Genomic DNA, 121,896 nt, shown 5'->3' with positions numbered 1-121,896 from the left:
AAACTGCTACCTGCGCACGGAAACACTGTTTACCTTCCTACTTGCACTTTGACATGCTTTCAAACTGCTAGGTTGGCAGAAGCTGGGACCAAGCAATGGGAGCTCACCCCGTCATGGGGATTCAAACCGCCAGCCTTCCAATTGGCAAGCCCTAGGCTCAGTGGTTTAGACCACAGCGCCACCCGCGTCCCAGTCTTGTAATAAGTACCCAGCTATTTCTGTCTGATGCCTTATATCTAATGGTGCAGAGAGTAAATGGGAACCATATTGTTGTAGGCCACCCCAATCTCTGAGCAGTGTGAGATTCCAGGGGTTTCAGGCGCCTACCCAGGGTTAGTGTTTCCTTTTGGAATGAGGCACAGCAGAGACTATGGTGTCTTTAGGATATCTGGTTTATTAATGCATATATAAAAACTCAGCCTGCGATAGAGGGGTTAACAGCATTAATACCCCAAAGTGTATTGTTTCTCCCATAGTCACAGCCGTGGATTCAAACAGATGTCAAACATTGCTCTCTGACCCTCTCTCCAGCTTGCTCCTTTACTTCTAGGTCACATTAATCCTACCTCTGCTCCAAACTCTGGCTTTTTTTTCTGTTGAGACTCATTTGCCATCTCACATTGAGCCCCTTAATGGTTTATCACCCAGGCTATCACTTCACCAGAAAGCTAGCTTGGCTATTCCACCAATTAGAAGCCTTGATTAAATTCTAACACTTGCTGGATCCAGGGATTAGAGGGGTCTGGCACACATCTTAACACCCCAAACTCATAACAATATGCATTCACTGTTATTACAATATGTATATTTTTGCTTCGTTTCATTGGTGGAAGAGAACTTTGCTGTTGTGCCAAAGTCTTCACAATAAATATACATTTTGAGATACGACTTTATGGAAGACCTGAAAGAAGTCCACCATATGGCAGTCAGAGAAGGAGAGGTGCCAGACATAACGGGCATTAAGAGAGAAAAAGGAGCCATTTAAGGAAGCAGGAGATGGCTGATATTATAACCAATTACAATAAAACAAATAGTTGAAAATAAGCCAGCTACCATGAAACACAGTTTAAAACACAACCAAGCCTAGAAAACTTCGATAAAATCTGGCAATGGTACATATAATAAAGCATTTCAGTTAAAAGTGAGAGAAAACACAAACTACTTTGAAGTTCTCTTTAAAACCAGAAGTAATGGGAGTCAGCTGTATTACCCCTCTTGGGAGGAGATTCCATAGGATTCCACCACCAACATGACTTGCCTGGAAAGGAGACAGAGGAATCAAAGATAAAGGCAAGGCTGTCTGTCCCTGATCAAGAGGATGGATGGCGGTGTCAGTGGAGATGGAGTATGTACTAGGAGAGGAAGGCTTGTGGGGGGAAAGATAAGAAGTCTAGCCTTGACTATGCTGAGACTGAGACAGCAATAAAACATCGAACTATCAGACAAGCAGCTGTAGATATAGGACCGGATGGAGACACAACGTTCTGAGGTGAAGCTGGATATCATTATTGTATAGATGGTACTGAAATCCCATAAAATTTGATGCACTATTTTTACATTTATACCTCCTCCTTTCCTCCGGGGAACTCAAGATGGTGGGCCTGGTTCTCCTATTTTGTCCTCATAACAACCCTGTGAGGCAGGTTACACTGAGGTTGCTTCCAGACCGTTGCTATTTTCAGGTGGGATTCAACCACATGCCAGCAAATCAAGGCTTCCCAATTAAAATTGATTTGGAGCCGCTTCCCAAAAGATTTGACTTCTTGAGATAAGGAAAGTGTGGGTCAACACTTGCATGAAGCAACATCTTCTTACCTCAAGGTCACCTAGTGAGTTCTGTGGGTGTTTGAATTTGGTCCTAGCCTGAACCTCTAGCCACTAGGCCACACTGCTTCTTGATGAGGTCACCCGGAGACATGTAAGGCAGTAATGGTGTGTGTGTGTGTGCTGTTGTCCTCCACATCTTACTGGAGCCCCTCTTCCATCAGTCGTAGCCAGCATGGTCAGTAGTCAGGGATGATGGGAGTTTTAGTCCAACATCTGGAAAGTCACAGGTTCCCTATTTGGTGGGGGCAGGCTGAGGAGAGTTTCCTGAGAACCCTAAGCAGCGCTGAGAAGGGTATACAGCGCAGGATTCGCCACGGGAAGTAGCGCCTTGTTTGTAGCATGCTTGCCACCAGTGAAGCCACAGCACCAGTGCTATCGTTAGGCCAACTAGGCAGCCGTCTGGGGCACAGACCTCAGTTTTTGTTATACAGTGGTACCTTGGGTTACATACACTTCAGGTTACAGACTCCGCTAACCCAGAAATAGTGCTTCAGGTTAAGAACTTTGCTTCAGGAGAGAACAGAAATCGTGCTCCGGCGGCGCGGCAGCAGCAGGAGGCCCCATTAGCTAAAGTGGTGCTTCAGGTTAAGAACAGTTTCAGGTTAAGAACAGACCTCCAGAACAAATTAAGTTCTTAACCCGAGGTACCACTGTATCTTATAAATTTTTGATAATATTTTACTTTTATTTTATATTTTGAACAATCTTACCGTTCCTACAATACACCTGTTTTTTGAAAATTTGAACTTAGCAAATTTTGGAGGGCAGGGTAATTAGCTAGGGCCTTGCCTGGGGTGCAAAATAGCCTGGCACTGCATGAACCTAGGGAGCTGCCCCGCCAAAGAAATCACCGAACCTAAAGCCCTTCCTTGCCAGCCCTGCGTTTCCAGGTGCACAACCTGCCGCCTCCTCCCTCTGCGCCCAATCGCTGCAAGGCAATCCTGCCTTCGCCCCGCCCCATTCCAAAGGACGTGGTTGGTTGAGCGGGCGCAGCCACCCGCCCAAGATCTTCGCAGAAGTTTAGTTCCGGCTGAGTTTGCGCCTCTCCGCCCCCTGCGCCAGGTGAGGCGACAGCAAGTTCCAAGGCAGCCTCGCCAGGCGCCTCGACTCAGTCCCGGAGGAGGAGGAAGAGGAGGAGGAGCTCGTGGCCCCGCCCCGTCCCGGGCGGAGTTGCCGCGGCTGCTGACATGTTTCCCTGGGACGGAGTCACGCGCGCTTTTCCTCGGGGCTGCTTTCGTGGAGCCCCTTCGGGACAGGATAGCCCAGCAGTCTGCGCAGTTCCCGCCGGCTGCGTCTGATTCCCGGGAACCGCCTTGCTCGCCGGCGACTTGACTGCAAGGGGGTCTCTGGGGCGGGGAAGGTAGGGCTGTCGGCGCGGGCCCGGAGGCGCCCCTTCGCCTTCCGTGGGGGGCGGGGAGGGCGATCTCCGCAGGATCTTGACACTTCGCAGTGAACGGGGCTTCCTCCCCCTCGCTTCCTCCCGCTTCCATTTCTTGCAGCGAACAGTGGACCTGCCTGAATTTCCTCTTTCCACCCCAAGTTTGGGCGAAAAATGGTTTAGTTTAGTTGCACCTGGCTATTAGGAAGGGAGGCTTGGATCAGGCCCGGGTAGCCCATGACGATTCCTTAAGAGAGCTTCCTTTCTTTTGCGTCGCCCCGCTACTAAAGTAATCCAGTTTTCCGTCCAAAGCAACAGCAGCCCTTGTTTTACACGCTGCGTTTTGCTCAGCTTGCAGTCCGCCCCATCTGCAACAAAACATGTCTCTACTGTATGGGATTTTACAGCCACAACAGGCGCTGTAACTCTCCAGTGGTTTGACTCTGCCCCCAAAGGCACACTCCTCCATTGTCTCTGGAGACAAATGGATGCCAAAAAAAAGTTGGTTCAGTGCTTTTGGATGGTCATCTTGTCCCTTTTATATATATCTTTATGCAATACAAAATAGGGAAGAAAATTCTACCATTTCATACCTGCAGAGAATTAAATACAAACACAGTTGTTCCAGTTGCCCAATAGCACAACGATGCCTGTGGGTTTGTGAGCAGTAGGGGAGATGCACGCTATTGGAAATTAAGCCTCCAAGCTCATCTATTGTCAGGGGCAGACAAGGTGTGTTTGTCAAAGGCAAAGAAACCAGGACATGTATTTCTCTGGTGTGGGGAATGGTTCCAGTGTCTCCTGTGCAGTGATAACCTTCAGCTTTTACAAATGAGCTTGCAAGCCTATGTTGTGTTCCTCAGCTGCCTCCTTCCCCCACTCTCCAAGAAAGGTCACCTCCAGACTGTCAGAATTTTGCAGGACGGATTCACATGCATACTGAAAATGCATCATAGGACTGAGTTGAGCAAAATGGACTCTCCTCCCTCTGTTAACTCTAAATTTGTTCTGATGTTCCCTCTAGTCCTCTAGAGCAGGTCTGGAGACAGGGTGGGGAATCCCATTGTGCTGGTGTTAATCTTTAGTTGAATACCAGCTGGGTTGACATTTGGACCAGGAAGCTAAGGAGGGGCCTTGTACCAGGGGCCTAGGTGAAGCATTAATGCATATATTTATTTGCAGATGAAGTGTGTGCTGATTACTAGTGAGGTGGCAGAGGTCCTGTTCTACTGGGCTGACCCAGAATTTATGGCGATTCTGCACCAGCGCTTTGGGGGCCATGATCAAGGTGGTGGTGAGGTGAGATTTAAAGGAAGAGGGAAATGGACCAGAGTAAATGGATGCAGGGCCAAAATGTCATTGCTGGCACTGTGTTCAGCGCTTGAGAAAGATGTTCTGCAAAGTTCCTGGAGTGATGGAGGAAAGTGTACTGGAGGTGGAAGTGTGTATGCTTATAAAAGCTTTGGGGCTTGTCTGAACAGGATCAGGTTATTTTTTCCTGTTCTGGTTTTGCTTTCGTATTTGCTTTATTTATTTAAAAAATGAATGCTATGTTTTAATTGTTTTCAACAGTACCCTGCCCAGAAAACCCAAGTTCTTAGATGGCTAATGGATATGATATGTAGATATGTATCTGGGAGGGAACTGGGTTATGGCCTGTCCATGGGTGTCCATGCACATGCGCATGGGATGTGGCGGGACTTGGCAGGGCACAGTGACTGCTGCTTCTCCCTCTTTTTCTTTCCACAGGCCCCCGCTCTGGAAGACAGCATCAACACATTGTTTGCCCCCATGATCATCTCCTGCACAACACTGCTAGAGAAACTAGGAGACACATACACTTGCTTCTCCTCTGAAAATGACAAACACCTCTATGTGTTACATATGGTAACTGAATGGGCCATGTGCTTAGAAATGTATAGATGTTGATGGGAATGTAGTTGACAGACTAAGTCACCTTGAGACATTCATTAGCGGTGGAGGGTGGAGGCTACCCAATGCAGCTACATGAGGCCTCCCATATTATTTAAATTGGGGTGGGTGGATGTCATCCAAGCACTTTTTCTTTGTTCCTGCAGTGGCAGGGAGGTAGTTTTCTTTGGCTATCACTCGTAGCTGAGTAAGATTGTCTTCCATGAACACGGTCTTAACAGGGAGTCCATAAATGACTGTGGAGGCCAGTTCTGGATCCACACGTCCTTCCACAGTGGGGACATAGGTTTCCAGACGGGAGTTGATATGTTGAGGGTTTGCCAAACGTGCCTTCCTCTTAGCAATTTTCTCCCTTTTTTCCTGAGTTTGGGTGTCTTCAAAGTCCATGACACCTTTGGTAAAAGCCGTTCTCCATTTGGAGCACTCGCAGGCCAGTGTTTCCCAGTTGTTGCTGTTTATACTACATTTTTTTTTAGATTTGCCTTGAGAGTGTAGTTAAACCTCTTTTGTTGACAACCAGCATTATGCTTTCCATTTTTCAGCTCGGAATAGAGTAGTTGCTTTGGAAGACAATAATCAGGCATTGCATCCGAACTACATGACATTGCACAGATCTGTTTTATTTAAATAAACACCAAAATGCATCAATATTTTTGGAGCAAAGGGGACTTTAGATATTTCCATGATCATTTTACATCTGTCTTCATCTTCCTTATAATGACTGAGATAGCAATCCTCTTGCTGCTTCTACAGTTTGGTGAGTGCCTGTACATTGCTGTGAATGGCGATGGCTCCGAGAGTGAGGATGACTTGCGCCGTAAGCTCTACGTGCTCAGGAGACTGGCTGAAGCTCACTTTGGACTGGTCACGCTCGACAGCCACCTCTTCCGCAGAGAGTGAGTTACCGTGCCAGAGCAGGGATTTCCTTCCTTCCTTCCTTCCTTCCTTCCTTCCTTCCTTCCTTCCTTCCTTCCTTCCTTGTGATGAGCTTGTTTTCCTCCATCCCTGGATGGGATGTTTCGTTCACAGCATATGGGTCCTGCTTTCCATGTGGTCTTCTTAGGCCCCTGTAACACTAAAGTCCCAGTGTGCTGAGCCACAGGAAAGCAGCTTCTCCTTGGTGCTGTTCCACACAGCTGGCGCATGGGAGACTAGTTTGTATGGAACTGTCATACTTCTGGGCACATAACCACCTGGTGCATGAAGGAAAGGGAAGCCTTAGTGCGACAACCTTGCCCATGTGAGAGCAGTATTCTTGGAACACTGAGCAGTAGCTGCATGGGATGTCACCATAGTGCAAATTAGGGTTTATATGCGCATGAAAAGAGCCTGAGGCAGAAGAGCCGGCCTTCCCTATAATTTGCAGAAAAGTAACAGCAAAGTAGGATCTGTTTGGGGTTTTGAGTGCATCTCTCAACAATGCCTATGTCTGGGGATGCTTACACAGGTGAGATAAGACCAAGGAAAGATGAATTGTATGGCCTCTCTGCTCCACAGGCAGGTAGCTGACTTTGCCCTGGGTGCAATCTGAAGATTATGAATGTAGCCCGAAAAAGTTCTCTTTGATTTGACTATGTAGAAATAAATTCTCTGCATAAGTTTTAAAGCCTTACTTGCAGAAACCTGGTTTAAACTTTACAAAAGCAATAAAAGATACATTGTCTCAGTTATACATTTCTAGTATTACATACACCGGTCGCAGTATAAGGCTCAATCTTTGCCAAAACACAGTCATTTCAGCTAAAAAATAAAAGAGTCCTCTCTCTTTTCCAGCTTACTGCATTTTGATTAATGCTCTGGGAGATCTGGGTGTACTTGAAAAACTACTCTGAGTGGTGTGGGCTACTTCATTAACATAAGTAAACACTTTGGAACTCTGTCCCAAAAAAACATAAAACTTAACTCACCCCGTTTTTGCAGTGGAAAAATACAAACCTTCAGCTGTGTGTTCATTCTCCACAGTAACTTGAATACAATACGACAATTATGCACCATTTTATGTAACGTTAAATAATTTTAACACAATCTGTAAGTTTGAGGATTTCTGCCCTGGAGGTAACCGTTGGCCTCCACTGATTTTGTGGGTTGTTGCTTTGTAGGCTGCGCCCAGGGGATTCTGAGCAGCGGGCTCACATTTGGGGACTGTTTCAGAGCCTCCTTCAGACCCATCACCAGCTCCGCCAGGATGACCAAAGCTTTGCTGTGGAGGTAAAGTGGACTGGGGCAGTCGATAAGTGGTGGTTGGAATGAAGCCAGGGATGCAGTTGTTCTACTGGGTAGCCTAGGATGGATGGAGCAAGCCAGGATACGTGTGTGTTGCCCCCTAGAACAGGGATGAGGACCTTTTCCAACACACACACGTTGAGCCAGAAGCAAAAGAACATCGAGCAATGGCTGTGTCTCTTACCATTGTCTACTAGGCTACATTCCAGGCATGCAAAAACCAGAGACTACAACACACACCCTCAACACCTCTGCATCCAGGGAAGCAAGATGCATTATCAGTATTAAATTGAATTTTTGATCTATATCCCACCCTTCCTCCCTAAGAAGCCCAGGATGAGGAGGGGTGTGTTTTTGGAAGAGTCCTGGAGGCCAGATAAAGGGCCTCCCAGGCCTGGGTTCCCTACCCCCTGAAGTGGGTAGCAGGTAATGCATGTCCTTAATCTGCGTAGACTGATGGAGCTGGGGAAGTGGGCTTTTCATGTTGTGTGCCTCACGATAATTGCTGCCTGGGCTCTGCGTAAGGGACCATACATCCCAGGGCTGGGAGGGAAGACCTTGTGCTGCAAACCTGTTCCTCTGTGCCACCCTCTTTAGGCCGTGGAGCGACTGATCCACCCTCAGCTGTGTGAGCAGTGCATTGAATTCCTGGAGCGCCAGGTCGTGCAGCACATCAATGGCAGCCCAGAGCGTGCTGGGCACGAAGTTGTGCATGCCTTCCTGCTTGTGCACACCAAGCTCCTTGCCTTTTACTCCAGGTAAACCCCCACTTCCTTTCTGCAGTCTCCTCATCCTCCACGTCCTGCTCACGCCAGCCCAGCATCTTCCACTGTGCCCGTTGCCTCCTTTGGCACCCCGCACCTCTGCTTCAGTGCCAGCCAGGCCACCCTGGGCCTCTGGTTGTCTTTAGAAGGATACCTCCCACCTTCCGATATGTGGCTCCCCTATCAGATGGGCCGTGTCTTCACCTCTTCTCTTTTACCTGCCTCCTAGCCGGAATGCCAGCTCTCTGCGGCCTGCTGACTTGCTCACGCTCCTCCTGATTGTGCAAGATCTGTATCCCAGCAGCGCTTCTGAGGAGCTGCCAGCCTCCCAGGTACCTGCCCAGGTGGGGAAGGAGACACATTCATACAAGGGGCTCTGTGTTTGTGGAGATTCCTCTTTGGGATCTTCTCAGACAATGACCTTGAGCTGGACTGAGCTGTGTGGAGTTGGGCGTAAGTGAGATTCTGGGAGCTTGGTGGTACTTTACTGTCACAGAGCTGTCTTCCAAGTGAATTGCACTTGCCCCTGCAATATAGGCCTTCATGCAGAATTTTTAGGATGTGGCTACAGGCTTTGGTAAAAGGTTTAAAATGTGTTTTATGCATTTTGAGGGGTGTATTGACCTATGCTTTATCAGGCTACTGTAACTAGATTTTGCATTTGGATGGGTTTTTTAAAAATGTATATTATATTTGGTGTGTAAGCCACCTTGGGAGGGCTATGACCTAAGTGGCAAGCTTAAAATATTTAAATGAAAATTAATTAAATCTAAACAGGAGCAGGGATGGGTACCCTGGATTAATAGCAATAGTAGTAGTAATATTTGCATTTATACCCCACCCATCTGGCTGGGTTGCCCCAGCTACTCTGGGCGGCTTCCAACACAAAAACATAATAAAACATCAAACATTAATTAATCTGTTCCAATATAAAAGTCACAATAACTTTAAAATAAATAAATCATATCAAACAAAGCAACATTCATTAAGAGCTGTTGCGCTGTGTGAAGTCTGTCTAGATGCCTGAATAGCTAAATGTCACAGAGAATCATTGTGGATTAATCATTAGAGACCACAGAGGCCCAGGTCCAAATTCCCACTAAATGAATTTGGTCCAGTTTCTTATATGCCACTTTGAGCTCCTTGAAGGAAGGCCTCAATAGGCCTCTTAACCACCACTTTAATTTCCCATAATGTTCTGGTCTGACACTGAGTCCAGAGCATTGTGGGAAATTAAAACAATGGATCAGCACAGGTTCCTTGTTCATTTGTAGGAGGTCCTCAAACACTTCTTTAAAGAAACAATTCAGATCTGGAAAATTTCAGATTTGTAAAATTTCATGGAGCTCAGTGTTTGCAAATTGTTTGCTGCCATTTTATTTTAATGTTAGTATTTTTCATGATAACGTTTTGTGCTGCTTTATTAGAAACGTGCTATTTCATAGTATTAGAAATGAGACTGTAAGCTGCCTTGTGAGGATAGAGACACTATCAAAGGCAAGATTTTTATTAATAAATGGGCAGGAAGGAACATGGCCTACATTGGTGGGTGAGTCTTGGCAGCTGTCCAAAGATGGCTAAGCCTGTCTCTTTCAGTTCTCAGAGGACGAGCCAAGTCTCCAGAGGCTCCATAGCAGTGAAAACATCCCAATGAACAGCCCTTGTCCCCATGCATCTTCCCAAGAACAGGTAAGTATCAGCCGGGCTTTGGGCCTCCCATCCCAAAGGCCCAACCCTGGGTCCTTGCAATTTGTGGTTGATCAGGAGTTGGGTTGTAGGCTTAGCTTTAAAACCTGAGGGAAGCAGGGGGGACTAGGATGTTGCTGTGGCAAATGATATGCGATTCATTATTTGCTAGGAATGGTGAAACCCCCATCATTGTCCTTCTGGGATCCCATGGTGGAACCTATTTTGGCAGATGGGGAGGGAGCCATCCTGGGCTCGTGCTGAGTCTGTTCCCTCCCACACCCTCCCTTACGCCCTCCCTCAGGTAGCAGATGATCTCTCTATGCCCGAGGAGTTCTACACCCCCAAGGCTTCCCCTAGCCAACAGAGCACAGGTGAGTTTGGGGTCAGTGCGGAGGAGTATGAGAAGCGACTGTGGTCTCCTGTAGATGTGGGGAGAGCTGTCAGAATGCAAAGAAAAAGAAAGGGTGACTTGCACGTCAGCTGGCTTGACTGAGTGGTGACTGCGTGGAAATCTGATTTCCCCCTCCCTGTTTTGGAAAGGGGCATTGCCCCACTGCTTGGCTGACACTCAGAAGGTGTGCAAGTGTGGCTCTAAAAGCAGTTTCCTATAGCGCCTGCCAAGGGATGGGGTTAAGCGTAGGTGCTGCCCCAGCTAGGAGGTACCTGGATCAAAATGATGTTCTGAGTCTTTTGTTAGTTGCTGTTGGCAGCCACCTTAACTGTTCCCACCTGTGGTGCTGGGGGTATCTGGTGTCTCTTCTCTCTGTTGCCTGAAGGAAGCACGGCCTGGGCTGATGGTGTGGACTTTCAGGGTGAGGGGGAGACGAATTCTGCTGACATCCAGGTATGTGCTTGGGCTTGGGATCACAGCTCTGGATTTTTCTGCTGGGCCTCCCTTTCTGCTCTCTCCATTTCCACTTTACATTCTCTTCTGGGTCTGTCTGGGGTTTTTTTGTTTTCTTTTGTTTTTGGCCACCTGTACTTCTCTTGTAGCCAAATCATATGATCAGTTTTTTTCACCACCCGCATAGCTTTTTGTGATCGTCAGCCTTGCAGCTTGTGGTTATGTCCCCCACAAATGGGGAAATGAACGGAAGCAGCTTTCTCAGAATGGTGCAAAGCACCACATGTGATGAGAAACGGCAACAAAGAAACTCCGATAATGAAAGCTGGACAAAGAGGATCCATTCCACAAGGATTTTAGGGCAGCAGGCATTAGGGATCCCTTATGATCACATTTCCCAGTTTGCTTGATAGAGGTGTTGCTTTCTTTCTGTATACTTAGATGTTTCTATACTTTCTATACTTCCCAGTACTGTGAAATCTGGGACAACCTTCCCCACCACCTGAACCATTAACATACCATAAATGCAACCTTCGTGGTGTCATTAAGATTGCATATAAAGCTCACCGAAGCACATTGTAGTGAAGTTAACATTCCCTATGCTGGCAGACCAGGGTGTCTGTGCGTGGATGACCTTGGGGCTTAAATGAGGGGAGAAGAATGGGCAAGAGAGCCTTTAGAGATCTCCCGGCCTTGCAGGGAAAGGGTTGGAACAGCATCCCCTCAGTTGCCCTCTTCCCCACCCCAAAAAAATGCAGATGGGAAAAACTGGCAGGGGAACAGGTCTGTGCATTCGTACTGCCCCACAGTTACCAGTAGCATGCGGATGGGAGCAGTTAGCCAACCGGGATTGGGAGCTAGGCATGTCCTGTTTTTCATGCCTGTAGTCCCTAATCCCACTCCCTACCTCAGCCAAGATCCCATCAGCAGTGAAGGGGACTCTTCCCTTCCAGCTGAAGGGATGCTGGTGGTGGTTGGGGGCAAGGAGGAATGGAATTGGGCTCTGAGGCTGCATGTTCTTTGAGCCCAGGACTGTAAGCATGTGACCCTCCAGGTGTTGGGATATAGACAAATGGCTGTGCTGACTGGGGCTGATGGGGAGTGGAAGTCCAAGGACATCTGGAAGGCCACAGGTTTCCTCGCCCCTGCTTTAAACTAGGTGGGGCGCTGTCCTGCCTTGGCTTAAAGGATGGTGGAGGGTGAGGTGGGGGGGTGGACTAACTTGACTCTGGAGGCCTCCTTTCTTCTGAGCTCCGTTTCCCTCTCCACTTCCTTCGCCTGTGGAATTGAGTTGCTCTGCTTGTTTCCTAGAATTGGCACTAGATGGAGCTATTGCTTCACTTTCCTGTTAAAGGAGCAGCCGTTTAGTTCCTAAAATTGTGGCGAAACAGGAGTCCTTGAGACACTTCACCCAAGAATGCTCTTATGTCCGGTCAGACAGATCCCAATTCTGTGACAACGGCATGCTAATCTTTTCCCCAGATGGCTGAGGATTCGCTGCAGTTTCTGGCGCCTCCAGCGCCAGAGGCTACCAATCCGCGGAGAATTTTCCTGGACGCCAACTTGAAGGAAGGCTACTGCCCCATGATGCCCCACATGATGTACTGCCTGCCTCTCTGGCCAGGAATCTCGCTGGTGCTCCTCACTAAGGTGAGCCAGCTCTCCTAAGCAGTGTTTATGACACTCAGCCTGCCTGGATCTCACTGAATGTCCCCTCTGCCTCTCAGAGCCCCAGTTCCCACGTGGCACATTCCATCTACCAGCTGCTGGATGGATTTCTGGTGCTGGAGAAGAAGCTGAAAGATGGGCAGGAGATCAGGCCTCACCTGCGCTCTCAGCCGGTCCTCGTCGAACTCCGGCATCGGATGGACAACTTTGTCAGGAGGTTGGGTGGGCAAGAGCCACAGGTGAGATTTGGCCAATTTACATAGGAGCTGCCCAGGCACAAGGGTGCTGGAGTTGAGCACCCGTTCCCAGAACACACTGCTAAGAGGGGCTGAGTGATGTAGTGTCTAGTGGGGCAGAGCTGGGCAGGCATGAACAGGCCTGAGCTATGGGTGAGTTCCCATTTACAGGAGTAGGAAAGACAATAGAATTGCTGGGTAAGAGCAGACCCTGCAAAGAGATGAAATGATGCTGCACCTAGGAGCACATCTCTCTCTCTCTCTCTCTCTCTCTCTCTCTCTCTCTCTCTCTCAGTTGCAGAATACCTGGCTGGAATTCAAGAACAGAGCTTTCTCTCGGAACGAGACTGGGAGTTCCTGCGAGTGAGTTACTGGTCGGGCTGGGCTGAAGTGAGGGAGATTAGAATACAGGGTTGGGATAGGATTTTGGGGGTGGCATCCTGGGGACCAGTTACTATACCTTGGCCTCATCTGAGGATAAAATGGAAAGGTGGCAGTGATGCAGCCATGCGTGGTCCCTTCACGGATGCAAATGTAGTGATGAAAAGGATGAATGGAGGTCTATGGGGCTCTTTGGACTGTGAGTGTTGTAGTCCTGGGACAAGGAAGCACCTGGCTGGACATGCTGTGAGGAAAGGAGAACGTTCCTGGTCTTGCTGGTTCTGAGCAATGAACAGACTCCTTTGCTGTCATATTTTGATTTGTGGGGTGTGTGCGTGCATGCATGCCGCAGCAATTCTCTTTCAACAGCTGCGAGACACGGTTGCAGACAAATCTGGAAGAGCAAAACATACGAGGTAAAAATAGGAACCAATTTACAGAACAAACCGTTGTATAGCACTCCTGGGACTGTACCACTTACAAATGTGTGTTTGAAGCTCCCCTGTGTGTGCACAATCAAGCAAAGCTTCCTCTGCACATAGTGAAGAGCGCATGAGGGAGAAGGCTTGGGTTCAAGCCCTCCTCCTCCTTCCAGACATGCAATAGACTATCGTGTGCTGAGTTCAAACTTCAGCAGGGGCCAAAGGAGGCCTGGCTGGTAGCTGAAGGGGGAAGATTTGGCGTGCATTTGGAAAAGGGGCTGGAGGGACAGGGGAAGAGGAAAAGATTTCGATTGAATAGAGTGGGGGAGAAATGGCCGAAAGGACCAGTCTGGTCTTTTCACCTATTGATTTGTACCTGGGACACTAATGGAGTTACCAGCTGAATGGATTTAACAGTTCTTGCAGCTTGGGGAAAACGTTAACAATACCAAGTTAACCTCTGTAGATTAACGAAGATGATGTATTGACAGAGACTGCGTACAAATGAAACACAGTTTGAACTCTGGGGCCATTCCTACTGCTTTCTTCTTAAAAGAAGCAATTTTCTCTGCATGACTGTTGCAGAATACTCCCTTTAGACAGGTGTTCTGTGGTGGGCGTGTCCTGCAACATGTTCTTGACAGCAGTCCTAGTGCATTAGTGGTGAGTTTGTTCTGCAGTGCTTCCCTAATGCTATCACGTTAACAGCTGTAGCACAACAAAAGGGAGGGGGTAACCAAACTCCAGAACATCTGTGTTTCGAAATGTTGCAGGATTTCAGCAGGAATCTGTGGAATCTGCACTCACTGGAAATGAAGCCATGTGACACACACACCAATAGCATAATGTGCACAAATAATCGTGAACGCACAAAAAAGGGACATGGGGGTTGATCCTGAATGCCCTTCATAGGTGACAAAATTCAGATAATGCTTCTGGCTTGCCTGGATGGGGGGCAGAGGTGGGTGTGAAAACTGGCCTTTCTGTACAGAGGTAAATTTTGCATTTGTTGCTCTGGCCTCTTTTGCCTCTGGCCCCACCATCACTCCTGCCATGTGGCCCCTGGGAAGGGAATGTGGCCCTCAATCTGAAACAAGTTCCCCCGCTGCTTCAGAGGCACACTGATCTCTCTTTGGCGCAGGCTTCTGCAGGCCTTCTGCCGCATCCGGAGGCAGCTGTGTGCCGTGTATCGGCAGCTCTTTCTTGGATCCTCTGGGACGCAGGGCTTGCCGCAGAACTTGCTGGACCAGGTGCAGCAGCTGACGCGGTGAGTGGGATGGAGCGCAGTGGCAAAACCACATGGGAAAGGGTGGCGGTGGCATATCTGAACTTGTACGCATTTGAGAGTTTGCACCTCATGCTGGATATCCCGTAAGGCAGTATTGGTCTGTTGTTGTTGGACTACAGCTCCCATCATCCTTGGCCAGCTTAGCCGTGGATGATGGGAGTTGTAGTCCAACAACATTTGGAGACCCGACATTGAGGGACGTTGCTGGAAGGTCACCCTGAAGTTCCCTTGAGCACAGCTCTCTTCCACTCTTATATCCATTCAGTTCTGTCCAGGAGAAGCTGGTACACCCCAGTCATGCTCCACTCCTTATAGCGGCTGCTGAGAAGCTACTTGGACCCTTCTCCTGAATACCCATCTCTTCTTACCCCGTGCACTTTTGGGTCTAGTGCCTGCTTCTCCCCATGATAGTGGCCAACTAAGGAAGGAACATTGGGGAATTGAAAGGCTTGCTGTCTTTCCCCCCCAAGGTGAGACTGGAAACTCTGGCTCCGAAGACAAGCACCACTTGCTGCGAGGGCAGGAAGGCAACATGTGCACCAAGCTCTTGGCCCTTGTAGCTTATTATTTCCAGTTCCTTTTTGTTGGCAGGGACAAGCTGCAAGACTGGAGAGATTTCCTGCTGGTGAAGAGCAAGCGCAATGTTACCATAGTGTCATATCCTTCCATGCTTTCCCCCGGTCCCGTTCACTTCTTTTCTCCCGGAGGACTTCTGAGCATCCCCAACCAAAACCAGGAGGAGGAGAGCTTCCTAGAGAAGTGATTGTGAAGTATTCCCCCCTCCCTGGCTGAAGATACCCTGGTCTAGTGGGAGAGTACTGCTCCCACTTTGCATAGCAACCTTTGGGACAAGAAACTCCGCTCCCACCCTCACCTGGGTCATTTCCTGTATCCCAGCTGGTAGAATCTGAGACTCTTAGTCTCAGGGTCATAGGTATGAGCCACACCGTGGGCAAAATATTCTTTTATTGCAGGGGGTTGGACTAGTTGACCCTCACGGTCCCTTCCAATTCTATGATTCTGTGTCTTGGGCACAGAGCTGGAGCAGGTGAATGTTGAGGTTCGTTCTTTCCTGGGCTCCACAGGTGTTGGGAACAGGCTGGCGAAAGTTCTCAGGTTGTACCAGGAAAGTACACTGTCCTTGGACAAACATTAAGGTCTAGAGGTGGGGGGTGGGATGTTGAAGGATTTCCATCCCTCACTTGGGTCAAGAACCCCATCCCTGTTCCTTGAGAGGTTTTTGTGGGGAGGATCCTAGTGGGGCAGGCACCCAAGTCGAGAGGGGCAGCTGCCTTCTCCCCAGCCACAGGCCCTTAACTGGCTGCCATCCACATATCTGGAGGAATTCCCAGGGCTGGTGCACTTCATCTACGTGGACCGCACAGTGGGGCAGATGGTGGCTCCATCCCTTGGTGCTGCAGAGGACTCTGCTTCAGAGCTAGGCAAGGGGCCTTTGCCTGCCTTCATCAAGCAGAAGGTAAATCTCCTCAGCCTATGCAAGAGCCCCAGCTCCTGCTCCTTTCTTGCCTGCAAAGTTTTCGGTGCAGCAAGAGACAGGCGGTCTCCCGGTAACATGAGCACGTGATGGGAGTTGGAGAGAGCAAGAATTTTAAAATGGTGATTCGGGGCTCAGAAAGGGAGGTCTTGGGGTGCCGGGTTTCTCTTTGTCTTCCCTGTCTCTTCCTCCCCAGGTGTGGTCCTTGGTGGCGCTAGCGAGAAGCTACTTGCAGAAGGGCTATACCACAGTGACAGTCCGGGACGGAGACTACTATTGCACCTACTTTCTTTGGTTTGAGAATGAGATGGTAGGTGCAGGAGCTTTGGGGGAGAGGGTGGGTGGGCTTGGGATGCAGAGATCTCCTGCAACTTCCTAAGACGTTGAGGTGATGCCCTGTCCTGAGCGCTTACTCTGGATGTAAGAATCCCAGCACCAAATGATCATTCAGCTGCAGTCAGTCATCCTAACTTGTTCAGAGCTGATTTGAGGCTACAAATGATGCATTCAGGAAGAAGGATAGGGTATTGACATGGTGCATAAACTGTGTCCTCTGCTATGGTGTGGATAGTATGGGCTGAAGACATTTGCCTCTACATAGCCTAAGAATGCCTGCAGTGGTCCCTAAGCTCCTGTCCTGTCCCTGACCTCTCCTTTCTGCTGCCACGCCCCTGCAGGGTTACAGGCTGGAGGTTACGGAAGTGCCAGTGCTTTCAGATGATTCAGCCCCCATTGGGACATTGGCCGGCGACTATTACAGGTGAGCAAGGATTCCAATGCCCCAGATACTATTGGATACACGAAGGGCTTGGAGGGAGACTTCAGCCAGAAGATCCAGGTTGGAGAAGGGCAGTCCTTTTACAGCTTGGTCCATCACCCAGCCTCTTCCTCATCCTGGCACCTGTATACAATTCTACAGAGTGCTGCCTACAATCTCATGGGAATTTCTATTGCATATAGTATAGTATATTTTTATGAACTGCCTTATTTCTGAGCCTGTAAGTTGTTTTAAATTAAATTGTTTTTAATGTTCTTACTTGCCCTGGGACGGGAAAGGGTGGGTGGGAATATTATTTATCCTCATCATCCCATGTTTTGAGATTTCCTAAGCTGAGGGTGGAAAACCTGTGACACTTCGGATGATATTGGCACTACAAATCCCATCATCCTTTGACTATTGGTACTGCTGGCTGAGGTTGGTGGGGAGTTGGAAGCTCCATATAAGCCAGGGAGGAGCAACACAAGCCTTCAGCTTGCCTTGGATTACATGAATGGGCTTCAGCTGTTCCCCATCCTGTCTCTAGTTTAGCTGTGCATCCTCTGCTGGCTGGGCTGGGGAAGCTGTTTGGAATCCTCCTTGTCCCAGCAGCCCTGCCTCCTCCCCATTTCCTGACCACCGTCTCTCCCCTCCAGGAAGCTGCTCCGTTACTGCAGCAGGACCCATGCGAACGAAGTGGTGAAGTGCTATGAACTCCTCACCATCCACCTGGGTGTTGTGCCAACTGAGTTTGTGATCCAGCAGGCGTGTGACTTGGCCCGGCGACTTTGGGAGCCAACCCGCATCCCCTTGCTCTAGGGGTTTCATTTGCTGCCTCAGCGCCATGCTAGAGACCATCACTTGTGGAAGGGTTTTTGAGAATGGGCTCTCAAACCTGGTGCCTGGTACATCATCAAACCTGCTCCGCTGTTGGAAGTTTGTTTTTGTTGCCATTGGGGAATCTCATCTTCCCATAGTGGAGAAGGAAAAGTGTGAGGAGACCCAACTGCATTTAACCCTCCCCATATTAAAAGTGACAGGTTTCAGCTGAACAATTCTGTAGGCTTGAGTGCCTTCAGAAATGTGTGATCTAACATAAAAGATGGAGAGTTAATCAGCAAATTAAACCCTGCACTTGTACTTCTGAGATGGAAGTTTGGTTTGGAGGGTGTGAGATGCTTTCCCACAGCACAGATAAATGCAAAGTGTCCCTTTCAAGGAAGCAGCCCCTGGAAAGAGGGAGATGAATAAACACAAATAAACCTTTAACTGAAAGTATCTTGCATACCAAAACAAAACCATTGACTGTCTGCAGTGCAGGGTTGTAGGACAGAAATCTCTCTTGCAATTGGTATGCAAGTTTGCTACAAACTCTGGTAGCATTTTTAATTGTATGTTTAGGAAACTGGAGTAAGCTAAACGTTTTATAAATGAACTGTATTAGCTGTCTTAAAATAAATGTTACCCCTAGGTCACTATTTTTCTCTTTTGCGATATTCATGTCCCACATACAATACAAATTCAGTGGCAAAAAGGAGAGCTTTTATGTCTGTGAGGAATTATGATTTCTTATAAAATGTTGCAAAGGAGAATAATGGGGTGGGGTATGAAAATACCCAATATAATCTACATTACAAAGCTTTATGAAAGACTGTGTCCTTATTGCAGTGCTTTCTGAATAGTGACTCAGACTCATGAATAACTTCAGAGCAAGCTCTGCTGTTAGGAAACAAAGAAACAGGAGGTTGGACTAGGGCAGGGAAGGGGAACCATGCTGCCTTGCAGACATTGTTGGGCTCCATCAGACTCTGCCAACTGTCAGAGATGGTGGGCAGTCGTAGCCACAGGTTCCCCTTCACTAGACTGGGGTTGTTGATCAGTTGCCATAAAGCTCTTGTTTGAGACAGTATTTATACTGCTGAACTCCCAGCTGAGGTTGCCACCTTTTCCTCTAAGCAAGCCCTGTGTTCGTAACAGCTACACGGTGGACAGATTTTCCAAATGGGATGGCAATAAAAGGAAGGGAGGGCTGTGCTTGCTGAATTTCTGCCTGCTGTGCAACTATTTATTCATTTTGTCTACTATTTATATCCTCTTCTTCTGAGGATAGCTTTCAGAGGAATAAAGCATTTGTCAGGAAAAGGTTGGCTGCTGTTCTTCCAAGGATGATGGGCATAGAGCAAAGAGGACCTCAGCATCAGACTTTTATTAAAGGTTCTATATATACTAATAGTGGACTCCTAATCCAAGTGCGGGTGTTTGTTTAGCAAAAAAGATACCATCCATGTGTGCCAAGAGGCTCTGAGAAACTCCAAGCATTGAATGAAATACTAAAAAGTCTTCAGAAACAAAAACTGTTAAAATGGGCAGGCAAGACCAACAACAGCCAAATGAGGACCGAGCATACTTGGTGACCGCACAGTGCTGCTATTTTGTTACAAGGTGGGGGTTAAAAGTGTAAAGTGGGAAAGAGGGGAGGTGGAATGGGGTACCATGGATTTGGGGCATGGCTGTCTACTTGGAACCCTGAATCGGGCACAATGTTTTGCTGCAGGTCCCACTTGTGAAATAATCAAAAGTATGCTTCCATTTCATCAAAGATTGGTTTTCTAGGCTGAAAAGAGTGACAAACAGTATAAAGCTGTGCCTTTCTACATTGCCATTTCCTCCTTCAGATGGAAACCAATCTGTTTAAAAATTAAGTCACATGGTCACATTCTCATTAAAATGCTAAGCAGAAATATTCTTCAATCTCTGAGAGATCCCTATTTGCAAAGGAATGGTTTGGTACCAAAAACATTGTATGAGATAGTGGATATATCAGCCTAGTGTAGTATATAATTATACCAATAGATATCAGAGGTTAATTATTTCTTTAAACGCTTGACTGGAAACCCCTCTCATCTCGGCTGCCTGCCTGCGTTGGCATTCAGCAAGGGGAAAATACTCTGCAGTGCTCTGAGCACAGTTCCTTGATTGGGTTTTAAGTCTTGAGTCACTTTTCCAATATCATACTTGAGCTCAAAGTGCACCTTAACATTTTAAAAGTAAAATATGTCAATCTATATCCACATTGGCATAATACCCAAACACAATAGATGAAACCTGGAAAAACAGTAAACAATTCAATACACAATATAGTTCCATATGCTTAAGTTCCTCTGGGGGCTTTTATTTAGAAGGCGGGGTATAAATAAAATAATTCTAAACTTAATGTATCATAAAAAATACATTTATATTATTTGTATTACATTTATATCTCACTTTTCCAACAAGGTGGACAAAGTGGTATGTAGGATTCTCCTCTCCATTTTATCCTCAAAACAACCCTGGGAGCTGGTCAGGCCGAGAGATTGTGACTTATCCCAGGTCACCCAGCAAGCTTCATGGCTGAATAGGGATTTGTCTCCCAGGTCCTAGCCCAAGACACCAATAAGTAAGCCTGACCGATGACAGTGGTTTACCCCTGAGTAAACATGCATAGAATTTCACTGCTGAGTCTGACTGACTGCTGCTCCCTGCCTGGAAATAAGAAATCTAACAACACAAAACACTGGCCAAGACAAGGAAGCCTTGGTGTCTTTGTAGGTGGATTTCACGCCTATCTTTTTTTAACCGAGGGTCGTTTTGAGTCGCCTCTTGCAGCCCAGACACAGATTTAGCGCCTCGGTGAGCGCCAGGTTAGCTTTCCTCATGCTTCAAGCTGATCATTGACGTTGACAAGTTCTAAGGCTGACTCTTGATCAAGACAAATAGGCAGCTCGCCTGGAGCCGCATTAGCGAGGCTTTGCTTGTCTCGTCCCTGGCTGAGGAGCTGCTTTGCGCGCTCACGTCGCAGCTCGGGCCCTCTTGCACTTACAGTTTAGTACTCCCCACAACTCTTTCCATATGTCTCTTTGGCCAGATAAGGGCCCCTCTTCGTGCATCGGATGAAGGCAGCTGCAACTTGCAGCCCAGGAAAGCACATGTGTCCCCCAATGAACTTAACGCGCGCCTTCTCTCTTTTCCTTCCTCCTTTCCCTGCGGACCTTTGCATTTGGGGCGGTTCACTGCCCTCCCTCTTCCTCTCGGCCCCTCCTTCCTTGCAAGCTCCCCGCCCCACGCCCCTTCTCCCTGGGACTCGACTGGAAGCGCCAGGCGTATGGCAAAGTCCTTCCAGGCGTCATGATGGCCGCGAGGCCCCGTCGGTGGCTGCGCGCTGCTGCTGCTGCTGCTCTCCTGAGGATCCCGGGGGGCTGCAGAGGGTGCCACGTCGGGGCTGCTGCCTCCCTGAAGCGGGAGTACGACGCCGTCGTGATAGGGGCAGGTGGGTGGCTCTGGCAGAAAAAGCAAGGGCCCGGCGTCCAGGCGGGAAACATAAAAGTGGGGGTCACTCCGTGCCCCCCCCCGAACAAGATGCCCAAGGCGGTCTAGCAGGGGGGCCCGTGCTAATGAATGCTTCCCACGAGGAAGAGGAAAGCCAACTTTCCTGCAGGAGAAGAATTGCGAGTAAGTGGGCAAAGAATGGTCTTAGGCTGGAAAAGAGCAGAAGGTTGGTTTTGAAAGACGATTGGCCAAATATAGGGAGGAAAAGACTTGTTCGAAGCATCTAGCTGTGATGGCTATGCTCATCCTCCACAGTCGAGGCAGTCTGCTGGATGGGCCACTGACCTGATGCCTCAGGTTCTTTATCTATCATCTCTCTCTCTCTCTCTCTCTCTCTCTCTCTCTCTCTCTCTATCTATCTATCTATCTATATTGCCTTTATATCCCACCTTTTTCTCCAAGAAGCTCAAGGTGGCATACATGGTTCTCCACAACAACCCTGTGAGGTAGGATAGGCCAAGAGGCAGTGACCGACCCAAGGCGAGCTTCATAGCCAAGTGGGGATTTCAACCTTGGTGCCTTAGGTCTGGGTCCAGCAGGACATACTGGCTTACTGGTTTGGTGGTGCTATGCAAAGGGAGGACGCTTTAAACTGGAGGAAGGATGGCTGGGATGGCCCATTTATTTGAGAGAAAGCTCCATTGAACTCAGCAGGGTTGACTTCCGAGTAAACATGCTTCACTTCAGACTGTGGGAGACAGTTTTGGAAAAGAAGAACTTTAAAGAAGCCTTTAAAAAGAAGTGCATTGTGGGAGGAGGAGGTGGCCCAAATCAAAGCTGCTCATCTTGTCTCTTTGCAGGACACAATGGCCTGGTCGCTGTGAGTACTGAGAACTGCTGAGGGGACATGGCGTCAGGCCTTATGGGTCTCTGGGAAGAGATGGACTCAGAGGGAGGGGGCTGCTGGTCCCTACCTGGCTTGTCATCTGGGGAAGACCATCTTCTTGCCTGGTGATTGTTAAGTTCAGCAAAAGGCACGGGGTAAGCAGCTGGGACTTCTTCATGGCTAAGGGGATGCTCCTTGCATCTTCAGGCTGCCTACCTGCAGAAAGGTGGTTTGAAGACAGCTGTGCTGGAGAGAAGACACCTTGTGGGAGGTGCAGCAGTCACCGAGGAGATTATCCCAGGTAAGAGCTGTGCTTCCCGGGTGCTGCCCTACAGCTTCTCCAGGCAGCATCCGACCGCTGCTCCTCAATGCACCTGACATGTCCTGTTCTACAGGGTTTCGCTTCTCCAGAGCCTCCTACCTGCTCAGTCTGTTGAGACCCCAGATTTACTCAGAGCTGGAGTTAAAGGTATGGGCTGTTTGCTTGTGCTGGTGGGGCAGGGTGAGCAATGACAGTGGGAATTGCTGGGTTCCTGCATGGTTTCTGGCCATTTTTGCTTGTCATTTTTTGGGCACCCCTGAAGCTAAATGCCTGCCAAATTCTCTTCCCTTCCTTCCAAAAACAAAAAGTTCTGATTTGCTGAACAGACCTTGTATCTTCCCAATTATCCAAAGTTACCATGTAACAAAGACCAGGGCAGTCTCTTTTCACTCTGCTTTTCCCCACTTTTTAATCTTTAGCCAGCAATTTCAATCCAGTAAGTCAGTCATAGTTCTACCATAGGCCCAGGGGCGTAGGAAAGGGAGGGGGCCCCAGGTGCCATCATGGAGGGGGGTGACAAATTATCAAGGAACAATTACTGCCCTACTAGGGTGGTTCATAAAAAACTTTTTTTTAAAAAAAATGCCTGCTCTGAAGGTCTTATCTTACTACACTAGGGATTAGTGTAGATTACTACATGCAGGAAATTAGTGAAATTTCATGCATATCAGTTAATATCTTGACCCTTCTCCATGAAAATAGCTGTTTACTTGGCCATTTTCCTATGTCGTGAAGGCTGAAATTTCAATTCACTGCAGCCATCCTGCTGCCCTACCCTCCGCTGGGCTTCCCGGGTCCTGGAAAGTTGGCCTATGTGAAAATGAGACTAGGCTGAGTATATTAGGCCTTGCCTTCGCCTCGCCCCCTTGCACGCAGCCAATTTTTCTTGATTTTACTGCTGTGGTGTTTTTTTGTTTTTTGTTTTGGTAAACCACTTTGCAGGTTTTTAAAAATAAATTTTATTAAATAAATAAACAATAAATATAAATAGAATAACACAAGCCAAAACACAATCCATCCTGTAGATTTAAGTATCTGTCCATAGTCGCCTACTTGTTACCAGAGGCCCAGAATCCACATTCCTTTGTAAGAAAACAAAACAAAACAACACAATGGGGTGGGGTGGGGGGGACAAGAAATTTTCTGCACCGGGTACCACCTGACCTTCCTACTCCTCTGCATAGGCCCAGCCCTGTAGAATCCTATGCCAGAGGCCTCTAAACTCATACTGAAAATTACTCTATTCTACTAGGATTCTGTGGACAATTAAAAATACATCTTTCCATAATAATTAATTCAATGATCTCTGGTTTTAAAATTTGTACGTGTTGTTATATATCAATACTGTGGCAAACCACTTTGATATTTTAATGATCTTTTAATATTTTTTTAAAAATAATTTTTAAAATAATTTTTAAAAAGTATAAATAAACAACAACAAAAACAATTCCAAATCCAAATATTGAGCTTACTCTGAACCTCCTGACTTTTCCCCAACCCCTCCATGGGTCCTAATGATCATATTTACAGCTGCATATCAGTATTCATCCAAAAAAAAATCCTTCTAAATTATCCATATTTTCTGTTACTTTACAAGTGTGATTAAAATCCTGCTAATGCTTTAACTTGCTTACAGTGGTCTTGTAAATAAATTATAAACTTTTCCCATTGTTTTTTAAAGGTCTTTTCTTCTTGATTTCTGAGCTTCCCAGTTAATTTTGCCATTTCGGCATAGTCCGTCAACATGGTTTGCCATTCTTCTTTGGTCGGCGTTGTCTCTTACATCTTTTAATAAATTAATATGCTTGGATGACTAAGCTACCAGGTTCATACACATTCTGACTGGAGGACCCCTGACGCCCAAGTTGTACAGTCTGAAATAGTCATTCTCCATCCCTCAGTCTTGGTATCCCATTTGTCATTGAGGTAGATAAATACTTATAATCTAAAGGCTGTCAGTTACTAGGTTTAGGGTGAGAAGGTGAGGTTTTTATTCATTTAGGTTGAGAGACGATATGTGGTACAAGCCTATCCATGTTTGTTCAGAAGCGAGTCCCACTACATTCAGGGCTCGCTTCTAGTTAGGTAGGTGCATGTGGGACTGCAGCCTTAATTGGCTGATGACACAGTGCATAAAATTCTGAATGATATGACCAATGGGCACAAATTCTAAGGCCAGTGTTCACAACTTGGTCTTGGTTGAGGCCCGTGGGCCTGTGACAGTGAAGCCTCTCCTAAAATCCAAGGACCCAGCGGTTTATATCTGTATCTGCCTCACCTCATGTGTGTGATAATTCAGCATGTTCTGTGTCCAGGCCTAGAGCCCATGCTGCCTTCTGTCTTCCAGAGACATGGTTTAAAAGTGCTTCCACGTGACCCTTATTCTTTCACACCGCTGCTGGAGGATGCTCGGGCCGGAAAAGCCCCCCGCTCACTGCTGCTGGGGAACAACATGGCTGACTCACAGAGCCAGATTGCTCAGTTCTCTGTAAAGGATGCCCAGGTATTGTGGGGAAAACTTCCTCAGGTATGGAAGGGCGAGAAGCAGGCCCAGCCCAAGACATTTTGTTGCTGGAGGGGGGGAATAGTCAAACAGCCTCCCGCCCAGCCAAGTAATTTTTGCTCCTGAGGGAAAATCGCCCAAAGCATCCCTCTGGCAGTAAAAAATACAATAGTAATAATCATAGAAGTGGCTTGCTGGGTGGGCCAAAACCAATATGCTAGCTTCCCAGCAGGTGAGTTGCTGTCGCTTACCAAGATGGGGAGCGGGGAGGCTCAGCACATTGCAAACACACTGGCAGGAGTGTTGGATTGGCTTCGCCATTGTGTTTGCACCATGACATCCTCCCTTCAACTTCTTGTAACCCACCTGCTGGGAGACTATTCTAGCATCTCCACCCCACTTGGTGAGTTGCTTCTGAATATTAAAGTAAATAATTTGCTTTCATGACAGCTAAAATCAGCTGCCTTAGGTAGCTTCTTCATTCTGCCTAATGGTATCATCGGCCTGGGCAAAAGTGTTGAATGAGTCAGGGCCACGGGGCACAGGAAACTGGGCACAAAGACCTGCAGGGACTGACTGGGCCCCAAACACTCACGACTGGCCTGTGAGAAAACATTCCCTTGGCAAATGGAAGTTGTTGTCTTGGGAGAATCTCTGCTTGACATGGCTGATAGAACAGCACCCAGCAGTTTTCTTTTTCCTTTGTAGGCCTTTCCCAAGTATGAGGCGTTCATGAACCGCTTGGTGTCAGCCATAGACCCTCTTCTTGATACCTGCCCTTTGGATGTGGCTGGTTTCAGCCAGGGCTCCCTTCTTCAGAAGCTCAGAGCCTTACGAGGCTTACGGGCCCTGATCCGTGCAGGTAAAGGATGGAGGGGCTAGACCAACATTCTTGGACTCAGGGTGGCCCTAAATCAAGAATGTGTGCCCACTGGATTCCCGCTCATGGGCCATTTTGTGTGTGTATGTGTGTGCGACTGAACCTCTGACCTAACTACTTAAACCGGGGTAGCTAACCTTGTTGGACACACATTTGGAAATCTAGGGAACTGTTATGGGCACCACAAAATACCCATTTCACAAAAGAGAAATTGGCAATGCTCAGCCTTCCCCTTCAAACACAAAACAAATGGAAAAATTGCACTCCCCAAACAACTAAATACGAGCCAAAACAGCAGGCCCCACCCCCCTCAAAAGTGTTTCCTAAATAAACAGCTGATGAAAGCAACACTCAGTTGTTAAAAAAATAAAATTGGGAGGAGCAGGGAGATTGGCAGGCATCAGGGGGTGTCTGTAGCTCCTGTGGTGCTCGTGAATGCCACTTTGGAGACCCTAGATGTAGACGGTGTGTCAGAACTTCTATATGTGTTACCCTATGCTGGTGATGGGGCAACCTGTGGATCCATAATCCCTGCCCATTGGTCATGGTGACTGGGCCTGATGGGAATTAGAGTTCAGTGATGTCTGAAGTTTAGCAGGTTTCTCAACCCTACCCTTCATTTATCTCTCTACCAGCCCTTTGTTGCTCTAAGCACAGGTTGTTTACAACCTGAACAACCCCCCAGGCAGTGTGCTTGGAGGGGCAATAGTGGCAGAGGGCTACTGTTACTGAGGGTGAGGGCTTCTCAGAGACATCTGGTTCTCCACTGTGACAAAGGTGATGCTGAATTTGATAGACCATTTGTTTGTTCCAGCAAAGCTCATCCTTTGACTTGACTCTGCGCTTGCCTGACCAGCGGAAGAAGCAATGCTCACCTGGTTAAACCTTTTGTTAGGGATGGTCTGAGGTTCAGGGATGCTCTTTCACCTCTGGCTCTGTATTTGAACTACACCGGACCCCTGTTTTCCTTTTTGCCAGGCTTTACTCTGGGGAAACAGCTTCCGCAATATTATCAGGTTCTGACGGCCCCCATTTCCAAGGTAAAAACCACTTCATGACCCAGTCAGAATCCCTCCTCATCAGAATGGTTTCTGCTCCTTCCATAATCAATCGGCAGGTTCCTTTAGACGTTCCATACTGAGCCTGTTCCTCTTTCATCTTGTTGCAGATCTTGGATTTGTGGTTTGAGTCAGAGCCCCTGAAAGCAACACTGGCAACAGATGCGGTGATAGGTGCCATGGCTGGTCCCCACACACCAGGCAGTGGGTAAGGTTCTGTTCAGTTGCACACAGCCTTTGGTTTTTGCCCATCCTGCCTCTGTGCACACCCTTCCCACTCCCCATTTCAGGTTTGGCCCCAAACCCTGTTGCTTATGTGAATACCCAGAGCAGAAGTGGGGAACCTGGGGCTCTCCAGATGTTGTTGGACTCCAGCTCTCCTCAGTTCCAGCTGGTGTGGTCAAAGGTCAGGGATGAAGGGAGCTGTGGTCCAGCCACATCTGAAGAGCCTCAGGTTCCCCATCCCTTGTCCAGTTAGAGGTCTGCAGAGGGGCAATGCTCAACACAAGCAGAGGTGAGTTATTCCATACTTAAGAACTTCATGGGCCAGGTTCAACTAACTAGTTGCACTAGCAGAAGGCAGCACAATGAGTCCTGCCAGCACAATGGGACTCCCCACCTTCTCAGTGCTGTTGTGCCCAGGTCCTGCTTGTAGGATTCCCAAAGGCATTGGGGATGCTGGACTAGATGAGCCAGTGGTCTGGTCTAGCCTAGCAGAGAGCCAGTGTGGTGTAGTGGTTAAGAGCGGTGGACTTGTAATCTGGTGAACTGGGTTCGATTCCCCGCTCCTCCACATGCAGCTGCTGGGTGACCTTGGGCTAGTCACACTTCTTTGAAGTCTCTCAGCCCCACTTGCCTCACAGAGTGTTTGTTGTGGGGGAGAAAGGGAAAAGAGAATGTTAGCCGCTTTGAGACTCCTTCGGGTAGTGATAAAGCGGGATATCAAACCCAAACTCTTCTTCTTCTTCTTCAGGTGCTTCTTGCACTCTTACCTTATGTTCCTTCCCTGCCCCCCCCCCACCTTCCCATCAGCTCTGGCTGATCAGGAGAACCACCCCCTCTCTGGGAGGAGAGAGGAGATTGTTCCATCAGACAAGCAGAAATGCTTGCGCCGACAGAGCGATCTCCTTAGCGCTGCATTGAATTCCGCCCCAGGCTTTTAATTTTTTTGTCGGTCCTTCGGGACTGAAAATGTAGGGCATTAAATATTGTAATAAATAAAGCCATTAATGATAACAACGTGCACGAAGGGGAAAGTGCCGTGCATTGTAACAGAGCCCTGCTTAGATGAATGCAAGCAGGATGTAAAGAAAGCTGAGATGCCGCCAAGCCTGTCAAGCGCTCCTGGCCAGCTTCGGCTGGGGAGATGCTGTGTCTGGGAGCTCTGAGCCCTGCCCGTGGCAGCCCCTAACTCTTGGTCTTTCTCGTAGGTATGTGCTGCTGCACCATGTGATGGGTGAGCTGGAGGGGCGCCAGGGGGCCTGGGGCTATGTGGCTGGGGGCATGGGAGCGCTATCCCAGGCCCTGGCCAATGCTGCAACTGCACTCGGGGCTGAGATCTTCACGGAGAAGGTGGGTGGATCCAGTGAAGGGCAAGCAGTGCAGTGCGAGGGATACTGACATAATGGGATGGCACAGGGGAAAGAAGTTATCCTGGCACAATTCCCAGAGGGGTAGCTGTGTTCGTCTGTGTGGCAGCAAAAACAACCTAGAGTTTTGTGGCACCTTAAAGATGAACAAGTCTGGCAAAGGCTTTTCTGGACCAGAGTCCACTTTATCAGATGCACAAAGCCTAATCCTCAGTCGCAGTGACATACATATTTACAAACGAAGGCAAGAGCCTTGAAAGCAGCGAGGCCAGAGGGAAATTAAAAGCAGAAAAAGTGCAGGCAGAAGCAATGCAATTATAGCCAGAATGCACACAGAGTCGATGCAGTGCCCGTTTGCAACTGCAGTGAGAGGTGACAAAACTCGGCAAAGCTGAGTTAATTAACGTCTGCAGTGGGACAGGAAATCATTGTCTCTATTCAGACCCAAATGGATAGAGGCGAACCTCTCCGTGAATTGTGCTTCAGCAGACTCTGGTCCACAAAACGCCCTAGTGATTTTCCTGGAACAGTGAATGCAATCGCTTGGTCCCAATGGGATGCCTCGTTTGGCATGCAGCAGAAGACAGAGGCAAAATGACACCCTCCAAAATGACAGTGATGTTGGCATCCCTGGAGATTTTGGTGGGGAGGATGAGAAGCTGAAGCCGGGGTCCTTCCTACCCCTGCTGGTATCTTGTTGATATGGGGCAGGTGAGAATTAGCTTTCTCCACGGACACATTTATACTCCTGTTTACTTCTCCCTCTTCTCAACCCTGCAGGCTGTTGCCCACATTCTTCTGAGCTCAGATGGGAAGGCGCAAGGTGTTTGCCTCCAGGACGGAACAGAATTGAAAAGCCGCCTGGTCCTGTCAAATGCATCTCCGCAGCTCACCTTTCTGGAATTGACTCCTCAGGTGAGTCCTCCTCCTTGGCATAGCATGGGAAGCCTTGGGGGGGGATTCTCCAGACTTTTCCACTAGCCTTGCTTTTTCCTCTCAAGCAGCAGGATGCCCAGAGCTTGCAAAGGATGTAAGGTAGGTCTATTTGCCCTCTGGTCCTTGAGGGACAATACCAGTTTATTACAGATACCCTAGAAGAGTGGGGAGCAGAGGCACCCCCTTTAAGGCTGAGCCCTCACCTAGGAATGATCGAGCAAAATATCCTGCTGTTCTGGTCCAGACTAACTGTGAAAGCCCAGTTTCTGCAACTCAGTAGCCAGTTGCACTGTCTTGCTTTCTGTACCTGCAAACCAGAGTGTTGCTGTGAAAGGAGGAACTGAGCTGACCGGAGACTGAATGCGTGGAGAGAGAGGGAGGGAGAGCTGAGGATGAGAGTGAAGAAGCTGAGCCCCAAACAGTGTGCTTCCGGTTTCTCCTACTCTTCCATAATATCAATGAACTATGCATTTTCAGTACAGCTGGAAACCCTCTCAAATTTAATGTTTAATCTAATATTGGACCACTTTGAGCCACCCTACCTTAAAAACACTTCAGGGCTCTTTGGTCTGCTGTGTTCGGGATGGGGGGAGAACTGTCTGGGAGTGCTGCCTTCATAGGTAGATTATTATTATTAGCTTTTGATGTTTTGGTGTGTTCCTTTATACTTCATTGGAAGCTGCCCATAGTGGCTGGGGCAACCCAGTCAGATGGGTGGGGTACAAGAAATGTATTATTATTATTGGTGGACTTCAGGGAAGTTTTTAACGTGTGATATTTACTGTATTTTTGGTTTTTATGGAAGCCGCCCAGAGTGGCTGGGGACACCCAGCCAGATGGGCGGGGTATAAATAATAAATTATTATTATTATTATTATTATTATTATTATTATTATTATTATTACTTGTAAAAGGGTAAAAAAGTATTGGAAAATGATAAATAATGAATTGGAAAAAATGTTCAAAAGTACTTTTCCAAAAAACCCCCAATATATTTTCTGTTGGGGATAATTCAGACTGAAATTCCCAGGTGTCAAAAAAGGTTATTAATATATGCCACTACTGTGGTCCATGTTTTGTTAGCCCCAAAATGGAAAATGAGCAAGGTCCCAACCAAAGAAGAAGGGCAACTTAAATTGACAGAATATGTGCAGCTTGCAGACTTAACATATGGAATAGGAGAACAAGAATAACATACGTTTAGAGAAGATTGGAAAGTGTTTATTTAATATATGGAAAATAACTGTGTACAGCTGAAAACGCTGGCAGCATTAAGATAAATTCAACAGTGTAGATAAGTTTTGATGGATGTAGTAATGGAATACTGAATGGTATAGTTTTTGTAAAATATGCAGGGATTTATGATATGCAAAATGAACCATGGAAAGAGAAAAAGGGAAGTCATTGATATCTTAAGGATATAAAAATCAGTACTTTAGTACTTTAAATTGTAAAACAGAAAATTTAATTAAAAAATTATATAATGTGTTTGTGTGTGAAATGTTGAAATATATTATTTATTACAGATAGGTAGCCGTGTTGGTCTGCCATAGTCAAAACAAAAAAAAATTCCTTCCAGTAGCACCTTAAAGACCAACTAAGTTACTTCTTGGTATGAGCTTTCGTGTGCATGCACACTTCTTCAGATACACTGAAGAAGATACTTCTTCAGATACACTGCATGCACACGAAAGCTCATACCAAGAACTAACTTAGTTGGTCTTTAAGGTGCTACTGGAAGGAATTTTTTTATTTATATTTATTGTTATTGTTGTTGTTGTTGTTGTTGTTTTTGTTGTTGTTGTTATTATTATTATTATTATTATTATTATTATTATTATTATTATTATTATTAGCATTGGAATCAGAGGCAATGAACTGGCTGCCCAGGATGCTAGGACAGCAACACCCCTTTGGGGGACTGATTATCAGCTGTTAAAGTGTGTGTGTGTGTGTGTGAGAGAGAGAGAGAGAGAGAGCGCGCGCAGTTTAACCTCCAGTTTTCTTCCAGATACCAAACTATATCCCAGGAGCTCATTCTGTGTCTGGTTCTTCTCTCTAGGAGCAGCTGCCCCCAGAATTTGTCCAGAGAATCTCCCAGTTTGACTCACGCTCTCCAGTCACCAAGATCAATGGTGAGTATTGCATGGAGGCAAAGTGGGCCAGATGCTTACATGCAAAGGTTCTGCACTTCCACAGTCCTGCAAACAGCAGGCAGGAGAAGAGTCACTCTGTGGATGAAGAATTTTACACGCGGAAGAGAGCGGAAGTCTTTCAATGTCTTGCCCAAGGGCAGTAGATGCAAACGTGGAGTGTGGCCAGCAGAGGGAGCAGTAACACTACTAATGGTTGGTTTTTCAAGAAGGTTTCAAGGAGCAGGTTCATTCATTTGTATGCCTCTGCCCGCCGCCTGCCCAAAATCATGCTCAAAGCGGATAATAACAAAGAAAACAGGAATGCATTTCAAGCAAACACTACAAAAACAGTTTCATCACAACAGCAAAACAAGAGCAAATGTAGTGACATTTTTTTAAAAATGTGTTTTGATACAGTAAATATAACAAGATTGCTTAAACAACATGCAACATTCAATAGCAAACATAACAAGGGGGCATCAGTTTCACCTTAGTCCTAGAAACACCCCTTTCCCTGTCATTGCTCAGGGGCCCCCCTCTGCAGCACTTGCAAGGCTTCCAAGGGCAAGAAGGGTAGTGGTGGCTGGAAACATAATGATGTGGTCTAAGTCTTCCCAATAAAATGCCCAGGCTGGCTGCTGGGAGAATAGAGGGAAGAATTGGGGAAGCAAGACTCCAGGGCTCCTATTTTCTCTTTTGTAAGAGCCCTGGGTTCACCCTGCTCTCCCCTCCCCATGAATGCAGCTTTCTCCTAAAACCTCTTAATAATCAAAGAAGTGGTTGGTAGCCATTTTTTTCCTTCCCCACCCCCTCCCCTGCTGTTTCCTTGCTGATAGTGTGTTGGTGGCAGAGGGACATGTATCCAGCCAGGACGGAGGGACTGGATGCTCCCCTTCTCACAGATGACTGGCCTGCCTGCTCTTTCCCGCTTTCCTGAAGACGCTGTTAATAAATCCAAATACCACTTGGCTATAAAATAACAATGAGTTCATGCAGCTGCACCCGGACGCACTCTAATAAATTAGGTGCAATGTGCTAAAAAGTGCACCTCCCTCTTGCACCAAAAGGCAAGCCACTCTGACACCACAGAGGGTGTTTGTGCTTTATTTGGAAATGGGGACATTGCTTTTAGAACTTGGAAGCAGGTCCACCACACAAATGCGCATGGAGGCAGAGCAGGGGTGGGGAATCACAGGCCCTCAAGTGTCCTTGGGACTCTTCCCAGAACGCACCCTCAGCCTGACTTTACATCCTTCTTGTTTTTGCCCAGCTGGAATGAAGGTCATGAGTGGCTGGGGTCTCACTGGCACTGCACCTCGAAGAGTCCCAGGTGGCCTGAAAGCAAAGTAGTAATAATAATAATAATAATTTATTATTTATACCCCGCCCATCTGGCTGGGTTTCCCCAGCCACTCTGGACAGCTCCCAACAGAATATTAAAAACACAATAAAAGATCAAACATTAAAAACTTCCCTAAACAGGGCTGCTTTCAGCTGTCTTCTAAAAGTCCTTGACCCTCCTATTCTCAGCCTATTTCCTTGACATCTGATGGGAGGGTGTTCCACAGGGCGGGCACCACTACCGAGAAGGCCCTCTGCCTGGTTCCCTGTAACCGCCAGAGGGCCCTTGGCGCGGGACCTCAGTGTCCTGGCTGAACGATGGGGGTGGAGACACTCCTTCAGGTATACTGGGCCAAGACCATTTAGGGCTTTGAAGGTCAGCACCAGCACTTTGAATTGTGCTCAGAAACGTTCTGGGAGCCAATGTAGATCTTTCATGTCCGGTGTTATGTGGTCTCGGCAGCCACTCTCATTCACCAGTCTAGCTGCCATATTCTGGATTAATTGTAGTTTCCAGGTCACCTTCAAAGGTAGCCCCACACAGAGCGCATTGCAGTAGTCCAAGTATTGAAAACGAGGGGGAAGAGGTGGGAGTTGTGGGGCTTAGCAGAAAAGACTTGGGCCTTGGGCCCCCTTTGCCCCTCCCCTGACATCCCCCCTGTCCAGCCTCATCCTCCGTTCCTTCTGTCCATAGTGGCTGTGGATCGGTTGCCTGATTTCCGAGCGGCCCCCAATGCCAGGGATGGCTGCCCCTTGCCCCATCACCAGTGCTCCATCCACCTCAACTGTGAAGACATACAGCTCTTGCACCAGGCCTTTGAGGACGCCTGCCAGGGGAGACCGTCAAGCAGGTATGGGTGGGAATGCTAATCCCTGCAAGGACTGACTGGCACAGGTGGGCAGGATGGGGAATCCTTTAGCTAAAGTTGGCCCCATCCTAGCCAAGGAACAAGAACAGCTAAGGGAAAGAGTGTGCTTAAAACTGAGTTACAAGGGGCTCTTGTCTCGTGTCAAACAGCTGTGAGTGGACCTTGGTTGCTGCTTTCTTGCATCTGTAAAGCCCTGCCAGGCAAGTCCCCTGAGTGACCCAGGACCTCATGTCCTGTTTCCTAACACTGCGCTTGTTTGCAAATCAGAAGAGCCCAGATTTGTCTCCCTCGTTGTTGCCAAAGCCCAAGCAGAGATCAGCTGTAAGAAGGGAGAGAAAATGTAAAAATTGCAGAGGAGAGCTGACCGCTGCAGAAACCCACATTGCTCACAGCAGCCTCGTTCTGGCAAAGTTCCTAGTCTCAAGACCTTACCATGATACGATCCTGGTCTAATGAGATAAAACTCCTCTTCTCGAAAAACAAATGGATATTGTCAAGTTCTTCTCCAGCATATTTATAATCCCGTGTGTGCTTTGGGAAGCACTGTTTCCTACACACACAATTAGCTGTTTTAGAGGCTGGAGTGTCTGCCAGCCATGTGCCCCAGGGACGAGCGCAGGGCAGACACTTTCATTTAGATGCACCTCCTGCATCGCCGGCTTTTGGCAACCGTTCTGCTCTGCCTTCCATTGCAAACTCCCTGAAACAGCAAAAGGCTCTGCTAGGTGTCTGCACCACCACCCTGTGTCGCTCTGCTTATTATCATTTGTTCAGCCCTTTAAGAGCAGAATATAAATTACATTCCCTCTTGCTGTTCACCTTGGAGTTCAACCTCTTATAGTGTCCATTGTACAGAAAACAAATAAACATGCGTGCATGTTTACCCAGAGGTCAGTTCCACTGAGCTTAATTCTACTTACTCCTAGACATATGTGCATAGAATTGCATCCTTGGGCTTTAAGCATCGTGTTCTTAACAGCATGTTAGATTAAGCTGGAAAATGGAAAGCTGCATCTTTCAGATTCAACACTCCCAAGCCCTGGGCCACATCTGTCACAAATACAGTACATGATTCCCTCCTCAATGTTTACTGTATTAGTTTATGGGAATAACTGTTGCTCAATAACTTTTTTTATTTTTGCAAGATCAGCACCAAGCAAGTAGGAAGTATGCAGCATTGTCTTTTATTGTTATCGCTCTACATACTACGGGTCTTTTCAATGAGTTATTTCCAGGCCTGTCGCCATCTTCTCTTCTAAATATGTGTCCCCCTTACATCCCCTTCTACTGCAACAGTGATGGTGGCCTTCCAGAAATTGCTAGACTCCAACTCCCATCATCTCCAGCCAGCATGGCCAGGGTTGTCAGGGTTGGTGGGAGAGTGCAGCAACATCCACAAGTTCCCCAGCCCTCCATTACGCGATACCTGCAGGTCTACAGCCAGAATAGAGTCACTGCTTGAAGCCTTGCTGGTGCTAGATGAAAAGTTCAGTAGGGCTGAAGCAACTGCACTGAGGTTCTTCTGGACTTGACCCCAAGGGTTCCTGCTTGGCCTCTCTCTGCCGTTCCAGGCCCATGATTGAACTGTGCATCCCGTCTGCCCTGGACCCCACACTGGCTCCGCTGGGCTGCCATGTGGTCTCTCTCTTCACTCAGTACACCCCCTACACGCTGGCCGGAGGGAAGCAATGGGATGACCGTGAGCGTGAGGACTATGCTGACCGAGGTACAGCCATTGCACAGAGGACTGGCAGGAGCAATGGTGGTTTTGCACTGCCTCTCAAGAAAGGGGAGAATTTTCCAGTCTTGGGAAGGCTTACCACCACCCTAAACCTTATCCATTGGGCCATGTCTCCCATTTGCACACCCTTCTATCCTATGCTTTGCACCCCTTCTCTTTGGGGAGAGAACTCTCCTGCTTAAAACTGTGTAGCACAATCTTCTCTTGGTCTAGATGTTGCCCACTGGTCTTCCATGAGTCTCAGGGGTGGCTGGAGACCAATGCCCAGGGTCAGCTGAGAAGGGATTTCTCCGTGGTGCCTACGTGTGATTGTCTAGTCTTAGTGACTCTTGGGTGCTGAAATTCCAGTTGAATCCCTGTCAGAAAACCAGGTTTTTTGGGGTGGGGGCGTGGGGGTGGATCCTGGGTGACTAATACTTAGCCTTCCTTCAGGCAACTCTCAGTCTTTCCCATGTGGCATCTCTTCCCCTTGTAGTCTTTGATTGTGTTGAAGCCTACGCCCCTGGGTTCAAGGCCTCTGTCGTCGGCAGGGATGTCCTGATGCCTCCAGACCTTGAGCGGATCTTTGGCCTACCTGGTGGGGTATGTATTGGCTGAGAATCTCTGCCCATAGACTCTCCTGCCCAGCTTCGCCTTGCCATGCCCTTCCAGGGCAACCTCCCCAAATTGGCTGATATGGCTTAGATGTTGCAGATGAGTTTAAACACCCACACAAACGGCTGCCCCAGCTGCCTCCCATCTCCCAGCCTCCACTTCTCGACTCCCTTTGTACTGGGAAGCAGAGACAGAGCACTGCTGCTTCCCAGCTACCTTGTCTGATGCTGCCTCTGGTTTTCAGAACATATTCCATGGAGCGATGTCTCTGGACCAGCTGTATTTTGCCCGGCCAGTGCCTTCCTATTCCAGCTACCGATCTCCAGTGGAAGGCCTCTACCTCTGTGGAAGTGGCGCCCATCCCGGTACGTATCTGGCAGGGGCAGCGCAAGGCCAGATGAGGTGTGTCTGTGCTGCTGCAACAACGAGGGAGAGAGCCTGGCCTCGGTGGGAAGGGGGTGGCTAGAGAGGACCAGGGAGGAGGGTGGGGCGTCTGGTTGCGTTCAAGGTCCACATTTTCCTAAAAGCCCACTGGATGCAGCATCACTGTGGGGTGAGTTTGCCGTGCTCCTCTAAGGTGTCTCTAGAGCTGGGTCTCAGGCTGTGCCTCTGGGGAGAGGAGCAGAAGACCTTCTTTGCCCAAGGACAAGAGAGAGAGGGCACTCCATGGGTGCCCCACCCTGGAGTGGGTGGAAATGATGAGGTTTATTTACTCTTAAAGATCCTGCCTGTGTATGTAAGCCTGCTTGTTTAATTTTTCAATGTACAGTGGTACCTCAGGTTATATACACTTCAGGTTACATACGCTTCAGGTTACAGACTCCGCTAACCCAGAAATAGTGCTTCAGGTTAAGAACTTTGCTTCAGGATGAGAACAGAAATCGTGCTCCAGTGGCGCGGCAGCAGCAGGAGGCCCCATTAGGTAAAGTGGTGCTTCAGGTTAAGAACAGTTTCAGGTTAAGTACGGACCTCCGGAACGAATTAAGTACTTAACCTGAGGTACCACTGGTTTTCTTTACATTTCAGTTTTGCCTTTTGCCCCACTTCATCTTTTTGCCCCGCCCACTCTTGGAATGTGAGCCTCCTCAGAAGGTTGGGCTTATAGAGGTTTCCCACCCCTGCTGTAAAGGGCAGACACTTGTGTGTGCTGACCTTTCCCCCTGTGCTGCAAATCCCAATGAAACCCCTCCTCTCCTCTCTTTACTTCACCTCAAGGAGAAGGGGTTTTTCACTGTGACAGGAGAAAGGGTCAACACCACTGAACCTCTCCCCCATAGCTTCTGTTTAAAACAAAACAAGCAAAATTCAACATGTACATCAAATGCAAGCACACATTTTATGTGCTGTGTCAGTGGCTTTGGCTTTGGCTTGGGTCTGCCTGGGATAGGTAGAGCTTTTGGTGTCTGGAAGGATAAATGGAGACATTCCCTGCCTTGTCTTCAGCCTCCTCCCTCCTGGCTAACGTTGGCTTGGGACTGGTATTGTGAATCTTCTCTGTGGGGCATTCTTAGGTTGTTTGAATGCTTTCTTACGACACAGCTCAGAAGGGGAACGAAAGGAGGTGCTCTTCCTTCTCTGGGTTCTTGCTGTGAGGAATTTTAGTCCCTTCCCATTCCTGCCCTGCTAGGGGGTGAGTGAACTGGGTTCAAGGATTCCCAGTGGCAAATACCCACAAGAGTTCTACCATTTGGCTTGCTGGCTGTGGACTTGGTTAAGCTGCTCACCCCATTCTTGCAACATCTCCCTTTTCTTCCCAGGAGGAGGTGTCATGGGAGCGGCGGGGCGCAATGCGGCTAGAATGGCTCTGGAGGATTTTAAGAAGCTGTGACCTCCCCAGTAGGACCCTTGAGCTGCCCTAGCTCAGGAAAAGGGATGGACGGGAAGCCACTCTGCTGCATTCTGTCTCTGGACCCAGTGCTAGAGAGAGATCTCTGGTCTTTTGCTCTGGGCATTGCACAGCCATGGAGCAGGAGGTGGGCACTTCTCTTGCAGATAGATGGACAAAAGTGTGCCACAAGCGTGTTTGCAAAATGCTCTTGCTACCATTACCTCTCCCAGCTTTATAAATCAGCTAATGTGCTCCTCCTGAATGCTCCTATTGTACCCGAGGCTGCAGTTTCTTGCAAAGGCTCCGGTTTCTGCTTCCTTCCTCCTTGGGCTGGTTGGGAGATGCATCCTGTGCTTCCTGCTACAGGAAAAGGCAAAATTTAGAGTCCTGGGTGAGGCTGGCTCCTGAGTAGAGACTGGGTATTTTAGTAGAATAGGGACCCACTGGGTTAAAATGCCCTGCAACAGCAGCAGCATTTATTCTGAAAGCCCGTCTCTGCTGCCAAACTTAGGAAATAGGAGTCTGCCTTTGAGAGTCTGACCATTGGGTCCATCCAACTCAGGAGTGTCTGCACCGATTGGCTGTAGCTCTCCAGGGTTTCAGGCAGGGATGCTCTCCAAGCTCTGCCTGGAGATGCCAGGGATTGAACCTAGGACCTTTTGCATGCAGGCAGATGCTCTGCCGCTGAGCTTACATCCCTTCCACCCCAACTTACAAGACAGCATCTTGGCTTTGGTTCCTTAATGCGCTAAAACACAGACATTCTGCAAACGTGGCTCCAAACACTGAACAAACTGTCCTGAGAAACAGCTTAAGATCTACACATCTCTGGAAGCTCAGTGTTTCATGCCACCCCAATCTCAGAGCAGTGCAGGATTCCAGAGTTTCCAGGGTTTGTGTTCCTTTGGAAATGAGGCACAGCAGAGACTGTGGTGTCTTTATGATATATGGTTTATTTACACACATATACAACCTGAGCCTGCGATAGAGGGGTTCCCAGCATCAACACCCCAAGAAGGTCTTGTTTTTCCTCATAGCCACAGCCTTGGCATCCAGCAGAAATCAATCATTGCTCTGCTTCTCTCCCTTTCCAGCTTGCTGCTTTGCTTCTAGTTCACATCACTACAACTCTCTGCCCTCCACTCTGCCTTTGTCCTTCTAAGTACCCACCACCCACTTGCACAGAACCCCTTTTCTTTGTTCCCCATAATGGCCCATTGCCCATGCTATTGCCTCAACAGGAAGCTAGCCTGGCTTATGTTTTAACACTTGCTGGGTCCAGGGGTTAGGAGTGTTCTAGCATATAGCCTATTCCCCACCCCCAATTCATAACACAAGAAACAAGGCCAGGTTGTTACAGTGCTGTCTTAGCTAAGGGGCAAGGAGAGTTGGCTGCTGTTCGTGTCTGTTGACCTTGTGCTCCTTATCCAAAGCCGGACATGCCTGGCTGAGCCCCAGTCCAAAAGAGCCATATTTCTCACTAGCAAAGAGCAGCTGCTTGCAAACACCTCTCTGCATTCGGACTGCAAATCCAGCTTAGGAAGTGGCTGGTAGCCAGCTGTCCTCTCTGGCAAGAGCCACTGTTGGGTTTTGTGCCCGAGGCAGCCTGAGGATCCCACGAATCAGTTGCACTGGCTTTCATCCAGTTCCATCCCATTGAAATCAATGGGGATAAATCAGCTTAAATCTAAATACTCTGCTTTAATTGGCGGATGGAACCTAGCCAAAGTGTGTTGACACAATAAGGAAAAATCGATAGCTAACTTTCCTCCCTAGCTATGATGGATTGATTTCATGTGAAGAAATGATTGTAAAATCATTGCCAACGGTACACTTAGAAAATATATGTCCAAAGATTAAAGAGTTTTTAAAAGACTGAGAACCCAATCTTCCTTTGTAATAATCTTTCTCACTTTTTGGGGGTGGGGGAGGGGGGAACTCTGCCACTGACCCCTGGGATGAGAAAGGCAGCCAAAATGCAACATCTTTGCCGGTGAAGTTGCCAGCAGTCACAAGGTGCTGTTTTCCCAGGTATTCTTGCTGAGCACAATATCCATTCATTCCAATGCGGCACAAAACTCAATTGAAATAAATGGGGGTTGTGTGCAGCAGTTGACGGACTTTCCCAAGGAGAAAAGTCTCGTGCTGACGGACGTCTTTGTGTTATGTAATGCTCTGCAACTGATGCCGTTTAAGTTAAGCGTCTTACACAATGAGGATGTCAGAAAGTTGCTTTGAGGAAACGGAAAGCACGTTCTATACAATAAATAAATGCCAAGAGCTATGAGCAGAGCTCTCTCCTCCTCCCCCCTCCCTCCCCCCACCGGAGGGGCATCCCTAAACATTGTCAACTCCAGAATATGCTGGCTCAGTCAAAATGCAACCCACGAAGCTTCTCTTGCTGCACCATTGCCCTGCTGATTCATAATCTGGCATCTTTCCCCTTACAACCTCTCTACTCCTTTCTTTTTAGTGTTTGCTTTTCCAGTGTATGACAGTGACTGGAGTTATAAGTGCAACAGCAATTAATTTTGCCTAATGGCAAATTATAAGCTGATAAATTCTCTGTGCCCTGGGTCTCGGCTATGTAATGCTGCCCCAGCACTGCCATATTTTGAAGAGAGAGAAAAGAGGACACATTTGCTGACTTCTGCATTTAACTATGGATCGCTATGACGACTCTACCCATGAAGAAGAGGACATATGGCTACTCTAGATGTCTGCCAGTGGATGCTTCCGCAGACAGGACTTTCCCCTCTCTGAAAGAGCCACAGCACTGCCTGATGAAAGCGACACAAAACCCACCTTAACTCCTTTGAACGTCCGCTCCGTGCCTGTTGGACGAATCACTTCCGCTAGGTGGAAGCATTGCTCCTTTAGCATAATTTAGCAATTTTAACAAGCGCAAAGCCAAATACAGTAGTGATAACTACCTTGCTAAGGCAGTTCCATACTTCTCATTGTTTTATGTCATGCCGGCCTTATGTACAGCTATTTTAGCATCGCCAGCAATAGCTGGCAAGCACTGTGCCCGCTGCATCAAGGCTGACGGAAGGCCTTCCTGCTTGAGATATAGCGAAACATGGCAGGGATGATGAACGCGGTGTTGGAGCAGGGCCCTGGTAGGAGCTGAGAAGCAGGCAGGTCTCCCATGGCCTACAAGAGCCACAACTCCCAAAAGCAGGGGCTGCTGATCCTGGCTAGTGCCTCTTGACAGCTCAGGTTCCTTAAGTTGGTGGAGCAGGTCATCCGAGGTAATAAGAATACTAACCTCAGCGCTCCCAAGAAGTGGAAACCCTTCTTCACTCAAGGTGTCCCTGCTTTTCCGACACCAGAGGGCAGATGCATGCGTCATGATTTCCTGCATGGAAACCAGTATGACTGACGGCCCTTTGTGGACGTTGTCTTCCCAGTCAGCTTACCCAGGAGGAGGAGAGGGCTGAAATGTCATATGCTGCACTTCAGGGTTTCAGACACACCCAAAGCACTGAGGCTCCTTCTCTTGCTCAGCTGTCCATGCCTCCCTGCCCCTCTGCCTCCTCCCTGGCCTCTGCTCACCCATCCTTTATTTCAGTGTTTCCCAACCTTTTTTAGGCAAAGGCACACTTGTTTCATGAAAAAAATCTCAAGGCACACCACCATTACAGCCCCGTGACGTCAGCGCGCAGCGTCACGCCGGGAGGGACGCACGAAAGTGTAAGTTTCAATTTTTCCCCCTCCCCCTTGCCTTCCTTCTGTGCCAACCGCCAAAAAGCCAAGACTTTAGGGCAGCAGGTCGACACGGAAGAAGCTCCTACCTAAGGACAGGTGCGACGGCCGTGTCCTCTTCTGCCACACTTGGCAGCCCTGCCTCACGGTCGTGACTCCCACCCTGATTTCTCCCCGCAGGTTGAGCGGCACAGGCAGCCCAATGTGTCCAGCCCAGACACAAGCCCCGCTTCCCCACTCTAGATCCTGAATGCGACCAAGTGCTCTGGACTCCCGAGCAGGGTGGGAAAGAGGACTCGCATCTGGTAGCCTCCGGGCTCCTCGCCTGCTCGAGGGATGGCATTGCAGGCAAGCTGCCGGCCGTCGCCATCGCCGCCCCCTCATGCGAGTGGACCTGCCCGGAGTGGTGGGCCGGGGGAAGCTCGCTCTCTGTGGGGATGTGGCCCGCACGCGCGGCCCCGCTTCCTCCTGCCCAGGGCTGAGCTCCTTACCCGCGATCTCGGTCTCGCGCACGCGGATCCCACTTATTCCGAAGCTCGCGCCACTAGCCGGGGCTCTCACACCGTGCCAGGGCAAGGCGGCGCGGCCCACTGACGTCATCGCGGCTCGCCGCCGCCCTCGACTTCCCTGTTCCCTCCCCTCCCTCGGGTCGCCGTGGTTACCGAGGACTGCAAGCTGCTCGGGCGAGTGTGGGGCATTAAGTGGGAGAAGGAAAATTAAAATTAAAACTCGCCTGAAGGCCGCCTCTCTGGATATGAAGCTATCTTTCGAATTTTTAAATTTTTCCCGCGGCACACCAGGCAACATCTCACGGCACACTAGTGTGCCGCGGAACAGTGGTTGGGAAACACTGCTTTATTTGACTTTGGGTTAAGCATCCCTGCAGTCCCAGGAAGATGCCACTGCTCTCTTCACTTTGCCATTGGCTCACTCCTCACACCCTGGCTGCCTCTGGGCCAATGGGATTGCTAGAAAGCACAGCTTCTGAAATGTTTTTAACTCACCCCCTAAAGGATGAAGTACCTTGCTCAGTTGTTCTATACATTTTATATTTGAATCGTTCGCTCTGTGCAATTGTTTAAACTTTTTCTATATGTAGTAGTTTTATCACATGTGGACACTATTGTAAGTCGTTCTCAGATGCCTGATAGGGAGAGGTTCATAAATGAGAATAACAATACTGGATACATAAATGAAATAATGATGTTCTTGAGGAGCATAGGAAGCTGTTACAGTAGTTACACTGTTTTAAAAATGCAGTTGAAACCATTTACAGTCAGAAGAATGAGAAGGGTCCTAAGACATCGCCTATAAGGAGTTTCCGACTAAACATCAGGAAGAACTTTCTGGCGGTAAGAGCTGTTTGACAGTGAAATGGTCTCCCTCAGGAGGTGGTGGACTCTCCTTTCTTGCAGGTTTTTTTTTTTAGCAGAGGTTGGATGGCCCTCTGTCATGAGTTGAGATTCCTGCCTTGCAGGGGGTCGGACTAGATGACCCCCGGTGTCCCTTCCAACTCTACAATTCTATATACTTATCTCAGCTGTAAAAAGCCAGGGTAAAGAAATGCTTCTTTAGCATGTGTTGAAAGCTTTGCTAGGTGTACCTCTATTTGGAGGGGAGAACACAGCTTGGGGGCTGCCACAGAGAAGAATCCCTCCCAGATGGCCCCCCCCAAAAAACCCACATTTGAGAATGGTGATTTTGGGGTGATGGAATTTCCAGTAGCACCCCCCCCCCAAAAAAAAGAAGCATTGTATGAAGAAGTTCATAGACTCGGCTTGGCACTGACTGCAGGCTTGGCACTCTGGGCAAGGTATGGCTCACAGCACAGGCTTCCCTGAAATACCCGTCAACTTTAAATATTAATCCAAACCAGGCTACAGGGTGCTTTCTGAAGAGGAGATGGCAGCCTCCAGCCTCCTATTGCACAGCATCTTGCCCTGAGTCTCCCTCCTCCCTGTCATCTTCTCCCTGCCTGCCTTTGTGGGAAGAGGAGAAGCAGGGAGTGTTTGTGTGGCCTAAAGGTGCCCTCCCCATCCCTGCCAGCTCTCGCAGGCCAGCCGTCAGCCTCCGCAGGGAGCTGAATGCTCTTCTATCCGTTGGCTCGGCCTCCGAAACCTCTTCCTCCTGCTGACGCTTCTCCCAATTGAACTCTGCGCCCTGCCTCCCACCGGCCCCTAAATAAAACGTCCCTGGAACGAGGTGCTGCACCTGAGACAGCTATATAAATATTGACGGGATGAGAATAGCTCCAGGCGGAGCTGTTTTTAGTGCTGCCTGAGCTGCTCCCTGGCCTTAACCACAGAACATCCCGGGCCAAGGGCCTGACACGTGCTGAGGCAGCAGCTGACAGGGAGGACCAGCTCGCCTCCTCTGCTCCGCCCTGTGCCACGTTGGACTGGCAAACGGGCGTGCCCAGCCCAGGCAGTCAATGACACAACAGCTTTCCAGCTTTGAGCTGCAATGGCAGCAGCACTGAGTGCTCTGTGGGCAGGTCAGAGGAGGAAGAGGAAACACAACAAGCAGGTGCAGGGGGAAAGGATGCTCTTATTGCCATGGGCAAAAGGCCTGCAAGGGATCTAGGGAAGGAAACTCTGCAGCTTAGTAGGAAATGGTGGGTTTTTATTTATCTATTATGTATACAGTCCTGGGTTTAATTTCCCGTGGAAGATCTCAAGTATTGGGGCTGGGAGGGTATTCCCCCCACCCCAAGAGGCCCGCAAAGAGATGCAGCCAGTCAGCCCTGGGCTTGATGGGTCTTTGGGAAAGCAATAGGGAAACACAAGAGGGATTAATTCCTGCCCGTCCAAGGTGGGCCATTTGACAAATATGGATGAGGGTAAAGCAGGTGGCATTCCTTTCTACTTTCAAGATTCCCCAATCATTCGTCCTGCTTTGTGTACCGTGTCTGAAGTGAGCTGCGCTAAATCAGTGGGGTGACAGGGTCCCATTAGAAGCCATGTGGGGCCCCGAGATATTTCCTTTGCACATGCATCTGCGCAGGCAGGTCTGGCTCTTGATGGATGAGTCCGAAGGAAGCAGCCCAGCTGGACTGGGGTGGAGGAAATGGATCTATGCTTCTCTGCAATCCTTTGGAGAGTCTTCTTGAGCAAAGCAGAGCCATTTTCAAACTGGCCAGCCTGCTATATTCGCAGGCTAAGCTGTGAATCGGCTTGTTCTCCTTTTCTTATGCAGGTTGTATAGGTTACACATATATTTCCTGATGTATTAACCACTTTCCATTGAACAACAGGTTTCTTTCCTTGCTGTTTGATTCACTGCCAGTGTTTAGTTTGCTTTGAATCATAACCAGCATCCATTCTGTTCTTGGCTAAACCATGCAGGTTTGTGGTGTCACCAGATTCTCTGTCTCAGGTCCAAAGCAGATGTGATGTGAGTCGCCCGTTATCAACTACCCAACACCCTTTTCTTGGGTTAAAAGCACCTGTGAGAGAAGGAGTCATTTGAAAGCAGGCCATGATGACACTTGAGGAGGGGGCTAACATTTCCCACCACACCACAGCCCCAGTAAAAACCCATCCCCGCAATTACAGTTGGCTGTGAACAGCAGGTGGGGGGGGGGCAGAAAAACTGATACCCATATATTTCCTGTCTCTCCTTCTCCCACCCTCATGGTAACAGCAGGTTGGGGGGATTGAGATCAGAGGTGCTACATGGGGGAATCTGGTCAAGCCCCTTACCTTGCACCATGGCTCTGCTTCACCCTTTCAGCTGATGGGAAGCCTGATCAAGAATCTCCCAAATCATGTTTACTGGTAAATTGGTCCTCGGTGCATGTAGGTTTATGAAGTGTTTTTGTTGTAGTACTACTGGATGGCACTTGGCTAAGTTTTAATCAGAGTAGACCTTTTAAAATTAATGGACATAACTTAGTCATGTTCATTAATATTCAGTTAATGATTGAATATGTCCATTAAAGATGACATACTGTAATTTTTTTTAAAAAAAATTAATATCAGTGGGTCTATTCTGAGCAAAACACAGCAGAATACCACCCATTGTGTACTGTTTTAATGTTGCATGCTTCCTAGTGCTCTTTTAAAAATATTAAGCTTGTGAGTTTATAAATGTTTTAAATAAATAAAACAAAAGCAAATCTATTTTGCATTAAAAAAAAGTGCTACCTTTTGACCTCAGTGTGTACCTCTGAATTACATTACTGTGGCAATGAGGCATGTGTGTAAAGCTGGAGCAAAAAAAGAGAAGTTAATGCCTATCTGCATTCATAAATTTATTATACCTTCTTGTAACTCAGAGCATGAGTATCAGCCCATATTATTCTGGCATGTTCTTTTGTCTCTGAAACTAATTTGATGCATAGCTAAGCTGGAATGTGTTTTTAATGCTTCCTTCATCTTATATACATGGTTTTATGTTCTCTTCTGTTGTTCCTAAATAACCATTTTTGTTTCGTTTGTGTGATTTGCCTTGGTTATACAAAAGCTCCGTCTTCCCACGCAGTCCTGGATTTAGACCTGAGGCTGGGACGACGTGGATTCAGATCCCCAGTTAGCCGCAAAACTTTTCTGAGTGACCTTGGGCCAGTCACTGTCTCTCAGCTTAACCTACCTCACAGGGTCAGGGTCAGTGTGAGGATGAAAGGAAGACTAAACTCCTTTAGAACAAAGGCAAGATAGAAGTGCTACAGAAACAACAGCATTAGGAATACAGTAAGTTGAGCTTGGAACCTCCAATGTTACAAATAGATGCTGCTGTGATTGAGTTAACCAGATTTACCTGTGTTGAGTTAAAATGGATGGTAAAGTGATAGCAGCTCAGTTGAGATGCCATTGAGGAATTGGTTCAGCTCACTCCTTTTTTTCTATGCTATGACAAGTCACTCAGGAGAGTGGATCTGATTGTAAGAAATGTGCAAAGCATCTGAGCTGGATCAAGACAAGCACCCCTGATATTTGCAGATACTTGGCCAATGACGTGTCCTGGCAAATCTTCCCAGAGCTGGCAAGACGGGCAGGAAAACAAATTATCGTCAGCCCACGTGGCAGGAAGAGTGTCCCTTTCTGGTTCAATGATTCTTAGGATGGGCAGAGCCTCCCTTTGATTCACCCCAGCCAGCCATCCAAAGGTCATCTGTCTTGCCTATTCTCCTCATGTTTTGCACAGAGCAGCTGCCCTGCTGCTGACAGCTCTGGGTCAAAGGCAGTCATTTTTGGAAGGATCTGGTATTTTGGCAGTTGCTGGTGCCTTGACATCATATAGCCAGAAGCCACGTGCTGGGCAGAGATGCAGAAAGTGTGCCACTGCCAACCTCTTGGTTGACCAAGCTGGGCACAAGTGGGTAGCCACAGGACTCTGCCAATAGACATGGGAGGATGTTCCCCTGTGCCCTTCTCATAAGAAATAGGGGCATGAATTTTTCCTCCGTGGTCTCGGTCTTTCCCTGCAAAGGATTGCCAGAATGGTGAGTTCACGGGGTATTTGGGGCCATGCTTTTTCTGGCTCCTCATGCCAGGAACCTACTCCTTAAACTCTAAACAAACAGCCTGTAGCCACTGGCACATTCCTGCCTGGGATGTGGACTACGGCATGGGCAACGCTACTTCCTGTTTATTTCCAGCCTTGTAATGGGGCTAGTTGCTGCTAGGTGGAGGCCACAGACCGTGATGGGCAGGGCCAGGATGAGTCCCAAGGAAGTGTTGCATGGGGAAGGCAGCAGCCCAAGGAGACACCTTGCAGGAGTACAGCTGTGGACCGTGGTTAAGGTGCCTTGGCAAAGCTGTCAGAAGAATCCCAGGAGCGAGAAGCGCAGAGCTAAATTAAAGCTGGCTGCAACTGATGAGTCGTGCATCTGTTGATGGCATCCATCTGCTCAGGAGACAATGGAGGAGTGTGCCTTTGGGGGGGGGTGAGGTCAAGCTGTTGGAGAGTTGCAGCTTCTGCTGTAGAGACCAATCCAGGAGAGACATGTTTTGTTGCAGCTGGGGCAAATGAAGGCATCCAGTTGTGCTGCTGCAGATGCACCATGGTGTTTCTTCTCTCTGTGCTCCACCCAGCAGTCATTTCTCCTCTGGCCACTGCTGTTGATACAAGACCTGACTGTCTGTTTCCAGGCACAGCAAGGGATTCCCACAGGGTGGGGTTGATGTTGCCAGCCTTCATGTCACGTTTGCAGAAATCTTTGCAACACAGAGTTGGTCTGCCAACTGGCCTGGGGCCAGAAGCCAGCTCCCTGTAGAGCACATCCTTGCTCTACATGGAGTTCAGACGTGATCACGAATCAGGGAAACGAGGTCTGTTTTCTGCTCCCATGTTTCTTTCTGTTTTGGAGTGGTGTGTGTGTGACCCTTAATAGAGCCTATTTTAATGCATTTGTGCACACATCATACACCCGCAGTCATGACCTGCAAATATCCTCACATGTTCCACATGTGCCCATAGGCTCACTTTTTTCCAAGCCCATAAAATTGACACACACATTGAAAACAAAGCATGCATCTTTTTTTCTTTTTCTTTTTTTATAAAAATTTTTTTGATTTTACAACATTTTTAAGAAAAACAAACAAACACTAAAAATGACAAACATACACGTATAGTTTCAAACATATTTTCATAAACCTCTTTTCTTGGACTTCCCCATACCCCCCCTCTCTGCATCCCAATGTCCATAATTCAACTAGCAACTCCCAATTGTTACTTTCCAATCTCTATCATCTTAGTCCTCTTTTATAGTCTAGCCTTGTATCCCTGTACCCTTTTGCTTCTGGAAACCACAACATTTTAGCATTCATTAAGTTTATAGTAGTCCTTAAGATAGCTTTTAAATTTTCTCCATTCTTCTTCCACCGTCTCTTTTCGTTGGTCACGGATTCTGCCTGTCATCTCGGCCAGTGTCATATAGTCCATCACTTTCATCTGCCATTCTTCCAAAGTGGGTAAATCTTGTGTCTTCCAATACTTTGCGATAAGTATTCTTGCTGCTGTTGTGGCATACATGCAAAGCATGCATCTTTTTTTCACGCAGCGAGCCATTAATCTTCACAGCTTGCAGCTAGAGGGCCAGCATTCCTAAACACGGTTAAAAGACATGACTTGGCAAAACGAGGAGGAAATGGGAATATCGGTGGCTATTATTAAGCAAGACAGATGGGAGAGAGTTGCCCCCGTTGATGGTGTCCCCAGTCAATCAGCTTCTTGAAGGTGGAAATGATTGACAGAGAGCAGAGCTCTCTATTAGTATCTTGAGCTGTTATCCTCTAAAAGCCTTTGCTGGAGAGAGCAAGGAATACTCCGAAGGGACAAATGGTCACAACCTATAAAGATGAAAGTTTACCCTGAAGCCATTTTGCAAGCAGAAGAGGAGGTCTTCTCTCTCCACCCCCACCCCCAATCTAATAGCACTTTAATAGTTGCTACTAGGGAGCTTACTGGGAATCTGGGGAGCAGATTTATACTGAGACAGATCATTGGCCCATCTAATTCAGCATTGTTTACATCAGGGCTAGGGAACCTTTTTTCTATCGAGAGTTGAATTGCCACAGGCAATGCCAGAGTATGATCACCTGTCAGGGCCCACATGACAGAGGTGGGTGGGGCTGGAGCCAGTGTTAGGTGGGGCTGGAGTCAAAAGGTGGTGGGTCGCCCACTCTTGCCCTCCCTTTCTTGCCCTCAGCATGGTATTAGGTCAAGGGCAGCACGTGGCCCTCAAGCTGACCCTTGGTCTACACAAGCTGCTATCATCGGTTCTCTTTTTTTAAAAAAAATATATTATTAACCGACCAATCAAATCACATCACATCACATCACATCACATAAATTCCGAATTACAAAGCCGAATTTTAAATTTTTGTTGAGGGGACCCATATTTCAAGTTCCGAAGGGGGATTCCGATCATCTTCTTGCTGCTGCGTTAATATCCAAATCAGTCCAAATAAAGTTCATAATTCTATCCAGTCTTATCTTGCTGTTTCCACATCTCATCTTGTTCGTATATATTTTTTCTTTTTTTCTCTTCTGATAATCTCCTTAAGCAGATAAACCCCAGTTGTAATCCTGTGTGAATTTTTCCGTTCGTCCAATCCTCATATCGAGATGGTTTCCATATATCATTGCTTTCATAAATAACATCGCTCTTTCCATCATTTATCTCACAAACTGTCATTCTTAAGTCCCTCTGAGGAGTCTCACACACAATACAAAAGCAGCTCTATTCCTCCTCCCAGACTCCTCCCAGACTCAAGTCCTCCGACAGAGCTTGCCAACATGGCGACGGTATTTTTAACTGCGTCATTCCAAAGCTCTTATACATTCTACGATCTTCTTAAAACATGCTTTGGTTAGAAGATTTATCTCCACACAGTCTTAAATCCACAGCTTAAGTCATTAAAATGACATTTCTGACTTGTGGGGGGGGGATTCTTGTTTAATCACATAGAGGAAAGAAAGGAAAGTTCCCCCCTCCCCCATCCAGTCCCTTTGCCGTACCGAGTCTTGGCGTATCTTCTCATGATTTATTCTTGTTCCTCCAACTCGTCTTGTTTATCAGAGATCTCTTCAGTTAGCAGTCTTTACTCCCCCTCCTTCCTTGAAATATGTGTATTCGCTTCATCCTAATTGTTTCTTTTGAAGTTCTTGCAGCTAGTGGCGCGGATCAGAGACAGTGTCCAGGAGCGCCGAAATCCCACAGGAGGGCATTCTGCCTAGTGCCCCCATCCCCACAAATTCGGGGGTGGTATAGGGCACAGCAGGCAAGGACAGCCCCCCCAACCTTGGGGGGGTAGGGAGGCTATTTACTCCCATCACAGCCTCCTAATTACCTCGTGTGGGTCGGAGAGATGTTATTGTCAGCCATCTTCCGATGCGCCCCTAGTGGCCCCTCGCTATCATCGGGTCTCAACCTGTGGGTCCCCAGATGTTGTTGAACTACAACTCCCATCATCCCTGAGCTCTGGCCTTGCTAGCTAGGGGTGATGGGAGTTGTAGTCCAACAACATCTGGGGACCCACAGTTTGAGAATGGTTCTCCAGGGTTTTGGTCAGGAATCTCTCCCAGTCCTTCCTGGAGATGTCAGGAATTGAATACGTATAGGACCTTTCTACAGCCAAAGCCTGCACTTTGCCACTGACCTATGACCCCTCCTCTGGCACTTCATTGGTGCATTCCTCTGTCAAATGGTTCATAAGAGCAGAGGGGGCTCTGCCCCCCAACCTCAGCCTACCTTCTTCCAACCAAGCAGGGGCATCTCTGCCTGTCACTGGCTCTGGCTCCGCCTACTGTTGGTCTCATGACGCCTGCCCCACCAATCCCAATGGGCACTGCACCAGCCACTGCAGCCTATTTGCACATAGTGGAAGAGGGCAGAACTAACCTTGTTGCTAAGGAATTACATGCTGTAGATGGGGTATCCTTTAAAAAATGCACCAAAGAAGTAGAATTCTGAATCTCCAGTGGAACAATAACAGCAAGAAAAACTGGAAGAAAGTAGTTTATATTGGCACAGCATTCACAATGTCTTGGGGACCATTTTTTCTCTCTTCCCTACCCCAACAACAAGCTGTTTCAAAGATGGGAAATGAACCTAGCTTGGGGAGAAGGCCTGGGGAAAAGGTTACAAAAGAAATACTGCTGGGTGAATCTATTGATTCTCCTTGCAAATGCCTCCACATTATAATTAGACAACAAACACATTTGCTGAAGTAATGCACAGTTCCTCCCTGTGGTGGATAATGTGAAAAATAAGTATGTTTAAGATTAGTCACAAAGCAAACATTCCTCACAAGCAGGGGCGCCGACTTATAAAAAATATTGGGGGGGCCCATACCGGGGTCCTGCCGCTGGTTCGCTCGGGTAGCCGGGAGAACGCAGTTCGAGGTGGCGGTGTTGGGGAGAGACCCTCGCTCAGGGCGCCACTAGACTTGGCGGCCGGCGGCCTATCTGGGGGGTTTTGGAGCGTATTTCGGCGGAGCAATTGGGGAGGAGGGGGCTTGTTGCCGGATTCTTCAGCTGAGCCGGAGATCCGCTGCTGGGGGTCCCTGGGCCGAGTTGTGAGCACGGCCTGCTGAAGGGAGATCCAGCCGATTGCGCGACGGGGACGGCCGGGGCTCTCTGGCTAGGGCGCGCGGCTGGCTGGCTGGTGAGGGAGCAGGTGGGGAGGAGGCGGGGGTCCTCACTCTCTTAGGAAACGCACCCGTGCGCCCGATTGCCACGAAGTCCGAAGGGTGGGTGTGTGGAATTAAAAAGCAAAAACGAGATACGGGCAGGGCAGGCAAAGAGTTTTCTGCAAGAGGATGGAGGGCAGGTTGAAGAGAAAATCACTCAGGATGAGACAGTCAAATCAGCCATGATAAAATGGGCTCAGGATATTGGGTATAACATCATGTTTGAGGACTGGGAAAGGTTATGGACCACCGGAATGAAATTCACGGCATGTAATGCCTTGAAGGAAAATATTATGAAAATGATTTATGGGTGGTACATGACCCCAGTCAAGCTTGCAAAAATATATCACCTGTCTGATAATAAATGTTGGAAATGTAAGGAGGCTGAAGGGACATTCTTTCACCTCTGGTGGACTTGTCCAAAAGTGAAGGCCTTCTGGGAAATGATCTATAATGAGTTAAAAAAGGTATTGAAGTATACCTTTCCCAAGAAACCAGAGGCCTTCCTCTTGGGCATTGTTGGCCAGAAAGTGTTAAAGAAGGATAGAACTTTCTTTATGTATGCAACTACAGCAGCAAGAATACTTATCGCAAAATATTGGAAGACACAAGATTTGCCCACACTGGAAGAGTGGCAGACGCAATTGATGGACTACATGGAACTGGCTGAAATGACTGGCAGAATCCGAGATTTGGGAGAAGAAACAACGGAAGAGGACTGGAAAAAAATTAAGGACTATTTACAAAAACAATATAAGTTGTATGAATGTTAAAAATTTACACGATTCGGAAACTATAGCTTCAGCAATTAGATTTGGGAAACAGGAAATTATATTTTAAGTAAGAAAAGGTCAAAATCTAAGGTAATACTATGTTTAATTTAAGATATAAGTAACTGATGAAAAGTATGTTAAATTTAGAGGTATAGTATTTGAAAAGTACAAAATAAGGTACGAAACAAGGTAATAATTTGCTGATATCTTTATTATAAAGAATGCAGGGTAAGGGAGATGCGAGGAAGTCCAGTTAGTTATATAAAAAATGTGTTGAATGGTTGGTTTTCTTTTCTTCTTTTTCTTTTTTTCTTTTTCTTGTTCTTTTACTTTTTTCTTCAGTGTATGTTTCTAACCTTGTATTTGAAAACTTAATAAAATATTTATAAAAAAAGAAGAAGAGAAAATCCTTTCGCTTTTCTGGGGCGCAGGGAAGTCTCGGAGCCGGAGGTTGGGGAAGGGACCCCCTTTGCTCTGCCCTCTTCTCCCATCTTAGATTCGCATGGGGGTCCCCGCCCGAGCTTGCCTGGCCACCAGGCCACACAAGGGCCGCGCTCTACGCGGCGCACCTTGCTAGCCGCGCAGCTGTCCTCTGGGCGCCCGCTGCGCTGCCAATGACAAGCGGGCGACGTCGCGGGCGGGGAAGGCGTCGCTTTCTTTCCCGATCCTTCATCCTCCCAGTCTTCCAGCCCTTTTTTGGGTTGGAAGCTCGTCTCGTTCGCCCTTCTCCTTTCTTCACCCTGCGCGCAATTTTCCTCCCTCGTCTCCCTCCCCATTTCTCCTTCCTTCCTTCCTTCCTGACTGACTGACGGGCTTGGGCTCTGGCTCTGACTCGGGCTCTGGCTTTGACTTTGGCTCGGGCTCAGGCTCGGGCTCGGGCAGCCACAGCGTCGGCGGTGTTGGCGATCGGCGGCGCGGGGGGATGGCCCTCCCGGGGGAGCCGGCGCTGCTCAATGGGGTTGCCAAGGAGACAGGCCAGCCGCCCCCCTCCCCCGGCGCCCCCCGCCGCACCGGTGCCCGTTATTGAGCTGGTGCGCGCCGGGCGCCCTATAAAAGCCGCGGACGCGCCCACAGCCGCCCGAGATTATTGGGGGGGCTGAGCCCCCCCAAACGAATTTTTGAGGGGGCTCGGGCCCCCTCAAGCCCCATGGAGTCGGCGCCTATGCTCACAAGCAATGGAATTATCCCTTGAATGAGCATCATTGCAGGCTTTTTTGTTTGCATAAATGCCATTGGATCTCTCAGTTCTACAAGTGGGCTCATCTTCCGTCAGGTCTTCCCAGATAAATGAAACAGAATCACCACCTCAGTTCCTCTTTTTCCTCTATTCAGCCTGAATGCATCTGTGATTTTCTTGAATATCCTAAAAGGAGAGGCGTCTAGTCTGTGTACTGGTGAATTCCTTTGTATCACCAGTTCTGTTATTATAGAGGAAGTTCATGGGAGAATTACATTTTGCAATCAAAGGGCATATCTAGGCTGTTGCTATTTTCGGGCGGGATTCCATCGCACACCTGCAAATTCAGGTCGTACAATTAAAGTTGACTGGGAGGTCTTGTGCGACAAACCCACTTCCTCAAATGGTCAGACTTTTTGTGATAAAGGGAAGTACTGGGAAATACTTTGGAAAGTGTGTGATAACACTTGCTTTGATGCAACATCATCTAACCGCCCTGAAAACAAATAAGAGTGAAAGCTCATTAAATAGTCGATACTGTCTAATACCCCCACAAACAAATCAGGATGGTAGTTTTCATTTTTTTAAAAAAGGTTGTGTGAAAGTGCCCTTAGAAGATTCTTGGTTCTGCGATCTTTTGAAGGGAAGGGTTGTGTGAATAACCAGCAGCAAGCTGCTTTGGAGATTTGCAATTTTGTTGAGCAGACAATTGTTGTAGGTACAACGTTAGGTGAGAATAATTATGCAGATGAGGACACTGTGTTGAGATGTAATTTGGTGCCGACCCTACCATTAGGCAGAGTCAGGTAGATGCTCAGGAGTGTGGAACAGACAGAGGTGTGCAGAAGACCACATGACCAGCCCTGCACCCCACCCTCAAGCTAGCCTGGTACCCTCAGATTCAGTTGAGGGCACTGCCATGTTGTCAGTGTGGAAGAGTCAACTGCCAATGTAGCTGGTTTCCATGCACTGACTATGAGAAGGCGCCATCTTGTCTTTCCTCAGGCAGAAAAATGTCTTGGGCAGGCTTTGATGTAAGCTGACTCCACATCCAAGGCCTGAGCATTTGAACCCTGCATTTCATTCTTTTCACAGCCTTGGCTCTCTTGTGATTAGACAGACTCACGTGAAAGGGAGCAGAGAGGCAAAGATCCTCTTCCTTTGTTGGAATGAGAGAGAGAGAGGGAGAGAGGGAGGGAGGGAGGGAGTGTATCAGAACAGCTACCTCTGAAACCTAATGTGAGATCCATCATCCGTAGCCTTTGAAACGCAGGCTTCTTATTTCCTTTGGAGAACATCTTCGGGAAAACAACTGCCTACCAGGAATCTTCCTTGGTTTTGTCTGAAATCTAAAGATTTCAAAACTTGAGATGGCAGAGCCTTCAAGCTTCTGCTTAGTGAAGTTAAGGAAGATGGTGAGACTTGGCTGTGGCCCCGTGGGCATTCTGGGACAGAGCTAAGGTTTCCCATCCCAGGGATGTTGATGGGATCAATGCAGGAAAAGTTTACTCAGATTCCAGAAGCGATGCCAACTATTAGGGTGTATCTGGAGCAAGTCTGTATTGCTGCTGCTTTAGATTCCTCTACACTTCTTCAAAAGAGAAACCTTCCACACACACCCAACAGGCCAGAGAGCATCCTGGGTTTCCCCTTAAATATGTGGTATAGCTTCTCTTTCCAGCCCTGATCATCCAACAGGGTCACAGGATGCCCATGCACTTTGGGCCAACTCAAACCTGGACACATGGGGTTGGGAGAGGCACAAACACAAGCATTCAACTGGCAGCATCCTGGCAGGGACTTCCCCATCCTCCCTGCAAATCACATTGCCCTTTTCTCTGCCCAGATGCCCTTTCAGGAGGATATCCAACAGGTGAAGGCTACCCCAGATGCATCAATACTTCAGCTGTTGACTTCCTCTCTCGGCAGCTTTTAAGACTGGGCTGGGGGACCTGTGATCCGCCATGCGTTCATAGAATTGTAGAATTGAATGGGACCCCATGGGTCATCTAGTCCAAACCCTGGGCAAGCAGGAATCTTCTTATTGGACTCTGGCTCCCAAAAGCCGGAGTCAGCAAGAGCGATGCTCAGGAATGATGGAAAAAGCCCTCCAACACTATCTGGAGGACCATCAGTTCCCCAGCCCTGATTTAAACGCAAAGGGACCTGCCCAAAGTGGTTTTTTTTCCCCTAAGGGGGAGAAAGCAGCGGCAGGCTGCGGCCACCCTATTCGTGGGCTCTTTCTGAAGGCCCCCCTCCCTCTTGAGCATCCAGGCGGTCGAGGCTCCGTCCTGCCCTGCCCCTTCTCGGATCTGTCCGAGAGCCAGAGGGGGCGGCCGCCACGATAAAAAGGCTGGACGGGACGGGCTGCGGACGGAGCGGACGAGAGGCGGCAGCGCGGAGACAGGCTCGGCTCACCTCTCGCTCTCTGCCCCGCGTGGACGTCCTGGTCGGGATCGACGCCGCCTGAGCGCCCGCAGCCCCTGCGCTTCCCCCCTCCGACTCCGTCGCTCGTGGCCGCCAGCATCGCTCACTTGTTGCCTGAAGCCCCGTCTCTCCTCCTCCATTCCTGCTCCTGGACTGAGCCGCGCGTGCACGTGAGTATTCAGACGAAAAGTCTCGCCGGGGAGAGGGGTTTTGCGGGACTGGCTCTGGATTTCTGGGGAGAGTTATTATTTTGGGGGTGGTGGGAGAGGGGATGTCCCCTGCAACTCCTTTCCAAAGAAATTGGGCGCGTTACTTATTTTGCAAGACAGACCCCCCCCCAAAAAAAAACAGGTGGTAGAAAGAAATGGAACATGGATCCCAACAGCAAGTGCATTCTGCTGATTTTGAGAGGGGGAGTGTATTGGGAAAATAGCGATAAAAGAGGGGAGGGTCCAGCAATGTTTCCTTTTCTCTCCCATGAGGGGCTCGAACTAGATGACCCTGGAGTCCCTTCCGATTCTGTGAGCTCTGCATTCTTAGGTGAAAACACTGACAACCGCTACCCCCGTCCCCCTCCCCCCCAAACCACCCAAGGCAGCATCTAAATAAAGGAAAAGCAGACAAACAAACATCTCAGCTCTCTGAATTGGAGGTATTCAGCAGAAGATTATAAGTCACCATCCCGCGAGTGTGGGTGGCTGGAATGTTCTTGCCTCAACCTGTTCACATCTGTCTCTCTGTCCCTCCACATCTGTCTGTCGGCCATCCATTCATCCTGGAGGAACGGGCTGCGCGTTTTTTTGTTTTGTTTTAACCCTGTACCGTATCAGTGTTAGGTGCTTCGCGTGGGATAACTATCATCATTTCCTAGTCCTGTTTTTTTTTTGTTTGGCTGTTTTCACACACACTTTCCCAAACGAGTGTTAGTTTTAAAATACTGTGTTACAAGCCACCTTGAAAGTCTCCAATGGAAAAGCAGGATATAAATGTTTTTAAAAATCAGTCTCAGTAATTAACAATAGAAACTGTTTAACTGCATAGTTTTATTCTGTCTTCATTTGTCCCCAGCGTGACAGTGCTCAGAAGATGCCTGTTTTAATAGGACGGGGAAAACTAACGTGATGACTCTGGACTACAACTCCCATCATCCCTAGCCATTGGCTATGCTGACCAGGGCTGATGGGAGATGGAGTCCAACAGCAACTGGAGGACCCTGTTGTAGCAAAATATCCAGTCTTTTGGGAAGGACCAACCCTGTTAGACTTACCCAGCCACTTTCCTTCTCTTCCTGTAACTTTGTGTGTCTGTAATGATACCTAATCAAACATGAATTCAATGTAGCAGGGAGTTCCGCTGACCTCGTTCCTTATCCAGAAAACTATCTTTCCATTAATCAGGTTTCTCATATCTCCCAGGTCTCCCAGTCATCCTTGGACCCACGATGCTCTCTCATCTCACCTTCCTCCTGCTGGCATGCCTGGCTGTGCCCAGCTGGGCCCAGCGTCCACAGATTCAGCTGCGGCTGGTGGGGCCCAGGAGCCAAGTAGGCGAAGGGCGGCTGGAAGTGTTGTACAATGGGCAGTGGGGCACCGTGTGTGACGACGACTTCAACATCCATGTGGCGGGCGTGGCTTGCAGGGAGCTGGGCTACGAAGGTGCCGTGAACTGGGCGCACAGTGCCAAGTATGGCCCAGGAGATGGTAAGGAGGAGCTGGAATGGGGGGACATGGGGTGGTGGTGCTGATGGGCTCAGATTTTGATGGGTTTCATAATAGAATCATGGAATGGTAGAGCTGGAAGGGACCACGAGGGTCATCTAGTCCAACCCCCTGCAATGCAGGAATCTTTTTGCCCAATGTTGGGCTTGAACCTACGACCCTGAGATTAAGAGTCTTGTGCTCTACTGACTGAGCTATCCTGCAGACTTCAGCCTTCCAACCTATTCCCTGTGTCCAAGCTGAGGACCTGCAAAGAGGACCTCTGAGCAGGTACAGAGAGCATTGTCTTCACTGTCAAGTAACCACAGATACTTAAGATCATGGGCCCTTGTTTTCAGGATCTGAAATGCTGCTTCCAGGCCAGTCTGAGCTGCGCAGCACATTTTCTTTTTAGAAACGAGTGCTTTGGTCAGGCTCTAGCCTTCTTATCAGCTCCAGTGTCATCAAGGGCTCGCAGTGGGTGGAAGATTTGGTTTGGCACACCTCAGTAAAACTGCTCTCGGCAAGGGGCACCATAAAGAGCAGGGCAAGTGTGCCACCTGGAGATTTTTAGAAGGAACTCCCTGCTAATGGTTAACTTCAGCCCTGCTCAGTGTTCCAAAGTGCTGGCTGCCTTGCCAAGGGCACAGAAATGCCAACCTGGAGTGGCACCAAAGGTAGAGAAATTACTTTTGAAAATGTGCTTGTCTGTTGGCACGCACAGCTGAAACGTACGTCTCCATCTTGAACCTATGCATCCAGGTCTAGGGGGTTGTGAAATGCCAGACCCCTCTATGATGCAGCATATTTCGTTCAATCTAATTTATATCCACGGTGCTTTTTTCTTTTCTTTTCGGTCAGGTAATTCTACTGAAAATATCTCAGGTCTGAAAATATCTCATGTCGCTGCAGATAGGCTGGCATCCGATTAGCACAGTCAATCTGCCCAGACAAATCTGCATGATAAATTAAGTCCTTGTTCTAATGTCAAATGCTTTGGTGTTGTGCTAATGGGAAGAGTTACCTTAGCAGGGATTGGCAGACTTCAGGTTTAGGGGATATACTCTGGATTCCCCCCCAAAAAACTTGAACCCCAATGTTCACCATCCAGAACCAGGTACAAAATAGTGCCTCCAAAGAGGCAGATATTTATTTATAATGACTGAGCACATAAGCAGCACAGAAACCTGGTTTTGGTACCCAAACTGAACTCAGGGGTCTTTTCCCTCCAAAATCATCTCCATCTTTCCACCCACCTTCAGCAGCCTCATTTAGAAAAAGATGGGTGTTTTTCTTTTACAGTACAATCCTATACATGTTAACTCAGAAATAGTTCAATGGGACTTCCTCCCAGGGAAGTGGGTACAGGAATACGGTGTTATCATTCCTGTTTCCAAGCAACTAAAATTGGGAGCTAAGAAACCCTTGATCATCTACTGAAGATCACCCAGGGGTCTCCTACCAGTAGGTTTTTGTCTGCTTTCTGCCTACCCCTGCCTTACAGTATAAATAGGAGAGTATGGGTTTTCCTAGGAAAGTGGCACCTACCTGGAGGAAATTGGGCCGTGACAGCCATGCTTGGAAAAAGAATAGCTAGGAATCCTTGTTCTGTCTATCCATAGGCCCCATCTGGCTGGACAACATGCGCTGCTCTGGCACAGAAAGTTCCTTGGCTGAATGTGAATCCAATGGCTGGGGTGTGACAGACTGCAACCACAACGAGGACACTGGCGTGATCTGCACAGGTCTACGCCGATCCAACCCAGCTACGGCACGCATCCAGGTGAGGAGCTCTGCAAGAGGGACTTAGAGCAGGTGTGGACAGCCTTTGACCCTCCAGATGTCGCTGAACGATAACTCCTATCAGTCATGGCCAGTTGGCCAATGGGTAGGGATGACGGGACTCAGAGTTCAGCAACATCTGGAGAGCTAAAGGTTCCCCACACCTGGCTTAGACCCACATCTCATGCCTATTTGCTCGGATGTGAGTTGAACTGAGTTTCATGGTACGTATTCCTCAGTAACTGGCCATAAATTTAATGGGAGACAAACCCAACCTTGGAACATGTCTCCCCTCATCTGTGGACGGCTGAAGTAACACATACCATTTCCTTTCTTTCGTGCAGGACTCCAGAGTGGAAGAGGTGCGTATCAAGCCAATCCTGGCCAGGGCCAAGTTGGCTTCTCCCATCACAGAAGGCGCCCTGGAAGTGAAAATCCACGGGCGTTGGCGCCAGGTGTGTGATGCCGGCTGGACGCGCAACAACACTCGAGTGGTGTGTGGGATGCTGGGCTTCCCCAAGGAAGGACGAGTTGCCACAAGCTTCTACAGGTGAGAGCCGGTGGAGGGAGGGGGGCTGCACAGGTGGAAGGGCAAGTTGCCTTGTCAGGGTGCAGTGGTGCAGATGCGGCCGAGAAAGCGACATAGGGCACCCATGATGGGAGACAGCTTGATGTGCATGCGCAAAGGGTGCATATGCATCAGTATAGGATGTTTGGTGGGGAAGCATTTGGTGCATAGGAACACCGGAAGCTGTTTAAGTCAGATGATTAGGTCTACCTTGCTTGCTATTGTTACAGAAGCCTGGCACCTGTCCCACACAGGATCTCAGGCGCCCACACAGATTCTGTGTCCCTTTTGAAAAGAGAAGACACAGCGGAGGTTGTTATGCTCTAAGAAATAGTATTTATTCGCCTGCTTACACCTTCCATCTGCCTGGAGGGGGTTCAGATCCTACAGCATGGTCCACAGCAGTGCAGGCAGTCTTTCCTTCACCCTCACCAAGATTTTCCCCTTTCCTCCTCTTTCTTCTTCCCAGAAACCCCTTGTCGTCCCCTGAGCAGTTACCCTGGCAACCTTCCGAATCTCCAGTCTCTGGTCACACCTGGGACAAGGAGTTGTTGATGACCTTCAATGGCTCTCTAATTTTTATTATTTATCTTTTTTTAGAACACAAAATATAACAACTTTTCAAACACAAATCAAATACTTTTGCTCCACCGAGCACACGACTTCCCTCATTCCCTTCAACTGGTTTCCCAATTTCTAATAAATTGCATGCACATTTCCACTGTCAGTTTCTGTCCTTCAGTATATATCAAGTTATTTTTTGGTCCATGATCAGATACTATTTTTATGTTACATTACAAGATTTATTTCAGTCCTGCTAGTGTATTCACATTTCTGCAATAATCTTTCAAGTAGTCAATAAATTTACTCCAATCTCTTTGGAATTTCTGGCCGCCTTGGTTCCAGATCCTAAAAGTCAGCTTGGCTAACTCCGCATAGTCCATCATCTTCGTCTGCCACCCCTGAATCATTGGTAATTCTTGTGACTTCCACCTTTGGGCCAACAAAATTCTTGCTGCTGTTGTGGCATACTTGAATAGTCTTTGATCTACTTTTGCAATCAAAATGGTTCTCTGTTTTAATGCTAACAGCTCTGCCCTTCCCTCAGCCAGCCAGGAACCCCCTTGCAGCATATATTCTCCCTTCATATCACAAAGAACCCCAAATCCTATCATTTCTGAACTTCTAGGGTCTACTCCACATCTCTAACACTATTGTCTATGCTAACTGACAGTTTCAGGGAGGGAAACTTTCCCAGCCCTACCTTAGAGATGCTGGGGATTGAACTGGGGAGCTTCTGCTGCAAAGCAGATGATGCTCTACCACTAAGCTATGGCTGTTCTCACACAGAATCATAGAATTGTAGAACTGGAAGGGACCACGAGGGTCATCTAGTCCAGCCGCCTGCAATGCAGGAATCTTTTGCCCAACCTGGGGCTTGAACCCACAACCCTGAGATTGAGAGTCTCCTGTTCCACCAACTGAGCTACCCCAGAGTCTTATGCAGTATGTGATTTGGTGCTGTTTTTTAACACCACTTTCACAATAGTCCTGCATACACAGGTGACTGGTGCACATGAGTGGCTTCCTGGGGCACAATGGCCTCTCTGTGTCTTGCCTCAATGTCCATTTTTGTCTCCCACGACTGTCCTGTCCCATTCCTGTGGCTTTGTGGCATCTGACTATGCCCCCCCCCTCACGTGCTGGTAGTCCCACGTGCCCCTGTTTTCTTCTGCTCATCTTCCATGCTCCACCCACCATTCTCTCTATAAATATAGCCCTGCAATGAGCAGGTGTGGGTGCCAGGACCATCCCTCCGGCGGGATGAGCCAAACCGCAGTGGGGTAATTACAGAGAAGGCTGGGGCTGGCCCAGGCAGCTTCTCACAGAGGAGAAGGACCTGCTGTTTCTGGCTCTGAGCCTGGGAGGCTTCCTCCCCAGACCAACATATTTCTTGCTGCCAAAGCGGGCTGTGGAGAGACTTGGGCCCATCTTCCCAGACCATGAGGGTGAGGATTCAGCTAAAGATGCCAAGGCCCTTGGTACAGCTGCACAATCTTGATTTAGATTACCCATCCTTTTCTGCGGCTGCTGGCACTCTTGTACCATTTGCCACAGCCCTGGAATTTGTTTACAGGAGAAACCGTGCGGCTTTCCAGGAGTCCGGTGGTGGTGAGGGCATGACAACAGTAGCATCATCCAGTTGCTGTTTGAAATGTGGGCAGCTCCCCCAGAGGGGAAAAGTGGGAGAAAGGAAGGGCAGTTGGATGAATAAGGCTCTGGCAGGGGTTTTTACATTGTATTGTGTCTTTTAAATTTACTGCTGTTTTCTGTGTTGTTGGTTTTTTTTACTATTTTTATTACATGTCGTACATTGCTTTGAGATGTGTGAGAAAGGTGATAAATAAATAAATTGTTATGACTATTAGTAATAGTAGTAGTAGTAGTAGAATAAGTGTTTAGAATCTATGATGATTAACTTTTTGATAAAGAACCCACCCAAACAAAAAGTCAGTGCTTTTTTTCTTAAAAAAATGTTTAGGGGTACTCTCATTTTGACTAAAAAAAAAATCACCATTTTACAGCTCAAATCAGGAAAAATAAATACAGTAAATGGACAAAAGTACAAAGATACACAAGATGTTTAGGGGTATGCGTACCACTGTGTGCCCCCCAGAAAAAACCCCACTGCAAAACGTCTCAATAGAAAGCACATTTGGGTCTCTATAGAAGTGGCAACACCAGTCACACACCATGCGTGCTCTCAATACCACTCTCCTGATGCACTGATATTCAATCTTCTCACCCTTCAGGAAACTCTGGAATCAGAAGCTGAAGGATCCACGGTCCAGGTGAGGGTTTTTACTAGTCTTGTCCTTCTGTTCAGCAGTGCACAATCAAAATGTGATAAGAGGAGACTTGGAAATGCTAGGAAGGAGAAGCATCATCTCTAGAGGCCAGAATATGAGATCTCTGCACAAGGCTGACCCCTCTCACCTACCCTGTCCAAAAGTCAGGGTGGGCAATGTCTGCCTCAGGCTCAGAGCCAGAAGTGAGATGTGGGTCTCAGGGAGTCGTTTGCCCCACCCACTTCCCCTGCTTGCTCCCAAGAGTTCGTAGCAGCAAATTTTTGAAGCACCAGCAAAGATTGTGAGAGGAAAGATCATTTGGGATGGGGTTCACCCACCTCCCTATCACCTCTGCCTTTTAATTTTACAGTTTAAAGAGCCTGACCGCGAACAACACGTTCTGGATCCACCGGATCAAGTGCCTGGGCACGGAGGCCCATCTGGGTGAATGCAAGCTGCATGTGCCTCCCCCAGCTAGGAACCAATCTTCCTGTCCCCGGGGCATGCATGCCCTGGTCAGCTGTATAGCAGGACCACAGTTCCAGCCTAGCAGAGCCAAGCTGCCTGGCCAAGCCAAGCCCAAAGAGGTAAGCAGAAGGGGGCACATTTCCCACTGGGCAGAGTCAGTGTCAGACACACCTTGCAAAGAAGGATTCCTTTATTTATTTCATAAAATTTAAACACTGCTTGATTGTGAAGGGGTGGGGACACCTCAAAGCGGTTTACAAAAGATAAGACTATAAAATCAAGATCTAGACCAAAGTCTTCCTATCAAGCGTGGGAGAACTGATGGTGCAGTGGAACTGCAGAATCCACCAGCAACTGCACTGTCATGGCAAAAAACCCCATTATTTCCCTCTTGGTCTTCCCTGTCATTGCTACTTTAGAAGTCACCCAGTCCTAGCAGCCAATTCCTGGGAGGGCAACATCCCTTTGGGCCCCCAATAAGATATTTGAGGGGGCTGCTGCCCCAAAGTTGATGAGCATTGCTATTCAAATGGTGTGCGTGTGCTACTTCCTGTGATCAGTTATGTGGGGTGGGGCTTACCTGCCCCATGCCAATATTTTATTCAAGTTGGCAGCTTTGTCAAGACAGGCAGGTGCCCTCGTGCCTGCTTTGACTCATATCCGCCTTTCCACTCCTGCAGGAGCAGCAGGTTCGTCTCCGTGCGGGCGCACAAGTAGGCGAAGGACGTGTGGAAGTGCTGGTGGGTGGCCAGTGGGGCACCGTGTGTGATGAAGACTGGGACCTGCCTGCCGCCAGTGTGGTGTGCCGACAACTGGGATATGGCACGGCACGAGAAGCTCTTTCCAGGGCTCATCTGGGCCAAGGTGAGTGGAGGATGAGGCTGTGCAAGCATTACAGGGGAGCTTCCCTCGTCCTATGGGGGAAGGAGAGACAAGGAAAGGACCAGCCGAATGTCCCTCCCTCTATAACACACCACAGAGCCACACAGTTTGGACGGGGAAAGGGAGACCCTTGGAGGGTGGCAGAAGGAATATTTGGTGATGGAGAGTGTGGGCTTGGGAGAGAGATCCAAGGGACTGTTGAGGCAGGGGAGGAAGAAGAAGAAGCAGGGAGAGGAAGAGCCAAGCAAAACGTCCTGCTGGGATAGCTCAGTTGGTAGAGCGTGAGTGAGACTCTTAATCTCAGGGTCGTGGGTTTGAGCCCCACGTCGGGCAAAAGAGTCCTGCGTTGTAGGGGGTTGAACTGGGTGGCCCTCGTGGTCCCTCCTGACTCTACAATTCCACGAAAACAGAGGTTGGGGAAGCAGTGAGGCCAGTCTGGTGACTGTCCATCCCTACTAAAAGCGGTTCCTGTTACAGGCCTGGGTCCCATCCACTTGACAAGAGTGCGGTGCAGGGGCTACGAGCGCTCGCTGGCAGAGTGCCGCTCCCAAGGAGCGATGCAGACGGGGTGCCGTCACGAAGCAGATGCGGCTGTTCGCTGTAATGTGCCCCAGACAGAAGCTCGGAGCCAGGTAAGACCCGATTCCTTGGGGGCACACAGGGAGTGAGACAAATAACACGAGGAGGGGCATCAGGTATTATTCTTTTGGACTCTGGTAGCTGAAATGACACTTGCTGGGCCCAAAGTTCAGGGCTGGGGGACTGGAAAACGGCTGAGCCCCATCTCAAGCCCATGTGAAGACAAACAGCTGCCACTTGGTTCACCCAAGAGGTGAGGTGCTCTCAAGCCTGCATCCCTTAGTCACTGGGCCCTTTCCTTCTCTGAATTCTTAGCAGTGGCCATAGGTACACCTGAGCCCCAGACCTCACCACACTGGAATGATCTAGCCCATTAAGCCATTTCCCCCTTTCAGGTACGCCTGGCCGGTGGGCGCACTCCAGAGGAGGGCGTGGTTGAGATCCTGGTTTCCAAGGGAGGTGCCTTGCGCTGGGGTGCCGTCTGCGGGGAACACTGGGGACTTCAGGAAGCCATGGTTGTGTGCCGGCAACTGGGGCTGGGCTTTGCCAGCCATGCTCTCCAGGTGAGTTCTTGCACCCAGAGCCAGGTTCTGATCCTGCCTTGAGCAGTCAGCTGCATGTGGCTCGCTTCCCCAGTCGCACGGATGGAGGCTGAGGCTTCCTGCCCAAACATCCAGAGCTGGGGAGGAGTTGAACAGGGTGCCTTGGAGCTTGTGTGATGAAGAAGGGCTGCTTCACACGCAACGCTCCCAGGGTCGTGTGGGGTTTTGCTCAACAGAATTGCCTTTGCTCTCTTTCCAGGAGACGTGGTACTGGCAGGGAAACTCTGGCGCTGCCAAGGTGGTGCTGAGCGGTGTGCGCTGCAAAGGCACCGAACTCTCCATCCTGGAGTGCCAGCACCATGGGCCTGTGCACTGCCCGTCCGGAGGGGGGCGCTTTTCTGCCGGAGTCACCTGCACCAGCAGTGAGTAGAAAGGGGAACAGACCAGCATCGGTGGCAGTGCATAGCATGATATGGCAGCTACATCTGCAGGGATGTAGCAACCATGTAGAGAGCCAGTGTGGCATAACGGTTAGAGTCTTGGACCAGGACCTGGGAGAGCAGGGTTTGAATCCCTACTCGGCCATGAAACTCTTTGGGTGACCTTGGGCCAGTAGCCTTCTATCTCTTAGCCTAGCCTACCTCACAGGGTGGTTGTGATGATTAAATGGAAAAGAGGAGAAGCATGTACACCCCCTTGAGATCTTTGGAAGATAAAACTGGCATATAAACATAATAAATAAAAAAACATGAGAAGCACAGTTCTGTCCTGGGGGAAGGCAGGTGGATTCATCTCTGGCCAGGCCCAGACAGAGGGGGGGGGGCATATGGGCCACTTGGCCTGGGCCTCCGATTCCAAAGGGGGCCTCGGTCAGCATATTCACAATCGCAGGGGATGCACTGGGGCCTTGAAATAAAATTATTTGTCAGCATAACTTTTGTGAAAATTATTTATATACTTACTTATTTATAAGACCTCAGTTATCCCCAGGGTAAAAAAAGGGGGAGCACATTATCTACCTGGCCCGGGCTTCTGCCTGGCTCTGCAAGGCCCTGTCTCTGGCCACATGCCAAAGCTGAGCGAAGGACTGCAGCGCTGAGTTCAAAGGATACAGCTATTCGGGAGGCGCTTGGGAGGGAGCAGTAAGGCAGATCAGGGTTGTCTGTCCTCAGAGTTTAACCTCCCACTACACACACAGTCGGGACGGCACGACACCTCGTGGAACTTTGGACTTCTCTTTGCAGCTGCCCCAGATCTGGTGATGAATGCCCAAATGGTGCAGGAGACTGCCTATCTAGAGGACCGCCCACTGAGCATGCTGTCCTGTGCGCACGAGGAAGGCTGCCTTTCTGCCTCTGCCGATCGAATGGAGTGGCCCTACGGCCATCGGCGCCTGCTGCGCTTCTCCTCGCAGATCCACAACCTCGGCCGGGCTGACTTCCTTCCAAAAACTGGGCGCCACGCCTGGATCTGGCACCAGTGCCACAGGTAGGGGGTTCCCTCTTGACGCAGTGCTGCCACTCCTGCCATATTCACTGCTAGCAGAGGGATACAGGTGCCCTATGGAGCACGTGCAGGATTTCGAGCAGAAAGTTGGATGCCAGAAACCAATTGTCACGTTCTCCCTGCTATGCATATGCGGTCCAGACTTCCTTTCCTCTCCCCAAACCCAGTGGCTTCCTCTCCCTGTGAGATGAGGCTCACGTGTCCCAAAGAGCAGCATTTACCCCCGGCGAGATGTTTTGTGGTGCAAGCGGAGTTTGTTGTATCTGGGAAAATAGCAACGTTGACACCAGGCTTGTCATTATGGGTGAGCGGGGTTGCAGAGCTATAATAGTAGCTCAGCCGACAGCCCCGCCTAATCCTCCTGCACTGCCGGGCTTCATGGATCAGCAGATTTCTGCTCCTTCCCACCCCTAAAAAAGGGCTCCAGTGGCCGCTGCCCAGCCCAGCCCACTTTATCCCCAACCCTTGCCTTCCCCTGATCTGCCTTACTGCAGGCTCCTGATGGCCCTTCCTCCCACAGGCACTACCACAGCATAGAGGTTTTCACCCACTATGACTTGCTGACTCTCAATGGCTCCAGGGTGGCTCAAGGACACAAGGCCAGCTTCTGCTTGGAGGACACCAACTGCCCAGATGGTAAGTGCCAAGAGGGCGCAGGGGCAAAGCCAGAATCCTGGGTTGCCTCTACAGCTGGGGTCCCCAAACTTTTTTCCCGAGCCACTCCCCCCCCCCCCGTTCCATAAAGTGCCCTCCAGTAATGGTAAAGGGACCCCTGACCATTAGGTCCAGTCGCGGACGACTCTGGGGTTGCGGCGCTCATCCCACTTTACTGGCTGAGGTAGCCGGCATACAGCTTCCGGGTCATGTGGCCAGCATGACTAAGCCACTTCTGGCGAACCAGAGCAGCGCACGGAAACGCTGTTTATCTTCTCACTGGAGTGGTACCTATTTATCTATTTGCACTTTGACGTGCTTTTGAACTGCTAGGTGGGCAGGAGCAGGGACTGAGCAACGGGAGCTCACCCCGTCACAGGGATTCAAACCGCCGACCTTCTGATCGGCAAGTCCTAAGCTCTGTGGTTTAACCCACAGCGCCACCCGCGTCCCTCTAGTGCCCTCTACCTTACCCTTAAAAAACATTATCCAGAACAGAGATTTGCATGACCCACTAAGGAAGACAATAGCACAGCAAAATTCAAAGGCTTAAGTCGGCAGGATAGCTCAGTCGGTGGAACATGAGACTCTTAATCTCAGGGTCGTGGGTTTGGGCCCCACATTGGGCAGAAGATTCCTGCATTGCAGGGGGGTGGACTAGAAGAGAGCCAGTGTGGTGTAGTGGTTAAGAGCGATAGTCACGTAATCTGGGGAACCGGGTTCGCGTCTCCGCTCCTCCACCTGCAGCTGCTGGGTGACCTTGGGCCAGTCACACTTCTTTGAAGTCTCTCAGCCCCACTCACCTCACAGAGTGTTTGTTGTGGGGGAGGAAGGGAAAGGAGAATGTTAGCCGCTTTGAGACTCCTTAAAGGGAGTGAAAGGCGGGATATCAAATCCAAACTCTTCTTCTTCTTCTTCTTCTAGAAGTCTCTCATTGTCCCTTCCAATTCTATGATTCTAAGTTATGCAGACAAGCAGCCTCTGAAAGCAGAGGACCTTGGTAGTGATGCAGGGCAGGCCTTATTCTGTATCAGTGCATAAGGGAGAATGGCATTGAGAACCCAGCCTATGGTCATTCCCATACAGGACTGCAGCGGCGCTTTGCCTGTGCCAACTTTGGAGAGCAGGGTGTCAGCGTAGGCTGCTGGGACACGTACAGACATGACATTGACTGCCAGTGGGTGGACATCACCGATGTGCCAAGTGGGAGTTACATTTTCCAGGTAAGTGGTGGCAAGTGACAGGGATGGGCAGGTGGACCGATCTGGACACGGAACACCCCCCTCCCACGATAGCTCTCTGAGCCACGCTTACAGCAGTCTCTGCCCTCTGCCCTACCAGGTGGTTGTGAATCCAAAACACGAGGTAGCTGAGTCGGATTTCTCCAACAATGTCCTTCGCTGCCAGTGCCAGTATGATGGACACCGCATCTGGGTACACGGGTGCCACACGGGTAAGAAGAGAACAGTGAGGGAGCCTTGGCTATGGCCAAAGCTGGGTGGGGGAGATGCGCACGGCAACAGCACTGCAGAACATGCATAGTGTTATGATGTTATGTTGTATGACAGCAAAAGGTGTGGGCAGAATTTGGGTCCTCAATGGGAATGTAAATGCCCCAAAATACATTCAAATGAAGGAAAGCTACTGCATATCAACCCAAGCAAGTTGTGTTTCCTTTTTCTGGTTATTTGGCTATAACTTTTGATAGAATACAGATAATTTTACAAACTTTGTTGCATTACATTCTTCATTTAATTATCTTTCCATTGATAAATATTTTATGGTATTACTAAAAAAATAAAAGTGGTGTTATGAGCCATCAAAGCTCGGAAATACACTTTTTCTAAAAGGTTTCCACAAATTTGGCCACTAGTGTATTATTATTATTATTATTATTATTATTATTATTATTATTAGCCACCCATCTGATTGGGCTGCCCCAGCCACTCTGGGTGGCTTCCAGCAAAATATAAAAACACCATAAAACATCAAACATTAAAAACTTCCTTATGCAGGGCTGCCTTCAGATGTCCTCTAAAAATCAGATAGTTGTTTATTTCATTGAGATCTGATGGGAAGGCATTTCACAGGGTGGGCACCACTACCGAGAAGGCCCTCTGCCTGGTTCCCTGTAGCTTCAATTCTTGCAGTGAGGGAACCACCAGAAGGCCCTCGGAGGAGAATCTCAGTGTCTGGGCTGAATGACAGGGGTGGAGGTGCTACTTCAGGGATACAGAGCCGAGACCATTTAGGGCTTTAAAGGTCAGCACCAACACTTGAGATCTGATGGGAAGGCGTTTCACAGGGTGGGCACCACTACCGAGAAGGCCCTCTGCCTGGTTCCCTGTAGCTTCAATTCTTGCAGTGAGGGAACCGCCAGAAGGCCCTCGGAGGAGAATCTCAGTGTCTGGGCTGAATGACAGGGGTGGAGGTGCTACTTCAGGGATACAGAGCCGAGACCATTTAGGGCTTTAAAGGTCCGCACCAACACTTCAAATTGTGCTCGGAAACGTCTTGGAAGCCTTTAGGACTGGTGTTATATGGTTCCAGCAGTTGCTCCCTGTCACCAGTCTGGCTGCCTTATTCTGGATTAATTGTAGTTTCTGAGTCGCCGTCAAAAGTAACCCAAAACCACTGTTTCTTCCTCTCACTTGTAGGTGATGAATATGGAGCCAACATAGAATGGGATGAAGAGGCACAGCAGAGACTAGCCAGCAACTTGGTCTGAGGCAAATGTGGTTTCAAGGAATTCAGGTTCTCAACTGTTCCTGGGCCCAGAACCTGCTCAAAACTCAGAGCAAACAGCAGATACCAGCTGGCACAAAAATGATAGCTGAAAGGATTGTCTCCATGCCTCCCTGCCTCACCACCAGCCTTGGGGTGACATGCAGCAGCAGCAGCAGCAGCAGCAGCTATCCTTGCCGTGCCTGTTGCCCCTTGCCTGCTTATCACAGCCCAGCCTGCACGGTCTGCTTCCTATTTTTACTGAGGTTGGCAGCTGTGGACAAAAATGGGGCTGAAATGAGCTGGGAGGCTATAGTCTTCTCTCTCCACCCCCACCCCTACCCCACCCAGGCCAAGAAAGTAGCACTGCTCAGAAGAGGCCCTTTCCTCTTGCCTCTCTGGCAGATGGGCACGGGAGCAGCCCAGTCCAGAGCGACTACCTCAACCAGCTCCACCCGCTGAAGAATTCTGCCTCAGGAGCCCACGTATTTGGGGGCGGTCCTGTTTGCTGGCTAGTCCCACAGGCATCCCCACCTCTACCACTGGCACGGAGGAGCCACCTTCCTGCCCATGGGCACAGAACCCTGTGACATATCTCTGAGTCCGAGGGAATGGATGCAGAGGAAACCAGGCATCTGGGCCCTTGCCTGCTACACACTCCAGCCAGGACGTTCCTGAGGCTTAAACTTTAAGGGATTGGGGAAGAGGGTCTGGTGCTATCTGTGGAGTTATTTAATGTGCAATGGACTGTGACGGCCGACAGCATGGAGGGCAAAGGCCCTGTGTAGGGGGTCACTTGGTCACCTCAGGGAAGAGTCCTCGACCCCACTCCACCAGCCCAAGCGCCAAAGGGCTCTCCGTTTCCACATTTCATAGAGCTTGTTCCTGCCAATAAAGATTGTTGTGTTTTGTTTTTTTAAAAAACTAGGCAATGGTGTTTGTGTGACTGAGTCATAGAGTGGAGTAAAAACACAGAGGTATGCAGTGCCTCCGTTGGGGGTTGCTGCTTCTTCGCTCTTCCTGCAGGAGGCAAGACCACAGGGGCAAGTGGAGAAACAGCAGAGGAAGGCAGAGGGGTGGGAGACCCTGAGGGCAATGTTCTGGGGGTCACATGTCCAGAAGTGGGTGTGGCCAGAGGTAAAAGTGGGTGGGGTAATGAATGTAAACATCACCTATGCACAGTAGGCTGGCATCCCTCTCCTCCATCCAGACAAGAGTTCCAGGACACATTCCAGCCACTGAAAAGCTCAAGCAAAGTGAGAGAAGGTTGTGGCCTGAGAGTCCAAAGGGCCAAACAGAGAGGGCTGGGGGCTGCAATTGACTGCTGGGTCTAACATTCCCCATGCCTGGAGAAGCACTACTGCAGGGTTTCTCTCCGCGAGCGCAGCGGAGGGTGGGAACAGCTGGTGACTATGAAGCCAGATGGAGCACACACCTTGCAAGAGGAGTGAGGCTGCTGTCCTATGATCAAGGACAATGTAGATAGCTATCAATGTGTGGTCACAAGTGGAGCCTTCATGCGATGTTTAAAGAAGTCAGGTTGAAAGTCCGGGTCATAGCAAAGTGGTATCTCTCCCCTCACTCAGCGCTGACTCCATTGCAGTGCTCCCCCTCTCCAGGCAATGAGCAAAGCCTGGAGAAATGGCAGATGGACAGCAGCTGCTTGCAATCCATCAGGTCTTGTGGGTTGGGGAGGGGGGTAGCCCTCAGGCCTGTGTCAAGGCATGAAGAGGAATGGGTGGGAGTGATTTATGCCTGCCTGCAGCAAAGGCAAGACCCTGCGGCCTTATTGATTCCCCAGCACCGCAGTGGAGCCATATACCAAGACCAACAGCTTCACTCTTACTTCTTGTCCTTCCTTGCCTTGCTGCTGAACTCAAATAAAAGGGCCTGTCCCTGTTCCTAATCCTGGCCTGCAAGAGATCAATAAATACCTGAACTTCTGCTAGCTTTCCAAAGCCCTTCTGGCAGTCAGTCCCACCCATTTCAGGGTGCATCTTGACCTAAGGAAGAGGACGGGTGGAGGGCACAGAACCACTCCACAAATATATGCCTCTGTTCCACCTCCAAAGCAGAGCGAAGGGAGCAGAAGGGGGAAAACGAGCAGAGGTCAGCTTGACCAAGGCACTCCTGAAGCATTTGGCTAGACCATCACTAAAGGCAGACAGGAAATTACAGAAAAAGCAAAGGCATATAAAGGGCCAAGCCGAAGAGATGCACCCCCCAAATTAAGCAGCACCTGCTACATTCCTCTGTAGAGGATGTCTCACTACCCCTTCTAGCCAGCATCCAAAGTGTGAGCCAACATTTGGGGTTAAACTCCAGGGGAATTTAAAAATCTTCTGTGCCCCTTTTGTCCAACCGATGTTAGGATAATTTGGAAGGGCTCCATGCTTTGACAGATCTGGACGTCCTGCTCTGTGGCTTGATCAGAAGAGCCAACGGCAACCAGGGACACCTTGTGCAGCCTTGTTCATGTCTGGCTAAAGGCAGAGAGTAAATGGGTTCTGAAGAGAGCCTGTTCATAGTATGAAGCCTCAGGAGGGTGAGGCAGCGGAAGGTAATCACTCCTGGAGCCTGGGTGGGACAGAGAGAGCAAGGAGGAGTGTTCAAAACAGGAAGACTTTATGATGTAATAAAGCCCTTGTGTGGAATTTAGCATCATTTTCAGTTCCCAAGGTGTTTTTGTGAAGAGTGTTTTTTTGCCCCTTCTTGCTCCCTTTTCACATTTGGCCGCCAGCCTCTCCTCCATTTCTTCCACTTCCAAAGTTTGCACATTCTTATGAATTACACTTCCTTTGGCATCCTGCACCCACTGGCACCCTGTCCTGCTCCCTCCTCCTTGGGTGGGGTTCCTTGTTTTTAGCTGCTTCCTGAACTTTCAGTGCCACAACATTGCTTTGAAGATCTGCCCGGTTCCTCCGTTCCCAATAGCTCTCATGCTCTTGCTTTGACTACAACCTCCTCTCTGATCTTGCATTAAACCATTTCCACCTGTTTACCACCCTCTTTTTATGCTATACTAAGATTAGCCAGCTCACCTTCCACACAGCACTTCAAGTGAGAGAGAAAAGGGAAGTGGGAAGCTTTCATTTCAAAATAGACCAGACTCGATTTAGCCTGTGGTCCATTCACTTCAATGCTGGGATTAAAAGGATGTGGGACACCTTCATGTTCCTCCCTCCCCATCCTGAGCATTACTGCTGTCCAATATTCACTGGTTTCCTTTGGAGCCCAATACAAAGCGAGTGCTGTTGCCTTCCTTCCCTGGGCACACTTGCGCCCTGCCCAGTTTCATCTCCTGCTCTCCATGGCCTTGTGCCCCTGATCTCTCTGCTCTTCTGTCCCAGGACATCCCTATCTGAGATTTCTGCTCCTCCAAGCTCAGCCATCTGCTCTCTCGAAAGAAGGGCAAGGGAACCCTCTTCATTCGAAGGGCCGTATCTCCTCATAGGCAACTTTCTTGGTGATACGTGTCGACGGTGGACAAGGCTGGAGACAAAAGCAGGTGTAGCCACAGACAGGACACACACTTTGTGGTGTAGGCTACATTCCAGCCAAAAGGTTTCTCTACATAGACAAGCACTCTTTGCTGTCACCCAGGCAAGAGGGGCTCATGGTTGAGCGGCACATTCCAGCCTGGCAAATCACCCAGAGAGGGTGCAGAGCAGGGCTGGTGGGGTATGTGGGCTGAAGAGAGTGCAAGGGCCAAGTAGAGAGGCCTAGAGGGCTGTGTTTGCCAGGCCCTGGACCTGAGGCACCTCAGCGCCTTCATTTTTGTCTTATACACTAATTCACAACCTTGAAAGGCTGCTTCCAAGATCAGGAAAGGTGTACTTTGGGAGATCCAATCCAAATCATTGAAGCTGCTATAAGCTCAGTGTGTGTGTGTGGGGGGGGGGGTGACAGGTACTGAAGCTGTACTTGTCATCTTCTTTTCCTTTGTAATGCTGCAGAGATAGTAGCGAGTTTGGGAGGCTGGGGAAATTAGATTGGTAAAACAAGGGCAGAAAGAATTAAAGGCACCCTCCCAGGCTGCCACTTCCCCCATCTCTGAAGCAACCATATGGGGTTGCTAATTAGTAATAATACTTTTTTTTATTTAAAGCATAGTTCTTCAGCATCCTATATAGCTTGGCAGTGTAAGGCAGCCAATTCAGAGGGCAGGTGAAAGGTAAACATTAAACTAGCTTGATGGTTCAGTTCTGCTCTCTTAAAATTCTCTTTCAAGTTGAAACCCACTCAGTGCAGGCTCCGGGCAATTTGTGATGTTGGGAAGCCAGGAGATTCACATTGGGACCTGGTCTCTGGCTTCTGGAGCTACTTCAGCTGCTTCCCTGGATATTAAATCGGTCTTCAAAGTCTTGGTCTCAGTCCCAGTGGACCTGGGTTCAGAGTTCAGGCAAAACATTCCTTCCTGTAGAAGACAGCCTCTACCATGAACTTGAATTCCCAGTGATACGCCTCCATGGTCACAATATACGTCGATGTTTTCAGGCTCATTGCACAGGGAGCTGTTTTTTAAAAAACTCTTTAGGTGAAAACCATCTATATTGTCATAACCAGAGTTTGCCTGACCACGATCTTACCAAGAAGTCCTATCCTACAGTTGTTTGCTGCTACCAAGGCTTGTCTGGTAATGCGCTATGCTGTCCTCTTGCAGAGTGCACATTTTACAAGAGGATGGTGGCCTTAAAACAAAAATAACCCACGTATTATCCTTCTGTACAATATGGGCCATTGTGTGCTAATGCACTTCTGTCCCCTCTCCCTGAGGTGTGATATAGACTCAAAATACGGTTGCCAACTATCAGCGCTGAAGAGGAATAAAGCAGCTGCTGCCACAGCTATAGGTCTGGGCTTCTGAGCTTCTCAAAGAGGGAAGGGCATTTCACAATTAGAATTAGATGCCAAAGCTGGGCTTTGGGAAAAGGTTGTTTAGCCAGACCCAGAGGATGGAAGGCAAGGGCAGTTGTATTTTTATGCTGTGAATTGCCCTGTGATCTTTGAATGAAAAGCAGTATACAATTTTAATACATAACAAAATAATAATAAATAAGGGTGGCTGACCGTCACATCTGTGACTCCACTGCCCCTCCTCTGCTGCCTTACCTGCCTGCACATGTGTGTGTGTGGGGGTGTGCCCATGTTTGCCATGCTTGTGGACCTGAGGCTGAGTAAGGTTAGCCACCCCAACACAAAACTTTTCATGGAGGCTAGACTAACCATCTGGAGCAATGGACAGCGGAGAAGACAGTGAACTCCCCAGTGCTGTAGACTTTTGAGGTCAAGCCCAGCAGAATAGGGAAATGCAAGGACTGCCTCTCTCCATACGAACGTACCTGGATCCTGATACCATTCTCCGAGGTCCTTCTTCGTGTGCCTCCTTCACGAGAGATCCAGAGGGTGGCCACACGAGAAAGGGCCTTTTCTGGAGTGGCTCCCCTTTTGTGGAATGGTCTCCCCAGGAAGATTTGGCTGGTGCCTTCATTATACACCTGTAGGTGCCAGGCAAAAACGTTCCTCTTCAACCAGGCCTTTGGCTGATTGACATCCGATGCCCTTTCAAAGGTGTTGGGGGGGATTATTGGTTTGTTGTTATTTTTACTATGTATTTTGTGGATTTTATACTGTAATTTTATGTTGTGAACCACCCTGAGTTCTACAGGTGTAGGGCAGTATACTAACTAACTAAATGTATGTGTGTATTGTTTTGGTGTGTGTGTGTACATACACACAGTGCTTTTTTCTGGGGGGGACGCAGGGGTATGTATACCTCTAAACATTTTGTGAATCTCTGTACTTATGTCCATTTACTGTATTTATTTTCCCCAATTTGAAGTATAAAATGGTGATTTTCTTGAGTCAAAATGAGAGTTCCCCTAAACATTTTTTTTAGAAAAAAAGCACTGTACACACACACACACACACACGGTCCCTACATATTATTCTGAAGGCCTTCAAAACAATGGTTAGCTGTGTGTGTGGCACAAATTCTGTCAATCTAACACAAAGGCAACGAGAAGGAGTGAGGAGAAGAGAGACTGAACCAAGGTCCATCAGGATGGAGGTGTAGAAGCAGCCACCCAACACAAGACTTGAGGCACAACTTCATGAGGAATGCTCTGCATTGGGGCTAGAGAGTAAGTCCCACTGAACTTTTACTTCTGAGCAACACGCCTAGGACTGCACGAAGTCTCCTGATCAAGGAACAAAAGAAACAAGCCAAGCATTTCTGAGGGACAGAGTAGCCAGAGCAGAGACATTTCCAGCCCTTGTGCTGATGGAAACTCCCTCTCAAGTTGCTCACAAGGCACAGATGGCTCATGGCTGCTGGCCTTTCATGTCGGCAGCCTCCGCAGGCTGCCAGAAGCTATAAACAGGGGTGGGACACAGTTTAGCCGCTGCGCTGTATCAGTATTTAGAGTATTTAATTGGCCCAAATAGACAAGGCTTGTTTTCGGGGAGCAGCTGGCAGGCCAGCGCAAGCCAAGCCTCACCAGGGGGTTAGAGACTACTGGAACTGCCAGGAAAAGCAGTGAGCACCCATCCGCCTCCCCTTCCAGAACGCTGCCCACATCAGAGTCCCGGGCTCCACCCTGCCCAAGAGGAGACACAAGAGAGAGCTGTTCCAGGCAGGGAGATGCCTGCGAGCTTGGCTGGCCAGTAAACACTCAGCCTGCCAGCACATTCCAGGCTTGAGAGCTGTCTTGGCCTACCTTGACCTGACCCCGGGCAAAGCTAAACACGACTGGATGCTTCTGAGACAATATTTCCCATGCAGCGTCTCCCCAGGCTCTGACAAGGCGGCTCCAGTCTCCCTTTTCCCTCTCAGGCCATGTGGTGCCACAGACACCCTTTCAAACGGACTGGGAACGTTTTGCAGCCTGGGGGCCACATGTCCTCTTTGGAAGCCTTCAGGGGGCCACTAACCAAAGGTGGGTGGGGCCAGAAACAAAAGGGACTGGAGCAACAAGTGCCGATTTGCTCATCTCTCTGCATTTGCCATCCAGGCAGCGCAAGGATACAGGCTGGGCAGGCAAAAAACACTCAAGAAGGCTGCAGTGCAGGGCCAGTGAGGGGCATGGCCAGTGGAGGAGGGGTGTGGCCTGGGGAGAGTTCCAAGGGCCAAGCAGAGAGTTCTGGAGGGCCATAAAGTGGTACCTCGGGTTAAGAACTTAATTCGTTCTGGAGGTCCATTCTTAACCTGAGGTACCACTTTAGCTAATGGGGCCTCTCGCTGCCGCAGCGAGATTTCTGTTCTGATCCTGAAGCAAAGTTCTTAACCCAAGGTACTATTTCTGGGTTAGCGGAGTCTGTAACCTGAAGCATCTGTAACCTGAAGCATCTGTAACCCAAGGTACCACTGTATTTGCTCCCCCCCCCATCCCTGCCTTGAAGCATCAGCCAAGAAGACTCTGCCTCCCCACTCCCATTTAGTCCTCCTGAGCACCACTCCTATTCTTACGGCCTGTGAATCCCAAATCTCTACCCGCTGCTGGGCCTGGGACACGTTGGGCTGCATTTGGGCTGGAGTCGTGCCTGCGCCCTCCGTGCTGTTGTCCTTGGGTCTCGAACTCTGGGGCAATCAGGCAGCAGCAGCCGCTACTCAGGGAGCCAAGTTGCTCCCAGGGTGTTGACCCCAAACACAGCTGGGAGAGTCTGACCACAGGAATCTCCGGCACGGCCTAGCAGGGGCGTGTTGTCGATGTCAGTTTACAAGGAAGTGGCCAATCTGCCTGCAGCTCGGGCGTTTGTAATCAAGCTACCTGGAACAGAGAGGACTTTGTCTGCTGCCCCTGGGGAGGCATTCCTGAGGGGGTCGGTGCCCGTAAAGCGAAATCCAACCTTTCCTGCAAGCTGGCCAGAGCAAGCATGTTTGTGCTGTGACCTGGGTCCGGCAGCTATTACAAGCCCTATATTCACAAGGTGGGAATGACATGCTGCAGGGGCCTCTGCCAAAGCATTCCTGCTATGAGGAGGGGAATCCCAGCAGCAGCAATATCCTGGTAGGGCCAGGGATCTTGCATTCAGCTTGGGTGGCAAAGGCCTCCCGTAGAAATGCCAGCTTCCCAGCACACACAAGGGAAAAGAGCATCTCAACACCAGCTCTTTACTGGAACTTAGCTCTATCAGGATTCTGCTAACATACAAGAGTTGCTGCTTTCTGTGCATCTGATGCTGACTTCCGGTCAGCATTTGGACATCCTGAGGAGCTGGGAGGAGGTCTGGTCCAGCCACAGCATTGGCAACCCATTGGCTGCCACCACCGGCTGTTGCTGAATCCACAAGGTTGCAGAGGTTAATTCAAGAGCAACTTGGAAGTAGTGAGGCTGCGTGTAATTGCACACTGCACCATGTGATTTTTTTTTTTAAATAAAAAAGCCTTTAATAAGAAACTCAATGGCGGGCACTTGATCATCCTGGAGGGCCCATTGTAAAAGCTGCCACAGCTCAGTCCAGAGCCACAGAACCCAAGGGCACCACACTGCTCAGTGGTCTTCCTGCTGCCCACAGTGGAGGAAGGCAGCGCATCCAAGAAGGGCCGAGCCAATGTTATTTGGATACTGAGGGTTATGTTTCCATGGCACAACAAGTGGAACAGTGCCAAGTCTTTGGGCCGGATGCCCAGTGGCAGCTCTTGCAGAGGCACTGCCAACTCCAGCTCCACTGTTTCAGGGTCTCAGGTGCATCCCAGGGCAAGGCTTGCTGGGGCTCATTTGAGGACGTTTCCGCCGCTCAGGAGGGCCCATGTTCTTGCTGCTTAGCCCAAAGGGAGCAGCAGAACTTTCCCCAACGCTGCCGAGCACAACCTGCCCGCCTGCGCCCAAGCCCCATTCCTGCTCAGGTGAAGTCTCAAGGCATCTCTCCCCTTTCTCCTTGAGATGGTGCGGCCTCACTCACGTCCTTCCCAGGCATCTTCTCGTTGTTTCATCTCCAAGCGCTTCCGCTCTGCGAGGAGAAAAGGGGCAGGTGAAGCCATGGGGGATGCACTCTGCCAGCGTAGGAAAGCGCCACACTTGGAAGCTGCAGGGGACTGCAGCTTGTTAGAATTCCTGCTCCATGATTGCAGTCATGGGATTGTTGTCTATCACATGACAGTATATGTTTTGACTCCACAGAGCGGCGCTTCTCCGCAGCCTTGACGCTTCCTCTCCCTCCTTCCTCCATCATCTCCCGCCCTTCCCAGCTCACCAGGCTCTGCTCCCGTGACACAGCACAACCACTTTCCTCAGCAAACTGTGGTTGCCTACCCTGCTGGCACTCAGAAAGCGTGTGCCCTGTGCTGACCTTGCTTCATGCCGCCATCTCCTTCCTCCCATCTCAGCCGCACTGTGCCTGCCCCTTGACCAGCCTCTACCGGCAGTGCCATGCCATGTTCCGATGGGCTGCGTCTCACCTGTGCTAGGATCAGAAAGCCTGCCTGGTGATCCGAGGGAAAGGCTAGCGAGCGGAGAAGAGCAGGGAGACTGCAGAGTTGGCAGCTTCAATTAAAACAAATCACCTATTCCTATGCATGACTTACACTGCCTCCTGCAGCTGGCACTGGCTCCCAGTTCCGCATCCTGGAGCAGTAATCAGGACTGGAGCACCACCTAGTGCCCAAACCTGAGGATCACAGACCTGATGCCCCCCATTTTACCATATAGCATTTTGGGAGAGCAATTGAGGAACGGGGCCAAGTATATGGGAGCGCCGCTGCTGGTGCCTCCTGTCTCATAAGCATCTGGCCAAAGCCATAAACTAATCTTCCAGCTTTTGTCCCTCGCAGCGCCATGGCAGAAAAATGGGCAAAAAAGAAAAAGAAAAGAATAAGAATCACTACTCTAATGTGGTCACAAAGAGGACATCTGCAAGGACAGTACAGTAAAAATATGAGAGCAGGGGGAGGCCTGGGCTGAACGAGGCTACAGTAACCTGGACATCATATGTATACAATGAGAAATCTGTTGCAGGAATTAGTCCAAAATGCTGTGTTCACAGGGCACACGCCATCATTGGCAGGGGTAATAGCGCTGGAAACGCTGCAGTGATTATTGGATTCAGATCCTATTCAAAATGCTAAAGTGAAAGCTATGGAGAAAAACAATTTTTAACAGCTTCTGATTATGCTGGGAATGTCAGAGAGACCCAGAGTAATCCATGCTCATACTCCAGTTTCAGAAAGAATGACAGAAGGTAATAGAGTCATTGTATGAGAGAAGCTTCCTCAGAAAACTCCATAGGAAGGGGCCAGGCTGTGCGGTGTGTGTGTGTGTGTGTGTGTGTGTGTGTGTGGAGTGGGGGCTGGAGAGGAGAAGGTGTAGGGGGGAAAGAGGCTATATTAGAAACAGGAATATCACGGGGAAATTTATCACCTGAACTGACAAACAACTATCAACACTTTTTTTTTTTAATGTGCAAAAAGCTTGTTGTTAAAGACATATATCTACAGTGACTAAAATATTTGCATTGTTAATTACCTGCACCCTCTTCTCCTGATTTTCACTGCTGCCTGAAGGGTCTTTGCAAGCTTAAAATACTGGGTTTGTTTCAAAAAGAGCAGCAGGATTTTTTTTAAAGGCAAAGCCTAACGTGACCTCTCTAGGATGCAAGGTGTGCTTCTTTGAGATCAGAGGCTATTCAGCTTCCCTCTCCAAGCCCAATCTTTGACGGTCTCGGGGGGGGGGCATGATCCATCAGCTCTGACCCCATCCTCCACCTGCTTCAATGAGAGGCCCTGCCTCATCCCACTTCCCTGAAATCTCTTCTTCCTTCCACATTTTAGGGCAGGGGTGAGCAGCCTGCAGCCCAAGCAATGCCTGTGTCTGAAGCAGATGGCAAGGTGGGGCGGGAGGACCAGGGGGAAAGAAAGTGGCAGAAAGAGAAAAGTGGGAGAGAATGAAAGAAAGAAAAAGAGAGAGAGAGAGAGAGAGAGAGAGAAGTGGTGCTCCCCACTTTTGGGTCAGGCTGCCTCCACTGCTGGCACACAGTTCCCAACAGATCATCCCCAAGAGAATGTGGCTCTCAAAAGAAATAAAAGGTCCTTGTCTCCCTACAGCATATACTCTTGTAACAAAATCAGAGGCTCTGGATAAACTGAAAACGAACATGGGAACCAAAGAGCTGCCAGCTCCTTTGCCCAACCTGCCAATCTGGAGTACAAGACAGATCTGAACGTCTTCCAGACTACCTGCCCTGCAAGGCCCATAGGCCTACTGTCAGTTCCACTATATACAAAAGACTTTATTGACATAATAGAATCAACTCAGCCCAGAGGGAGCCCTTGTCTGTGACTTTCAGTACCAACTAACCCTTTCACACCAATTCAATCCAGTTGTGTCTTCCATAAAACTCCTCCACTTCTGAGCCAAGTCTGTGATCCTTGGTTCCACCTACTGCTACCCCTAGGGCAAATACTCGGCCGAATCAAAAGTCACATATCCATCAGGGTTAAGGGCCATAAACCACAGGTACAACATGTGTGTGAATTTAAGTCTGGGCAACCACTGTGGAGGGTGGGAGCTTTGTGGATTCCCATGAAGACTAGAGATGTCAAAATATCCCAGCCCAGAGGACTAGGACATTGGGAGCTGGTACCTGGAGAGACAAGGTACTCCCTAACTACTCCTTTCTTAACAAAGGATGCTGAAGATGCAACTGACAGCTGTAGGACAGGAGCGTAGCATCCTCAGGCTCCTACAAGCTGCTCTGCAGTGGCCGGATCCTGCTACCCAACAGAGCCCTCCCAGTCCTAACAGGAAATAACAGACATGTGGGGAATCTGAAAGGACCTCACTGATCTCATTACAGTTTCCAAACAAATATGGCAAAGCTGCGCACTCCCCAGCCAGGCGGGCACGCTCCACCGCTGTTATCTAGCTGGTGCAGCTGAAGGGCAGGCGGAGAGCCAGATGCCATCACACTGGGAAGAGACACGGCCCTTAATGGATACAATAAGCCCAGGACAGCAACATAGCTGAGGTGGCAGCTCATCTGACCATGGGTCTCCTGTGCCCTGGAGAAAGCTGGTAGTGGTAGGGAAAGGGGGAAACAACCCCTTTCCCCAGCCAGGCCACCTGGTTCCCCCTTTGTTGTGCAGAGGATGCTTCCCTTAACGCTGTTCTGCCTTAGCATCAGAAAGTGGAGGGAGAGGGGAGGGCTAAGAGGGAACCCTTTCCCAGAATGCAACCTGACACCAAGGGTGATCCCCTCTCCTGTATCCCTGCATGTTTCTGCCCGGCACACTCGGTGCTTCCGTGACCTAGACATTGGCTGCCTAACAGACTCCCTCAGGTCCTCAGGCAGGCAGAGCTGTCTGTGTGACAGCAAGGAGAGTGAGCAAGCACGTGGTTGGTGTAGCTTACTTGCAACCCCGCCTGGAAGCAGAGAGCCAGACTCCCCAGAGACTCCCGGGACGTGGGTAGTGAGTGAGAGCAGGGAGGCCTGAGGCGGAGACATCAAGAAATTCCCCAGCATCCCTCGCCTGCACTCCGCAGCACCGCAGCCTGGGCCACCTCCATCTCCAACACACTTCCTGCCTCTACAACACAACAGCATCAGCTCACGTCTTTCCCCCCTGCATCCTTAGGCTTACCTCGGGCTGCTTGCAGCTGCCTGCGTTCAGCTTCCCGCTCGGCCTTGCTTTGGTTGCTCCGCACGCCCAGGGCGCCTGTCACCAGTCTCCTGGCCAGAGCGGCTGAGGTCTCGGGGCGCTCTTTGGCTGGCTGCAGGAATTCTAGAGGAATTGGCAGAGGGAGGAGAACAGTCTCAGTGCTCAGAGTCAGGACTCCCATTGCTGGAAGATGAGAGTATTTAGGCACTACATCAGCAGATGAGTCATTTTCCAAAAGCACATATTAAAGGAAAAGAGGTAAGGCAGGGAAGAGCATCACCCACAGCCTGGGTGCTGCCCTCTATCACATATAAAGGAGGATAGCAGAGGAGGCTGAGAGCACCCCTGATGGTCAGGAAAATGGGAGTGGAAGCAGCTGTCAAAGGATCTGCCATGGGCAAGAGACACATGGGAGCAATGGGGTGACAGTGTGTGTGTGGGAAACACTGGCTGGATGGGGTATGCAGGGCTGCACTGTTGCCTGCCTGACTCTTCTCTCCTGTGTGTCACACACCCACACAGCTACATTGCAAACAGGCCATGTGACACTGGAAATGTTTTGAATTGTTTTAAATATCTGCTTCTAATGTTATCGATTATTCACGATTTTAATGTGTTTAATTTTCTGTAATTTTTTTTGTAAACCGCGTAGCAGATTCTACTTTCAATATTAATTTTGTTACTTTATTTTTTTAATGCACCTTTCAATTCCCTGGGTGTTGCTCTAGGAAGCCAACCAGACTACTTGTTATTCTCAGCCCCGATGAGATGCAAGGGTGCTCAGGGACTAGGGCAGCCAGCAGGAACCTTAAGGGAGGCAACCCATTTTTATTGATTCCACTGTTACAGTTAACAAGCCCTGTTCATTGCTAGCAGGAGAACTTCCACTGGTTTAAACTGCAGCTGCTTCCCTGGAAAGGTGGTTGTAGGATTTGGGAAGCCCAATGTTCGTGTGAGAGAGAGACTTCCAGCAGACCAGGTTTCATAAGCAGTTGTGCTGAAGAACCAGTGCTCATCAGCACCTGAGAGGAGCAGGTGGGTGGGGCTGTTGAAGCCCTACAACTATGGCTACCTACAATGATCGGGGATAATCTCTGCAAGGTAAGAATACATAGTGCAGCTATGAGCTACAGGCTGGAAGATGCTCAGCACCCCAGGCATTTAATCTCTTTCTTCTGGACTCACCAGAAAAGGCTCGGGCCTTGGTCTTTGCAGCTCGCGTGGCCTGGGACAGCGGACGGGTTTTCACCATCAGGTGCTTGGTGCTGAGAGCATCTCGGGCTGCGAGAAGAGAAGCAGGTATCATATGGGGAAGAAGACTCCCTTCCCAGTGAATGCATTAGACAGGCCATCCCCACCAGGTACCAAGACAGCCGCTTCCTGTTGCCCAGTCCAGCCCTGCTGAAAAGCAAGCCTCACCTGTGATGGGGCTGGAGAAGATCCCCAGGGCGTGTTTGTCATCCACCCATTTAATGTCAAAGCCTTTCTTCCTGGAGAGCAGAAAAGAGAAATATGGGGACATCAGGGTTCTTGTGGGGGTGTTCAGAGGAAGAAAAAAGCAATTGTGTGCATTCCTGGGGGGAGCTCAAGAGGGGGTGCAGGGCTAGGGAGAGTTGGAAGGATGCCTGGTGGGTAGTGATGCCAGAGCATGCCTGGGCATCTTTGGAACAAGACTGGCCTTTGCATCTCTGAGCCAGGGAGTACATCTGGATCCAGGTCTAAGGACTCACAGAAGTCAGGAGGCCATGGAAGGGAAAGCTCCAGGTGAAGAGAGCCATCACCCCCAGCCCTGCCTGCTGGGGCTGATCCACACCCAAGGAGAAGGTGTGACATGGGACATAGAATTGCAGAGTTGGAAGGAGCCACAAGGGCCCTCTAGTCCAACACAACAGGGACAAATGGCTCACTGGTAGATGCAGAAGACGCGAAGCAGGTCCTCGGTGCGAAACTCCGCTGGGAAGTCGTAGATCTCAATGATGTGTGGCAGCTCAGAGTCACTCAAGTCCAAGTCAGCTGGGGTGTAGTTGTAGTAGTCAAAGCGTGGTTCCTGTAGCCCTGCAGGGTGTGGTCTGTGGGGAGAAAGCTGGAGGGAGGAGAGAGGAAAGCAGTGAGGGGTGGTGAGCTGCAGCAGCAGCAGCAGTGCAAGGCCCTCAGCCGCTTGCCCCTCCCCCCAAAGCAGCCCAGGCCACTGGTGGACACCCCCACCCCAATGCCATTTCAGGGAGCTCATCCTGATCCCCCCCACACCACCTCTGAAACGACAGCCAGGCGCTGCCTCTGACTGCTGAGCGCCGTGGTGCATCTCAGCCCCTGAGCCCTTCTAGCAGCCCTGGAGCGGGTGCGCTGGCTGATTGATGAAGCCGTGGGCTCGTGTTGCGGAGAAGGATTGATGGCCCACGGGAGATTGGGAGTTATTGATCAGGTGCCTCCTGCTGCTTGCATACTTTCCCCATTAACCGTTTCGCCAGGCTCCCTCGTTCTTTTCAGGGGAGGAAGCTGGAGTGGGTGCCCAGCTCCCCAGCAGCAGTCTTCCTGCCTGCTCCGCGGAAGGGCGTTGGTGGCACCCAAACCAAGGAAGCTGAAAAACCCAGCTTACAGAGCAGGCGTGGCAGCCCTACTCCCCATGGCTAAGCAGGTGAAGCTAGAAGAAGTGTGGGACAGAAATAAAAGGGTTGGCTGGGTTCAGACACAGGTGGGAGAAGACCTGGGCCCATGTTTTATTTGCGGTAGGTAATGCCCCAGTAAACGCTGGGCCAGAAAAATATATGAATTGCGGAACAGTTGAGAATAATGACAGACAGCAGCCAGAGATTTTTTTATTCTTTTTAAGACAGGCTCAGGGAGGAGACAGGTGTGCTGGGACCCGGCTCCCGGGATGCTGTGCACACCTGCACCCCAAAATCAAAGAAAAGAGCGGGAGAATGAAGCAGGCTGATCTCACACTGCTCCTAAGGGAAACAAATTACGCTGTGATTACTAACACACTCTAGATGTGAGGCTGCCCTTGAAAACTTTTCAGAAACCACAGCTGGTGCAAAATGCTGAAGCCAGAATAATGTCTGGTGTCTGCTTTTCTGGCCATATTACACTGGCCTTGTTTAAATTGCAGCAGCTTTCAATTCATTTTCAGACCCAATTCAAGGAGTTGGTTATTATCAATAAAGCCCTAAATGGCTTTGGGCCAGGATATATGAAGGCCTGCCTCCCCTCACATGAACTTGCCCATCAGTTGTAGTCATCTTCCGAGGCCCTGTTCTGTATTCCACTGACAACATATGTGCATTTATTTATTTAGAGCTTTTATTTTCATCCCATTCTTTGGCTATAAAAAGCTCCCAGAATAGCTTATAAGTCGCTAAACAAAGATTTCTTTGCACTCAAGACACATCACAAAAGGGAAATGGATTGGGAGGGATGAGAAAATAAGCAAACTCAGGGTCAACTTCTTTATATAAGCAGTTCAAATGGTGGAGGACATTGTCTTTTAGATGGGCAGTTAAGAAGGTTTTATTTCATCTGGATTTTAGTGTATATCCTATTCTGGATGTTTTATTTTGGCTTTTTAAATGCTTACTAGTTTTAACTGCATTGAGACTTTAACAGCTGTAAACCACCTTGGAGGATTTGCAAGAACCAAAAGCCAAAATGCAAACACGGCTCCTTCCCTTGCAAAAGCGGGGAGGGAAGAGACTCAGGTCTCTGGGAACACCGCAAAATGCTGGCAGATCTCATGTCTCCAGGTCTGCAACATCATGGCCTAATGAACAAAACACTGAATTGCTTAGCCTGACCACTCAGCTCCCCTCCATACGTGTGCCTTGGCAAACCTTTACCCCCAAAGTCAACCATCATAGCTGCTGGGAGACTGAAAGCTGGATGCAGCTCTCCTAGGGAAACGCACTTGTGCTAGGTCCCTAAGCGGCACAGCTCCGCGCACATCCTGTGGGCAAGGGAGTCTATAATTCAGCCAGACTCTGTCTGCTTCCCCAAGTACCTGTACCAACAGAAGCCACGGCTGTACAGGGAAAGTCTATAAATTCCAGCTACTTCGGTCAATAAAAGACAGCAATTCAGATAATTTCTTCGGGAAAGTGAATTTGTGGGTGGGTGGAGCACGGAAGAACGAGCCGGTGAATCAGGGAGGAAGAGGTGGATCTGCAGCAAGAGGGACAGGATGGAGTGTGTGCCTTGGTGGATTTAACAGGATCCAAGCTATTAACTTGATCGTTAAGGAACCTAAGCGAACTACACTCGGTCACAGCGGGAGCTGGCCAAGAAATGCTTGAGGGAGCAGCCTCTCATAACATTAAGTGGCATGGCAGATCTTCAGAGATGATGGAGAGCACACTGCATGAGCACCCCTGACCTTCACAAACCACTGGGTGCAGCAGAAGGCACACTGGGGGCCAGGAGCTGCCTGCCTCGCAAGGGTGGTGACAATCCATGCACAATGCACAACATGTACAAACCTGCCCACAAAGCCTGCTCGTCTCTGCACACAACTTCAGGCTTGACTGATGTGAGCCGGCTCTGCAGCGACAAAGCACATGCATGTTTCGGGGCAGCGCAGCGGGGAACACGGCACCGCATTCTTACAAATATGCTTGCAATGGTTCGTGCAGGGGAAAAGCGAGCCCATTAATGGGCTTCCTGTCTTGGGTTGCTTACAGGAACCGTGCACCCTCGTGCCGCATTAACACAGTCCCAGCCTCCTGCTCGCAGTCTCCTTCCCAGAGATCGCTAATGTTCAGATGTTGTCCTGTGCTGGGAAAGCTTCTGCCGGCGGATGCACAGGCAGCAAGGAGCAAGAGGACACAGGAAATGAAGACTGTCTGCCACGGCTCAATGCTCTCCAAAGATTTATCCACGCTGCTACGCCGACTCTCACTCGCTCGCTCAGCTTTTGAGATGGAGAAGACAGTCAACATGCGGCGGGGGGAGAGTGAAGCACAGTGGCAGAGGCCGGAGGAGCCTTATAGAGATAAAAGCGTGTAAGGCAGAAATGTGTGCCCGTGACAGCCTGCTCTAGCACACTCCTCCCTTTTGCAGACAGGGCTGGCTAGTTACAATCTCTCCAACAGAAATGGCCAGTTTAGCCAAAAGTAATCCTCCCAGAAACACTGTATTACCAGCTATGGCATATTTTCCACGGATGACTGAAAAAAGCGCATCACACGACACATGCATTGGCCTCTCGGGTGCGCAGCCTGCAAGGACAGCTGGGTTGCTGGTCAGTGCAGGGCACCCAAACTAGACAAGTAATGGCCTTCAAAACAACAGAATGAATTATTTCCACATTTTCCATTGCATGTTAAAGTTTTTGTTCTGATTTGGGAAGGATAATATTTTCTTCTTCTTCTTTTGAGTGAAGGGAGACAGGTTGGACTGGACCAAAAGAAACAGGAGGGATGGATCAAATAGCCTTTTGGTGGTCCCTTCCAACTCTGTGAAATGAAAATGAAAGAATCCACTCTAGAATTCAGGGCCACGAGGATCAAGGGCCCGGCCCCAGAGCAAGACCACCCCCCCCCAGTCATCGAAAACAGGGTGTTTCAAAAAGGCTTCGCAGATTCCCGAACAGGAACCAGCAGCAGTGGTTTCTAGGTAGTGAGGAAATGCCCAAGGCCTGTGCCAGAAGAAGGCAACTCTCAAACATCTATCTGCACAGGGCCTGAACATAAGCCCTTACTCTGATCCCCAGGCAAGCCTGCACAGAAGCATTTACTCCCAACTCCACTCTTACACACAGAGAATTAAGCAAACACATCTCACCTGCAGCTCAGAACCGAATCACAAGCCATAACATCAACTCATGCAAAGCACCCTCTTTTGTGTATGCCAAGATCTGATCGCTCTCATTCGAAATCCCACTTTCACACACCCGAATCTCAGCGCAACACTCCTCGTATACAACGAAATGAGTTATACTGACCTTGGTACGAGAAACTAGAGTAAGTTTTTCACCAGGGAAAGCAATAGCAGAGGAACAGCTTTATTTAGTCACGAGCTGTTTTCCCCCTCCTTCCATTTTTATCTCACCATATTCTTCTTTTCTTAAAACACAAGCAGGAGGATATAGATATGTGCATATCTGCATCAGCACAGTCACTAGGCTGGAGCTGCGGAAAGGAAGCCAGACTCTGAGCTTTGCAGGAATCTTGCCTGTGAATTTTCACTGCCACATTTCTCCAGCGCCCGGAGATCTTCTGATACCCGGACTCTGGGGACATTCATAGTTTAAAGGAGAAGCATTTTCACCAAGGACGGGATCTTCCTGTAGTATTTTGAAAACACTCCAGGGAACAATTTACTGCAGGACAGATGCAAGTTGACCCAAAGCAGGGGCATGTCCCAAAGTAAATATTATTAAACGCTCAGGAGAAGTTGCTAATGTGGATGGACCCTCCATTTGAGATATTGGCCGGCATCACCGACAAATTCTGCTGCTGATATTCTCACGAGGAACAGCACAGCTCACACCATATCCCAGAATCTGTCACTGTAGGCAACCCAAGTCCTGTCTTATCCACACAAAATCTTGTACCTCATTAAAGCGATACAAGCTTTTGTGTAATTGGTCTCGACAAAAGTCTCATGCTGTCCCTTGTCCCAGCCATCGTCCTGCCTTCTCTCTTTCATTATCAGAACTCTTTTCTTCCTCAAGGTGAATTTCCAGCTCCGTGCCCATTTGCCAGGGCATTCTTCAGCTATATCAACTCCTTTTTCTTAGCAGACAGTAAATCTCGTGTCGGAACTATGTGATTCTAGAGAGTCCAGCTATTTCACAAGGTTCTCAGCTTTTTAGGGCCGGGAGGAATCAAAGCTGATAAATGGATTGGGTGAAAAATATATGTGGGTATATTCATGCGATCACACATAGTTCAGTGCTCATTAAGATAAATATGACACGCCTGGTGTTCATTAAGATAAATATGAAAAGCCCAAACTACAATTCTAGGAGGGAAATGAATACACTTAGGAACATAAAAAGAGCCTCCTGGATCAGGCCAGTGGCCCATCTAGCCCAGCATCCTCTTCTCACAGTGGCCAACCAGATGCCTGTGGGAAGCCCAAGCCCAAGGACACTCTCCCCTCCTGCAGTTTATTCTGAAGCTTTATTGCCTCTGACTGCGGAGGCAGAGCATATCCACTGTGGGTAGTAGCCCAGCTCTCAGTGAACACACACATTTATTTATATTTTATTTACCAAAATGCACATACAGCATTGCTTGATTGTAAGAAGACCCTCAAAGCGGTTTACAAAGGGGTGGTGGTGGTGGAGAGTCAAAGGTTTGATCTGGTACAGTGAAAAGAGACTGCTGAAACGAACTGCAGTATGGACATGGCCTGGCGCTCCACAAAGGTTTTGAACTACAGCTTCCACCAGCCAGTATGCTTGCGCTGGCTGAGGCTTAAAGGAGTTGTAGTTCTAAGCATCTGAAGGACATCAGGTTGGGGAAATCAATGCCTCCACAATTATTACATGATATTCTGCATCACCACACCATCTACATTTATTTATTTTTTTGCCCGCAAGTACAAAACAAAATTGTGTCTCCATTTTTTTTAAAAAATGGCTAAAAGCCAACTGCTCAAGTTCATTCCTCACTGTGGCAAATGGAAATTCTGGGGTTCTCCGAGCGTGGCACTGTTACAAAAGATGCAGCTGCAATTGTGTTTAAGAAATATGTAAACCACATTAAGACCCCCTCACCCCGCCCTAAAGAGCCTAAGTCACCCCCTTAGCCTGCCCTAATGCAACACTGAGCCTTTTCCCAGAGTATCGACTCCCGAGACCTCACCTTCATTCTTTCAACTCTGCAGTCTACACCTTCCTCCAAGTGGTTACTTGTGAGATAATTGAAAGGAAATTATCCCTGACTTTTCTAAAATTAGTGCTTTCTAATGCAGGCAGTTTACTGGTATCAGCTCTCTGATGAAAGCAGGCGCAGAGTTTGTTTAAACAAAGCAAAGCGATTTCATAATGCAGAATTCACAATGCTACAAATAGGTCATGCCCACAACTAGGCACGCATCCATGCGGTCAGGCCTTTGGGATTGGAGGCGAGAGCACAGAGAAGCTCTCTGGCCACAGGACTCGTCCGCTGGTTGCCCCTCTATTTCTGTCCAAGCCCAGCCATGCTATTGCCCTACTGCTCTCCCTCTGGCGACACCAGTGCAGCAGATCCAGCCTTACAGAAGAAGGAAAGCAGACCTAAAATAGATCATCTAGATTCCTTCCTCACCACACCCGCTTTCCTTGTGTCTTTCAGGATACAAACATTTCCACCCAGCAGTATCCCGAGCATCGTAACTGCAGAAACATGTGAACATCCAGTAAACCCTGCAAATTTTCCTTGGCAGCAGGATTCGTTTATATGAGCCTGGGAGTTGGTGGGGGTTGTCTATGCGCCTTGATATGCAAGACCAGCACCATACAGAGACTGAGCCACACATGTGCAGCAAAATCGGTTTGGAGGCAATTCTGTTCCTGCTACACCTTCAACACCTATGAAGACAAGTTCTGCTTGATGCGCTGTCACTTCTGCACAGAGGTGCAATGGGTAGCCTGTGCACCGATTGCCCGATCCGGCCTCACTTTCAACTGGCCGGTCACCTGCCAGAAAGGGAGATTTAATTTCCTTGCCGTTAACTGACTGGAATAAGCAGCAGTGAACCCAAAGCTACTTCCTGTAAAAGCTGCCCCCATGGAGTTTTAACAGCTTCCATTACCAGGAGTTTAGGATGGTTTATGAGCTAACCCTTGGTAATGAGCCTGCTTAGTTAATTTCAATGGTTCGCCGGAGCTATTAGCAAGCCGAATCCATTCAGATCAACCCCCGGCTCCTAAGCAGGCCTGAATGCACATCGCAGCAATATTAGGACACTTTGTTACTTTAGGTACTATTGTGTCACTCCAAAAGTACAGGGTTTATGGTATTGATTTAAGCTTTAATAAGGGGCTCTCAGCCATCCAGCCGACACAGTGCCTTCCTCATAAACGGAAGGCAAGGCTGCATGCTCCCCGTGCTGAGCTACTCATCGCAACACATTTTGCGCTATTCTTGCAGGGCGATATGCTAACAAGCCAGAGCCAATTAAAAACCTGCCATTTCCATGAAACTTCACGGTACGTCTCTGCACGCCTCGTGGTCATCATGAAGGCTCTGCTTCGTAGCAACGCAGCCGTCGTGCAGAGGAACTTCCGCCTGCCTTATTTTATGCATTTTACTATATCCAGTCAGCCAAGAGAGTCTGGCATGCGTTGCGGAGTTCAAGGTGTTGGGGAGTTCTCAAGCCAATTGCTGTGCTCCTCTTGTTTAATGATTTCTCAAGCACCACTTCTGTTGGAGACTTCCACGGACTACTAGGTCATTCGTGGTGTTTTTTCTGAGTCCTCCTCTAGCCTCGTGACAGAATACATGTGACCATCTCCCCACAATTATCGAAGGGGACAGAAATCGGCTCAACCCAGAAAGTGTCATCATGCGTTAACTTTGCAAAAGGTTTCTCCAAACCCTCTAACTCTCATCATGACTTCATAAAGAAGCAGCTTAGTAGCTCCCATGCCTCTGGTGAAAAGCTTCAAAGTGTGCAGGCAATCTGTACTAAATGCTCAAAAAACAGAGTAGAACTCGGGCTCTCTGTATCTGCTGATCACCAGTTTCCCATCCCTGTACATACAGAGACCCAATGTGGCTTCTCTCTCCTCTCCCTCCAAAAGAATGGAAATGTTTCAATAAATGGAATCTAAAAACTGAAATCAGGACAACCTACAGATTTAAACTGGTGTGTGTGTGTGTGTGTGTGTGTGTGTGTGTGTGTGTGTGTGTGTGTAAAAATCAGAAATCAGTTTACTCCAAGAATAGAGGTTTGGATTTTCCAACAGAAAAATTTAAATCTCTTGCTTATGGTATGACCTTCTGGGAAAGGGCATCGGAAAAATATTGAGATTGTAAGAGAGAAAGAGAAGGCGAGAAACAAAGCGCACCTACAGAATAAAGGCATTGCAGACACACCAGCTCAGCCAGCCATGCAGGACCTCAAAACTAAAAATGCATTCTCCATAAACTGGCTGCGTCACGTGCTCCCCAACATGCAACTATCTCCCGCCACCATGTCTCATGACACCCAGCTCCAGGAAAAGTCCACAGAGAGTACTCACCCCCGCCAGTAAATGCGGATCCAGGCAGTCACCATCGTCATTAAACAGAGCATCCCAGCTCTCATCTGCTACGCCGTCGTCCTCATTGCCGGTTGCCGGATCAATGCTGGTTCCAGCAGGCTCCTCGCTCCATCCAGCTTCTTCGCCTGCCTTGGCTTCAGACGGATGCCACCACCTCTTGCCCACATCCCCATGGCTTGGCTTTTGCACTGAGGCGTCCCCTGAGAGAGCTCTTGCTCCCTCCATGACTCTCTCTGCGCTGCACGCCGCCTTCTTTGAGGCACATCCCAGTGACTGGCCAGCAGCCTCCCTCCCTTCAGCGCTTTGCTCTCCCATGCCCAACATCGCTTCTCCTGTTGCCGGCGCAGCCTCAGCCCCAGAGACATCGCCTTTGCACCGACAGGTGTGATGGGAAATGCTGCCTCCCTCCTCGTGTTCCCTGCCACACCCTTGCCCCACTTCATCCTCCAAGACACAACTGGGGTGACAATCCCTTGTCCCGTAGTCACTATCTGAACAGTTACAGCCTGCAGCCACCCCTGAACCACCTGCCTCAATTAAAGGGCTCTCATCCCTGTTTCCTGACACATTATCAAAGCTCACTCCAATCTGATCAGACATGTGTTCAACTGCATGACTGGGCACGCTACTCTCATTCTCCTCGCCATGCTCTAGTGTGCTCTGCTCGTTGGCTTCTGCCTGAGGAGCGACGCTCCCGTTTGCGTCTTTGATGCCACTGCCTTCCTTTGGTTCTGTCTGATCTGGAACTTTATTGGCCGTATAGTCCAACATGCTACTGTCACTCATCTCTGTCGGATTGGAGTTGCTCTTATTGGTGCCTTCACGTCCACCAGGCTCAACTGTCTCAGGGCAAACCAACGTGTTTCCCTTGCCTGCATCTGTTGGATCAGACACTCCCTCACCTGCACATGCCGAGAGGCAATCCTCATGTGCCCCTGGGCCACCTGGAACCCCCTCAGCTAAACTTCCAGACACATCGCCCTCACTTACTCCAGCTGGTTCTGAGTCACCTTGGCTCGCGGGCGCCACTGTGCTTTCCCTGCTGGCCAACAGACCACCGTCACCCACCTCTCCCTCATCCGAGAGCCTCTCGCTGCTGGATGTCTGCACACTCCCTTCACTCAGCCCTACCTGGTCTGTGCGGAGTGTTCCTGCCTGCTTGCTCACGCCAGTGTGGGGAGTCCTTGGCAAAGAGAAAGCGCCCTGCTCTGCTGACGGACACACGTGCTGCTCCTCCCAAGAGCAGTCTACCTCGTTACGCCTTGGCTGAAGCTGGAGCTCGGCCATCCTCCACAACAGATTAGTATGAGAGAGGGCAGTGCAGGACTCTGCGTGACGGCTGGGCAGTGCAGAGGGAGTTGTGGCTAGGAAGCTGGAGGAAGCGGGCAGTCTGTGGGACTCAGCCTTCTGCTGGGAGCCTTTCCGAGCCTTTGGCCTTCTGCAGAAGGCATTGCTATAGCTCTCGCCTTGGGATGAGGTTCCTCTTGGTTCTCTTGGTTCCACTCCATCCCGGTCCTCGTGAAACAGGCCTCTCCCAGCTCTGGGACTCGGCCTTCCCTCACATCCTTTGGTGATCTCCTTCCCTGAGGAGCAGGAGAAGCTTCCCTCGCTCCCATGTCTGGTGGCTAATGAGGTGCTAGTTTTTGAGCCGGCCGTCTCGCGTAGAGCTCTGGGGACGTACAGGGCCTTGTCTGGCTTCTTGGGCCGTATCCGAGTCCTCTCCGTATCTGGCTGCATAGTGCTGCCAAGATCTGTAAGCGAGGAAAGAAATCAGTCGAGTGAGCAGCAGAGCAATGTAGCCCCACGTAGGTGTTTGGGGAAGCAGGAAGGGGAGGATAACCTGGAAACAGCAGCACAATCTGTGTCCCACCTGCTGCCTTTTACAGAGCAGAAATAGTCTACAGCCAGGGGAAGGCAGAGGTGGAACTAGATCAGTAACTCATTTGCTGGCCAAAGGACGGGTGGATTTGCGCATGCCGTTATGCACAGTTACAATGGCCTCATAACCATGGCTGCATTCTAAGCGCAGGGTACAGCTGTTTTGTCTTACTTTATTTTGCTTTCATGATTCAAATTTTCAGTGATTGTACCAGATCTCTTTCAACTTAAAAGAAAAATGGTACAGGAATTGACTAGGGTAGAGGCATGTGAGGCAGAAAGGCACAAAGGCAGAAGTTGGGAATTGGGGTGCAGGCCAGAGGGTCTCAAAGTTTTTTCTCTGGTTCACACTTTAATAACAAAAATTTGCTCGTGCCATGCCAAATTTTTGAAAATAAGAAATACACAACTAGGAATGTAATTAGTATCACTTGAGGCTCCTGCTCTCATTTGGAAAAGATATCTATCTATATTCTTCAAATAAAACATATTTCAATATTATACTTGTACTATCCTATGTAAAATTGAAATGTTTAAATGTTTCTTTGATTGTCCTTGGGTTTTCCCACGACCCTTGCCATCCTCTCCTGCCACACTCATTGAGAACCACTGATGTAGCCAGTTATAGAGCAGGAAGGGGGAGCTGAAATACTATCCACTGACATTTGACAACCTTGTGTAGCCTCTCCCCTCTACACTCTTTGCCAACGTGTTTCCAAACTTCTCTTTGCAACCATGAGGACTAAAAACATGCTCCAAGCACCAGTAATTTCATAATGGTGTGGAACTTCTAAAACTGAGGCGGCTCTATTGATTTGTTACTTCCTTAAACAGAGCTACACCTGGAATCAAACATTCTGCCAAAAAAGCTCTATATACCCTCTATTACTCCGTATTTTGATTATTCTTTTGGATCGAGGAACTACCCATGCATCTCTTATGTGCCTTGCACTAGGATTTAATGGCACCCAGCCCTCTTTGTGGCTTCCACTCTCCCCCTAAACACGTTCAGAAACAGCTCTCTAGAAAGCAGGGCAACCGTGTCCCAGGAAGTCACGGTGACTTTGCACTGGATGTGGGAGAGAGCTAATGTTACATGGCCTTTTCATATGCTGGACCTACAGCTACCTTGCTATTTCCAAGAAACTGGTAGAAGCAAGCTCCCACCTGCACATCAGCATCCTGACCCCAGATGCTTCAAGCCCTAACCAAGCTGCTCTAAGGCTTTTATCGGCTTTGCCTCAATCCGGCACAGAGAACCACAGCAGTGCTTGTCGTTGACTCAGAGCACTTCAAAGTGCATGAAAGCTAGAAAAGAGATTGCTGCCTTTAAAATGCCAGAACCTTCCTCTCAATTTGACTGTTTCCATGTCCAACTTGATCCATGTCTACTGGACAGTGTTAAGTACAGGACTGAACAAGCAAAACAAGTCAAAATAACAATAATGTAGTTTTAGCCTATACTTGCAACAGTTACCTTCCAGTCTCTCAGCTGGGGCAGGGTAGGGATGGGGTTCGGACAGACCAATGGTTCCCAAACCATCCACCCACCCCCCCCACGGACCACTTGAAAACTGCTGAGGGTCTTGCAGAACCACTTAATGGGTTGGTTTATTTTTTTGGCCTGTCATAGCAGTTGATGTGCTAGTTGCTGTCTGCTTTTTAAGTATGCTTTTAATTGCTTCTTTTATTTCTACGGCATTGCATTTTATGGTATTACAATTTTAATTCCACAGAATTAAAACTGCACTACAATAAAATACAATATAAGAAATAAAAGATAATTAAAATACACTTAAAATCAACATATTTAATTTGAGGATGTGCCATTTCCTGTATTCAATCCAAAAGCCACAGACACACCATGGTCCACCTGAATGGAGTTCACAGACCATGGATGATCTATGGAACTCCTGCTCCAGGCCTTTCTTTTACACTCAGACTTCCTAATCCATGCCCCACAGAATTGGCAATGGCCTTCTCTATCTTTTGGGTGGGAGTGGAGATCCACTATCAAGATCAGTCAAGCCAAGCCATCTCTTCCATACGTCTCCCTTCAAATTAACAAGCCAAATCCACAGCTAGGTCCCCTAATAAGGTGAAGTCCAGATACTAACTGCATCTCACTTTTAATAAACTGGGCATTAGCTGGCAAGACAGATTAACACACAGGGGGAAAAGCTGTTCTTATCTAATTAGTAAGATAGGACGCATTTCGGAGCAATTAATGTTCGGAAGCAAGATTAGCCCCAGAGGGTGACAAGGTAAGATTTTTGCTGTGATCCCAAGAAATGCAAAATGCCCATTGCCTAAGAACGTGGCCATTCTTATTTTGCACAGAGCACCAGGAAGTACAGAAGCCGTGTGAAAGAATCCAGTGAGCAGAGGTCTCTAGCAGAGGTACCCACTATGATGCTCCGCATATGTTACTGGACTACAATTCCCATCATCCTTGATCACTGGCCAGCTGGCTAGTCCATCAATACCTGGAGGGCAGCATGCTGCCTCCCTCTGATCTAGAGATATTAAAGGTAGGTAAAATCTAGAGGTATTATTCTTGCTCAGGGAATGAGAGGTCCTGTGTTAAATCTAGGAGAAGAAGCTGAAAAACCAATGCTCAGTGGCAGCGCACATGCATTACATGCAGAAGATATCTAGTCTGATCCCTGGCATCCTTTAAAAAAAAGGATAAGGCAGCAGATGGTGAGAAAGACCTCTGTCTGAGACCCTGGAGAGCTATTATCACTCAGTGCAGACAGTTGCTGGGGTAGGTGGACAGATAGTCTGGCCAAGTAGTCTTGCCCAAAGACCTCCCAAATTCTGGATCCAGAACCGTTAGGGGGAAATAAATAACAACACGAGGAGTCCAAGCCACCAAGGTTGCATGCAAACTTTGAACACCCAGAGATTTGGGTGAAATTTAAAGAGTCTGTGATGACCCATTTGGTTGCATCCATCTGGATGGGAACCTAGGCTTTCAGCCGATCCAGGAAGCAGCCCGTCCTGCTTCCTAATGCAAAACAACACCAAACCCCCGCTAAGTCCCAATCTTGCTGCCTCCAGGCGGAAATGATACAGACACTCATCAAAGTCTCCAGTGCTTAGATAAGAAGGCCAGAGTGTTGCTTTGTACACTCTTCCCCCACCCCTAATGGCAAGGGGAGGGGGCTGTGGTGTGCCATCTCCTCCTCGCAATTGCATTCCCATGGATATGCAATAAGTGCAGCATATAAATCCTAAACCGCCAAGCACCTAAGGGACAGATTTAAGCTTCTGCAAACCAGAGATCTACAGAATATGCTAAACACGTTGTATCTCCTGTTAGCTAAACTTCTGAAAATATATAGTGTGTGCTGTATTAAATTAAGCTCCACACATTAATAAAGCAGCATCAAAAGATGTTGCCGTGAACATATCACATGTCTGCAACAAGATCGGCTTTGTGCTATCTTCCCCTTCCTAGTGACCTCCACACACCTTACTGTGAAGCCTATATGCTGAACCTGCCCCGTTTAATGTACGGTGACACCCAATCCCCCACCTCAATAGATGCACCCAAGCGACAATTAAGGAGATTCACGCCCCATTTCTTCTCTTACTTCAGATAAGAGAAGCCCATCAGACTATGAGGCTTATGGGAATGACTGCTGCCACGCCAAGCCCATCTTACATGTGCATGAGGGGTCTAACGACTGCAGGATAGATGAGTTACACTAGTAAGGGATAAATGAGTTATGGAAAAAGCTGGATATTAGGACTAGCAAGAGGAAGGAGTGCTCTTGTACCTATGGAGGTGAATATCTAGGTTTGACCTTAGTCAGCCCAGCTGCCACCAACCCTAAGCTTCAAAATATACAGAGAGGATTAAAAGTATCCAGAAGTGCTAGAAATAAGCCTAACATGTAGTGCAAGGACCCCCACATTTTTGCTCACTTGCCACTCACCAACTAGAACACCACTTGATGTTACCAATGCAGGATCAGTAAAATGATGAGCCAGTGATGCACTGGCCCTTCTGTGCTTGCTTAGACAGAACAGGTAGAGACAGAATCCCCAGGACCCCGGCCTCTATCAAAGACCAACCAGCACCTTGCATGCTCAGCGTTTCAGAAATGTAAACCCAAAATGCACAGGCTTTCCTCCTATCAGGACAACGTGTCCCTTTGGGAGCACAATGCAGTTTTCTACACCCGCAGATGGCACCAGCCACACTGAAAGGAGGCACTCAGCCTCATGCCACTTTGGTAAAGGGTCTCATGTGCATTCTGCAAGTGGGAAAACTACACGACTGGCCAAGTTCACACAGGCAGCCAATTAGGAACAGGTCTGTGAAACGCACTTGGAAATCCTGGCTTGTAGGGCTTCCATTTCAGCTGATCTAGGGTCAGGAGCAAGTGTGCAGTCTCCCTCCCCGAGCCCACTAGGCCATACCGCCCTCCACAAGCCCTGCATCGGTGCTCTAATCACCAATGGCGCCTACCAGTACTTCTTTCTCAACGGCAGGAGCGCAGTCCAGGAATCCTGGCTCTCAGTCCTATTGACGGCTGCTAGGCCACGTTCTCTTCCTCTCGCTCAAGCCCCCTTGACCCTTTCCTCAAACCCCAGACCACACAGCCTTCAAGGCTAACCGCCACCCTGAGGCCCCAGGTACTTGCGGCCCCCCTCTTGCCAGAGAGATTTATTTTTCATAAGCTTTGGCACAAACAGCAAGGCTGCTATCTGCCAGGCCCCAGGCCCCTATAAATATGCATCAGGCCACATTTATGGAGACGGATGGCTCGGGGGTCTGTCCTGTGGTTGTGGGGGAAAGGAAGAGTTGGGGAAGGGTGTGGCCGCAAGATTAATCACTGCCCACTCCGTTTAGGGGTATTCATCATGGCCCACTGTCAGGTAAATCACTGGAAAAACACCTCTCTAGTAATTAATGGGAAGTGACGGATGGACAGCCCCTGGGCCCATTAATCTGGACCATCAGAAGCAGACCAAGATTATGAATGTCAGGATGCATAAACTGTATACCAATCAATAGGGCCAGGAATTCATCCAAGGTTCTCATTTCCGAGGCACCTCCGGTGCATTAGGCTCCGCTCACCTTCCCCGCCCCTGCTTCTCTCTCCCCTTTCTTCTCCCCTCTGCTGATGTGAACTGAAAACAGATCCCTCCCCAGCCAAGCAGACGGTATGTACAGCCCAGAGCCTGGAGGGGCAGGAACGCTGCCAGAGAGCCACGCAGAAGCCTCACAGACAAGGCAATGGAAGCAAACGCCCCCCCAAATGAAAAGGCAGGCATGGCGGCCGGATCATTCATGCCGCACCTTCCATCTGCCTGCACTTCAATCTGCTTCATTCCATAGCAAGCGCACACATCTAAGGGGTTAAAAAAAGTGGGCCTTGCACCACATAGTCACTGGATCGTGCTGGTAATGGGAACCCTTGCCAAACACCAGTCTCTACTCCAGTGAGATTCTGCCATGGTTGAAATGCAGTGCCCTGGATTTGGGGCAACCTGTTCTACCCAGAATGCAGCACGAGGCTCTTACTTCACCTGTTCCCACAGTTGTCTTCACTGTCTGCTGACTCAACCTTAGGTGGGAACTAAGAAGGGCTGGGTGATATATTGATAGATAGATAGATAGATCTTCCAAAACCAGTTCGAAGTCCATATCGTGATATCAGTTTCATAATTTTTGACCTGGCAATATATTGCAAATCATGATGTGTGTGCGCGCACTATGCAAAAATCATGATGCAGGAAAAAGCCAGAGCTCTTGCTTTATTTCAGACACATATATCAGTGCTATATCAGTATACCGTAATGTTTAGCTGGTGATATATTGCAATGTTGAAAACCAGATATTGTTCAGCCCTAGAACCAAGAGAGCATTCACAGGGCAAGGTGCCTGCTCTACACTTGAAGGCAACTTGTGCTCAAGTTCTTGTGGGACAGGTGTCGGATCAAACTGCTAGTAGACACAGTGACAAAGATGGTGGACACAGTCCTTTTCTGCTGTCTCCTGAGTTGCACAGGACCTTCACTCTACAGCAGAGATCCCTGACCATCAGCCATGCCATCTGGGGCTGATCGGAGACTAACAACATCTGGAAGGTCACAGTGTCCTCATGCCTGATCTGCAGCCTAACCAACTCTCCAGAAAACTAGAAGGGCAGCGAGGATTCCCTAGATGGTGAACAAAATGGTTTTCATGCAGCACAAGTTAGCACGGGAGCAGGTAGTCAAGCTGCTAAAACATTATCCCCTGCACCCGGGGGCAAACTTTTTACACAGACTGCAAGGAGTCTAGCAAAGAGACCAATCCATTTCCTAACCAAGAGGCAGGCAGAGCTCTTGGATCTTTTCCATTCTCCAATAAGCTAATTTCACCTGCAGAATAGTCCCCTTCATCTTTATTGACTCGGTGAGAAAAGAACGTATCATTAAGACAGCTTCAGCCCAGAGGAGTCATTTTTCAACACAAAATATAATCTATTTCTTTCCGAACAGCCACACCCACTGTGAACAAGGAGCTGCGCTCAGCTAACTGGGTGCTCTGGGGGTCTCTCATGGCAACAAAGCCTGCTACTGCTAGGTAGGGGCAACGCCACACAAAAGCCCTGCTTATAACCACATTACAAAAACCATTTGGGTGGCAGACACAGAACCGGGTACCATGCAGAGTGGAGGCAGCCTTGAGGAAACCCAAACATTTAGCCGAAGAGGCCATAAGAGCCCCAGAAAAGTGAAGGAGGGCTGAAAGAAGAAAGGCAGAGTTCCCTACCTAAAAACATAACGGCGGCTTTTAGGATTGAAAGTCTACTGGGCTTGCTCTCAGGCCAGCCACATTCCAACATCAAGATGGCAAAGTGAATCTGGGGACATTTATTATCTTAGGGCTGCTGACATTTGCTGATTCCAGTGCTTCCTTACAGTCACAGTTGCTGAAACAAAGGGGGTCTCAGGTTCTCTTCAATGCTTTTTAGGCCTGATGATCATGGAGATAAAGAAAAGACGTGACTGCAATGCATCCGAGAGCTCAAGGCTCAGTACCAGGAAGTCTGGAAACAAAAACCCCAAAGAATACAATACGTATTTTAATGAGTGGGGGCTCTGGAACAGTCATTTTTTTTAAAAAAAATCAACAGTATTAGTGACCCTCTCATCACCTAGACCAGGAATAGCTAACTGGCAGCCTGCCTCTGGCCCCCAAAGCAACTTAATAAGGTCCCAATAATGCTACAGTGGTACCTCGCAAGACGAATGCCTCGCAAGACAAAAAACGCGCAAGACGAAAGAGTTTTCCGTTTTTTGAGTCGTTCTGCAAGACGAATTTCCCTATGGGCTTGCTTCACAAGACGAAACGTCTTGCGAGTTCTTGCGAGTTTGTTTCTTTTTTCTTAAAGCCGCTAATAGCCGTGCTTCGCAAGACGAAAAAAACCGCAAGACGAAGAGACTCGTGGAACGGATTAATTTCGTCTTGCGAGGCACCACTGTACCAAATTTTGAACTGCATTGTTAGAAAAAAAACCACACAGCTTTACTCATCAGGAAAAAGAAGCAATGAGTCTATGTCTGTTTCACTGCCAACCTGCCACTTGTTTAGGGAGGTTTTTAATGTTTGATTCTATTTTTAATATTCTGTTGGGAGCCGCCCAGAGTGGCTGGGGAAACCCAGCCAGATGGGCAGGGTATAAATAAATAAATAAATAAATAAAAGGATCAGTGCCAGTTCGCTTCCCTATTAATAATCCTGTATCATCTGATCACATGCGATCCACATCTACAAACCCAAATTAATTACAGAATCTGGACAGCATGAGGTCAGGTTGTTCCATCTCTGGACAACGTACAGTCCAGGGAATAGAGTAGTCCTGAGAACAAGGAGGTTGGCTTTCCCTGACCTACACTCCACTGACGCAACAAGTCTTGTGAGGAGCCAATACTTTCAGATAGCCCAAACTTAGCCTGCAAATTGTAAGCCTTCCTGAAAACGGCTTATCTGTCTATCTCCTCCCATCCCACCACTGCTCATCTGACTGGAGAGTCGTCCATCATCTGTGCCGAGACAGCCCTGCCACCATCTCTCATCACAAAGCCGCACAACCTGCACCTTGCTATGGTCTGAAGAGCCACAGCCAGTCGTGTCTCCCATTAAAACCCTACGGAAGTCAGAATTTGTAGCCTTTTCAAGCACCTCTGGTTCTCCTTGTTGCACCCTCTTTAGGAACGTCTACCCTTTATGCGGCAAATACACCTATTAGATGTACACTGATGGACATGTACACAGTGTGGACATCACATAAAATGTGGACATAGATTTGGGAGCCCTGCTCCAAGTTCCCAGACCCATCCTGATGGTATGCAACATTCATTTATTACATGGAAATACTAGCGTAACATCAATGTACACACAGCAGTTGTGCTTGTTGTGTCATGTGTGAAAGCAAGAGCATTTGTCAAGCTGCCCTTATCCAGGCAATCAAATGAAATCCAGCTCACAGGATGGCAAAGTTGTACAGCCCAGGTTACTCCATCTCTAAAATGATACTGTCGAGCTGAAAAAGGTACAAAGAAGGACAACTTAAGAGTAGAGACACAGAATCATAGACTTGCAGAGTTGGAGGGGACCCCTGAGGGTCATGCTAAAAGGGGGTTCGGCCACTCTTTAAAATGCAAATGGTAGGGAGAAAGTGAATATTTCCTCCCTCTCTGACAACACAAGAACTCAGATCACACAATTAAAACTAATTAGCAGTAGATTCAGGACACACAAAAGGAAGCTCTTATTCACCCAACGCATAATTAACTGGAAATTGACTGCCACAAAGGACATAGTGATGACCACTGGCTTAGAGGGCTTCAAAAGGAGATTAGAGAAATTTCAGAGTAGGAGGAAGTCAGTCAGCAGCTATTTTGCCAGGATTTCTAAATGGAATTTACAGCTTTAGAGGCAACATTGCCCTGAATAACTGCCACTGGGGGACCTTAAAGAATGGGGAAGAGCTAAGGCCTTGACGCCTGGGCTTGCAGGTGCCCCAGAAGAAACTGGGTGGCCACACTTAGAAACAGCATGCTAGACTAGATGAACACTTGGCCTCATCAACATATATTTGAACTATGGGACTCACTCACACAGTGATAGCAACCTACTGGTTGGAGGATTGAACAAATTCAGTGAGGATGTGGCTGTCAATGGCTACTAGCCTTGACAGGTAGGCTCTGTCTCCATGGCTGGAGGCAGTAATGCTTCTGAATTATGGACCAGGAGAGGAGAGTGCTCTTGCACTTGGTTCCTGCTTGCAGATTTCCCACAGGCATCTGGTTGGTCACTGTGAGAACAGGATGTTGGAGTAGATGGGCCATTCGCCTGGACCAGCAGGGCTTTTGGAAATTATTATTTCAAGCACCCTGCCCTGTGCTGCAGGAAGCCTCGCTAGGCCATGGCTACCGCATCAGCCTCTGCAGAGATTTGTTTTGTTCTGTTTGTTTTTTAAGGGCAGGGAGAGAAACTGCAGCCCACAAATTCCATTCCTTTGGATCCTGTATCTCCCTCGCATCCGCAGTCTATTACACACTCCATCAGACGCCCCCCGCCACGCCTCGGCACCAACCCATTTCATGCTCAAGAGGGTCGAATCAGTGTCCCTTGGCGTGTCTCCTTTTCACACTACACCGAGCAACGTAACTTCCAACTTGCTGCACTAACTTCTGCGCTAAAGCCCTCCGTCCGCAACGAGGGGCAGGGCAGGAGCTGAAGAACCCCAGAAGCAACAAGGCAGCTCCCAGGCTGAGTCAGCCGTTGTGCCAAAACTGAAAGAATGGTGTTGGTTCTCAAGCAGACGAAGGCACGCACCTCAGCTTACACTGAGGGAGACTTTTACCGCTAACCACATGAGTGTTTTTCTTCTCATTTTAACCGTGTTTTCTTTTTAATCCATTCTCTATTATTATGTTTTTCTCTCTCTGCATCCCATCGCAAGCGCGATCCTCTCCCTGCACCATTACATTTCTCTCAAAAGTATTCTGTGAACCCTCCACTCCTTCTTTCTCTCTCCAAATGCTCTTATCTAGCTCTCAGTTACCCCATTTTCCTGCAGCCTCCATGACTTTTACTCCCCGTTTTTCTCTCTGTACCTTAAATGCTCTTCATTTTCTAGATCACATCAAGTCTCTTAGCGTCCTCACCTCTTTCACTCCATGTTCTTTCCTATCATCACCCTATAGCCCTCTTCTCTGGCCTCTGTTCATTAACCAGTCATTTCCTCTTTTCTCACCCTACAAGACTTTCTGTGAGCCCATTCACCTGCCCTCCCTTTTCTTCCTCCACTGCCTTTCTTTGCTTCTGTTCTTCTGCTTCCCTTCTTGGAATTCGCTGGCAACAGCACAGCTGGCTTCCACTCTGCCAGCAACAGGCACCTTGAGGCAGGCCAGGTGACACAGCAAGCCGACTGGAAAAGCTGGTGCCAACTCCTTCACATGCCTCTGAACCTACAGAGAGGAGATGGAGTGTAGACAAAGCGACACTGAAAGCTCAGGTCCTAGTGGCCTTTTGGTGGGATTTCCTATGCAGCAGGGGAAAGGACCACCACCAAGGGGCATCTGGAGTTTTCCCAGGTGGTCACAACTAAGCCGCCATCAGACCCCAGGCATCAGGTTGTGCGGGGCTGATCTAAGGAAAAACATAAGACAAAAGACAAATCCTACTGAGCCTGCTGAGCAACAGGAGCCCAGAATGCCATAGTGACCCAAGCTTATCAAAATAAATAAATAAATATTTCAATCACCCAGCAACCGCATCAGAGAAAACCCAAGCAGATGTGCCACATGAAAATGCACACAAACAGCCTTCTCTACAAGCCATCCTCAGAATATAATTCCATTGGCGCGTCTCTCTTGGCAAAAAGCAAGTGATATCCTGTAAAAGGAACACAGCCAGGACGAGCGACTGGGACCTGAAGCCGCTGCTATTTGGAACAGAGAGATCGTTTGTTTATCAGAAAAACAGGGGAAGCCTACTGTGTAATCAGGACACCCCTAGAGCAGAAATCCATCCACCACACCAGCTGCAGCACAGGCTGAAGTGGCACCCCAGCAGCTCCCAGCAGCCTATATTGTTTCCTGGCAGCAAACTGTATTTTTAGCCTTTGAGGTTTCCGATTCCACTCAATCCATAATTCCATCAATAGAATATTTAACCTTAGAGCCTTGATCACAGGAGAGAAACGGCAACCCCTTGGACCGGGCAGTGAACGGAAGGCAGTGCTAAATCTCCCTTGCCCCAGAGCACTGAGGAAGCAAAGCTCACGCCGGCTCCTTTACCAGCCCGAAGGATTTGGCTGCTGCCCTCCCTGGGCTCAGCAGTGACCAGAACTCCATCTGCCCACCCGCCTCCTTCCTGCAAAGTGGGAGCGGCTCTTGATTGGTGCTTGGGGAACAGCAAAGTGCCCTTGAGGGACAGCACCAGGTGTCACTCAGCGCTCGCACATGCACAATGTCACTCTTTATGGCGTGCTGCAGAACGGGTGCTTCTTCCAAAATAATAACGCCAATAAAAGAGAGAGAAGTGCAAGGAGACTCCAAACAGCCCAAATTAGAAAACCCTTTGGACGCCGCCACTCATTTAGTCTCCAGGCACATGGCAAGAGTGCCTCCCCCTCCCCAGCAAGGAAACCTTGGCAAAGGAATGACGAGGCTGTGCAGCATCTTTTCCTCCAAGTTCCTTACTATAGGCCAGAGGTGCAATACAAGCTAAATATAATCAAACACACACCAAAAAATCCCACCCACCTGCTCTCAGCAATAAATAAAGTAGCAGTGGGCCAAACCCAATATCAGAGTCCCATTCCCCCACCCCAAGGATAGCCCACCTTTTATTTCCCTTCTCTTCCCTCCCCCTCCCCTTTTATGAAGATCACCCGCTTTGAGACCCCACAGCTAATTCTCTCCTGGCCTCCTCGCTGGCCCAATTCAACCAGCTAGCCCTGGGGATTATCTAATTGATTTTGAATTTTGAATTTTATTGTTATTCATGTTTTTATACAGTATTTTATGCTGTTTTTATAATTAAGTGTTTTAAAGTGTTTTAAATTTGTTGTTAGCCGCCATGAGCCCGGTTTTTGAACCGGGAAGGGTGGGGTATAAATAAAAATTTATTATTACTATTATTATTGTAGACCAGGGGAATGCCTATGAGCAGCTAACAAAAGTCTAGCAGTTGAGACAATGGTCTGTGTTCATTATTGCAACTCCTAGCACTCAGATCTGCGCTGCTGTACAGGAAAAAAGAAATGTTGGTTCTAGACAGGGACGAAGCTTCCTTACAAGCAGTATCCAAAAGTCTAATAAAACCCAAAGCTGGCAACATTCAAAACTCAGCAGTCAGGAACCAGTTAATGCCATGGGGAGGGGTGGGTGGAATGGGAAGCATCCAATGAAAAATACAAAAAAAAAGCAGGACAACCAATCTCAGGATGCTGAAGAATATTGCACTAGTCATTGATGCCCCAATGTGCTTTGGCCAGAACACGCCTTCCTCAGGGGCTTTTATGCTTCCTTACAGGCAGCTCAAAAACCTCTGTTTTGAAATCCCTGCAAGGCAAAGCTGCCCTGCACCACTCCGACCATTCCTGCCCCTTCCCCAGTCTTCCTGGGCAGAGGCTGATGTATCTTCTGTGGTGGGGAGGGCTACAGCACTTGCAGGATCTTTCATCCAGTGGTCTGAGGGAAGGCTATAAATACCGTATCATTTACGCTTGCTGTTGGAGCAAGAGTGTAAAGCTTCCCATTCAGCAGCAAAAGACTGAGCTGACTGCCACCAGGAAGCAGCCTGCAAAGCAGAAGCGGAAAAACATTGCCTCGGGGCTCAGTCATGCTCCCTTGCACCTTAGGAACACTTGCAACACTTGTCATAAAGCCAGTAAGTAGCTCTGAATCCAGCCAGCTGGATGGCAGGAGATCCATATCCCACCCCTGCCCTGATTCTCAATCACCTTTTAGAGTCATACAATTTCACATCTATATTATTCCACATTCTTTTCTTTTATAACAGGAAAAAACCCTCTTGCCCTCCATACTTGATTCCCCAAAGAACTATAAAGACCCACACAAAGAACAGGGAATCAATTGCACTTCACGAGGCAATTCCAAACATGCAAAGACAAATCTCTTTAAAAATAATAAGACACAACAGAGGAAGCAGTTCATTTTCTGCCCGTTGCCCGTCTCCCGAGTTAAGCACTAACACCAGTCCGACATAAGAATGGGGTCTGGAGTCAATGGCATTCCTTTAAGGCTGCATGGAAAGGACAATGCAACAACGGAGAAAAGTGAATTAATGCCTGACCAAAAGAACTAAGGGAATTAGGCAGGATTGTACAGATATATCAAGGGCAGAGGCCCAGCCAGAGAGCACATCAATAAAAAGGGAGAGAGATGAAAATAACAAGGAGTCCAACAGGAATAAGATTATTTAAAAAGATGAGAGGAATGACCTTGTGGAAAAAATATCCAGCACATATACATCTAAAACCAGCACCTCCTGATAACATGCATACCAGGCCAAATCAGGTTTAGCTAATGAGCTGACTGAACCCCAGATAAGCTATTGCTAATGGCAGGAGGGGGGGGCGGTCTAAGCAAGAGGCACCTTGCATTGCTGGTTCTTGCATTCCCCACCTAGCTGCTTTTTTTTTTTATTGCCCTCTAAATGCAGCTTCTCCCTAAGCATGGCTGGGTTTCCGGCAGAGGAAAGGGACGTGCAATTTCTAAAATGTCTGCTTCCAAGCATAGCATCAACACAGGGTATAAGAAAAGGGGGAGACGAAGAACGAGTGACAGTGATGGGATCAGGGGCACCCAGGATTAAAAGAGCAGAAGACCAACTCCGTCAGAATTGCCATAAAAAGATACTGAGTGGAGAAACAGCATTAAAATTCGATGCAACTGAACTTCAGGGAAAGTTTCCTCAATTTTTATTTCCCAAATGCCTGACAATTACATTTGCAGATGACACTAAAGGGGAATTTGCGGCAAAGAGCTGAGAGAACAAGGAAATAATTCAAAGGAAGTGAGGGAGGCTAGAAATAAGACGCGATTCAGCCGGGCAAGGCACAGCTTGCAGAGACGGGAAATGCAGGCGCTGAGCAGGGACAGAAACCTGGAAAGAGACACAGGGTGAGAGCAAATTGGAGATGAGCTGACAATGATGAAAGAGCTGCTGCTATTTCAGGCTGCAGAAACATCACACCCCAGAGGAAGGGGGGATGACAGGCAAGATGCACCCACAATCAGGAAGATCAGCTTTGCCCAAAGGAACCTGGCAAAGTGGATGGAATTGGTGGGGTAGACCTGGCAGATTAAAAGAGCCAGAGGCCAAAGGAAGTGACATTCTCAGTGGTGGGTAGGCCTTTGATCTCCCATGTGCAAGATGCCCCTCCATGAATCACTTAGGCAAGCTCCTCCTTTCCTTCAGTTCCATGCTCAGACAGCCATATTCAACACTCAGTATGTCCCTCTCCCACAAGAAGCAGCCGTTCTGTTGGGCAGGGTCCATATAGGCTCACCAAGACCGCAAAGCCCAAAGAGGGATGGAAATGGGCCTCAAGCCATCCCTAGTGGCAAGCTCTTGCAGGACAGCTGACAGGCTTCACAGTGAGAGGCTGGCTGTACTGCCTGCCCTTCCTGACCCGGCCTTAGTACCCACACTCCTGAGAATAGTTCATGCCCACTAAGCCAAAGGATGCCTGCTTGGCCCTCCCCACACCCATCCACTTGAAGCCCACACAGCAAACGTGAAGCCCACAATTCCTCAAACATGGGCTGCAGCTTCAACAGCTTCGCCCATTAGAAAACTGAGTTCACTGGTCAGAAGTTGGAATCCACAGAATTCTATTTTTGCAAAGGACAGTAGGTGCTGAGTCTCCTAGGCTGCAGAGGAAATCTTGAAAACCTGGGAGGGAGACAGTTATCTAACTTGTTTGCTGCTCTCTTTGCAATTCCCCCCCCAGTCACTTTGTGCTCCCCCAGAACCTCTATGCTTACATCTCACTCTCTTAATTGTGTGAATTTCTTCCCCCAAGTAGGAACTGAGTGTTTTAACAGGAGTGGAGAAACACAGTTGATTTGGTTTGGGACACATAACGGAAATAGGGTGTTCACAACTTTAAAATATGGAGTTCAGAGAGAGAGAGAGAGAAAATGAAGTTGAGCCCCAAAGGTTATATAACATGATACATTAAATGCTTTTCAGAAAATAGATTCAACTAGGGGCCTTCAACCTTCTGTGGCCAGGGACACATTTGGAAATCTAAGAAACTGTAGTTGGGCACCACAAAATGCCCATTTCACAAAAGAAGAACTGGGGATGCCCAGAGATACGCTCCTAAAACAAGTGGAATACCTACATGCATCCCAAAGAAAACAACACACTGGGGAGGAAAACAGGGAAACGCCCCCCAAATCACAAATGGCCAAAAAAGGCAGGTGCTCAGAAGGGTGTCTGAGGACACCGTGATGCTCACAGCTGCCATATTGGGGATTCATTAATGTACTCAACAGCAGAGTCCTAAGGTTTTTATTTATTTTGATTGTAATCTGAAATGACAAAAGGATCTAAATCACAGAAAAGCAGCACACAGCCAGGCATAGGTTACTGGCATCCACCTTAAATAACATAATTTATACACTGCTCAGGCTTAGTAGTTGCTACATGTGCTTCCCTAATGAAAGAATCTGCAAAGTTCAAAAGCCTGGTCATGTACACACCAACTTGTCAGCAAAACCACGTTTATGCCCCTAACTAAATCCTGGCCTCTCCTTACTAAAGGACTACCCAACACTTCTCCCCATCTGAATTCCAGCACAAGCACTGTTCTTGCCAGAAAATGATCCACCACACAGCTGGTCACCAGCAGCCGCCCGTGAACAAGACAAGAGAGCTGAAAGCACCACAATGAAAAATGGCACTTATGGCATGCACTAGCAGGAGACAGTGAAAAACACAGCCTGGTGGCTGGGAGCGAAGGGATGTGTGTTTTATGAGGCATCGAGTGCCTGGGACTATGAGTGCGTCAGGAGAGGAGGGAGGTACGCCGCAGCTCTTCTGAGGGACACCATATAACTTCCCTCCTGCAGGGGCTCTGACAAACAGAATTTCTTTCTAATTCAATAAAGGCCCGGCGGTTACCATGGCTCATCCATTGTACCCAAAAGGGTTATAGCTGCTGCTCACATAATTTTCCCCTGTCCAAAATGCACAGGAAAAGGGTTCACCTGGTGGGTGAGGGGCAGTGATGACCTTCCCAAAATGCAGCACCAGTTAAAAGGCAGGGAGAACACAAAGCACTGCCAGAACTCAGAGCAGGAGACCCACGTAAGGTAAGGAGAACAAAGTCTCTGAGACTGCTCCAGGCAAGAGGGTTCCTAGGATCAGGAGTCTGGATGTGTGGTGGGGGAAAATCTGGTACAAAGAGTTTCAAGGACAGTTCATTGTACCAGGGATGGGTAACCAGTGGGCCTCCAGTTATTGCTGGACTCCAGTTCCCCTCAACGACACACAGAACAGCCAATGGTTAGGAATCACGGGAGTTGTAGTCTACCATACTGAGGGCCCCCACCACTGCCACTGCCTTAATCTAATCTAATCTATTCCAGGGCTAGTCATGGATACTTTCACATCCCACACAAAAGTAAGCCAGAAAATATAGACAGAGACAACTGAATATCATGCAGGGCAGTGGGGGATAACTGAAATTCTTTTATCACTCTTACACAAAGTAAATTTACCCAGATGCATATATTTGTACTGGCTTCTATTATCTTCCAGGAATCAGGCTGGTTGTGAACTAGAAGGCTTTAAGAAACTGAGCCAATGTATCTAAGGGGCTACTTCTTCTCCTATGCCTTGTTGCAAAATTAACTAAGATCTCTTAGTGGACAGTTATTATTTGCCCACTAAAAAGGATGTTAAAATTTACATAAGCATCTTGAATCCTTTCACCACAGCTTTTAAATGCCTTTTCCGTTGAGACATGATACATAGGATTTCAGCCATAGAGTAGACTTGCTGCTGGTGGGGAAAATACAATGTTGATTGCTTTTGGGGGCGAGTAGGAGCACCATTTTTTTTTAAATATAAAGCAACAGAAACCTCGTGAATCTGGTGTGTGTTCCAGTACCAGAGAGAAGCACTCAGCATTTAAGCAACTATCAAGACAGCACCTATCTGGAATCACACCATCTTCCTGATTAAAAAAGCAATGAAAGGCAAATATGACTTTAAAAAGAGTTCTCCACAACGGCACAAACGTCAGGAAGAGTTGTGCTCCTCAGTGCCACTGATGTCACAGGTTTTATCCAACCGAAGCTCATCATAATTGCAAAACTATTTCACGAGATAACTCACAAGCTTCTATTAAGGAAAAAAAGATTTACCCAGTGACAAAGCGCGGCGGCATGCGCGATGGGGAAATGTAATAACCCCACAGGAGAAATGTGAACTTGAAGGAAGAGGCCCGGATCTCTTTGAACAACTGCCCTTGTGATGCGCAAACACGACGCCCGTCTGGAAAAGTTGTAACGCAAGGCTGAATCTCCCTGGACAGCAACCACAGCACGACCCGGCCCCCACCTGAACCAACGGGGCAAGGTTTTCCAGTCAGCTTGGGGCTTCCAGGTAAAAATACAGCCCGCCTGTCCTATTGCTTTATATGGATAAAAGTGATCTTGGATATCACATGCAGACACGAATCAACTATCTGAAGTTTAAGCCCCAGCCGCTTCCTTCGTGGAAATAAACTGCTCCCCACCTGTTGCTCGAGTGCAATAAGCTTCTGCGGGGAGGACGCAGTAATGGCCCCCGTCACATTATGGGATGGAGGAACACCGCGGAGTGGGGGGAGGACCAAGAGCAAAAGGTGTCGATATTAGGGGAGTCCAGTCCTAAAGTGGGGAAAGGGCAGGAGGAGGAAGGCAAATAAGCTGCTTTTAGGACCCGATATAGGAAAGTTTGGGGGGTGGGGAAGAGACAAGTTACCGGGCGCACGGCAGGGTCGTGCTGGCTCTGTTGCTTCCGCCTTCGCCGCTTCCGCCCGCCCCCCGTCTGGCCCCGCCCCTCCATGGCGAGGAATGCTGGGAAATGTAGTCCGGAGGGGGGTAGGAGTGCCTGCTCCACAAGCGTCTTCTCATTCCATCGCGTTCTGTCTCTTTGCTATGGCGGATGCCGTTCACAGCGCCCACGAAACGACCCAGAGGCATTCGCGCAGTTGCCTCTCCGTGCTGCCATCGACTGCAGTGCTGGGGTGTAACGCGGCTGGCAAGAGGCGCCTTGTGACTGTCCGGAACCTATAAAGCATTCCCACACACCCGCTCCCCGTGAATCACACGTGCGTTTCTGTCATCAGCGGGGAAAACCATCTGCATCTGTTCACACGTACTATTTGCAATCCCCGAGGAAGTAGAAGGAAGGTGCGCTTCCGGGTATAGATTTGAGGGAAACCTGGTGTGCCCTCAGCACCCAAAGACAATCAAGGTATTTGGGTCGTGTGAAAAGTCCCACGTAGGTAAACCCTGAAGATGGACAACGGGGGAAAGCCCACCGCCTGCACTGTGGAACATATGTGTGGTTACTTAAGGAAAGGCACTTTGCATATGCTCAGAGTACTTTTTTATAATAATAAATCTATATACTTTCCACAACTCCGCTGCCTTGCAGGATATCTTTATGTGGAAATCTAGAGTGGAATCCCTAAGATGATTGGGTGGTATCTTGTAGGCCTCCTCCTGGCAATTTCTGCAGTCAAGCTGGTGCCCAATGTATTGCTCTGCTTTCCTTTGAGCCACATCAACAAGGCTGAGAGCAGGGACTTGTCATCTGGGCAGCCCAGGACCTCCATACATTGCCCAGACTTGCACCCGAGGGAGTTCACTTTGGTGCTACTAACACAGTGGTTTGACTTCGCCCCCGGAGGCGCACTCCATTGTCTATTGAGACAGATATATGCCAACAATAGGCTTCTAAAAGCAGTAGCTTGGGGATCATCACAAAAATAAATTACCCCCCCCCCAACACTGCTATGAAGCAATTGCAGCAAAAAGCAACACTCTTGTGGCAGCTTAAAGACTGACAGGTTTATTGTGACATACAGTAAACATGTTAGACTCTAAGATGCCACAAGTCTCTTTTTATATATATAAAGAGTCGGTAGGTCCCCATGGGCTCACTTTCACCTGCTACAGGTGACAGAATTGGAGTGGAGGAGGAGAACCTTCAACTCAATCAATAGGCCATAACTTCAGTAAAAACATGTTTAGGATTATCGTGAAATTATCTGTGATTTCTCTTTCAGAAATCTAAGTTGCAGAACAAAAGCCACACCTTCTGTGCCATTCCAATATTATTCAGCAGTGTCTCTACTATGCACCCAGCCAGCTCCATTGACAACTACTGCTGAATAAATCACACCAGTCCAGGCTACCTCACTGGTCTGTAAGAGGGCTAATGCCACAAACCGGAACAGCTGCAGCAGTAGCATTTATTGTTCCAGAGTTAAGTCCTAGTAAGCCATATCTCCATTCAACCAAAGTTCAAAGTACAAGACTAATTTCAACTGACAACTCCAGATACAACTCTCTCCCCCCCCCCCCAACACAGTTAAATCTTATTCTGACATTAGGCATGGGACAGGGTCTTCTACAGCACCTGAGGACAGAAGGGTTGGGGCGGGGCAGGGTGGGCCACATGCCCCACCTAGGTCTATAGGCTCCCTTTGTTTCAGTTGAGGTGACTCACTATTTCCTGGTAGAGCTGGCCATGGGTGAAAAGCCATCTAGGAGACCTACCTGAAACCTCCAACAATGGCCTTGCTTTGACTGTGACAAAATGTAGCGTCTAGACCAGTGTTTCCCAACCGGTGTTCCGCGGCACACTAGTGTGCCGTGAGATGTTGCCTGGTGTGCCGCGAGATGTTGCCTGGAGGGAGGCGGGCGAGGGCGTTTGCTTCCCGGAGGACTTGTGGGAAGCCGCCCCTTCCCTGGGCGACGCGCCGCCTCGCGACTCCGGAGTCAGTCCCGAGGGCTCTCGGAGGGACTCGTGAGCGACGGCGCGGCGGCTCCGGGGCACGCTCAGCCGGGCCGCCGCGCGCCCCCGCGCAGCCCCTGCTGCAGCTGCCCGGCGTGGAGCGCGACGCGGAGCCGGCTGGGCTTGGAGGCGCCCAGGTAGGGCCGAGCCGGGCGGGGGCGGGGAGGTCTCGGTCTGCTGCGGGCGCAGGAGGGCGAGCGGGAGAGGGGGAGCCGTCGGGTCTCCTGGAAGGAAGCGAGGCGGCGGCTGAGGGGGATGCAGCCCCGTCCCCAGCAGCAGGCGCTCCTCGAAGTGAGGCCACAAGTCGGGGCTCGGACAGGGCCTGGAAGCAGCGGCTCCGGCTCTTGGGAGCGGAGAAGGGGACTTCGAAAGCGGCCTGGAGGAGAAAAGCCCCGATGCAGCGAGAGCGGGGAGCGTGCTGCCTTGTCCAGGCCTCCTCGCTTTGTGCCGTCCGCTGCCGGGAGCAGGACACGGGGGCTCCTCGTTCGCATGCTTTCCCGGGTGATCGGTGAGGGTTAGGGTTAGGGTTAGGGTCCCTCAGTCCCTCGCTTTGCTGCCTCCTCCCCCCCCCCACCCCCAAAGCTTGGAGGTTCCCCGGCAAGGGGGAGGGAAAAAAATTGAAAGTTACACTTTTGTGCGTCCCTCCCGGCGTCACGCTGCGCGCTGACGTCACGGGGCTGTAATGGTGGTGTGCCTCGAGATTTTTTTCATCAAACAAGTGTGCCTTTGCCCAAAAAAGGTTGGGAAACACTGGTCTAGACCATAGCTGTCAACTTTCAGATTTGAAAATAAGGGATCAGCAGCCTCACCTGTGCTGGGGACAGTCTACAGGATATCTAACAATCCGGGATAGCAGCAGGAAGCAGTGGGAAACGGCGCTGGAATAAGGGGATATCCCGCAAAAAAAGGGAAGGTTGACAGCTATGGTCTAGACACGTTATTGCCTCACCAATATTGCCACAAAAAATATTGTGTTCCCTAGTCCATGTCAACGATTAGTACTGAGGGTCAATTAAATAAGCCAGTTGTAACTGGGATTCTATCACATCCATGGGCCTGGCACTGTCACAATAAATAAATAAGCTGTTTGCTGTAATTGAATGATATAGGGACTAGCTGCTTATCATATATGGGCCAGGAAGTAGTCCCCTCTGCAAAAGGGGGACTCATTAGCTTGAGTCTCCTTGAGCTATTTATCTTGTAGGCTCCCATCTGTGGTGCATCCACAGCTGGTTTGTGGCACATTGTAAGCTGATTTTCTGGAGGCTGGTGGTTCTGCCTTGTACTGAAGCTTGTACTGGATAGCTTTTTTGATGTTTTATGATGTGACGGAGATCTAGGGCATAAAAGACTGACCCATGTGGAATGCTAAGTCCCCCAGGTATTCAGGCTAAAAGGAGACTACCTTTTTCTCCTGAACTTCTTTTCTCTCTGAACACTTCTGTTTGACGCTGCTTATCTGATTCTGGTGAGCGTGTTCATGTGTAACTGAAGAATGGCAATGCCACATTGCAGTGTCACACAAGCACCAACCGGCAGGATCTCTTGAGAACTGCCAAAGCTGGAAGGCTGATGCTGATAACAAGACACTGACAACACTGAAAATGCACATGTTTTGAGTAAAACTGGAGCCAACAGGGAGTGCGGCTGGGAGGCACACGTAGCCAAGATTTATGGGATTGTCAGGATCTAGCTCTGGGTTAAGACTCTGCGCAGAAGAGTTGTGTCTTTAACTTCCTTGGACCTTACCCGATTATTAGCTGAGAACCTCTGGGAGTTACAAATTACTGTGCTAAAGTCATCAGACCCATATTGTAGTTGGCTCACCCACAAATTGGTTTTTCTGGACCTTGGTAGAAGCATGCTGACATCTCCCAGTTGACATGCGCTTGGATCTACATGTTTCTTTTTGAGTCTAGAATCTCTGGAGTCTCCCTTTCCTGGAGATTTCAGCCATGCTAGGATTTTCCCCTGGTACCATAACACCTGACTCCCTCTGAATCCACAAGATACAGTAGTTTTGGTCCTATAATTTCTACCTTTTTTGTTCTATTATTTCTTCTTCTGTAACGTCGCTGGGCAAGTATACCTCGTGTGGACGAGAGATGTCCTACTGCTCCACAATCCTTTGTATCTTAATCATATAACTTCTCTTATCAAACTCTGTTCCTCCCTCTACTGTCTCATATCCCGATGCTAGACCAGCCTCCCCATTTTGAACAAGGATTTTCCCTTTTCCCATTCCTCATCTTGAACACCATCTTCACCCTGACTTCCAAGGTTCAACAAAACCAGGGAAATGCCAGCTAATTGTACACACCTGGTGAAATGCAGTGTGCCACTTTTAATGGCCCAGGTCAACCAGTCAAGCCATACCTTAGGCCAGCGAACAAGGAGGGCGTTGGTGTTGCTCCTGCACCACTGCCGTCTCTACAACCTTCCATTCCTTTGCCATGCAGACTCCCCAGGATTCCAGTTCTGATACTGTAATAACCTCCCTCTCTGTGACAGAGTGTTTATACATATAAGGTCCCAGGTTCCATTTCTCACTGTCGTCTCCAGTTAAAGCCAATCATTAGAAGAGTCTGAAGGAAGACTTTCCTGTCTGAGACCCTGTCTGGTGAACTGTGTAGGTTGGTCTGGGCCCTTTGGAAGGACCATTGATCTAACAGTATCCTAATTCAGTCTTGTGTGATCACCTTTGGGTTTCTGTCTCAGCGTCAGAGACCAGCCCTGGCCTATGTCTCTATGATTGAATCTCTGCCAGGCAGGGTGTCCCCACTCCTTTCGGGAAAGGAGGTAGATGGGCTGACATCTTCATCACACAAGGAGGAGGCTGTGGAAGTGCCATTAAATCATGATTCATTAACTCCCACTTCCTGGCATGCCATGGCTCAATTCTGAGGGACTCTACCTCAGCTTCCGGGGTCAATGCCTACCATGACAGGGCATTTTCCCACACAGAGGCAAGGGTGCTAACAGGATTTTCTGGGCCCTGGACACTGCCAAGGGGCCAGTTGTGGGGCCTTGCTTACAGTGGACTTCGTGCACCAGTGTCCTCTGTACCCATCTATCAGCAGCCCTGCCTTCAATGCCAGAAGAACTAGAAGGACTAAACAAAGTGTCTACGGAAGAAGGACCTACACGGAATGTCTTTTGAAATCTGGACTCTTCTCACCCCCAGCTCCCCTCAGAGTCTGTATAGGCCTTTTGGGTCTGTGTTTCCTCACCTCTTCACTTCCTACAACTTCAGTGCCCATGGGAAACTGCAAATCACTTGAACTCTCCTAGAAATGTAAAGTAGGGATGTCGATATTCCAGTGTATTTATTTATTAAATAAATAAATGTATGGATAAAAAAGTATAGCTTTAAAAGGTCTTTCTTTTGATATTTTTTGAATTGGACTCAGAAGTGTACCAACATTTTCATTTCTTTTCCAGTGTGTATTTGTTCCTTATTTGCTTACCTCCACCCTCAGAGAACTACTGCTCTGGTTTTCCATAAGTAAGACTTGGTATGTTCTGTAGTGAAGAGGTGAGGAACTGTGGTGAACTGGTCAGCTCTGGTGGTCATCTTCACAGAGGTAGTGGTGCTAGCCTCCTTTGCATCATGCCCTCTGGAGCATCCTGGGTTTGGGATGAGCATCACTGCCATTCCTTAGGGAGGAATGGACAGGTGGAGGATGGCAAATGCCTGAGAGAAACTTGCATGTATCTCACATTGCCTGGGGCTCAGAATCCTGCATAGAGGAAGGGTCAGTAGTGGATCATTCCTGTCTGTTTGGAGAAGGGCTGTAGCTCAGCAATAGAGCATCTTTGAATGCAGAATTCCCCAGCTTCAGTCCCTGGCATCTCCAGTTAGAACTGGGAATGTCCCCTGCCTGAAACCTTGGAGAGCCTCTGCCAGTCAATGTAGATAACACTGGGCTAGATGAATTAATAGCTTCCTACTTTTCTTGCAGTGGGGATCACCTGAACTCTTAAGTGCTGAAGAGCTGTGTGATTACTAGCATCACATATGCAAATCCAGGGAGGGCATAAAAGCCCTCAGAGCAGCCCTGTTTTCTTACTGATGGAACAGATTCAAGGTGGGCATCTACATCACCCAGATTCCCATTCGCATAGGCTGTCATGCTGGAAGAGAACTACTGCATCTGTATGCTAGGCAAGGGGCAGGCTGGGTTTTTATTTCATTTTGCAGCGTAAGTTAATCTTGTTTCTCCCTTATCCTATCCAATTATCTCTTCTATCATCAATAAACAAATTTTAATTTAGCATAATTGGACACGAGTGTGGTATGATTGAGGGCTGGGGTATAGATTTGAAATAATCAACTTGGGAGGGTTTTGTCTCTTCAGAGGCAGCCTGCAGTCCAGTGTCAGGAGTCCCATGGAGGTGTCATGGAAGGGGGTGGTCAGACCCTAAAGAGGAGTGGGGGGAGCTTGGGGAATTAGATCCGGAGGACCCTAGGAAGGGTCCTAGGAGGGTTGGGTTGCAGATTCCAACAAGATGTTTGATTCTAGGGAGGCTCTTTGTGGGTTAGGGGGTCATCCACCACCCAGAGGAGACTCAGGCATGCTCTCAGAAGTGCTTCCCATTGCCTCACCTCCAGACATGCAATCCTCAGCTTCTCCAGCCAAAGTGCTGCCTCTAGTGACTTCTCCTGATACACAGGAGCTTCTCACTTCCAGGGAAGCAACTGGGAGTAGATCTGATGCTGAGCCAGCTCCAACCAAATCTCCATTGCCTAAGATGTGAAGACACGAGTGCTGTCACGCACAAACCATACAAAGGTGGGTTTGGGTTGCTTTTTTTAATAAAAAAAAGAAACATTCACAAATAGATGTGGAAATGAGCAAACTGCACTTAAGGTTGGAAACATGAGAGACCCAGATCAACAGGTCCGTCCACCTTACTTGTAAACTACCACCATGGTTTTGGCTTAGCACCTTATCCATTGTAGGCTCATTTAAAGAGCTTAGATGTTGTTATTTTTTTTGGCTAAGAGACCCCCTACCACCGTCACAGGACTACAAGGCTTGTGGCGGATTTTCTCTTCAGCACAGTTTGTCTGCTTGGAGTAAGGGTGCAGTTAGATCATTTCAGACTCTGGGTTTGTTGAGTCTTCTGTAGATGGTAATGTTGTTTGCTTGACTTCCTTTGAAATGGGAAAGCAGCCAGGCTTCCTGCATTTCTGGGCCCTCCTTCATATTCTGCTGAGTGGGGTCCTAGACCTCTGTCCCAAAGTCCTGTCCTGACTACACCACTGGTTTTGAGAAGGTGCTGACAAGACTAGATCAGAGCTAGTCTTTTGGTGGGGGGCGGGGAGAGAAAGAGAAGCAGAGATTGTAATTGTTGTGATGAAAGACATATGCCCACGGTTACATGGTGATGTCCTTGAAGCCAGCACAAACAAGCTCCACATCTGCTTACGGGGAGCAGGCAGCAACCAAGATTCCTGTGTTGCTTAAAAACAATAACCTTAGAACAGGGAGTGTACGGAAGAACCCTGGTGACATGCCTTCAATGTATACTGTATTCCACACCTTTGACATTTCCCCCAACATGGTCATGGTAAAAGTCGTATGCAAAACATATGCTTTACAATTGATGAGGAAAAATACACACTTCGTTATACGTGCTTGGAAGCAGCAGGAACAACTAGAACATCTACCTCCATAATTGGTGAGCAGAGGGCCACACCTAGTACCAGTTGCTCCCCACCTATGGAACAAACACGCCCCAATAAAGCAGCTCTGCATTTATCAGAGCAGAATAAAGATAGGTTTGCCATCTTAATCTGTTTTAATGGGTTTGCTTTGAAGTAGCATGGGGTGGTGAGGGGGGGGCACTGTTCTGTCTTTATTCAACCTTACCAATATGCCTGGGTGTTTCTCCCCCCCCCAAATGCGCATATGTTTAAGTAAATTAAAACATACAGTTGAGCAATGACTTTGTTCCCCTGCAAAACGTAGCAGTGCTCATTAGGACAGCTGTGCCAGCTGTTGTGTCTCTGGGGGCCCCTGCTGTGGCCAATTTGAAGAGGTTGGGGGACAGGAGGAAGAATGTGCAGGATTCACTCCCTTACTGGATCACTCCCAAGTCGAGGGACCTGAGTCTAGGGAGCCGGAGATGTTTGTGTATTAGGTCCCCCCCTTGCAGGCAGTAAAGTTAATTATTATTTGATTAATCTGTCTCTCGGGTAATGAAAGAGCAGTTATCGCAGCCTTGAGCACACAGCACCCTCCACCTGCTCAAGACTTCCCTGCAGCCACGCCTTGTCTCTTCACCTCGCTCACCCCAACCCCCCAGGACTCTAACCAAGCCCCAGATCTGGTGTATGGTGCAAGCAGGGGTATTGCTTCTGAGCAAATTCCGCTTGACTGAGATCCTATGTTGGGGGCCCATAAAAGTTAGCTTGGCAGCCATGGACAAATTGTGAGGGAGGGGGAGAGTGGGAGGCTGCATCCAAACCAGCAGCATGAATTCACTCCAGGAGGGACAGGTCGCTCTGGAGCAAAGGATTAGGTAATGCAACAAAGACGGTGCCATTATGATCCCTTCAGAGGCTTCTACTGAGTTGCCAGCCTGGCATCATCATTAGAGAATACACAGAACGCCTGCGGTGGGGGGAACTCCATGCCACACACTCTGCAGCACAGACACCAGGTGCCCTGTTGTGCATTCCGGCAGCAGCTAGCACAGGTGATCCTGGCCTGCGTGCTGTTTTGTGCTGTGTTTAATTTACTAAGCAGGGAAGTTTTACTGATGGAGGCGATAAGCTTCCATTTCTCTAGCAGAGAGAG

General features: G+C 48.8%; 4 protein-coding genes across 9 annotated transcripts; 3 read left to right on the top strand and 1 right to left on the bottom strand.

The window, feature by feature from the left end:
• Positions 1-2,798: 2,798 nt before the first annotated feature.
• Positions 2,799-19,046, top strand: HPS1 (HPS1 biogenesis of lysosomal organelles complex 3 subunit 1). Of its 5 annotated transcripts, none has more exons than XM_083505784.1 (19): positions 2,799-3,187; positions 4,388-4,504; positions 4,955-5,092; positions 5,891-6,033; positions 7,237-7,345; positions 7,958-8,118; positions 8,354-8,456; positions 9,721-9,813; positions 10,115-10,184; positions 10,590-10,657; positions 12,140-12,307; positions 12,385-12,564; positions 12,857-12,924; positions 14,506-14,631; positions 15,244-15,309; positions 15,985-16,129; positions 16,344-16,457; positions 16,825-16,907; positions 17,561-19,046. In XM_083505784.1, exons 2-19 carry the CDS (start codon positions 4,388-4,390, stop codon positions 17,721-17,723), a joined length of 2,115 nt encoding a protein of 704 aa, XP_083361910.1. In that variant the 5' UTR covers positions 2,799-3,187; the 3' UTR covers positions 17,724-19,046. The 5 variants fall into 5 exon arrangements, with proteins under 5 accessions (XP_083361910.1, XP_083361909.1, XP_083361913.1 ...); XM_083505783.1 differs by having other exon boundaries at positions 2,832-3,187; positions 8,354-8,468; positions 15,244-15,314; positions 15,990-16,129; XM_083505787.1 differs by lacking the exons at positions 10,115-10,184; positions 10,590-10,657 and having other exon boundaries at positions 2,832-3,187.
• A 1,820-nt stretch (positions 19,047-20,866) lies between these two features.
• Positions 20,867-39,773, top strand: PYROXD2 (pyridine nucleotide-disulphide oxidoreductase domain 2). Of its 2 annotated transcripts, XM_083505796.1 has the most exons (16): positions 21,026-21,210; positions 22,070-22,089; positions 22,303-22,396; positions 22,491-22,564; positions 24,765-24,920; positions 25,629-25,782; positions 26,779-26,840; positions 26,969-27,066; positions 28,289-28,430; positions 29,228-29,362; positions 31,446-31,518; positions 33,554-33,710; positions 35,300-35,454; positions 35,945-36,051; positions 36,308-36,428; positions 37,821-39,773. In XM_083505796.1, exons 1-16 carry the CDS (start codon positions 21,069-21,071, stop codon positions 37,889-37,891), a joined length of 1,761 nt encoding a protein of 586 aa, XP_083361922.1. In that variant the 5' UTR covers positions 21,026-21,068; the 3' UTR covers positions 37,892-39,773. The 2 variants fall into 2 exon arrangements, with proteins under 2 accessions (XP_083361921.1, XP_083361922.1); XM_083505795.1 differs by lacking the exon at positions 22,070-22,089 and having other exon boundaries at positions 20,867-21,223.
• A 15,137-nt stretch (positions 39,774-54,910) lies between these two features.
• On the top strand, positions 54,911-71,287 carry LOXL4 (lysyl oxidase like 4). Its single transcript, XM_083505782.1, has 15 exons — positions 54,911-56,282; positions 57,528-57,812; positions 59,432-59,592; positions 59,936-60,141; positions 62,973-63,011; positions 63,379-63,595; positions 64,157-64,340; positions 64,836-64,990; positions 65,333-65,500; positions 65,739-65,901; positions 66,724-66,967; positions 67,506-67,621; positions 68,726-68,862; positions 68,981-69,092; positions 70,297-71,287. The coding sequence occupies exons 2-15, from the start codon at positions 57,554-57,556 to the stop codon at positions 70,365-70,367; spliced, it is 2,232 nt and encodes a 743-aa protein (XP_083361908.1). The 5' UTR covers positions 54,911-56,282; positions 57,528-57,553; the 3' UTR covers positions 70,368-71,287.
• Positions 71,288-78,726: 7,439 nt separating this feature from the next.
• Positions 78,727-113,321, bottom strand: R3HCC1L (R3H domain and coiled-coil containing 1 like). The gene is given in 8 exon segments (XM_083505781.1): positions 78,727-79,315; positions 82,941-83,081; positions 84,144-84,239; positions 84,378-84,448; positions 84,866-85,041; positions 93,124-94,895; positions 113,048-113,108; positions 113,110-113,321. Coding segments are annotated over 8 exon segments (2,532 nt in total). The 5' UTR covers positions 113,269-113,321; the 3' UTR covers positions 78,727-79,259.
• Positions 113,322-121,896: the final 8,575 nt, after the last annotated feature.

Source organism: Podarcis liolepis, assembly GCF_965112155.1.
Source record: "Podarcis liolepis genome assembly, chromosome: 5".
In the NCBI taxonomy this organism is placed as follows: Eukaryota; Metazoa; Chordata; class Lepidosauria; order Squamata; family Lacertidae; genus Podarcis; species Podarcis liolepis.
Note: the sequence above shows the minus strand (reverse complement) of the source record. Positions and strands in the feature narration are given on the sequence as shown.

Excerpts from the sequence above, each read along its gene's own strand:
- HPS1 (XM_083505783.1), top strand. The coding sequence starts at position 4,388 with ATGAAGTGTGTGCTGATTACTAGTGAGGTGGCAGAGGTCCTGTTCTAC. Across the intron at positions 4,505-4,954 it reads ATGATCAAGGTGGTGGTGAG|GCCCCCGCTCTGGAAGACAG; the intron begins GTGAGATTTAAA and ends TTCTTTCCACAG. Across the intron at positions 16,458-16,824 it reads TTTGGTTTGAGAATGAGATG|GGTTACAGGCTGGAGGTTAC; the intron begins GTAGGTGCAGGA and ends ACGCCCCTGCAG.
- PYROXD2 (XM_083505795.1), top strand. The coding sequence starts at position 20,870 with ATGTGTCCCCCAATGAACTTAACGCGCGCCTTCTCTCTTTTCCTTCCT. Across the intron at positions 21,224-22,302 it reads GGGGCAGGTGGGTGGCTCTG|GCTGCCTACCTGCAGAAAGG; the intron begins GCAGAAAAAGCA and ends TTGCATCTTCAG. Across the intron at positions 27,067-28,288 it reads CCCCACACACCAGGCAGTGG|GTATGTGCTGCTGCACCATG; the intron begins GTAAGGTTCTGT and ends TCTTTCTCGTAG.
- LOXL4 (XM_083505782.1), top strand. The coding sequence starts at position 57,554 with ATGCTCTCTCATCTCACCTTCCTCCTGCTGGCATGCCTGGCTGTGCCC. Across the intron at positions 60,142-62,972 it reads GTTGCCACAAGCTTCTACAG|GAAACTCTGGAATCAGAAGC; the intron begins GTGAGAGCCGGT and ends CTCACCCTTCAG. Across the intron at positions 69,093-70,296 it reads GGTACACGGGTGCCACACGG|GTGATGAATATGGAGCCAAC; the intron begins GTAAGAAGAGAA and ends TCTCACTTGTAG.